The 144,179-nt window shown below is 43.1% G+C and overlaps 3 protein-coding genes across 4 annotated transcripts in view; 1 reads left to right on the top strand and 2 right to left on the bottom strand.

Annotated features, from left to right (window-relative positions):
* LOC311225992 (dynein axonemal heavy chain 7-like) overlaps positions 1-4,372 on the bottom strand; it is a gene marked incomplete at both ends in the record, with an annotated part of 810,419 nt that extends 806,047 nt beyond the window's left edge. Inside the window, 1 exon segment of the mRNA XM_084311374.1 lies at positions 4,354-4,372. Coding sequence (XP_084167500.1) covers positions 4,354-4,372 — 19 coding nt within the window.
* Positions 4,373-22,589: 18,217 nt separating this feature from the next.
* On the top strand, positions 22,590-25,991 carry LOC311225667 (Na(+)/H(+) exchange regulatory cofactor NHE-RF3-like). Of its 2 annotated transcripts, XM_084311058.1 has the most exons (4): positions 22,590-22,692; positions 23,433-23,806; positions 24,000-24,218; positions 25,810-25,991. In XM_084311058.1, the coding sequence occupies exons 2-4, from the start codon at positions 23,720-23,722 to the stop codon at positions 25,846-25,848; spliced, it is 345 nt and encodes a 114-aa protein (XP_084167184.1). In that variant the 5' UTR covers positions 22,590-22,692; positions 23,433-23,719; the 3' UTR covers positions 25,849-25,991. The 2 variants fall into 2 exon arrangements, 1 of the variants encoding a protein (XP_084167184.1); XR_014619525.1 differs by lacking the exon at positions 22,590-22,692 and having other exon boundaries at positions 23,444-23,778.
* Positions 25,992-46,959: 20,968 nt separating this feature from the next.
* esyt3 (extended synaptotagmin-like protein 3) lies at positions 46,960-143,350 on the bottom strand. The gene is given in 24 exon segments (XM_084310012.1): positions 46,960-48,514; positions 49,364-49,413; positions 51,708-51,813; positions 52,437-52,568; positions 54,066-54,164; positions 55,690-56,033; positions 74,589-74,738; positions 85,913-85,999; positions 87,402-87,473; positions 94,319-94,375; positions 94,477-94,539; positions 95,919-96,008; positions 97,933-97,981; positions 132,760-132,842; positions 133,831-134,007; positions 135,524-135,644; positions 135,756-135,811; positions 135,932-136,021; positions 136,299-136,368; positions 138,020-138,096; positions 138,659-138,793; positions 138,952-138,993; positions 142,826-142,932; positions 142,935-143,350. Coding segments are annotated over 24 exon segments (2,583 nt in total). The 5' UTR covers positions 143,206-143,350; the 3' UTR covers positions 46,960-48,459.
* Positions 143,351-144,179: the final 829 nt, after the last annotated feature.

Here is a 144,179-nt window from a genome sequence, read left to right as displayed (position 1 = left end):
GGGACTAAACCTTTTTGGACCCCAGGAAGATTAGTCTCACTTTGGTGTAGACTAATGGGGATCCACAATAAAACAATAAAAAACAATAAACATGTTTCGCAATTATGCCACATCAATGTGGAACGCCCTACCCAAAGCTGTAAAGGAATGTGAATCACTACCCACTTTCAAAAACACTCAAAGAACACCTACGGGAGACTGCAATTTGAAACTGGCCCCTACAAATGTCCTAAACCAGTTGTACAGTAAATGACCAAGTATGGCTTTGTCAGTATTCCAATGTACAGTGTGCCCCCCCCCCCCACCTCCAATGTACAGTCCCGTCGTCCCCCCCCCCCACCTACCCAACCTCCTCCAATGTACAGTTTCTACGTCAAATACACTCTTTTCTGGACACTTTTTGTATCACAAACAGTACTGTATTTGCAAATCTGGTATGTCATAAATGTATAGATGTAGCAGTACTGACTATCTGTATGTCGTGTGTGTCATATTATGTTATGATGAATTGAAAATTGGGGACCCTGATGTAAACAAGACGAAAGTCTTTCTCTGGTCTGCATCCCCTTAACAATTGTATGTATTGAGCTGTACTGTACTGTACCCATTCTGCAATCTGTTAATACACTTTTCAATCAATCAATCAGCAAACTGCAGAAATGGGGTCACAAAACCAAAAAAATGTGTTCACAACATGCAGGCAAAGAGTTAATTAACCACCTCCAAAACAAACCCACGGTCCTCCAGCATTTTGAAACAGTTGATAGGCAGCGTTACAAGTAAAACAGCTCCAGCTAGCGCACAGTAATACACCGAATTTTTCCAAGAAACAAAATAGTGCCAAGTGATTGCAGAATCCAGGGTGCTGGAGATTAGAACAATGATTTTGTGTTAGAAATAGCTAACCCTTTTGACAGCATGTTGTGGTGTGGATTCAAACGTTTTGGTTTTCAAGGCCCTGCATGCTTTTGGTTTGCTCTAGTCTGAACTCGACCAGAACGCCCAACCATGTGACTGTAAGTAAGCTAATAGCTTTGCATTCACTACACTACTGGCAAGTATTTCATACGAAAGGGGTTGTCCAGTGAGACTGTGAATGACAAGTGCTGAGCGTCCGGTGTCAATCATGTTGTGTGCCAAGGACAAGTATATTATTAAATATATATTATTTGTCAAATCCACATATACACAGGGCTGCATGAAAAATTAAACCCACTAGGTGTCCTCACTGCTGCTCCAAATCCATGTTGGTCCACTTTGGCTGCTGGGGAAGGCAGGGTAAATGACGGTGCTGCAGTGACCTGCCACTGGAGTTTGATATGGAAAAAAATTTGACCATTAGTTATGGAAAACTGACTTTGCGTAAGCCTCCCTTTGTACAAGGACAAATGATGTGCTGGCATAAGAAGAAAAAACATAAAGAGCTATAACTTAGATAACATGAAATCACTAGCACTAATAGAGCAACAGCATGTCATTGTCCAATCAAGTGCATTCCACATGGGGAAATGGGAAGTAGGGAGGGGATACTGTACACGCAACATGTAAACAACAACATTAATTTCGGACATGGGGGGGAGCATTGGAGCAATGCTTTTATTGCACACCTTTCTGAAAACTCTGTGGATGTTTTTTTTTAATGATTACTCTACATAATATAATATGACATACGATCGTTCTAGCTAACGTTACCTGTGGAGGTTGTGGTCGTAGGGCTGACCTGTCAGGGATCTGTATCAAGATGAAGTCGTGGTAATAGTATTGTGTCATAGATGGGCATGTGAATTTGAATATCATTGTTTTGTAGGCCTAACTGAAATCAACTACAACTATACGTTATGACTGATTGAGTAACAGTAGCACTGTAAAAACTTACCTTTTTTTCCATATTTAATGTATGTAACCGTTAGTTAGCCTGCTAAAGCCACCGCTACAGTAACATAATAACGCTATGAAACATGCCGAAGTTGAAGCGAAAACTTGCGGTTTGTAAAACGCTGGCTGTTACTGCTCCGTACTTATTGTCGACATAAGTGTTGCGTTAGCCGCTGTGTCAGCTTTATAAAAGTATAATATTAGTTCGTTAATGCAGTATCAATAACAGGAAGGCACTTATCTCCGTAGGGTGCAAAGTTATTTTGGTTCGTTGATAAGCGTACCGTTGCTAGTGTGGTTGCTAGGGAAGCAGCAGCCTGCCTCCCTCACGCCCACCACGTCTATACAAATAGTAGCTCTAGTTCTGCAGACCCCTCACGCATTGGTTGAGCTCCATTTCTGCAGCCCCCTCTCTGATTGGTTGAGCTCCATTTCTGCAGCCCCCTCGAAGCCGCGCGCGCGTAAGGTTATCAAGGTCCTTTGAGGTGCTTATCGCGGGTGCTCTCGCCAAGAAAAGATAAACAGTTAATGCCTAACTAGACAGTTACAATATAACATTTAGATTAACACACAATATAACATTTAGATTAATTAACCCAGGCTGGTGGTCAAGTCAAGTCAAGAGTTTTATTAATATGGCAGCTAATCTCATAAGACGCGTCAGCAATGATGAGCGTTTTACCTGTACTCCGCCATGTGAATCTAATGTGGATGCGTACCCTGAACTTGTGGTAGGCCTCGACTTTCGTCTTGTTTACATCAGGGTCCCCCATTTTCAATTCATGATGAATGAATGAATGAATGACATAACATATATGACATACAGGTAGACAGATGTCAGCAATGATGAGCGTTTTACCTGTACTCCGCCATGTGAATCTAATGTGGATGCGTACCCTGAATGAATGAATGAATGAAAACTTTATTTAACAGATTGCAGAATGGGTACAATACAGTACGGCTCAATACATACAATTGTTAAGGGGATGCAGACCTGAGAAAGACGTTTGTCTTGTTTCCATCAGGGTCCCCCATTTTCAATTCATATAGACATTTATGACATACATAACATACATGACATTTATGGCATAGGGACATACAGGTATTTAGTACTGATACATTTGTGACATAGGCGGTATTCAAATATACAGTACTGTTACCCCTAGATCCTGACAGAGTATATACATATGATGGGGAGGGGACTGTACATTAGGAGGGGGTGGGTGGGTGGGAGGGGAATATACATACGGCGGGGAGGGAATATATACATGCGGTGGGGAGGAGACTGTCTATTAGGAGGTGGTGGGGGTTTTGGGCATTTACGGTGGCCAGTTTCGAATTGCAGCCTCCCGTAGGTGCTCTTTAAGGGCGGTTTTGAATGTGGGCAGGGATTCACATTCCTTTACAGCTTTGGGTAGGGCGTTCCACATTGTTGTGGCATAATTGCGAAACGTGTTTAGTCCCTTGTTTGAGCCGAATCTGGGTTTAACATGATTTGTTGAGCTTCCTCTGGTGTAGTGGTTGTGGTATTCACTGACCTTTGGGAAGTATTTTGACATGTACATGGGCACCCCGGTCGTATAGTGTATCTTGTAGACCAGGCCCATTGCAAGTTGCTGTACTCTGTCGTCTACTCTAAGCCATCCTAGGTTGGCAAAGTGGGCAGGGGTGAGGTGGGTTCTGGGGTTCAGGTCAAGTAGTAGTCTGACCAGTTTGTTTTGTGATGTTTGTAATTTTGTTTTAAGCGCCTTTGAGGTGCTTTGGTACCATGAGGTGCACGCATAGTCATAGTACCCTTGAATGAGTGCTCCTGCCAGAGTCCTCAGGGTATTCTTGTTTACCAGAGAGGAGATCCGGTACAAGAATCTAGTTCGTTGGTTGACTTTTTTTATTACATTGGATGCCATTTTGTCACAGGAAAGATTTGCCTCTGAACTTGTGGTAGGCCTCGACTTTCGTCTTGTTTACATCAGGGTCCCCCATTTTCAATTCATGATAACATTACATATATGACATAACATATATGACATACAGGTAGACAGATAGACAGTACTGCTACATCTAGACATTTATGACATACCAGATTTACAATTACAGTACTGTTTGTGATACAAAAAGAGTCCAGAAAAGAGAGGCTATACATTTGACGTAGAAAGGGTCCCCCATTTTCAATTCATGATAACATATATGACATACAGGTAGACAGATAGACAGTACTGCTACATCTAGACATTTATGACATACCAGATTTACAAATACAGTACTGTTTGTGATACAAAAAGAGTCCAGAAAAGAGAGGCTATACATTTGACATAGAAACTGGAGGAGGTTGGGTGGGTGGGGGGGACTGTAGATTGCTTCTTAGTGTCTATGCTTTTTTTTGTCAGTATTTACTGGCTTTCAAAAAAATAACATCTTGTTGCTTGTGTGTTGAAGGACTTTTTACCGAAGGGTTACACATATCATGTCTGCACGTACAGACGTGCAGTGAACCCATCCTGCGTTGACCATACCTCTTTTGAGGCCACTGTGCGAATGACTCACCAGTCTGAGGAGGAGATCCTGGTGTGGGCAAGGTCGATGCAGGTCACCTGGAGAGTGGCCCATACAAGACCCAAGAAGATCATCTTCAGAGTATGTTGTTATTTTATGCTGTCATTTATGGCTGATACTATAATATTTGTCTCCAAATATATGATGGCTCTGGATCATTTGACTCTTATTTACCATTTCAACCACATTTGCATAACTACAGTGGATGTCATTACTTGGGTTCATGGGTTCATGACAAAGCAACATCTTGGGAGGATCTTTCTGGTAAAATAAATATCTTATAATTTTTATACAGAGAGACTACAGGTGCCAGCACAACACCAGGTGCACACCAACCACACCAACACCTGGCAAGGTGTCTAAAAACACAGGTTGCCCGGCTGGAATGAAGATCACCCTTGTGCGCACTGTGGACTCCAGTGGACGACCGAGCACGTATGTGTAACACACAAACCCATTTACATTCCAAATGGAATTCAAATTTTATATTTTTGTTTTTTATTTCTCTGTTTAACAATATGTTTTACCACACCAGGAGCACTGATCCCCACATTCCCGCCTATCCCATGAGCGTGTATATCAGCAATATCCACAATCACAACATCCATGTGGCTGATGCTGTCCGTCACAAGGATGTGGGCGGCGAAGCCGTAGAGAAGCTCACCAAGCTGTTCGAGTCTGGACACTCGGCGTCCTCTGCACTGGACGTGTTCAAGTATGATCTGCAGGTCGAACATGGGGATGAGTACATCTACGCCTCAGCAGACCGCTCCATCTGTCCTGACCTGCGGTTCTGCTATGCGTATGTATGATGACTGGATAGTACTGACATTACAAAGTCAGCCCATATATTGTTTGTGGTGATGTATACACTTTCACATGAGACAACATCCTGTACCTGTTTTACCGTGATATGTGTTGTATGTTTCATGCTTTGTATTTTTGACATGGCACATTACAAATTGCTCAAATTGGCACAAATCAACATGAACTGATGTCATATTGTTAGATTTTCATTGTGTGTCATGTTCTATTTTAACAGACTGTACCACCAGACATTCATGGCAGAGTATGGAAGCTCAGAGGGGAAGGGGATGCGAGAGGCTCTGGAGAGGCATGTTGAAATGTACAATGCTCAGTGTGGGAGTGACTGCCAAAGTGAGCCAGACAGGGGATGGTAGGCAGTTCCTTGCCGTGATCTGCTCTCCTCTGATGAAGAGGGTTCATGCTGGCCTTAAGCAGAGTGGAGAGATGGCCTTTATGGATGCATCCGGCAACATGGACAGACAACACTGCCGTGTCTTCCTGATCCTGACGCACAGCTGTGCAGGCGGTCTACCCCTGGGGATCCTCATCACCCAGTCAGAAGCGAGTGAGGTCATCTACCAGGTAGCCCCCCATTACAATAGCATAATACTATACTATACTATTACTTAGCTGACGGTTATCCTGATATTGAAAAGGTACAGTAAGTGATAATACTAGTTAACCAAGGTAATCACAGTAACCGGTTATTGCTACATCCCTACTTCCAGGGACTGGAGATGCTGAAGTCCATCCTCTCTGAGAATGCCTTCTCAGGCAGAGGAATGGCAGGTCCACAGGTATTCCTGACAGACGACAGCACAGCAGAGAGAGCAGCCATCCACAGGGCCTTCCCGGAAGCCACGCTACTCCTGTGTAGTTTCCATGTGCTGCAGGCTGTGTGGAGATGGCTGCTGAACAAAGACCACAACATCCACATGGCTGACAGGCAGGCTCTGTTCACAGTCGTGAAGAACATCATGTATGCCAGGGAGGAGAGTGAGGCAGATGGCTTCTTCCAACAAGCCTTGCAGATTTATCTTGTGAACAGGTACATATCCCAGACAAATGGGAGACTCGGTACACTCGGAGATCACAAGTACATTTCCCTTTATAAACAAGCATTCAAGTGCATAAATCAATGCTTAAGCATCAATGCAGCGTAAAGCAATACAAATGCACTATATTAGCTCAAGGGGAAGGATCTGAGATGTGTAGGTTTACATGACTGTCGTCTGTTGTCCTCCTTGTCCTGTACATTTTGTTTTTTTGTAAAATGCCAGGTACCCCAACTTCAGGGCATACCTGGAGACATTGTATGGCCGGAAGGAGTCTTGGGCCCTGTGCTTCAGAGCAGCGTTGCCGGTCCGTGGAAACAACACAAACAACTACGCAGAAGCCGCAAATAGGATCGTGAAGGATAAGATCCTGCGCCGGACAAAGGCTTACAACGCGCCACAACTATTTGATTTTCTCACCACTCGCCTCAATGGGTATTACGAGGCACGCATCACAGATGCAGCTCTCGGCCAGTGGGACAGGTTCCATAAGTCAAGGTCCCTGGTAAAGACCAGTGACGTCAAGCCAGAGAACATTTCTCAGGTAAATAATAATCAAACTGGCACAAAAAGGCACACACACCTAATTTATACAGCATGCAATGACTGAGTCTGTTGTGTTTTTGACCTATGTTGATTTGACATTTCTTGCAACAAAATAAGTAAAAAGTAATTGTCTAATACGATAGTAGCACAATAGAACACCTAAAATTCAAGGTTTGCTCAGATTAGAAAATAGGAAATAAATTTATAAAAAAAACGTTCCTTATGACTTACCTTGTGGCGTATCTCTTATGACTTCACTTTTATATCTGTCATTATGTGTAGATTGATGGGTCAACGTTCGCGGTGGAGAGTGCCTCCACACCTGGGGTGGTCTACCTGGTCGACACAAACCTTGAGACGTGCTCATGTCCTGTGGGCAGCTCAGGGGCACCTTGTAAACATCAAGCTGGTGTTATGAAGGTGTTCCCTGGGAACAGCTGCACTTTTCTGCCAGTTACCCCCAGCATGAAGGCAAAACTGTTGTATATTGCCACAGGAAGTAAGTAAGAGAAGGAATACAATTACTCTAGTCTGTAGAGTGTACCGGTATACTGTGTATGTACGTATACGGATATTAACACATGGGCCGGTTACAGACATGGTCTAAGACATGACAGTACTATCTAGAGTTGGTCCATTCAATTAACTATCTGATCCCGGACTTGGTCTAATCCATGGCTACGAAACAAACTCTAAATATTATCAATGAATTATTACTGTACATGCTGACTTTAGCTGGATATTCTATCCTAGATGACTACATCCATGACAGTTTCCTGGAGCCTCTGAACCCTCATGTGATGGGTGTATCCAGTGGGTCACAGGTCCTGGAGCCTCTGAACCCTCATGTGACGGGTGTATCCAGTGGGTCACAGGTCCTGGAGCCTCTGAACCCTCATGTGACGGGTGTATCCGGTGGCCGTGGGTCACAGGTCACTCCAGAGCTGAGCGACCAGACCACATTTATGGGAGCTGACGGCATTGAAGGTGGAGACTTGTTTTTTCAAAATTGTGTTCATTGTCATGGCCAATAGTCGATGTATTTATACATGCATTTATAAATACAACAATTAGGTTGCTCAACACCTGGGATGTCCATTGGCAAGGCGTACCTCTAGGTGCTGACACCTCAAAGGCTCGATCTCCTCTGCTGACCATTTTTGAATTTATATAAATGTTTACACTACAGTTCAAATACAATATCATCTATTGCTCCATCTTTTTTCAGCTGTTTTAGCCAGAGAGAGGTATCTGTCCCAATTGGAGGAGTTCAAAGAGGAGTTCCACGAAATGCTGCTGACCAATGAGGAACTTCAAGGGGGAGCGTCAGCCATGATAAAGACCTTCAATCAGCTGAAGGGGAATCCCTCCAAGCTGCTGTCAGCGCTACACACCTTCGGCCGCTCTGGTATCAGCCATGCATCAAAACGTGCACACGCACTCAGGCGAGTCGCTAACCGTGCTGGGCCAAGTATAGCGGCTCAACCCACCTCTGTTGCCCGTCGTAAAATGAAGCTCGGGGGTCGTCGACGGCTCGCTGCGGGGAGGCCGAAGAAAAGTGTGGTGAGCACAGACCATCGCTATAGTTTCCCAACAGGAGTAAAGTCTGGAACGCACCACAGCCTGTCACAAGCAGTAGAGATGTGTCGTAGCAATCCGAAGTGACATTGACCACCAATATAGCATGTACATAAAGACCCAGTGCCTCATCCGTAGCTAATATTGCACTACCACAGGACCTAGCATGTCCTACCATGCTCTGTAAATAACTTATGTACATATACCGATATGCCCTACTCTGTTTACTTGTTTTATTGCACAATGTCGTTCTATTGGATTCTATTATATGTTATTACTATTGTATTATGCACATCTTTGCGGGCACGACCACCCGCATTTCATTTTCTTTTTTTTTTTTATATTTTTTGCACAAATCTCTCCAATATTCAAAACATCTCTTTTCACATCACCATATGCAACTTCCAAGATTTGCCTTTTTCTTTTTTGTAAGAACATACAAAACATGTAAAGGACTCATACAAATACATTAACAACTGACATGGAAAATAAAAAAGACTTACGAAAAAAAGAAAAATACTATACTATACATTGTGCGTATACATCCCTGATATATATACTTTGCATGTAGACCGATCTACCTGCGAGCAGGTATGTGCTGCATCCTCTATCGGGATGCCACCCTTCTCCATATTGCATGTGAGAGAAAGCGTCCCAGACACATGTAGGTGTGCATGATAGCATGCATGCATGTGTGTCTCCAACATATGTATGTGGGTACGTGTATCACGTAAGCATGTGTACATGCCTCACATGTGTGTGTGTGTGCATCTTCCAGGTATGCGACTGTACTCCTATCTCTTGTGTGTGTCTCGTATCCATGTGTGCCTCCGCCCCCTATGTGAGTGTATATCTCAGGTGTGCATATATATGTGCGTCTCAGCTACGTATGTGTGTGTCTCCTATGTACATGTATATCCCCCATATGTGTCAGTGAGAGCCTATACCTCAACTATGTGTATATGTAGGTGTGTGTATGCCTATTTCCTATAAGTGAGTATGTGCATGTATGTGTGCCCCTGACATGTATAACTTAGCCTTGTGCATATGAGTGTGTGTAAACCTATTATGTACACATACGAATATGTGTATCCTAGATACTTGTATGCGGCTAAACATGCGCATATGAGAGTGTGATAGAGACAGTGACCATTCCATAGATATACCATCCGGACATAAAATCCATGTACATACATATATAACACATTATAAAGTACAAGTACCACCATATATGTTGCACCTCATGGTACCAAAGCACCTCAAAGGCGCTAAAAACAAAATTACAAACATCTCAAAACAAACTGGTCAGACTACTGCTTGACCTTACTCCTAGAACCCACCTCACCCCTGCCCACTTCGACAACCTAGGATGGCTTAGAGTAGACGACAGAGTACAACAACTTGCAATGGGCCTGGTCTACAAGATACACTACACGACCAAGGTACCCATGTACATGTCAAAATACTTCCCAAAGGTCAGTGAATACCACGATCACAACACCAGAGGGAGCTCCACAAATCATGTCAAACCCAGATTCGGCTCAAATAAGGGACTAAACACGTTTCGCAATTATGCCACATCAATGTGGAACGCCCTACCCAAAGCTGTAAAGGAATGTGGATCACTACCCACTTTCAAAACCTCTCTCAAGGGACACCTACGGGAGACTGCAATTCAACACTGGCCCCTGTAAATATCCTAACCCAATCATTCCAACCCCCTCCAATGTACAGTCATTTACCTAGTATGGTTTTGTCAATAGTTCAATGTACAATTGTGTTTGTTTGTACAGTGTCTCCTCCCCCCCCCCCTCAATGTACAGTGTTACTTGTTTATACAGTATGCCCCCCGCCCCCCCCCCCCCCCCCCAACCACCTCCAATGTAAATTACCCAGTATGGTTGTCAATATCCCAATGTACCCAACCCCCCCCACCCAACCTCCAATGTACAGTTTCTACGTCAAATGTATATACTCCCTTTTCTTGACTCCTTCTGTATCACAAACAGTACTGTATTTGCAAATCTGGTATGTCATAAATGTATAGATGTAGCAGTACTGACTATCTGTATGTCATGTATGTCATATATGTCTATATGAATTGAAAATGGGGGACCCTGATGGAAACAAGACAAACGTCTTTCTCAGGTCTGCATCCCCTTAACAATTGTATGTATTGAGCCGTACTGTATTGTACCCATTCTGCAATCTGTTAAATAAAGTTTTCATTCATTCATTCATTCATCAGATCCCCTTTTTCATATTCATCCTTGATATCATTGTAACCCCACCTTAATCATTTGTCCCCAGACCGTTCAGTCAGGTGTAGAAAACTGTCCCATAAACGTGTATGCAAATAAACAACTTGTGACAAATAAAACTCTTGACTTGACCACCAGCCTCTCTATCTAAATGTTATATTGTTAACTGTCTAGTTAGGCATTAACTGTGTTAATCTAAATGTTATATTGTTAACTGTCTAGTTAAGGCATTAACTGGGTTAATTAATCTAAATGTTATATTGTTAACTGTCTAGTTAAGGCATTAACTGGGTTAAGTGGGGAGTGCGTCATGGTACAGTTTCAGTAAGTGGGGAGTGTAAACAAGTTGAACGCGTCACGTGAAATAACGTTACGTGAATAAACATATAACGTTACAATGTACAGTTTCTGACAGCTGGCTGTGTTGTGAAATGTGCATAACGTTATGATTAAACCGCGAAGTCACGCGAAATAACGTTATAAACGCGAATCTGGTAGTATATTTATTTGTATCTTCTTGAGATGATAACATTACATCCGCATTTTACCGCATGCCGAGCTAAACCAATCAGAGAGGGGCTTCGCTCAACCAATCAAAGAGGGGGCTGCAGAAATGGAGCCCAACCAATGCGAGAGGCGTCTGCAGAACTAGAGCTACTATTTGTATAGACGCGCCCCTTCCTCCCCTTCTCGTAGGGGGTATCTGCAGAGCCGCAGAGCCAGGCTGGACGGGTTGGAGGCGGTCTGGACAAGTATAAGTGGTCTGGACAAGTAGTTGCGGATGGGGGGGGGGGGGGGGGGGGGCGGGAGGGCGGAGTTCGTCTAGTTTACATAGGTACATTATACATAGACAGTAATGTTACATCTAGACATGTAATAATAGAGTAAACTTGTACCCATACAGTGTTACATCTAGACATACCAGATCTAGTAATAATAGAGTAAACTTAACTTACGTCTCAGTAACAATGTTCATAAAGTGTTGAGTGCTACAGTGTAGGTTAGTTTATTAGGACAAGTGCATGACAGTAAGGTTAGTTAGGGTTAGATTTTTTTTATTTAGATAATGGTTGAAGTAGTAATAATAGAGTAAACTTAACTTTCGTCTCAGTAACAATGTTCATAAAGTGTACATCTAGACATGTGTACATAGACAGTAATGTTACATCTAGACATACCAGATCTAGTAATAATAGAGTAAACTTAACTTTAGTCTCAGTAACAATGTTCATAAAGTGTACATCTAGACATTTATGACATACCAGATCTAGTAATAATAGAGTAAAGTGTTGAGTGCTACAGTGTAGGTTAGTTTATTAGGACAAGTGCATGACAGTAAGGTTAGTTAGGGTTAGATTTTTTTTATTTAGATAAATGGTTGAAGTAGTGAGTCTTTAGTCGACGGCGAAAGATTAGACGGAATTCGGCTGTCCTAACTGGGGTGGGTAGTTCATTCCACCATTCCAAGTTAAGTTTACTCTATCAAGTAAAGACACTGTACAAACAAACAAAATTGTACATTGGACTATTGACAAAACCATACTAGGTAAATGACTGTACATTGGAGGGGGTTGGGTTAGGATATTTACAGGGGCCAGTGTTGAATTGCAGTCTCCCGTAGGTGTCCCTTGAGAGAGGTTTTGAAAGTGGGTAGTGATCCACATTCCTTTACAGCTTTGGGTAGGGCGTTCCACATTGATGTGGCATAATTGCGAAACGTGTTTAGTCCCTTATTTGAGCCGAATCTGGGTTTAACATGATTGTTAAGGGGATGCAGACCAGAGAAAGACTTTCGTCTTGTTTACATCAGGGTCCCCCATTTTCAATTCATCAGGACATATATAGTCAGTACTGCTACATCTATACATTTATGACATACCAGATTTGCAAATACAGTACTGTTTGTGATACAGAAGGAGTCAGGAAAAGGGAGTATTGTAGTGACTGTACATAATTCACAAGGAACTCGTTGGGAATGGTAGTTCCCCCCGGACGATTTATAGGGTGACACTTCCTGCCACCGGCATTCTTATTTACTGTCGACACGACTACGTCGATTTGTTGTTACGCTGATGAATAAAGGAATTAGGTTTAACTTCGAGACACCGCCTCCGACTCCTTCTTCTCAGCGCTACACTGGTGACCCCGACATTAGTCTCGAAGAAGTTTCCGAGACGGAGAATACGACGAACATGGCAAACAACGCTGGTTTTCTCAGACTGCCTGAGTTTTGGGAGCAGTCGGCGGCCGCGTGGTTCGCCCAGGCGGAGGCGCAATTCGCCCTACGGGGAATCGTGGATGACGCCGCTCGATACTTCCACGTCGTCTCGAGTCTGAACAACACTACGGCGGCGAGAACGGTAGGCTTCATTACCGCTCCGCCGGCCCGGGATAGATATGAGGCGTTTAAGACGCACCTACTCAGGATTTTTGAGTTGTCGCCGTCTGAGCGGGCCCGACGCTTGTTGGATATACGTGGCTTGGGAGACAGCAAGCCGTCGGCGCATATGGAGATGATGCTGAATCTACTGGGCGCCGAGCAGCCGAACTTTTTATTTAAAGAGCTGTTCCTCAGACACATGCCGCCACGGGTACAGACGGCGCTGGCCAATACAAACATTGTGGATCCCCGTGCTCTGGCAGAGGAGGCAGATCGGTTCTACCTGGCCACGCAGCACTTAGCCCCAGAGGTGCTGGCCCCGACACGGGCGCACATGCCCAGAGGGGGAGGGGCGAAGATGGAGAGGGGCGCCGCGGCCGACGGCAATAATGACACAGGCCTGTGTTATTTCCATGCACGCTTCGGCGCGAAAGCAACAAAGTGCCGCCCGCCTTGTACTTTTGTCAGGGCGGGAAACGCCAACACCTGCGCCCAGTAGCGGCCGTGAGCGCAGGTACGTCGAACAGGCTACTCTTCATTAAGGACACACTCTCTGGTCGAGAATTCCTCTGCGACACCGGAGCACAGAGGAGCGTCCTACCGGCGACGGTGGAGGACACCGCCGGCGGGGGGGGGGGTCCGCGACTGACGACCGCCAACGGTAACCCGATCCGCACCTACGGCACGAGGACCGTGGAGTTGTGTTTCGGGGGACAGCGGTTCACGTGGGAGTTTGTCACGGCCGACGTCTCGTTCCCACTACTCGGGGCGGATTTCCTCTGCGCACATGGGCTCCTCGTGGACGTGAGGCACGGCCGCCTGGTAGACGCCCAGACGTACGCTTCCTTGACTTGTGTGCGCAATGAAGTGGTATACAGCGGGCTGGCCAGCTCGCTCGCAGAAGGTGACGTGTACCAACGCCTACTGCGGGAGTTTCCCGGCTTGACACAGCCTACGTTCTCGGCCGCGACCACCAAACACGGGGTCGAGCATCACATAGAGACTCAAGGAGCTCCCGTGTACGCTAGGGCCCGCCGGCTCAACTCTGACAGACTAGCAGTCGCTAGGTCAGAGTTCGCCAACATGGAGAAGTTGGGGATTGTCCGACGCTCGGACAGCCCCTGGGCCTCGCCGCTGCACATCGTGCCCAAACCGGACGGGGGATGGAGACCGTGCGGGGACTACAGACGCCTCAACGATGCTACCACGCCAGACCGCTACCCGGTCCCCCACATCCAGGACTTCTCAGGGCACCTGGCGGGTAAGCTGTTCTTTTCGAAAGTAGACCTGGTACGCGGTTACCACCAAGTGCCGGTACACCCCTTGGACGTCCCGAAGACGGCGGTGGTAACACCCTTCGGTCTATTTGAGTTCCTACGGATGCCGTTCGGACTGAAGAACGCGGCACAGTCTTTCCAGAGGCTAATGGACTCGACGCTCAGAGACATGCCGTTTATTTTTGTCTACCTGGACGACATCCTCGTCGCCAGCTCCTCGCCCGAAGAGCACCTGGAGCACCTACGATGCCTCTTTACGAGGCTGGGCCAAAATGGCCTAATCATCAACCCGGCTAAGTGTCAGTTCGGGTTGACCACCATACGGTTCCTCGGACACCTCATCGACAGGAGGGGGGCCGCCCCCCTCCCGTCGAAAGTGGAGGCCGTTTCCGCTTTCCCACGACCCCCGACGGCCCGGGCGCTCAGGGAATTTCTCGGGATGGTGACGTTTTATCACCGGTTCATCCCCCGGGCGGCCCACACCATGCGGCCGCTTTACGAGGCGCTGAAGGACAAGTCCCCCAACCAGCCGGTCGGCTGGACGGCCGAGAGGACGACAGCCTTCGCGGCCACCAAGGCGGCCCTGGCGGGTGCGGCCATGTTGGCTCACCCGTCACCGGGGGCCCCGGTCGCCATTACCACCGACGCGTCAGACTACGCGGTGGGCGCAGTGCATGAACTTCCAAGATTTGCCTTTTTCTTTTTTGTAAGAACATACAAAACATGTAAAGGACTCATACAAATACATTAACAACTGACATGGAAAATAAAAAAGACTTACGAAAAAAAGAAAAATACTATACTATACATTGTGCGTATACATCCCTGATATATATACTTTGCATGTAGACCGATCTACCTGCGAGCAGGTATGTGCTGCATCCTCTATCGGGATGCCACCCTTCTCCATATTGCATGTGAGAGAAAGCGTCCCAGACACATGTAGGTGTGCATGATAGCATGCATGCATGCATGTGTGTCTCCAACTTGAGAGAGGTTTTGAAAGTGGGTAGTGATCCACATTCCTTTACAGCTTTGGGTAGGGCGTTCCACATTGATGTGGCATAATTGCGAAACGTGTTTAGTCCCTTATTTGAGCCGAATCTGGGTTTAACATGATTGTTAAGGGGATGCAGACCAGAGAAAGACTTTCGTCTTGTTTACATCAGGGTCCCCCATTTTCAATTCATCAGGACATATATAGTCAGTACTGCTACATCTATACATTTATGACATACCAGATTTGCAAATACAGTACTGTTTGTGATACAGAAGGAGTCAGGAAAAGGGAGTATTGTAGTGACTGTACATAATTCACAAGGAACTCGTTGGGAATGGTAGTTCCCCCCGGACGATTTATAGGGTGACACTTCCTGCCACCGGCATTCTTATTTACTGTCGACACGACTACGTCGATTTGTTGTTACGCTGATGAATAAAGGAATTAGGTTTAACTTCGAGACACCGCCTCCGACTCCTTCTTCTCAGCGCTACACTGGTGACCCCGACATTAGTCTCGAAGAAGTTTCCGAGACGGAGAATACGACGAACATGGCAAACAACGCTGGTTTTCTCAGACTGCCTGAGTTTTGGGAGCAGTCGGCGGCCGCGTGGTTCGCCCAGGCGGAGGCGCAATTCGCCCTACGGGGAATCGTGGATGACGCCGCTCGATACTTCCACGTCGTCTCGAGTCTGAACAACACTACGGCGGCGAGAACGGTAGGCTTCATTACCGCTCCGCCGGCCCGGGATAGATATGAGGCGTTTAAGACGCACCTACTCAGGATTTTTGAGTTGTCGCCGTCTGAGCGGGCCCGACGCTTGTTGGATATACGTGGCTTGGGAGACAGCAAGCCGTCGGCGCATATGGAGATGATGCTGAATCTACTGGGCGCCGAGCAGCCGAACTTTTTATTTAAAGAGCTGTTCCTCAGACACATGCCGCCACGGGTACAGACGGCGCTGGCCAATACAAACATTGTGGATCCCCGTGCTCTGGCAGAGGAGGCAGATCGGTTCTACCTGGCCACGCAGCACTTAGCCCCAGAGGTGCTGGCCCCGACACGGGCGCACATGCCCAGAGGGGGAGGGGCGAAGATGGAGAGGGGTGCCGCGGCCGACGGCAATAATGACACAGGCCTGTGTTATTTCCATGCACGCTTCGGCGCGAAAGCAACAAAGTGCCGCCCGCCTTGTACTTTTGTCAGGGCGGGAAACGCCAACACCTGCGCCCAGTAGCGGCCGTGAGCGCAGGTACGTCGAACAGGCTACTCTTCATTAAGAACACACTCTCTGGTCGAGAATTCCTCTGCGACACCGGAGCACAGAGGAGCGTCCTACCGGCGACGGTGGAGGACACCGCCGGCGGGGGGGGGGGGTCCGCGACTGACGACCGCCAACGGTAACCCGATCCGCACCTACGGCACGAGGACCGTGGAGTTGTGTTTCGGGGGACAGCGGTTCACGTGGGAGTTTGTCACGGCCGACGTCTCGTTCCCACTACTCGGGGCGGATTTCCTCTGCGCACATGGGCTCCTCGTGGACGTGAGGCACGGCCGCCTGGTAGACGCCCAGACGTACGCTTCCTTGACTTGTGTGCGCAATGAAGTGGTATACAGCGGGCTGGCCAGCTCGCTCGCAGAAGGTGACGTGTACCAACGCCTACTGCGGGAGTTTCCCGGCTTGACACAGCCTACGTTCTCGGCCGCGACCACCAAACACGGGGTCGAGCATCACATAGAGACTCAAGGAGCTCCCGTGTACGCTAGGGCCCGCCGGCTCAACTCTGACAGACTAGCAGTCGCTAGGTCAGAGTTCGCCAACATGGAGAAGTTGGGGATTGTCCGACGCTCGGACAGCCCCTGGGCCTCGCCGCTGCACATCGTGCCCAAACCGGACGGGGGATGGAGACCGTGCGGGGACTACAGATGCCTCAACGATGCTACCACGCCAGACCGCTACCCGGTCCCCCACATCCAGGACTTCTCAGGGCACCTGGCGGGTAAGCTGTTCTTTTCGAAAGTAGACCTGGTACGCGGTTACCACCAAGTGCCGGTACACCCCTTGGACGTCCCGAAGACGGCGGTGGTAACACCCTTCGGTCTATTTGAGTTCCTACGGATGCCGTTCGGACTGAAGAACGCGGCACAGTCTTTCCAGAGGCTAATGGACTCGACGCTCAGAGACATGCCGTTTATTTTTGTCTACCTGGACGACATCCTCGTCACCAGCTCCTCGCCCGAAGAGCACCTGGAGCACCTACGATGCCTCTTTACGAGGCTGGGCCAAAATGGCCTAATCATCAACCCGGCTAAGTGTCAGTTCGGGTTGACCTCCATACGGTTCCTCGGACACCTCATCGACAGGAGGGGGGCCGCCCCCCTCCCGTCGAAAGTGGAGGCCGTTTCCGCTTTCCCACGACCCCCGACGGCCCGGGCGCTCAGGGAATTTCTCGGGATGGTGACGTTTTATCACCGGTTCATCCCCCGGGCGGCCCACACCATGCGGCCGCTTTACGAGGCGCTGAAGGACAAGTCCCCCAACCAGCCGGTCGGCTGGACGGCCGAGAGGACGACAGCCTTCGCGGCCACCAAGGCGGCCCTGGCGGGTGCGGCCATGTTGGCTCACCCGTCACCGGGGGCCCCGGTCGCCATTACCACCGACGCGTCAGACTACGCGGTGGGCGCAGTGCATGAACAATACGTTGACGGCGCCTGGCAACCGCTGGCGTTTTTCAGCCGTCAACTGACCCCCAGGGAGCGCAAGTACAGCGCATTTGACAGAGAGCTCCTAGGTCTCTGGTTGGCGGTGCGCCATTTTCGTTTCATGCTGGAGGGCCGGGAGTTTACGGCCTTCGTCGACCACAAACCACTCACGTTCTCCATGTCCAAGGTGGCTGAACCGTGGTCCGCGCGACAACAGCGCCAACTCTCGTACATTTCCGAGTACACGACAGACATACGGCATATCGCCGGGAAAGCCAACGTGGTCGCAGACTGCCTATCCAGGGTCGTCATCGGAGCTGTGCAACTGGGCCTCGACTACGTCGCCATGGGCTCGGAACAGGCCTCCGACCACGACATCCAGGCCCTCAGGACAGCGGATACCAGTCTGCGCCTCAGAGACGTCGCGATTGGCGGCTCGGGCGCGTCCCTGCTCTGTGACCTCTCCACCGGGCAACCCCGGCCGCTGGTCCCTATAGGCTGGCGCAGGCGGGCTTTCGAGGCTGTGCACGACCTGTCTCACCCCGGTAGGAAGCCTTCGAGCAGGTTGGTGTCACAGAAGTTTGTGTGGCGAGGGCTCAAGAAAGACGTGATGGCCTGGGTCGACGCGTGTGTGTCCTGCCAACGGGCTAAAGTGCACCGACATACCAAGGCCCCGCTTGTGACATTCGTGGTTCCCGAGAGGAGATTCGACCACGTCAATGTTGACCTCGTGGGCCCGCTTCCTTCCTCTCACGGGTTTACCTACCTGTTCACTATGGTGGACAGGACCACCCGATGGCCGGAAGCCGTTCCCCTCGCCTCGACGTCTTCTTCCGACGTGGCCCGCGCCTTTATCAGCACGTGGATCGCACGTTTCGGGACCCCGTCTGACCTCTCCTCCGACCGGGGCTCGCAGTTCACCTCAGAGCTCTGGAACGCGGTCGCCAGCGGCCTGGGGGTTAAGCTGCACCGTACAACCGCGTACCACCCGCAGGCCAACGGGCTATGCGAACGCTTCCACCGGTCCATGAAGGCGGCGCTGCGCGCAGGCCTGACGGACGGCAACTGGGTGGATAAGCTGCCGTCGGTCATGCTCGGACTTAGGAGCGCCCCCAAGGAAGACCTGCAGGCCTCGTCCGCGGAACTGTTATACGGCCAGACATTGCGCGTCCCGGGGGATTTCATTCCGGACGCGACAACCCCTTGGTCCGCGGCCGGCCAGCGTTCCACCCTGCGAGAAGCGGCTCAGACCTTCGCCCCGATTCCCACGTCGCAGCATGGTACCCCCGTTTCCCGGGTGCCGCGCAGCCTGCACACGGCGGAGTATGTTTTTGTTCGCCACGATGCGCACCGTGGGCCCCTACGCCCCCCTTACGATGGCCCGTTTAGGGTCCTGCGACACGGTAACAAGGACCTCATGGTCGACATGGGCGGTAGGACGGAGACCGTGTCAATAGACAGGATCAAGCCCGCTCACGTAGACGTTTCACAGCCTTTGGAGTTGGCCCTTCCCCCCCGCAGGGGTCGTCCGCCGTTGCCCCGGGTGCCACCGCCCACAGAGCCACCGGCGGCCTCACCGATGCCAGCGCCCCCGGGTGTCGGTGAGGGTACGGGCGCTTGCGACGCTTTCCCCTCTCCGCCCCCGGTTTTCCGCGCTCGCCGAGGCCGTTTCGTGCCCCCGGGTGTCGTGGACGGCGCGGGCGCTTATGCCACTCCGCCCTCCCCGCCCCCGGCTTTCCGCACACGCAGAGGCCGGGCAATTGTTCCCCCACGCCGGGGGGATTTTGACTATGGGTGAATTCTGGGGGGGCTTGTGTAGTGACTGTACATAATTCACAAGGAACTCGTTGGGAATGGTAGTTCCCCCCGGACGATTTATAGGGTGACACTTCCTGCCACCGGCATTCTTATTTACTGTCGACACGACTACGTCGATTTGTTGTTACGCTGATGAATAAAGGAATTAGGTTTAACTTCGAGACACCGCCTCCGACTCCTTCTTCTCAGCGCTACAGTATATACATTTGACGTAGAAACTGTACATTGGAGGAGGTTGGGTGGGGGGGGTTGGGTACACTGGGATATTGACAACCATACTGGGTAATCTACATCGGAGACGGTTTCTGTGTATTGTCGCAGTGAAAGGGTTAACCGTTTTGTAGTACGGCAGTGAAATGGTTAAATCACATTTCCATTGTCTCTGTGATGTTTTGATCAGAACGTTTCAGACACTGATAGCAGTAGGCCTAAAAAAGGTTTATTTTATTTTAATTAGTTTAAAAAATGTTTTTATATGAAATGGAATGCATTGTAGTTTTTAGCTGTTTTTTTAAGGTTTAGAGAACAAGACAACCCACGTGACAACTTGTTTTATTAATGAAAATGTAATCGTAACTGGCATGTATCAAAATATAATTTTTTATATTGGTCAGAGCTTTCACAAAATAGCTTGCCACTTAAGTTTTTCCCCAAAAATTACTTACATCAAAATGGTAAACAGTAATATCAAACAGTCTTGCAATATTTTCCAGAAAGTACAAATTTGCCTCCGATATGAAAAGCACCGGTGTCCATTCTATGACTTAAGTCCAACCAAAGACACAACTCAAAGTTGTACAGATTCAAAGTGACACCCAAAAAAATTACTTAATATGGAATGTTTTATGGTATGAATCGCTGTCCAATTGACCAAATCATTCTTAAAGATCACACAGAGGGCAAACAGTTGGACAATTAAATGAGAAGACAATTCACCAAATAAAAAGACTGGTTTGGTCACTTACATTTTGTGCATAGCTGTAAGGCAACAATTGCCATCTTTAACCTTTTTTTTAATGTTTATTCTTGAACAATACTGTGGCCTTCTTAATGGGAATCTGCACCACTGTAAAAATATATATCTTGGGTCCTAGTTAATTTCACAGATGTGGATGTTCCATGAGGGACATTTAGTCAAACGCATGCGCAGATCATGTAGAACGTAGGCTTGCTTACCCGGTATGTATGTCATGTATGTCATATGTCCTGATGAATTGAAAATGGGGGACCCTGATGTAAACAAGACGAAAGTCTTTCTCTGGTCTGCATCCCCTTAACAATCATGTTAAACCCAGATTTGGCTCAAATAAGGGACTAAACACGTTTCGCAATTATGCCACATCAATGTGGAACGCCCTACCCAAATCTGTAAAGGAATGTGGATCACTACCCACTTTCAAAACCTCTCTCAAGGGACACCTACGGGAGACTGCAATTCAACACTGGCCCCTGTAAATATCCTAACCCAACCCCCTCCAATGTACAGTCATTTACCTAGTATGGTTTTGTCAATAGTCCAATGTACAATTTTGTTTGTTTGTACAGTGTCTTTACTTGATAGAGTAAACTTAACTTGGAATGGTGGAATGAACTACCCACCCCAGTTAGGACAGCCGAATTCCGTCTAATCTTTCGCCGTCGACTAAAGACTCACTACTTCAACCATTTATCTAAATAAAAAAAATCTAACCCTAACTAACCTTACTGTCATGCACTTGTCCTAATAAACTAACCTACACTGTAGCACTCAACACTTTACTCTATTATTACTAGATCTGGTATGTCATAAATGTCTAGATGTACACTTTATGAACATTGTTACTGAGACTAAAGTTAAGTTTACTCTATTATTACTAGATCTGGTATGTCTAGATGTAACATTACTGTCTATGTACACATGTCTAGATGTACACTTTATGAACATTGTTACTGAGACGAAAGTTAAGTTCACTCTATTATTACTACTTCAACCATTATCTAAATAAAAAAAATCTAACCCTAACTAACCTTACTGTCATGCACTTGTCCTAATAAACTAACCTACACTGTAGCACTCAACACTTTATGAACATTGTTACTGAGACGAAAGTTAAGTTTACTCTATTATTACTAGATCTGGTATGTCTAGATGTAACACTGTATGGGTACAAGTTTACTCTATTATTACATGTCTAGATGTAACATTACTGTCTATGTATAATGGGGGATATGTAAAATATGTATGTAAATATGTAAAATGGGGGACCCTTTTTTTTGGAAACAAGACAAACGTCTTTCTCAGGTCTGCATCCCCTTAACAATTGTATGTATTGAGCCGTACTGTATTGTACCCATTCTGCAATCTGTTAAATAAAGTTTTCATTCATTCACCTATGTAAACGAGACGAACCCCGCCCTCCCGCCCCCCCCCCCCCCCATCCGCAACTACTCACGCAGACCGCCTGTACGTTAATGCCAAGCAAGCATAAAGCTACACGCGTCCAGACCACTTATACTTGGAATGAGATGCTTCCACCTGCAGAACCACGTCTCCAGCAGGCTGAGGACAGCCGCAGGCTGAGGATACCGCAGGCTGAGGACGCTCGCTTCCATTGGCTGATTTGGGTCACGTGACCGTCCCACCCAATGGCTGAATTGGAGTGTTGCACTGCGGGCATTGGCTGATTTGGGTCACGTGATTTGGAGCGGCGGAAAGGAACCAAAAAATAATAATAATAAACACTGAACAGACGTAGACAAAATGGGGGCTTGTCCTTTGTGTAGTTATGCATATCGGGACCCGATCACGTTGAAGTGCAAGCATCGTTTCTGCAAGTTTCTGGAGTGACTTCGCGACCGGTCCGTTTTATTGTCCCGAGTGGCGGTGCAACACCTCGTACAAGATTGATTGATTGATTGATTGATTGATTGATTGATTGATTGATTGATTGATTGATTGATTGAAAAGTTTATTAACAGATTGCAGAATGGGTACAGTACAGTACAGCTCAATACATACAATTGTTAAGAGGATGCAGACCTGAGAAAGACTGATTAATGAATTGAAAATGGGGGAGCCTGTAAACAAGACGAAAGTATTTCTCTGGGCTGCATCCCCTTAACAATTGTGTATTGAGCTGTACTGTACTGTACCCATTGATTGATTGATTGAAAAGTTTATTAACAGATTGCAGAATGGGTACAGTACAGTACAGCTCAACAATACACAGACCAGAGAAAGACTTTCGTCTTGTTTACATCAGGGTCCCCCATTTTCAATTCATCATAACATATATGACATACACGACATACAGATAGACAGTACTGCTACATCTATACATTTATGACATACCAGATTTGCAAATACAGTACTGTTTGTGCTACAAAAAGTGTCCAGAAAAAGAGTGTATATACATACATACTTCCTTAACTGTCTCAGGTGGTAGAGGCGCTGCTTCACCTTCTTTACGACTGAGTCTAATAATAATAATAATAATTTAGGACCTGCTCAGAGGTCATCAATCGGCACACATGCGATGCATGCATGCAATTCGTATCTGCGATTAACCCATCCCATCGTCCTTCCCCCCCAAGGGCAGACGGGCGTCAACGTGAGCCGCGCCAGGGGACCAATCCAAGTGCTCCTGTCCGTCTTCGTCAAGGACGCCACAGCGTTAGCGATCTGTTGTTGTGCATGTTTTTCCATTGGGTTTATCTTATCGGGGGGGAAACCCTTGCGAGCACATGCAAACATGCAAACTCCACACCGAAAGGCCCGGGAGATACCCCACCTGGGTAACTGGCATCATGGAAACCTGGTCCCCAAGCGGGAATCGAACCCTGGACCTTCTTGCTGTGAGGCGACAGTGTTAACCACTACACCACCATGCCGCTATCGTCTATGTGTGTTGTCCATGTCAGGTCCTCTGAGATGTGGACCCCCAGGTACTTGAAGCTGCTCACCCTGTCCACGGTAGCCCCGTTTATAACATTACATCTCTAATATATTGTATAACATTACATCTCTAACATACTGTAGTATTATAACATTACATGTCTAATATATTACTGTATACTGTATAACATTACATCTCTACCTACTGTAGTAGTTTAAGTAACAGGACATGTCTAACTCATCTCTGATCGCCTGTCTTCCTCTTGTATAGCTGGGCATATCTCCACTGTTGTTCCATGAGGTCTACCTGCCAAAGAAGGACGACGGGGTAAAGACCGTGTCCCGCCGCCTGGACGACCAGAACGGACACGGAGGCAGAGAGGACGTCTCCCTCCCCTGTCCCCGACTCTGTGTCCTGGACCGAGAGGAGACCGGGTTCGGGTTCCACCTGGGCTGTGTTCAGGATGAGCCCGGGACATTCATTAGCCAGGTACTCCATACTATAGGGATGCACCGATCCGACTCTTTCAGTCCCGATACTGATACCGATATACCTGGGCTTTGGGTATCGGCCGATACCGAGTACCGATCCGATACCCATTGTTCAATTAATAAACTGTATGCCTCACTGTGTGGAAGAGACTGGGATCATTCTTTTGTGCAAGGCAACATCAGGCTTGACATAGATATAAATGTACTGAATTGTTATTTATTATTAAATTAAATATAAACATATAAAAAACAATAAAAATATATATATTTAAAGTGTCTCCGATACCCGATCTAGCTATTTTCGGGGCCGATATCCGATATCAATATCGGATCGGTGCATCCCTACTCCATACTGTTATACTGGATCTATAATGGATGCCTTTTATATAGTGATGCACCGATGTGAAAATTGTGGCTGATACCGATAACCGATATTAATATTGCTGTTCTGGCCGATACCGATATTTACCGATGTCGATATCTCTGTATAGAAAACACTTTTTTATGATAATCAAATAAAGAGCTATTTTCCAAAACGCATAATTTTTTTACTTTTGTAACTTATTTTCAGAAATGACTGATATTTTGAAACTATTTAAGGCCAAAACATGTAAGAAGTGTGTCGACGATATATCGGCCGATATATCGTGCATCACTACTTTTATACCAAGAATGATCTAACGTCATAATGAATATATACATTAAATCGTAAATGGTGCATTTATATAGCAGCTTTTATCCAAAGCGCTTTACAATTTGTGTTCCTCCACATTCACACACCGACGGCAGAGGCGACCACGCAAGGTGCCAACCTGCTCATCGGGAGCAGTTAGGGGTTAAGCGTCTTGCTCTTGTTTTTTTATTTTAAACAATATTTGTATTGGGTTTTACAGTACACAAGTCAGGTTTTCATTGCCATCAATTATTTGACTTGACAAAGGCCACAGGCCGAAACGTTGTGTTATAGTATATTAAACTTGGGAACACGGCAGACGGTGTGCTGACTTTTTTTCCCACAACTTTACATATCTATTTGAGTCGAGCACCCGTGACTATACTTGGGATGTGTGTGAGTCTTTTCTACTACGTTTACTACTATGCACTCAACACTGCAGCACCCAAGTTTCAGCACTGTTTGATGAACATTGTTACTCAGCTGTAAGAGTTGTACCCTTCCTTCCTGCTGACTTGGATAAAAACATTCAGCTAAATGACTAAATGTCAATGAGCGGTGTATATATTTTCTGTTAGGATCTCTGTTTAAAGTACTGTATATTTGCATATCTTGTGTGTCAAATGTAACAGTACTATATACCTGTATGTCATGTATGTCATGATATATATCTCCTGTATATCTGTATGTCGTGTATGTCATAAATGTCACTATGAATTGAAAATGGGGGACCCTGATGTAAACAAGGCGAAAGTCTTTCTCTGGTCTGCATCCCCTTAACAATTGTGTGTATTGAGCCGTACTGTATTGTACCCATTCTGCAACCTGTTAATAACATTTTCAATCAATCAATCAATCAATCAATCAATCAATCAATCAATCAGCTCTGAGTGCAGCTCTGTGTTCCGTCCACCAGGTGGTGCCAGCGGGCTCGGGCCAGACGTGGTGGAGGTGAACGGACGCAACGTGGAGAGGGAGTTCTTCGAGGAGGTGGTGGCGATCATAGATATCTATAGAACATCTATGGTGGCGATGATGAAGAGGAGCGTGTCGCCCCTCAGACTCCTGGTGGTGGAGGGGGGCGGCTACGACGCGCTGACGAAGAGCGGGCTTCCGGTCACCGCACGTCTCGTCCTCTACAGGGGGGGAGGGGGGTGGATACTGGGGGGGAGGGGGGTGTACGCATTAAACCCATGTCGATTCGCCATATGATTGGTTTATTAAACTGTTCTTAGGCTTTTATGTAGCCTATTAGTAAGATTAAGAATACATCATGTGTTGTGTTTATTTTGACCTTTCCGTTTATAAAATAAAAGTTTTGCCATACGCCCCGTTTTTGTATTCATCAATGTATGTATCAATATCTGGAATTACTCCTATTTCCTATTAGTTGGCTATTTATATATTATATGGTTATTGTAAGGAAGTTATTGTATCTTATTTCTCAGGCTACACACATTGATATGAGCTATAACCAAACCTTTATGCAAGCCTAGCTTAATACAGGAAGTATCAGTAGGCCTACCGACCATAAAGCAATAGTCTCAATGGGTTTCAGAATAACCAGGGAGTGATACTGGAGTCCCTAAACAGTTGGTTGTTGATATAATAGTCTATCCACCGACACGTTTGTTTAGGCTTCGATGTTCTTTCATGATAGGATATAATAGCTTACGTCTTCCATTGATCTCGGGAGGAAATTGGTCGTTCATGCCAAAGGTGGTGTTCTTTAACTCCCTGCCCCTACCCTTGACAAGCTCCTTCTGCTGGTGATGCTCAAAACGAGCCACTATTGCCCGTGGTCTGTCCCCTGAGGGTTTTCCCATTCTGTGTACTCTAGAGAATGTGATGTTCTGAACAGTGTCCCTAGGCAGTCTTAGCTGGTCTGACATAAACTCCCTTATGACTGTTTCACAGTCTTTGCTCTCCTTCTCTGCTATCCCTGTAAAAACCAGATTGTCTTGCATAGACCTACACTGTACATCCAGAAGAGATTCCTTCAACTTCCTGTTGTCTATCTCAATTATGTCTACTTTGTTTCCCATGTATTCCACCTTTCCTTTCAGCTCAGCATTATCCTTGACCAGCTCATCAATTTGTCTGAGTGAACTCCAAGCTTTCTTTGAGGCTCTTAATTTCCTGCATCATCAAGTCCAACATATCCAGTTTATCAAGTCTCTTATTGATGGCCTGTAATGTTAGATTCATGTCAACCTCTCTTATTGTCAGCGCTTCCTCCAATGAAGCTTCCTCTGCATCTTCAATGTCAGAACGTGATCTTTTACTCAGTTTGGGCTTAATACAGTCTGTAATATTCTGTGACTTTATATATAATACAATATATACATACATGAACAACACATTTAACACTGTACATAACAGAATATTTTAAATAAAGTGCATGATGAGTGGTAACAGTGATTATCAAGTCCAGGTAAGTGCATGGTGCACGTGAGGGGACAGTCAATGAGCGTTTAACAGACTGCTTGGGGGAAAAAGCTGTTCTTAAATCTTGAACTCTTGGCATGTATGGACCGGTATCTCCTCCCTGGGGGAAGGAGCTGAAAGAGGTGATGTGCTGGGTGAGACTGGTCCTTGATTTCAAGTCAAGTCAAGAGTTTTAATTGTCACGGCATACATGTATACAATGAAATGCGGGGTGATGATACACTTGGAGCGGTGGAGGCAGCAGGAGGTGAAGACGGAGGTGATGTTTGGTAGAGGAGTATAATACTGCTGTATGCCTATAATACTTATGTAAATAAGTAAGGCAATTGAAATATATCTGCAGTACAGCTCAATACACACAATTGTTAAGGGGATGCAGACCAGAGAAAGACTTCCATTTTCAATTCATCATAAATGTACAGTTCCCTCCCCCTTGTATATATTTACTGTATGTCACAAATGTAACAGTACTGCATGGTCTGCATCCCCTTAACAATAGTGTGTATTGAGCTGTACTGCATTCTGCAATCTGTTAATAAAGTTTTCAATCAATCATTCCGGGCCTGTGACGTCACTGTACCCATTCTGCAATCTGTTAATAAAGTTTTCAATCAATCAATTAATCAATCAATCAATCAATCCGGGCCTGTGACGTCACTGTACCCATTCTGCAATCTGTTAATAAAGTTTTCAATCAATCAATCAATCAATCAAACAATCAATCAATCGGTCACTGTACCCATTCTACAATCTGTTAATAAAGTTTTCAATCAATCAATCAGGGCCTGTGGCGGTCACATGTACCCATTCTGCAATCTGTTAATAAAGTTTTCAATCAATCAATCAATCAATCCCGCAGTGCAACGTGACCCAAATCAGCCAATGCCCGCAGTGCAACACTCCAATTCAGCCATTGGGTGGGACGGTCACGTGACCCAAATCAGCCAATGGAAGCGAGCGTCCTCAGCCTGCGGTATCCTCAGCCTGCGGCTGTCCTCAGCCTGCTGGAGACGTGGTTCTGCAGGTGGATAGTATTGCTTGGAATTCCTATGGACAGACAACTACACATGTAGTAGTATCATGTATATGGCTTTTGGTCAGGTGCATATGAATATATATATACACATCCTCAAAAGACGCATAGACCCAGCACTTAGAAGTGGATTCACCTCTTGGTATAGCGGTCTGTGTTGCTGCCTGCGGTGTGGGAGACCGGGGTTCGACTCCCACTCGGGGCATCGAAGTTTGAGGTGACGTTGTCACAACCGTTACTGTAACTGAGGGGTACAATTCCCTGACTGTATTGTTAAGTATGGTATTAAACCACTACCTCTTGTACTTTAACTTCTGGCCATCCAGTACATGATATAAATATAAAACACTTTCCCACCTGATGAAACGAAGTCCACACAAATGTACAAATCGAATATTTAATATAGCAAAAGGTATATACAACGTTCACTTGTTTACACTTATGATTTGAAATGCACTTGTATGGCAAATGAGTATTCGTAGGTAAATCAACATTGAATGTCCAATCTCTGGTTACGCAGGGAGTAAGTATACAACCCGGTTCTTTAGGAAACTATAGCGATGGTACTTAAATGATTATAGCTGGATACACTAAGGGGGGGGGGGGGTCCCGCTGGTTGTAAGACAGTAGGAGGGGGGGGTTAGAGAAGCCGCTGGCGGTATCCCATCTGGCCGACGATTTCTTGGGAGAATTCAAAGTCTTGAACACGGTGCCCACAGAACCTCGGTCCGCAGATGAATACAGCTGGACCCTCTGGTGGACGGTAGCTGCCGGTCCACAACGGAGAGACGTGAGGCGACCTCACTGGTGTAGAGCACCGTCTCACCTGGAGTCCTCTCCGGGGGGTAGTTCCAACACTCCGCAGTGTTGGCCGTTATCCATGGAATAATCAAAGCACCCAAAGCATAATCCAAGCCGTGGAAGGCTCGCCGTCGTCCGGGTAGAGTAATCCAATATACAGGTCCAGTCGCCCTGGCCCGGAGCTCCTCGGATGCAAGCACCACTAGTGGTCTGCCCAGCCTGGTTAAGACTCCAGATAACGTCAGGAACGATGGGGGTACTGATAACTTTATAACTCTAACCGAACGATGCACCATACATAAATAGACTATTATTAGCTTAATAGAATACGTCCAACTCGGCGGTATAGTGCCAAACTATGACTATTCAACTATTAATCCACACGATATCTCAATGCCTATTCTGAGGCCAAGTAGGCCTTACTGCACCACACGTGCGTCGTGGGTGAGGCTTCGCGTCTGTTACTCGGTTGGAGGGTAAAGAACTGATGGACTAAAAGAAAGTTCTACTTTACTTGCGCCATATATATATGCGCTGTGAACAAATAGTACCATTCGTATTTCGCCAGACGTATTCCTACGCGGAACCGGGCTTGCCACGACATGTTGGGCGGCACGATTGAACTTGAACCTAGGGGGTATGGCTGCTGGCGCCAGGTTCTCGTCCATTGGTAGAATGAAACTATTATGGGCTGTTTAGTAGACTAAAGGGATATTCAGTGCATATTGTACAAGGAATATACAGGGGATATCAAACGATATACAAATACTATTAAAATATATATATATAAATAAATATATATATTCGGTTTAATCTGATCCTTCACAACAGCCGCGCCCTAATTAGTCCCACCTAATTAGCTAAGCAGAGACAGATTAACCGCACTGTCTACCACTCAAGGTCCGCTGTAAGGGTCAGTCAACTCACAAAGTCATGGGGTCATGGTCATCATCGATAGTGTCTGGGAGTCGGGGCAGTTCTATTAGCCTCGCCACGGGTCGTGTGTAAGTGCGCCCTTGGACGAGTACTTCAACTGCTCGGACCTTGCCATCGGCACCGGTGATCACTTTGCTTACGCGGCCAGCCGGCCACATAGCTCTGGGTAGTGACTGGTCGATAATCATGACGACTGTTCCTTCTGTCAAATTGTCTCTCTCTTTTTCCCACTTCTGGCGGGTCTGTAGAGACGGTAGGTAGTGGAGTAGGAAGCTGCTCCAAAACTTGTCAGCTAGTACTTGACTGTACCTCCACATTCTTCGGCCGTTCGCTTCTTCAGGCCTGTACATTGTCTGGGGTAGCGCGGGGTCCAGCCGCCCCATTAAGAGTGTGTTGGGGGTGACTGGGTCGACATCTGCTACATCACTGGAGACGTAACCGAGGGGTTTTGAGTTCAATACTCCCTCGATCTCCGTGAGGACTGTCATTAGGACTTCCTCCACCACAGTCTGGGCCCCAAGCACGGCGTACAGGGCTGTCTTTATAGAACGTACTTCTCGTTCCCAGGTTCCACCGAAGTGGGGTGCGTTCGGGGGATTAAACTGGAAGTCAATCTGGGATGGAGCGAGGTGGGTCTTAAGTTCTGGGCCCATAGCTTGGAAGCTCTCTCTCAGCTCTCTTTCTCCGCCTTTGAAGTTTGTCCCGTGATCAGACAACAATGTAGACGGTTTTCCTTTCCGTGATGTGAATCTTCGGAAGGCCATAAGGAATGAGTCTGTGCTCATGGTCGGAAGGAGCTCGATATGTATCGCTCTGGTGGTCATGCATTTGAATACAATACCCCACCGCTTCTCGGTTCCTCTTCCTCTCTTTATATACAACGGGCCAAAGCAGTCCATGCCTGTGGAGTGGAATGGCTTGTCGCCGAGTCGGAGGCGACAGGGGGGTAAGTCAGCCATCCGTGGTATGCTGGGCTGCGCGCGCCACTTACGGCAGTCTAGACAGGTTCGCTGGAAGCGCCGCACTGCTTCTCTCCCTTGCAGTATCCAATAACGACGTCTGATCTCCGCGAAGACTCTCTCTGCTCCTGCGTGGTGTACATCCTCGTCGTATTTCTTTATGATCAGCTCTGTGACCTTGTGTCGGCTGTTCAAGACTATCGGGTACTTAATGTCATCCGGTAGATCGGGGGCTCTCCGCAGGCGACCACCCACTCTGATGAGATTATGGGCGTCACTCTCGGGTGCCAGGTGGAGCAGTCTGCTGTCTGATGGGACGGGCTTTCCTCCCTGTAGACAGTCTAGCTCATCGGGGAACGAGTCTCTCTGGGCTCGTTGTAGTAGAAGAAGTTCTGCTTCTTCGTAGTCAGCTGCTGACATGTCAGTGGTGGACTGAATCTCTGGGTGGTGCCACAGGAATGTCCTCTGCTGCGCACTCTCTAGGGTAATGCAGTCATCTATGTTGGGGTCTGTGGAGGCGACTGTGCTCAGTCCACAGAACATAGGTTTCTTGTTCTCAGCCTCCTCGTTACTTGCTTCCCGTGGGGTGGGCGTAGGCCACTCTGCCTCCGGGAGCTTGAGGAATTCTGGTCCGTCACTGTAGATGTTGCGACGGGTGAGGTCATCCAGAGACATTCCCCGGGTGATGACGTCAGCTGGGTTGTGTTTGGTGTCCACATACCGCCAGCTCGCTGCTTCTGTTAGCTCTTGAATCTCGGTGACTCTGACTCCCACGAAGACTTTGTATCTGCATGAATCAGACTTGATCCATGTAAGTACTGTCGTGGAATCTGACCACAAGATTGTTCTGTGCACCGGAATGGTGAGTTCACGTTGGATTAACGTGGCTAGATGCGCTCCTGCTAGGGCTGCGCAGAGCTCTAGACGTGGGATAGATTGTTGCTTACGTGGGGCTATTCTTGAGCGGGCCAGGATGAAAGCAGTGTGTATCTTTCCTCCCTTCTCTTGGGCACGCAAGTAGGCCACCGATCCATAGGCTACTTCGGAGGCGTCGCTGAAGACGTGTAGATCAATCTTGCATGTCTCTGGCCTCACTGTGGATGGGAAGTAGCTGCGGCGTATATTGACGCCTGGGAGTGAGCGGAGTTCCGTCTCCCACTCTCTCCATGTTGAGGCAAGGTGTGCGGGTATTGGGTCGTCCCAGCCCTGGTCCTTGTCCCATAGTGCTCGTACAATCATCTTTGCCCTGGTGGTGTAAGGTAGAATACATCCCAACGGGTCATATTGTCTGGCGAGTGTTCTGTACACACTCCGTCTGGTGGTCGGTGTAGCCGTCGACCTTCCCTGCTCTGGAGCCAAGGGTTTGTGTCTATAGTGGAGCGAGTCTGTTTTGAAGCGCCAGACTAGTCCTAGTGTCATTTCTTGGGCTTCTCCTGGGATGGTCGCCATCCAGGTCTCGCTGCTGGCAGCCTTGTCCGCGGGGGAGAGGCTGCGCAATACGTGCGGGTCACTGCTGGCCCACTGCCTGAGATCAAAGCCGCCTTTGATCAGGGAGGCGCGTAGCTTGATTAGGAGAGCCTCGGCTTCTTGTTGAGTCGAAACGCTTTGTAAACAGTTGTCCACGTAGAAACTGTTCTTCACACTGTGTCGGACCTCCTCATCCGCTGTTGGGTCCTCTGCGACCTCTGGGTTGAGGTTGCGCAATACAATGTCAATTTTCTTCTCGACATGCTGCAGGAGTGTGGTGTCTTCTTCTGTCGTTCTGGAGTGGAGGCAGCTAGTGGCTGCTGTTCGGTTGAGAGATTTAGCGAGGGGGCCTTGTAGGGTCCACCCTAGGCGGGTCTCGACTGCTGCAGGACAGCCTCGGGGTCCTGTATGGACCCGGTCAATCGGGACTATGAGTTCTGCATGGTCGGAGCCTATCAGCAGGGTCGGGGTAGCGCCGTCTATGAGCGGGATAGGTAGTTGTCGCAGGTGCACATATTTATCCATCAATTTGGCGATAGGGTAGGTGTACTGCGATAGTCCTATTTCTTGGCTGGTGAAAGCATTTGTAATCTTATACCGTCGCTCTGGCTGCCCGTTTGCTGCGATAGTGAAGGAGACATTCTCGCCCTTTATCGTCTTTAAATCTCTTCTTATTGTCCGAATCGTCATTTCGTTCTTGCTCCCCCGCAGTCCCAGCTGGGCCGCAGCGGACGCGAGCAGAAGGGTCTTCTCTGACCCGTCATCAAGGACGGCGTAAGTGTCCATGACTTTATCTTGGTAGCTCAATGTCACACAGACTACCTTTAAGAGCACTTGGGCGCCGCTGCTGCTGGCGGGGTCAATGTACATGACACTTGCCTTGGTGCCGCTCGATGGTGCAGGTGGAGGCCGTCTTCTGTTACTGTCGTGTAGTATATCTAGATGGGCTCCGTCGCACCGACTGCACCTTTTCTTTAGGCGGCATTCGGCTGCCATGTGTGGTCGCGCACATCGGTAACAGCGCCTGTTGGACTTTATCCATTGACTCACTTCTTCTGCATTCATCTTTGTGAATAGGTCACATTGTGACAGCCAGTGTTCTTTCTCACAGTAGGGACACACTATCTTCCACTTCTCTTTTCTCGAGGGGGTACTGTGGCTCTTACTGCTCGGTACTGACTCTGATTGGTGCATGACAGTCACCGATCTTCTTCCATCATTTATTCTCCTGGGTCCCTCTCTGGAGCTTGGCGTGCTCCGCCCGAACGTATCCAGTCGTAAGCTGCTGACTTCTCTCGCCAGGAAGTCGGCTAGATCAAGGAGAGATGGTTCGGGGCCGTTGGGATCCCGGTAGTCTCTCTGCCGCCTAAAACGCTCTTGTCTTGCGGGTGGCAGCTTCTCCAAAATCCTCTCGACGTTAGAGTTGGCGTATAGCTCATGCATGCCCTTTTCCCGTTGCGCTCCCAGCATCCCTACCAGGGACTGCACTTTGATTGACAGGTCGTCTAATGAGCGATTGTCTGTTGCTGGGGGTAGGCGATCAATATGCCTTATCTCTTGGATTACGTAATCCCATATACGTCCATATCTCTGGTCCAGCGCTGCCAGGGCCGCTGTGTATGGGGTCGTAGAGGTAGCATAGGCTAGCGCTATATTGTGCGCTCGCGGTACTTTCAGGTGCTTCAGTAATATTGCATACTTGTGGCGTTCATCAGCGACATCCACCATCATTGTCTCTAAGCACATCCGGAGCTCCGTGTACTGTGCTCGACTCTCATAGGCGAAGTCTGGAAATGACGGCGTGGCAATGTATGACGCCGTGGATGGCTGATACATCGGCGAGCGTTGGGGGAGAGACCTCCTAGGCGAGTCCCCGCTTGCGCCTCGCTGTGGGCTGGTACTGACAGGGTACCATGGCCCGCTGGTCCAGGTGCTATTCCTCGGGGCTGGTCGTGCGTCGTGCTCACCCGTGAATAGAGTCGGGGGTCTGTAGCGCAGCGCCGCGGGGGTATAGCCTGGGCTGTACTGGACCTCCTGGTCCGGTGGAGTACTGTGCTGTCGTCGGGCTTGGTTCTCCTCCTCTCCCTCTTCTTCCTCTATCAGATCTTCCAGATCCTGTAATCGTTTATTTAGCTTCTCCGCAGTGTATGCCGCTCCTTCCTTGTAGCTGGGTCTCGCTTGGACCGGTCTGGGAAGGGGGTCTGCGGGGGGTATAGGCTCGGTCTGTTGGTCAAGTTCAGGGTCGCTTGCTCGGTTAGGAGACGCTGCTCTTGACTGTTGTCTCGACGAGTTCCTTGAACCCCTGGCGGAGGGAGAGGGTGTTGCCTTGCGGATCAGCTGCTCCATTAGCTGCGCTTGTAGCTTGTCGCGCTCGGCTTGTAGTCTGTCGCGCTCGGCTTCGCGCTGGATGAGAGCGAGTTCGCGCTCTGCGTCTCTTTGGGCACCGGCAGCGGCACGCTGGGTGTCTGCTCGGTCTCTTGCCATATTCTCTTCCGTCTGAAGGCGTCTCATCTCCAGGCGTATGCGCTCTTCTTCGCTCCGTTGTTGCGCTTGGAGTTGTTCGCGCTCGCTAAGCGTCTGTGCTTGGAGACGATCGCGTTCAGTAGAGGCTGTCAGGCTGACGAGGAACGCCTGTTGTAGCATCCTCTCCGCTTCGCTGGGAGAAGGCGGTTGTGGAGGTGAGCCGCTCCTGGGTGAGCCGCTCCTGGTTGTACTCGTTGGGGAGTCCTGGAGCTCTATTTCCTCGGCGCTCTCCTCCTCTTCTTCCGTGCAGAGTTCTCTCTCTGTAGGGTTGTCTTCCTCCCGGGGCTGGTCGGGGACTACTTCTTCGGTAGTGGCGGGGGGGTAAAGGCATGTCAGCTCCCTCCTGCTCCCCACCGTGAGCTTGGTCAGTTACATTAGAACCTACTAGGGCCTCTGTGGTCGGGGAAACCTGGTCGTTAAGGTCAGACATAATTTTACTTTCTACTTTTACCGCGTTTACCGTTTGTCGAAGGCTAGGTAGTTGACTGACAGTGTAATCCTCTAAGTACTGAGGTGGCTGTCGTCTGCGCCGCGGGGCGTTCTAGGTTAGGAGGACCGTTTCGTGGAGTGTTCATCATAGGCCATTTTGATATTAATAACACTATATTAATATTACACTAGTTACCATCCGGCTCGAAGGACCAATTGTAACTGAGGGGTACAATTCCCTGACTGTATTGTTAAGTATGGTATTAAACCACTACCTCTTGTACTTTAACTTCTGGCCATCCAGTACATGATATAAATATGATGAACACTTTCCCACCTGATGAAACGAAGTCCACACAAATGTACAAATCGAATATTTAATATAGCAAAAGGTATATACAACGTTCACTTGTTTACACTTATGATTTGAAATGCACTTGTATGGCAAATGAGTATTCGTAGGTAAATCAACATTGAATGTCCAATCTCTGGTTACGCAGGGAGTAAGTATACAACCCGGTTCTTTAGGAAACTATAGCGATGGTACTTAAATGATTATAGCTGGATACACTAAGGGGGGGGGGGGGGGGTCCCGCTGGTTGTAAGACAGTAGGAGGGGGGGGTTAGAGAAGCCGCTGGCGGTATCCCATCTGGCCGACGATTTCTTGGGAGAATTCAAAGTCTTGAACACGGTGCCCACAGAACCTCGGTCCGCAGATGAATACAGCTGGACCCTCTGGTGGACGGTAGCTGCCGGTCCACAACGGAGAGACGTGAGGCGACCTCACTGGTGTAGAGCGCCGTCTCACCTGGAGTCCTCTCCGGGGGGTAGTTCCAACACTCCGCAGTGTTGGCCGTTATCCATGGAATAATCAAAGCACCCAAAGCATAATCCAAGCCGTGGAAGGCTCGCCGTCGTCCGGGTAGAGTAATCCAATATACAGGTCCAGTCGCCCTGGCCCGGAGCTCCTCGGATGCAAGCACCACTAGTGGTCTGCCCAGCCTGGTTAAGACTCCAGATAACGTCAGGAACGATGGGGGTACTGATAACTTTATAACTCTAACCGAACGATGCACCATACATAAATAGACTATTATTAGCTTAATAGAATACGTCCAACTCGACGGTATAGTGCCAAACTATGACTATTCAACTATTAATCCACACGATATCTCAATGCCTATTCTGAGGCCAAGTAGGCCTTACTGCACCACACGTGCGTCGTGGGTGAGGCTTCGCGTCTGTTACTCGGTTGGAGGGTAAAGAACTGATGGACTAAAGAAAGTTCTACTTTACTTGCGCCATATATATATGCGCTGTGAACAAATAGTACCATTCGTATTTCGCCAGACGTATTCCTACGCGGAACCGGGCTTGCCACGACATGTTGGGCGGCACGATTGAACTTGAACCTAGGGGGTATGGCTGCTGGCGCCAGGTTCTCGTCCAATGGTAGAATGAAACTATTATGGGCTGTTTAGTAGACTAAAGGGATATTCAGTGCATATTGTACAAGGAATATACAGGGGATATCAAACGATATACAAATACTATTAAAATATATATATATAAATAAATATATATATTCGGTTTAATCTGATCCTTCACAACAGTTACAATGGTGCCGTGACCCGGATGCCTTGGGTGGAGTGGAGTGAGTTTGAGAGGGTGAGTGTAACGGATGGTATCGTGAAGCGCAGTCAAGAAGGGCTGGGGTGAGTAGCGGTGCTATGGGTTAAACTCACTCTCACATCCTCAAAAGACGCATAGACCCAGTACTTAGAAGTGGATTCACCTCTTGGTATAGCGGTCTGTGTTGCTGCCTGTGGTGTGGGAGACCGGGGTTCGACTCCCACTCGGGGCATCGAAGTTTGAGGTGACGTTGTCACAACCGTTATATATATATATATAGCACAAAAAAAAGCATATAAAATCGTACAGCATATCAATCCTAACAATAAGACAATAAGGCGATTCAAAAGTAAGGATGGAAAATCTATTAAAAAACACACAACTTTATTGGACAATGGTTGGAGATCAAGGTTTTAAACTACAACAGAGAGAAGAATCTCTCTGAAGAACCAATCAGTTGGAGTTAATTCCATGAGCTAGGGGTATCATACTGTAGCAATGCAGCAGATGCTATGGAAACTCGAGGGACCAGCCAGTCACTATGGGTTCCATAGGTTCCAATGCCATTCCAATAATGACGGATATCGTCACTTTCTGATTGTAATACCACTCAGTGGCGTCGTTTCAGTAAAAGGCAAGGTATGGCGAGAAGGGAGGGGGGGGAGGCGGTGGTTTTTGGTCAAATCAGTTGTGCAATAGTCACTTTTGGTGAGTTGTTTCTATACAATTCAGTTATATGACATGTAGGTATGACACAGGACTACACAAGCACTTTTAGTATAGAAATGTGTCAACAGACTAAAGCAGGGAACCACAATATTTTGCATACGAATTATGCAGAATGTAATATCATAACTATCTATTACTTTTCTTGCAATTGAGCCAATTTTCCTTAGGTACGGTTTTGAGGTGTGTGTTCAACAGAATGTAGTATCAAAAACACATTCACAAAAAGTATGGGTTACTGAATGCTGAACTGCACTGTTATAATCACTAAGCCATTGTAAGACCTTACCTGTGTCCCTGTATCACATGTCTCTACTGCCCTTTGATAAAAAAACGTCCCTATGTCCATTTTCCTTTTTTTGGGCATATTTCAGTTAGTCACAGTAAAAGTCACCTAGTAAAAGTGAGATAATTGACTATCAAAACATGCTAGGGCTGTACCGAATAGTTCGAAGCTTCGTTCATAATGTTGACATTCGAATTCTAAATCAACATAAAAAATTGTCAGATAAAAATGTCCTTCAGTCTATGTGGAGCTACTATATTTTCTTCTAAATTTATCCAGGATACTAATGCTTGGGGATCAAACCATGTTGTCAATGGTCTTAAAGTGTACGCCTTAAAATAGTGGAAAAAATCTGGAAATGCCATACCACCATCTGATTTGTTTCTCTGTGCGGTGGATCTTTTTATACGTGGTGGTTTGTTATTCCAAATAAATTTGTATGTGGAGGAGTGTAATTTTTTCCAGTAACCCTCTGGGGGGGGGGGGGGGGGGGGGGGGGGGGGGTAACGGTTAGCATTGAGCTGAAGAAGTTGATTCTAGGTAGTACGTCCATCTTAACTATTGTTCTGTATCGTAGTGGCTCTCGCTCGGCGTCACTCATGCACTGTCCTCGCACGTGCATGCGCACTGAATAAAAGACCACAATGTACCTTTATATCCCAATATTTGTCTGACCACACCCCTATCAGCTTACCCATATAAGCAGGGGTGGGGCCACCCACTCGCCTCCTTCTTCGCTTCACCACAAGGAAGTGCCTCGGTAGATCCCCACTTGACGTGATGTGATGTTGTTGTTAGGAGAAAGTTGGAAAACAAGAGATACGTTGACATCTCTTTATTTTCTCTCTCACTATTTGAGAAAATACGGCGATATTGTCTTCATCACTGGAGTGTCTGGAAGATGGTGATCATTCTAAAAACCTCCACCGGTTTTCGTATTGGGAGTTCACGCCGCTACATGCCTCCCAACTGCAGTCCTCCTTGCTGCGGCTAGTTGGGGTAAAACCCTCCAGCGACACAGCTGGACTGTAGGATGCGCCGCTGTTGTGAGGAGCGGTGGGTTCCAGGTTTGGTGAGTAATGTTTGCTTGCGAGCTCCACTTGTCTGTTAGTGCTATGGGGGCTAGCTGACAATGTTTACGAAAACCGGCCCCAGATTAGGGTCCTTTGTTCAGCCTTTAGGCGTCGGCGGAGGACCTTGGTTTGAAGCCCATTATAGCAACTAGTGGGCCACGGCCAGTAGAACTGGTGATCCCAGGATCTCTGGACGCGTGGGTACTTCTCTGTCACCGTATAGGCCCCGTCTTTCATATGCAAATGAGAGTTTACCCTAAACGAGGAAATGTGGGCATGGATGTTCGTTATCGGAAAATCCATGTTCAAGTCGGCTACAGCCCAGATGGGACTTGTGCTGGCTCCGCCGGATGTTGGTAAAATCACCGTTGTAAAACTGTGTTAACATCTCGTTTCTCTTCTCTCTTAAAAGGTGAGGAGGGTTTCAGAACGGCGGCCTGTCTGAGTGTGATGTCTTGTTATATCGTTGTGTACGAGTTTAGGTGATAGCTGCTTAGCTTGCGTGCTAGTTGTGGCCTACTGTGTTAGCCAGTCAGCTGTTAGCTGCGGCGCTAGCTCGCTGTGTTTACCAGGAGCCTGTTGTGTCACTAGGCTAGGTAACGTTAGCTTGCTGCTATCGGCCGAGTGCGGCCGTTAGCTTAATGCTACACTGTTGAATGTTCTGAGACTATAACATGCTTAAACACTCTGACTAGGACGTCATCTTTGACAGAGGATGTTAGTCGAACCTACCCTGGGGCCAGCCGGCGAGGACTGCGTCAACAAGGGGGACCGTAGCGGCGGGATGGAGCGGGGACGCTGCCCATGTCGACAACACAGGACGGCTGTGTTTACTACGGTGCCTTGTTAGAGACTGCAGTTTCGCTTGATCTGCGCTCACGGTAGGAAGGGTCCTGACCAGACCTTGAACACTTCTTCTTGCTTTCCCTTCTAAATGTTTTGTAAATAACGATGTTTTCCAAAACGAGTGTTGCTGCACTACATTTAGGATACGACGCGAGTTATGTGTGAATTGTCTTGTCACTGGTCTCCATGTGTGAATTGTCTTGTCACTGGTCTCCATGCAAATCGGGTTATTTGTTACAGATGTGAAAATGATCTGGTTTGTTGTGTTGAGACACATTGTGTGTTCATGTACCGTGTACTCACAACTAAGGGGGTTAAACTAACCTATAAAGCTATGCTTAGTGACATACGAGTAAAGAATGATTATTTTCTCAGCCTGTAATGACAATGAACAGTGTGTTCACATATTAACAGGTTTACCTGTTTAACTGGCCGTATTAAGGGTAAAGTAGGAGGGGTGTTTTTTCCCCCCGGTTCCCTGGGGACTTCTTCACCCTCCTCTCAGACGTGTTGTTACAATATATTGTACACTGTGTGGTAGGGATACAATGTAACCCTTAGCTTGATTGCTGGGGTTGTGCTAGAACAGCTTGAGAAACTATATTTTCCTAAAAGAAAAGATTGTTTGGTCACTTTTTCGTGTGTGCTTAGCAAGGCCTGTGGCCGATACTAATCGAGAATTATGTATTCTCTCATTATGAAAAACGGCGTTCCTCTGTAGAGTATTTTTGCCATTTTTTGTAGGTGATAAAGGGTTGTGTGTGTCGTGCGACCTACAACTGGGTTGGGTTGGCCACAGAAGCACATGTGTAAGTCTGGTACCGGGGCTCTTGAGAGGGCCCTCTCTATTCTGTGTTTTTTCCTTAGTAAAAATCAGATGGCAGGTTAGCACATGCGCTGTGTGAAGCTGTTAGACGCTTCATGGAGCTGACTATGACTGCGTCATACTCTTGTTTGTCATTACATCGTATCATGGGTGTGGGGTCGTAAAGGGGTGAACTGGTCATCCTTTTCTCCCCTTCTTTGATGGGCAGGGGTTAAAACCTCCTGTCCTTCAAGGTTCCTGTCATGTTGCTGTTCGGCACGTTACAGGGTAGGATGGGGGGGGGGGGTTTCCTGGTCCCACGCCCTGGAATATTGGGCGTGTGCACCGCAGAAATTCCCCCACCATAGAGTACATCACTGTGCGCGTCTCTGTTGGTAGGACTTCCGTGTGCTGTTCGGGTCCATATGATGGATCTGTTTCGGGGGGTGGTCAGGGCTCCTCCTCACGAAGCTCCTATTCGGGCCTTCTGTGAGTTAGGACTCTCCTTCCATGTGAGGGAGCCTCCTCGGAGTACAGAGCCTCCTCCTCAGATTGTCAAGGTGAGTGGAACCTCAAGAAGGAGTCCTACTCTATTGTGTGTGTATTCGATTCAATTCGATTATTGAGTGTGTATGGGTTCAGTGCCTCCTCCCCGGAGAGCCCTAAAACCAAACTTTTACATGGCTCAAGGTGCAATATATTCTTTTCAATCTGTACAGCTCGCGTGGGAAGTCTCTCTGGGGATTTCCGTCTCCTCCCTATGGGAGGGTGGTGGGATGTAAAAATGTAAACAATTTTTACCCCCGGCTGTGTAGACTGGGATACATGCTGTTGGTGCTTCCTTCTTTTCTATTAAAAAGGGTTGGAGTTAGGAAGCATCACACCCCTCTTGTCGTTCCCCTGGGCGCCTTGGGGATTCAAAGACAGGTCTAAATAGCCTGTTCATTGATGTGGTTGTGTCCCGACGCACGCATAGTGCTAGCTCGGGGTGTTCTGTTGAAGATCAGGCGAATGACTGGCACGCCTTGGTTGCTTGAGGTTAAAACAGCGTTTTTATAAAGCAACTGGGATGGAGGTTTTTCCTCTTCCGACGACCTGTTTTGGTTGTCGACGGATTCTCGTTCATATCTGGGGGATGATGACGGAATGGATCTGAACATATGTAGAGGGGTCTCACGCCCTGGGGGTGGGCCACCGGGCGCGGTTCGCACCGAACGTCTGGGTGGATCAACACGCATATCTGCCCCTTCTCCTGGAGTAGGCATGTCGGTGTGGTTAGGGCACGGGACTGGTTCTGGTCATGCTGGTCCGGATCAGTTAAACCCGTTGTCCGCCGGGGATGCAGATCTGCTGTTCTGGTACCCTGAGGGACTTGGGCTTTTTTCAGGGGGAAAAATGCCAGGTCGGTCCGGGTGTCACAGGGTTAAGCGCTATGGAGACCCTGGTTGGGTACATTTTGTACTCTGCACTGTCGTAATGGCTTACGGCCATGCCAACCTGTACACGCTCGATCTCGTCAGATCTCGGCCGCTACGCAGGTTGGTCCTGGTTAGTACTTGGTTGGGAGACCGCCTGGGAATACCAAGTACGGTGTGCTTGGGGCTGGTTCTCCATTCTTTTCGCTCCTCTCTCACGCATGGCGAAGAGGGGCCTGTTGGGGTGGTCTTTGACCTCCTCTGGTGACCCTGTGCTTCCCGTATCGCCGGGCCCGGTCCGAAGTAATGTTTCGTCGACCCGTAGGCCTGGGAATAACCCTTTTTTGAAAACTGAAACACTTGTACTGCGGTATAGCCAGTGTATACCCGCAGGTGTGTTTTGGAGTTTTTTCTTGAGGGGTTATAGGAACAACCACCGCATTGGGTAACGACAAGGTGGTTGATTCCCTGGTGTGTTGGAGCAGTGTCAACTCCCGGGTTACCCGGTTGAGGGTGCCCTTGCACGTTCATGACGTCTGCCAATCATGTCAGCCTTCTCTGCCTCAACCCCTCTGGGTGGGTTTTTTTTAAATGGAGGCTTGGTCATGCAACAACGCCAGCATACGCCCCTTCCGCCGGGGGGCTGTTCTCAGCTGACTCCTTTGGCGCCTGTCTCGTCCGCAGTGCTCCAGGCTCAGGTTACAGCCTGTTGCCTGGTTTTCCCCGGTGCGCTGCCTGCTTCCGTTGGTTAACCTTTTTTGTGTGCTTACGGCCATGCTGACTGCCTGTTCTGCAGGGTCAGTGTGCCAGGCGGTGTGCTATTGGGGGGAAAGGGCCCACTCTTGGAGGGGCCTTATCCGAATACGCTGGTGATGTGGGGGGCGGTGTCACTAAGTGACCGCCTGGTGGGGTCTTGATGCCTGGCGTCATTGACCTCTCCGGGCCCCCGTTTTCCAGGGGATCCAGTCCCTTCAGTGGGTCTGGGTCTTCCTTCGCGCTCCGCTGCTACGGCCTTGCCACGGGGTTGGGTTTGCCCTTGACCCCGTGATTCTGGGGGCAGTAACGAGGTTGTTCCCTCCGTTCGTTCCCGGGTGGCATGCGGGTTGTGCGTGTGTGTAGTCGTGGGGTCAGGCCACGGTCTGCTCAACCTGTGCGTTGAGTTGCTTGAGTGCCTCTTCGCACGGTCGGGTCCGTCGCCCTCCCGGGAACCTCCAATAGGGGGGGTGCCCTCCATTAGGGGGGGTCGGGGGGGCTCGGTCCTCCCTGATCTGATGGTTGTGGGGGGCCTTCAGCGGGGTGTATTTGTCGGCCGATGGCTCTCGCTCGGCCTCCCTTGTGCATGAGTGACGCCGAGCGAGAGCCACTACGATACAGAACGTTAGGTTATGACTATAACCAAGTTCTGTTAGTAGTGGCCGCTGCAGCCCTTGATCTCGCCTTGTGGTGAAAGCTTGGGAAGGAGGCGAGTGGGTGGCCCCACCCCTGCTTATATGGGTAAGCTGATAGGGGTGTGGTCAGACAAATATTGGGATATAAAGGTACATTGTGGTCTTTTATTCAGTGCGCGTGCACGTGTGAGGACAGTGCATGAGTGACGCCGAGCGTCACCACTACTAACAGAACTTGGTTATAGTCATAACCTAACGATATCCGTGCCTGTACTGAGTTTTTAAGTTTTGACCACCTGTCAAGGTCGTCTTTGAGTTTGTTTTGGATTTTTATGTAATTGTGCTTCACCGTTTGTCTTATGGTGGGGAATATTTCCACTCCCAAACATCTAAAGTGTTTTACCATCGGTATCTCTTCTGGGAAGGACATAGCATACACTAAATTATCAATTAAGCAATGCGAACAGAAATTTGGCCCCATAATTACTCATGCGATCCGGATATGGCGTGAAACACAAAAAGAATATTCGAACCCACATAAATGGCATAATCATACTCCCTTATTCAATAACAATGCACTCTTGATTGGAAAACGACCTATAAGATTCCCTATATGGGAAAAGCAAGGCATACACTCATTAGGTGATGTTTTCAACAAACAGGGTTTTTGTAGTTATGAAGAAATACGCAAAAAATGTAATCTCACCGAGTCCACATATTATTTTTACGCACAGTTATTGTTATGTTTGAAGGCTCACGGTGTTCCATTAAAGATACCAATTGAACACCACAGATACCACAAATTCTTCTATGAAAGAGAGACATCGAGAGGTTTTGTTTCAGATTTGTATCATCAATTACTAACGTCCTCGTATGAAACCCTCCACCTAGACTCAGTCTGGAGGAGGGATATACCAGACCTGGAAAAAGATTTTGATTGGCAAGAAGCCTGGGCAAATGTTCGATTTACATCAAGGAACCCGGACCATCAACAAATCAATCTTAACTATATTCACAGGACATACTTGACTCCTATAAGACTGAACAGAATGGGTCTTAAACAAGACTCCAAATGCTCCTTATGCACAAATGGGGACGAGGGAACATTTATGCACATGTACTGGGACTGCCCACCAGTTAAGATATTCTGGAAAGAGGTGACCCAGCAATTATCAAATCTCTTAACTCTGAATATACCTGTACACCCTCTGTATTACTGCTGAATGATGTTTTTGAGTGTGCAGTACATCCACAGCTAAAGAGATTGGTTTTATCGGGTATCACAGTGGCTAAAAAGCTGATAGCATCACGATGGTCCCAACCGGAAAAAATGTGCCGAAAGGTCTGGATTATTACATATCTCGATGTGATTTATCAAGAAATATCTACAGCAAGAATTTTGGGTCTCAATGAATCCAAAATGACAATGTGGTTAGAAGTGGTGGAGAGAATAAAAGCTAGCATATAATGGTAGTGTCTGGTTAGGAGCGAGGGATAATGGATGGATTATCCAATGGGGGGTCCGAGCTAGAGCATATGTGTGTAGGGTATTAGATAGCAGGTATTAGGGGTATATCCTGTATAATACATTTAACTATATGGTGATTTCATTGGATGTGCACTGTTAATAATGCTTGTATATCTTATCGTGTGTTGTCATGTTTGTTTATATGTTTGTTTAAAAAATTATAAAAAAATAAAATACAAAAAAAAAATATTGTAAAAAAGAAAAGAAAACACTTGGTCGTTTGTCTGTAAATGTCTTATCTGTTGTCATATTTATAATTGTGTGTTTGACCCCAGGAAGAGTAGCTGGGTTTATAGATTAATACCTTGGTTCACACCTGAATTATCTGGAGAGGGATAGAGCCTGGTCACTTGCCAGGCGCTCTGGTGATCAGTCATACAAATAAATGTACAGCATTTGTGAGAACGGCTAAAGTTGAGTATTTCGGAGCAATAACACATATTTAATCTTTCACTACTAACAGGTGTGGTTCCTGTTGCCTGGAAAGCAGCCCATGTGACCTTGCATAAAGGGGGGGGGGGGGGGGTAAAAGTGACCTAAATAATTATAGACAAATCTCCAAGCTATATTTAAGTTTATTTATTTAGCCCAATACATAGACAAAACACAAACAGACAGAGCTGTGACAGATTTGAGTTCCTGTCTGATCATTACCCTGTTCCTGTCAATTATTGCAACAGGAAATAAAGGTGGGTCCTTTTAGAATGATAGTGTCACTTTGAAACAGTCTACTCTATACAGATTATTATTTGTGCAGAACTCACCACAGCACCTTTTTTACATTATCCCCTGGAGAGGGAGAGCTTGCATGTTTGATGTCACTAATAGGTTGAACCTCTCATGGTACAATATGTGGTAACTTGACATCTTTAGCTTCAGCATGCACAGAAAGCATGAGTAGGTATTGACATGTCTAGAAAGAATACAAGCTGCCAACTTGGAATTCCTGGTAAATATCAATGTGCTTGTTGCAAATTTACATATTCATATATATGTAAAAGGTGTAGAGATGCTGCTAAGCCATTGTCTGTAGTCTATTGAACAATTTGGTGGGGGGAAAACATATATACAAATTGTTATTCAAAATAGAACGAATGTTAAGGGTTAAATACATCTGGAGAGGATCTTTAAGGTTAGGAACTCTGGAATGTCCCCACAATGCATGACAACATGGCTGTGTGTGTGTGTGTGTGTGTGTGTGTGTGCATGCTTGTGTGCATTCATGTGTGTGTGCAAAGATAAGAAGCTACAGTACCAAGACATTTAAAGCTTTCAGTGATTCAATTTGAGCTTGATTTAATGTGTTTTTTTGCATGGGCTTTCAGTCATACAAAAAAGTACAATCTGCACAAGGGGAAATTGCTTTCATATGGGTGTGCACCCACCCAATAAATAAATAGATATCTACGTTTTTATTGAAGAAGAGAAATTCTTTCAATCCGGATTTAAATTATTCTATGAAAGCTATCTTTTCAAATAAGAATGATTGAATCTCCACCGTGCTGCAAGTCTATGAGAGTTGCATACAGTAATAGTACCGTACATTATAATCAGACAAACTACTACACAGTTCTATAGGCCACATTATCCACTTTATAAATTGAATGCACAATGGGACGAAATTAGCGAATACATAATGACACAGACTATCAGACAGAATGTTAAATTGGTGGTACTTATATTTACCACTACCACTGTAAAATCTGACATTGTGCAGATACACATACACACACTAAAGTGAATTTGAACAAAGACAAGCTTACCCAGGTCTATCTGACATCAAAATGTTTATTAGGAACAATTATTTAGCATGTTCATATTTGTTAAGAACAAATCACAATTTAAAAGATAATTGAACTGGAAACTATTTCACTCATCTTTAATCAGTCAATAACACTCAGGGGAGTGAGTTATCAGTCAAATCCCTTCTTTGCCAAACAGCAGTGAACAAAGAAAATAATAAATGGATGCAATAAGATATCCAGAAAACATGTGGATGCCTTATAAGAATGACCATCTGTACTATCTGCTGAGTTCCAACATGAATCAAGCATAGGAAATGGTCGAGGCCCATGGTTTTCTGTTGGAAATGGGTAACCCTTTTACCTGCACGGTGTACTGTGGATTAAACAATTTTGTCTCGTGCCCCCATGTTGCCCGTCTGATTTTTCCCAGTTCGCTCGGAACTGGCCGCAGGCCAGAACTCCGACCATGGGACTAAGTGAGTAAGCTAATGGCATTGTATCAACTACACTATTGGCAAGTATTCCATACCACTTAATGTCCAAAAATCCAAATGATCCCTTTAAATGAGAAGAGAAGAAGACTGTGCGGGAGCTTATAGTTTCTTAATTGACAGGATAAAGTACATTTTTGCAGACTAAGTCATTTTCACATGTTGGCCTAGTAAACAACATACCTATACATCCATAGCCACTGCTATTTATATACAAATAAAAAATAAAGCTTCAGTTAAAAAATATAAGTAACATGTATCTCCTTGCAAAACCCAAACCCATCTTAAAAAAAAGAATAAATAACTTCCCAAATCAAGTGGGGACCTGTATATTACTATAGTAGAAAAACATACAGTATAATGAAAAATAAAGTGTTTTAGGTTATTGGAAATCTCCCTCTGACTGTATTCAAACTAGGTTAGCAAGCAGGATTATGTGTCTTTAACTGCATACAAATATCTCATTATTATTATTATTGATGTTTGCTTAAAGGTGGGGTAGTCGAATCCTTTTGAATTTTTTTGGTAATAATTGGTGAAATTGTCTTTACATCCGGACAGCTACCAATAAGCCAAATGCTCTATAAAAAATAAAAAATAAACGGTCTCTATGTCTATCTATCAGCCACTCTAAAATCTCAGGGTAGCCTGAATCTTAACAAATAAGCTATTATCTTAGCTATGAGCAATTTAAAATTACCTTAGTTATGCCATAGTTTGTGTTTGATTGTTGTGTGGTCTATGAAAGTTTCCAAATTCAGAAAATTCTGTTTAATTGTTTATACATGGATGTTTGTGAGATATAAAATATGTATCTCAACAGCTTATGCTGAATAAGACATTAACCAGAAAATAAACTATTATTCAGAATACTTTTGTATTTGAATAAGGTTTTCAAAAACGGTTAAGTTGTACTGTAAGTCAAGTGGATAAAGTTGATCTTGCCGCTCACTACTTTTGGGAAATTTGGCCATTTCTCTTGTGGTAAGAAGAAATATGTAGCTTTATGATTCTTAGATTCTAAGAACAGAGTGTTACAGCTCCGGTGTCTCGTTGGTTTCCGTCAGCCCAGGAAGGGTGAGCTCATACCTGCAGAGAGATAATAATCATTAAAAAAAAATTAAAACATTGAATCAGCCTTAACCAAAATAAGCAGAGTTCCAATTAAATTCCTTACTGTGCAGATCTCCTTTTTTGTTTATTTTAGGTCCTGTTCCCTCAGAGTGCAGATAAAGCAGTGATTCCCTTGTGCATTGAACTCACCAGCTTTATTGCTCATAAAAGGTTTCCACGTCATAAACCACAACAAATGCCTTTGGGGAAAGAGCTTCAAAGCAGGCCCAAAATAATTAAAAGATATACGAGTAAGAAACTCCTTGAACGCAAATAAATATTTATCAGTTGTGCATAAAAGTTCAACAGGCACCAAGACCTGATTGTCACCTGATTGGTGTCAGGTGTGCAGTGCCTTTAAATAGGCTTGGTTTCCTGTGTTCAGATGTGAGTGTCTCAAGTACAGTTTCTAGGGTTTTCGCTTTCGTAGTGCTTTTGGTTTCCTGGTTATTTTCAACTGCTAGGCAGTGGCGGTTTCCCCCATTGCATTACCCTGGTGTTTTGTGTTCTCTATAGCTTTTATTTATTTATTTATTTCAGTGTTCTTGTGTTTTCCCCAACCCTATCTCATCGCTCTGAAATACCAGTGGTTACCCACTTTAAGATTCCCCCCTTTTGTGTGTGTCTGCGTGTGTGTCCTACACCCCCCCCCCCCCCCCCCCCCCCCCCGCCCCCACATCCTGACACATGCATGTAGCAATAGTATAGTCTTAATCCACCCCATCCCTCATCCCCAGGTAAACCCCACTGGCATCTTAACCACACAAGCCTCTTCAAATGCCAGGGAAAACACTTGTAACAAATGTAATTAATAGGACTCCGTACCATTCTGTGAAGCCTTTAGCCAGGTCCAACTGTGAAAGATCTATCAGGACCTATGGATAGAAGTACGGATATACAGATGGAGGACATTAAAAGTACAGTAGATGAATGCCACCAAGTATGATAATGCACTATACTATATATAGCAATATAAAATATAGCCTAGTGTAGTATATAGTATATTACAAATACCTCGGAGTTCACATCGACAACAAACTGAACGGGTCAAAACACGCAGAGGCACTCTACAAGAAGGGCCAGAGCCGACTCTACTTCCTCAGAAGGCTGAGATCCTTCAACGTCTGTACAAGGATGTTGAGGATGTTCTACAAGTCGGTGGTGGCGGACGCCTTCTTGTACGCTGTGACCTGCTGGGGCAGCGGACTGAGAGCGGGGGATGCAAACAGGCTGGATATGCTGGTCAGGAAGGCCAGTAACGTGGTAGGGGTGGAGCTGGACTCTCTAGCAGTGGTGGCGGAGAGGAGGAGCCTTGCTAAGCTCCATGCCATCAGGGACAACCCTTCCCACCCACTATAAACAGACTTGGCTGACAGGAGGAGCATGTTCAGTGCTAGACTAACACTCCCAAAATGTAGCACTGAATGGCACAGGAAGTTTACTGCCAGGCGGAGCTATTGCATCTCATTGAAAATGGGCTGGTGTTTTAGGAGCCGATCTGAGCCGGGCAGGCGGGGTTTAAATACTCAGGCGAGCCAGTTCTATACAACGATGGCATCGAACTAAGACGGGGAGGATGTGACCCTCTTTGCGCCGCCCCTGTGCCTCAAATAGATCCGCTATCAGCTCTATCTTTAATCTTTCAAAATGTTCAGTTGCTATCGCTATAGCTCTATCTTTAATCTTTCAAAATGTTCAGTTGCTATTGCATGCACTCATCTGTGTTTCACTACACACATGAGTGCATGCTTACCAACTGTCCGTCTGCAACACTACTATCACCAACATCTAAGAAGGGAGATCCCCCCTTGAATGGCCCTTCTAAGGTTTCTCTCCTCCACACTGCCTGTGGAGCTTTTTTCCCTATTGTTAGGTTTTAGTGAGTTTTTCCTTACCTTCGCGTGGGGTATGTCTGGGAGTGCTTGCATTCTTTCATTTATTTGCATTCATCTAAAAATGTTTGGACCTTATGGTGTTCTTGTTCTGTTCTTGACTTATTGTTATGTTTTCTTCTTGACTTGTTTAAAGAAGACCTGTACGGCCCATAGGGACATTAACGTGTGTTGTCGGGCCCTATAAATAAATTTGATTTGATTTGATTTGATAACCCCGCCCGCCCGTCATTGTGAAACGGTCGGTAGTGTGGTACGGACCTCCACGAGCAGTATTTGGAATTGTGATCAGATATTTGGATTATTTCTTTTGCATTACATCAGAGACAAGGTAAGAACACTATATATAAATTTGATTGTTGATCCGATATGTATTTCTACCGCGATCACAGCTATCTGTGTGTAAGTGTATATGCTTATTACCGTTGACTGCGGTGGGGGGGGGGGGGGGCGAGCGCCCCGCTACGACGGTCATTTCATGTATGCACGACGAGATATAATAATGATAATCTAGCATTGATTTCAGGATGATTAGATAATCAGCCGAAAAATTACAACGTGATGACTGGATTATGCCTTTTTCTCATCTTTTTCCTGGAATTACTGAAAAGCACCCAAACCATACTAGATTCAAAACGGTATAAAATGGAAATGTACGGATGAAAAAACAATCAGTCTCGGGCATGTTGACTGGAAGCAACTCACTGAGACTCGACGGCGTTATTAGACCCATAGATATAATATAAGATATATTTTAAGCACTCGCAAATGTTGCAGTCTAAAACTATATCCATTGAATAAAGACCTGGCGATGAAGGGGGATCAGCGCCCCCTGCTGCTGGCGGTCAATGTGTTAATGTAGATCTCTGTATTTTTGACTGTATATTTATATTTTATGTTATTATTGTTATTTGTAGGCAATTTTTTGTTATTCTTATTCGTGATTTGTCTACCTAAATGTTTACTGTGAGTGATTTGTAGTGCCAAATTTCCCTCGGGATGATTAAAGTATTTCTATTCTATTCTATTCTATTCTACACTATACTGCAATATAAAGTATAGCATATATAGGCCAACATATACCGTTTATAAATAACTATGCTATAACCATCACTTGACAATAGCCAATAAGTCAGGTTCAGGGGCTTTGGAAAGTTATCTTGCCAAGATAGACTACATTTATATAACAGCATTCAACATTTTAGTTGGCAATAGGCTTCAAGATCTTCTATCAAGTGTCAATAAAGATGGCCTCTATCACAAGCAGTGGTACATACCATGCCAATCTCCTTCCTCTCCCGCGTGTGGAACATCCTGTTATTCTTCACTGCCACATCAACCTTCCTCGTTCCTGCTTCCTCAAGTGACACATTGAACTCAAACCTGAGGGACAGAGTAGACACAGAGTGATAGGAATATAATAGATTTACCTTGGGCAAGGGCAATGGCATGAGTGTACGTAGTTAGCATGTATTTTTGTGTGGGAGGAGTTCATTACCATCAGGCTCTAGCTCTCAATGTTTATGCTAGAGCGATAGTTATGTATCCAAAGTTCACAGATATTATATATATATATATATATATATATATATATATACAGAAGGGGGGAAAATACTGCAATGTTTTATATCCAATTAAATTCCTAGTAGAAACCTAGCTGTCATCAACCAGCTATAAACTAGCTAGCTGATATACAGCTAGTGAACTTAAATTCAGTAAATTTGTGTCTCATTTGTTATTATTAAATTGTTGTATTTTTATCAGATGCCATTTTTATTTGTAAATATTTTTATTTGCCATTATATCGGCATCGGCCATTGAAAAACCCATATCGGGCGACCACTACTGTGAACATAGAGCTTGTGAGTTGAATAATCACTTCAAAAAGGTGTTTTCACATAGATGTCACTCTTTGATCACTGGATTATTTCCTTAGTGGGCTTCCAAACATGAATAACAATATTATTGTCCGAGACCAGATGTTGAAAACATTCACTGGGGCTTACTTCTCATTGAAGACAGGGTTGACCGTCCTCCTCTTCACCTGGGTCCTCATGCGGTGTCTCCAGGACTGATCAGGCAGCAGGTAGAGACGGACATAGGCGTCGGTGCCGCTGTCACTACAGCGAAACAAGGCCCTGTGGAAACCCATTGAAACATGGCATGTTCAATACACTGGAGCCATTTACTGCGGTCGTTATGTGTGTATTTCTTCCTGAGTGACTCTTCATTTTCATGAATTTTTAATATACACGTAATCATTAATATTATACTATGGATGTTAGTGTAAGCACATAATATAACGTCTATATCTGTGTTAAGATCTCTTTTGCCCTACAAGTAGAAGCAGCTGTACGATGTGTGAAACGGTGAAAATGACTTCAAAGTATCCCCTGCCCTGTCCCACTAAAGGTGTTGTTGACCAACATAAGTAGATAGAGAATATACCATTTTGTAATCATTGATATCTTTGTTGGGACAGGAGATAGATTTCTGTTTCACTAATAACACAGTTACTGCCGTTTGCCTCTGTAGGTGTCATGTCCCAGCCTCCTTGAGTTATTAACTTGGGTCATTATTGGACAGACCTAACCTCATAGAAGCTCATCCACCTGCTTGAAGCAGTGCAGTGTGAGTGACTGCAAAATCAAGATGGCAGCATGCCGGTAAGCCTTTCATTTAGTGTCCATATCGGTTTAGCGATTCGTTGCCAGTATAATTATATATCGTAGTGTCAAGGGGACTCTAGAATGACAAAAGGAGGTAAAGTTACACTCAACCCATACTGTAGTACAAATATGAATTTGGACTACAGTATGCTGGTTCTGTAGTTATCCCTGGAACTAACCCTACTTGCCTAAATGCACATGTTTGTAAATCTGGCCAGTGCTAAGTCTGTGACATAAGGCAGCGTTAAGTAAATGAGACATTTCCAGAACAGTACATATAAGTATGCCATTGTAAAACACTATATAGGTGGAGTGAGGTTGTATTTTAGTGCTACACCTGCAGGAATGAGGTTGTATTTTAGTGCTACACCTGCAGGAGTGAGGTTGTATTTTAGTGCTACACCTGCAGGAGTGAGGTTGTATTTGAGTGGTATACCGGCAGGAATGAGGTTGTATTTTAGTGGTACACCGGCAGGAATGAGGTTGTATTTTAGTGGTACACCGGCAGGAATGAGGTTGTATTTTAGTGATACACCTGCAGGAGTGAGGTTGTATTTTAGTGGTATACATGCAGGAATGAGGTTGTATTTTAGTGGTATACCTGCAGGAATGAGGTTGTATTTTAGTGGTATACATGCAGGAATGAGGTTGTATTTTAGTGGTACACCAGCAGGAATGAGGTTGTATTTTAGTGGTACACCGGCAGGAATGAGGTTGTATTTTAGTGATACACCTGCAGGAGTGAGGTTGTATTTTAGTGATACACCTGCAGGACTCGGGAGTGAGGTTGTATTTTAGTGATACACCTGCAGGAGTGAGGTTGTATTTTAGTGGTACACCTGCAGGAGTGAGGTTGTATTTTAGTGGTACACCTGCAGGAGTGAGGTTGTAGGAATGAGGTTGTACTTTAGTGGTACACCTGCAGAAGTGAGGTTGTAGGAATGAGGTTGTATTTTAGTGGTATACCTGCAGGAGTTGACAATGATGATGAGCTTGTTCCTCAGAGTGGCATAGCGTACAGTCAGCTGGATCTGTCCAAACGAGCCGTGGTGGCTCATGATGGCCCTTAAAAGACAAAAAGCTGATGTTCAAAACACTTTTGTTTGTCTAAGCACTTGACTGTACAAAATCACCTGTCACATCACTGCCTATATTGGTGACTGTAGAAAGGATAGAACTCAGTGAACAATTGACCTATGTCAAGCCCTACCCCCTCAGAGGAAAGCAACAGCTGTGATTAGAGGATAAAGAAAAGAGGGTGGGGCTTGAGATTGGTCAATTGATGTTTGATATATGAAGTCTTAACAACCTCTTAACATGCAACGACCCACATGTGGGCCCTTTTTAGGACGAAAAAACGACCCTCTGGCACTTTGGCGACCCCTAGTGGCTCGGGTGTGCATATTCTGTAATACAATATATATATCGAATTGAAGGCTTATTTGTTGCCTGTCGATAGCGACAAAATCCGACAAAATCCGTTCAGCGGTTCTCGAGTTACATGCCAGTATTTGAGGCTTGTACAAAGTACACGGTATTGCGCAAAATACCACTCCCGACTCTTGGGGCTCTAGTTCCGTCAATCTAGATCCGATCTCGAAAGTGATTGTGGAGGGTTGTAGCCAATGAGTGTGGCTTTCCAATGATACCCCACCTGGGGATGTATGAATCAGGGATGTGGTGAAAAACTAACGAGCGAAAACAGGAAGAGAAAAACAGCCGAATGAATTGAAGTCTATGAGAAAACTCAGTTTTTCTTTTGTACACAGTTTACCAAAATCACTCCTAATCACTAATTTCTGAATGGATCTTTATGAAATTTGGACATGTAGTACATAAGGCTTCAGGCTATGGGTCTGTATGGATTTGTAAGCCATACCACCTTCTGGGGAAATACTACCTCTGGACTACTAACTACTACAGAAAAACTTGAGTAACATGTTTTTCTACAACTCAAGTTCAGACCTATGTTACTCTATTATGTTAGCACTAAAGTTTTATCTTCTTTCTGGAATCAGAAACTTCAGAATGTCATCTTTCAAAAGAGACCAGGCTCATGCATGTGCTATAAGTATAAAGTATGTTGTTTTGGTTTGCAAAAAAAGTATGCAGTCCTCAAAAACTAAAACTAAAATGGCCAGGGAGACTCATTGCAGGTTAAGCGGTTGTATATGGTTCTTCATTGGATGGCTTCATATGCAGTGAACGACCAAGTAAGATCTTTTTTCATTGACCATGGTTTTAAAAACGATCAAACCAGTTCAGCAGCCCTGGTCCACACAAGAACATTTGAAAAATCAATGATCAAACCAATTCAGCACCATGGTCCACACAAGAACATTATCATTCCTAGCGATACACTCTTCCTCATTTCCCTTCACTTTGTTATTTAATAAAGAAAATGTTAAAGGCGGACGATTGGGCACAGCTGGCACATCAGGGACTGCTCCAGTTAAGGTAATTCTTACATCCTAACCATAAACAACCCAACAAAGCACTGATTTTAAAGGGTAAAAACATGTGTCACATCCTCTCAGATCTCAGAAAGCAGAACAAAGGGCCTGGTATAGAACAAGGCCAGTAGACTCACTCTGGATAGTGCGCTCCCTCTGACAGGTCGAAGCGGGATGAGGCGATGGAGTTCTCTGACAGCAGGCTGCGGGAGTCATAGCGACGCATGCGGGGGGTGGAAGGAGCCGTCCCCTGTCCATCGGTCCCCAGTGAGGGGTGGTGGCCTTCTCTGTCAAAGCCGTTGGTGTCGCCGGCCGCTGGGGCCTGGGACGAGGCTTGGGGAGTGGTGTCATACAAGGAGGGAGAATGAGAGAAAGATGGAGAAAGGGAGGGACCAGTGGAGGAGGTGTTGGTCTGCAGGGTTTGTGGTGTCAGTTGCAGGGGAGGACTGAGGAGGTCCTCTGGCTTCTCTAAGGACAGGATCTGGATGGGAGAGAAGAAAGCAGATCTGACCCCTCTGTGGTTTACACATAATCTTCTGTGTGTACCGATATATATATTAGAACTCTTCTGTGTGTACCGATATATATATTAGAACTCTTCTGTGTGTACCGATATATGAACTCTTCCTTTTTTTTTTTTATATATATATATATTTTTATTTCATTTTTTGGAAGAAAAGGCACAGGTACAGGCATACAATGCACATAAAACATACATTTAAATTATTTGCCAATTACACGCATTGGCTTGCCCTCTTGCCTCATTTAAACTAAAAACTCCTACCCCCTAACCCCTGCACCAACCACCGTTGACAAAAAAATAAATAATAATAATACTAATAATAATAATAATACTAATAATAGTAACCCCCCCCCCAACCCACCCCGTCATAGGCCTGAGAAGAAAAATAATTGAACAAAGATTTCAACAAAGACCAAGAAAATAAAAAAATTAAAGGAATTATACAGATAATAATTAGTTATGTCCTGCTAGCTATATAGTAAAGTTTCTAACTTGATAGAGAATATGGTTCCAGCTATCTATTGTTTGATAGCTTGCACCATTTAATCTAGCTGTAGAAAGCTCCATTGTTACAACATCAGCTAATAACTTTTCCAGTGATTAAAGGGCAGAGAGTGTGGAGCTTGCCATCGCAGCGCCAACATTTTTTTTGCAGCAGTACTTCCTGCCAGCCAAAATCGTCTCTGAACAATACTTAAAGCTAAAGAATCATTAAGGAGAAGTAATTTGGGACAACAGGGAATATGTTTTTGTAATACTTTAGATAGATAATTAGTTATCTGTTCCCAGAAACGTTTGACTGTGGGGCATTCCCACATCATATGTGTAAAAGTACCAGTAGTATTTAGAGAACAAAGTGTACAGTTTGGTGAAATAGCACGTCTCATTCTATAAGCTTTCCGGGGGGTTAAATATGTTTTATGGACAAAATTGAAATGAATCTGCTGATGATTTGGGTTTCGTGATGCCATAGTAATATTTCCCCAAACTCTGGTCCAATTGATAGAGTGATGGTGTTCTAATCCCAATTCTGTGCTCCACGATTGGATAACAGGTATTAACGAAGTACATCTTTGTGATAGATCTTTATAAATTATAGAGACTTGTCCTTTGGAGAGACCTGCAGTTTTTTTCGAGAAAGTAATTAACGGGTGAGTAGTTGGTTTGGTCCATGGAACTCCATAGGCTCGCATAGCCGAACGGAGCTGTAAATATAACAAAAGGAGGTGCCAGGTAAGTTATATGACTCTTTCAGATCTGAGAATGTTAGACCATTGTCCTCCATAACATCGCCAAGTACATGAATGCCACAATTGGACCATGATTGAGCTACAAAACTGCGGCCTACGCTAAGCAAAAAAGGGTTATGAAATAAGGGAGTCTGTTCATGCCACTTAGTATCCCATTTAAGTAACTTTTCATATTTGCGCCATAAAGATATGGCATGCGCTATTATCGGACCATAACATAATCTACATTGCTTTAGTGAAATATCTGTGAAGACAATGTCTTGTAAACGAATCGGCGCCACAATATGTTTTTCAATATTAAGCCAGGGGGCCTCAGAATTTAAATTAAACCAACTCAACAGAGGACGAAATGATAACGCTTGAAAATATAACTTAAAATTTGGCACAGTTAAACCACCAGATTGCCGCTCATTTTGTAAGGTAGTAAGTTTAACCCGAGCTCGCTTGCCTCGCCATATAAATTTTGAGACTGCTCTATGTAAATTTTCCCAATGAGCAACAGTTGGGGCAATGGGAATCATGGAACTACAGAAGTTTACTTGAGGTAATATGTTCATTTTGATAATAGAGACTCTTCCGGAAAGGGAGACAGGTATATTACACCATCGATTAAGATAGTCTATGATTGACCTAATGGTTCTATTGTAGTTTACAGACACAATTTTTTCAATTGAAGGAAATATATCAATACCAAGATATTTAAATTGGGTTACAACCGGGATCTCATGGTCAAGCACAGAGTTAGGAGTGGTTCTTAGGTACATTAGTGCTGATTTGGTCCAGTTTATTTTATAACTTGAAATTGAACTGAATTTTTCAAAAATGTTCAGGAGGCTTGAGAGAGACTGAGATACATTCTCCATATATGACAAGATGTCATCCGCATAGAGCGAAATATGATGATCAGTAGAATTTACAGAGATTGGCTTAATGTTTTCTGATTGCCGTATAGCTTGGGCTAAATGGATAAAATAAACAAGCTTGCAGAGATCGGATCCCCTTGCCTACTTCCACGAGTGATTTTGAAAGGAGGAGAACTAATATTTCCGGTTATGACACTGGCTGATGGATTAGAAAATATTATTTTTACCATATTTATAAAATTTTGACCTAGTCCCATATGTTTCAGTACAGCCCAAAGATAGGTCCACTCCAGACGGTCAAAGGCCTTCTCTGCGTCAACAGAGAGAACAGCTGACGACACTTTAGCATGAGAGGCGGAGTTGACAATGTGAAGGAGACGTCGCAAATTATCAGACGAAAGCCTTTTTTTAACAAAACCACTTTGATCTGGGTGAATCAGTTTAGGTAAAAACTTTTCAAGACGGCAAGATAATACTTTAGAAAATAGTTTGGCATCTGTATTAATTAAAGAAATAGGGCGCCAATTAGAACACTGGTTTGGATCTTTACCTTTTTTTAATAAAAGAGATTAGGGACATATTCACGTCTCTCCCTAAGGAGCCTTTAGATATGGATATATTAATCATTTCAAGTAGTAGTGGGCCTAAGACGTCCCAGAACCGCAAATAAAATTCAGGGGGAATGCCATCCCACCCTGGAGACTTGCCTTTATTCATAGTTTCCAGAGATGTTTTGAGTTCTTGTAATGATATAGGAGCACCCATTAAACTTGATTCAACTGGTGACAAAACAGAGAGGTTAAGGCCACTTAAAAAAGATTCAATCTCTTCAGAGGAACGCTCGCCTTCTGTAGTATATAAATAATTATAAAATTTAGCAAATCTTGTATTGATTAATTTTGGATCTGTAAGCAGCTCACCATTTTCTGATGTAACAGTAGTAATATTTCCTACAAGATCACTATTGCGTAGTTTGTTGGCCAGTATTTGACTCGGTCGACTACCATGAAAGTATTGATTTACTCTACCTTTATGGATGGAGGATTCGGCTCTTTTCCTGATAAGATCGTTTAGTTCACTCTTAACATTGGCTAGTGTAGCGGCAGTCTGCTGAGAGTAATGCCTCTGTTGAGATAGGTCCAAGGTAGACAGCATGGTTTCTAATTCCGATATTCGTTTTAGCTGAGATTTATTAAGACTTGAAGAGAAAGTAATAGCATTATTTCTGACAAAGCCTTTAGTAGCGTCCCAAAGTATCCTGAAATTATCCACAGAGTTATTATTAATCATAAAAAATTGGGCTAGCTCAGATTGAAATTGCTCACAGAATGCTGGATTATCCAATAAAGAGCAGTTAAAGTGCCATCTTGTGGCCTTTTTCTTAGCCTGGCTGAATTGAAATTGACAGAAATAGGCATGGTGATCTGATAAACTCATAGGTCGGATTTCAATTTTTTTACGTCTGAAAATAAGGATGCTAATATTAAAACTAAATCAATACGGGAAAATGATAGATGTCTATTAGAGAAAAAAGTATACTCCCCGTTGCCTGGTGTGGTGGAATTCTCGGCTCAAACTTGTTATAAAATAAGGGTGGGAAAATATGATTGAAGTCTGCATTTTCCCAAGACAGGTCAACAAGCCATTGGGAGATTGAAATGGGTATGATCGGCACATCACACTGGATTTAGTCACAACATTCAAATACTAAAGTGAGGCCCTGGGAGCATTCCCTGTTTTAGATAAGCCTCTGTTCCCCCTGGGGGAAGCAGGTGCAAACAATAGGTTGGGAGTGCCAACTTACCAGTTCAAAGGCCGGTGTTATTTACACAGCCGATGGAGGCACAATCAAATAGTGTAACAGTTGAAGACAGTTGGTTCCACCAAGAGTCCATAGATAACATCTCCCTGAACGAATTTACATAAAAGTGTCACAAAGCAGATGGAACAAAGCCTTAGGCTGCAGACATCCTGTGGGCACTGTGGAGAGACCAAATGTTTCAGGAGACACTAAGTTCACTACTCCAGTAATTAAAGTACTTTTATATTGTTAAAGAAGCTCCAAATTAAACTGCAAATATTACAGTTATGTTGTGCTAATGATGTTGGACGTAATGATATGAAACATGCGTTGTTTATACCCAAAGTAAGCACCAAAGTTGCCATAAAACGCTTTCTGAACCAATTTGGAAAATACCCATAATACTGAAAACTAGCTGCATATAAGGGATAATGATTCAAATGCAATAGGAGTGTCTTAAAACCAAAGAGAAGATCTTATACTCAAATAATAGGTTAACATAGGTATTAAAATACGGCAAAAGAACTACACTATTTAAGTAATTAAAGTTAAGAGTAATCCTTAGATTTTAGTCAGTAAAATGAAATATTGTATACTTTAAAACACGATAAAACAGAACAGTACGTTTGTGCTTAAAATAGATCGGTCTACCTCTAGTTTCAAATGAAAACTCCTTATTCGGTGCTGTATGACCACTCAAAACGGCCGCTATGCGCCTTAGCGAATCAGAATGAAGAGGTATTCCCCTCTGACGTAGGGCTGGGCGATAAAACGATAACGATAACTATCGCGATAAATTATTTCCTCGAAATAAACATGAAACGTGGTCGCAAAGTTTCGATATATCGATTTTCCAAGCTTGGATATGAGCACGCACTAACGACCAATCAGTGAAGGAGATGGCCGAGAGCGAAGGAGACCCAGAGGTAGGACTCACTCAACAACAAGGCTTGCTAGGCTAATTAGCTTGCACGGCGATGTTTTATATATTTACGTGCAGAGTATGTGTGTGGCGTGAATTCTGAGGCCACGTTTATAGTAGTGTGGGGTATACAGTGGACGTCGTTTCAATATATTGTGGCGGAAGAGAGTATTTTAGTGTCATATTTAGCACATTGTCATGGAATACACCGCTTAGAAGCAACAGGCTGGCTAGGATAACTAGCTTGCACGGCGATGTTTTATATATTTACGTGGCGAGTATGTGTGTGGCGTGAATTCTGAGGCCACGTTTATAGTAGTGTGGGGTATACAGTGGACGTCGTTTCAATATATTGTGGCGGAAGAGAGTATTTTAGTGTCATATTTATTACATTGTCATGAGATATTCCGCTTGTCGGCTAACTGCTAACGTGCGCGGACTGATGACGACATCAACTCGACTCGAGACATTCGCAGCAGCATAAGAAGTTAATTAAACTTGACAGACATTATATCGACGATAATTATCTATATCGAATTATATGAAAATAATTGTATAATTTTATCGCGATAACGTTTTTGGTCATATCGCCCAGCCCTACTCTGACGTAAGACTTTAGCTCATCCCAAAGGGGAGGAGTAAAGGCTTTAAAACTAGCATGTTAGGTAGAGCGAAGAACACACACACGCTTTTTGAACTCACCACCGGAAGCAGACAGCGAAGCGGCTTGACCGAGAACCAGAGGAGGCCATTGGAAGCAGAGAACGAGAACAAAGGAAACAACTCATCATCAAACCAGAAGACCATTCTTTAATCTACTTTTTGATTAGTCTGATATAAGTGATCGGTGGCATAGTACCTTGAGTACACTTATATCATTGCGCAATCCATTTTTTTAATTGAACCAGATCATCTTTGTTCACTGTTGGAATTGAAATAAAGAACAGATCTGAATAGTACTAGAACCTTCTCTGCCTCCTCATTGATGCTTCCTCCTCCGGGCCGTTCTACAAGACCGTGGTGGTCTTTATCAGTAATAGGGTTTTAACAACGGACAACACACAACGCAGAGTAGCTAGGCTATCTGGTTTTAATAGGTAAAACCACTGAACCCTTTTACGATACTGGATTATGAACCCGCCAAATATCAATAAGATTAAAGTCAGATAGCAAGTGCTTTAAAGCGTTTGTCGAGCGAGCATTATGATTAACTGCTTTTGATTTATCCCAGGTATGATCCAAAACAGAATTCATATCTGACCCAATAATCAACTGGAAATCAGCTAGTTCCATTAGGATTTTATTCAATGATTGAAAAAAGTCTGGTTCATAACAGTTGGGTGCATAGACATTAATAAACGCAATTCTTTTACCATTATGAATACATTTTAGAAAAGCTATTCTTCCTTCTTGATCACTGCCTTTGCCTATGATGGTAATTTTGCATTTTTTATCAATGATTATAGCAACTCCTTTGGTTTTATTCAAAGCTGAAGCAGAAGAAGCCACTTTATAACGCTGATTTTCTAATTTGTGCATATCTCTTTCAAGCAAGTGCGTTTCTTGAAACATGCATATTTCAACTCGATTTCTTGATATAGTATCAAGACAGCTAGCCCTTTTAATGGAATTGTTAAGACCTTTAACGTTCCATGAAAAAATAGCTAAAGACATTTATAATATGAAATAAAATAATTCAAAAGTATATGAATCTGTACTAATAGATAACCCAAATTTGGTCTTTGTTGACGAGATGCCCAAAGTATGCACATAAGGGGAAAAAAAGGCCCATATAACCCACCCCATATAAAAAAAAAAAAGTCTAAGAATAAAAAAAAAAAAAAGCTCATCTCCTCATGTCCCAGTGGGTGGCTGTGTGCTGGTCGGTTCTCTGTGCAATTGGAGTAAACAGTATTGATTAACAGGTGTCTGAGCAACTATTCAGTTGGAACATATCTTTATGACATTTGTCAAATTGATAAAAATATTAAAAAAAAACGTGTTTATCCAATTAATAAGTAGACTTAGATAGCTTAACTATGTCCCTCTGCACAGAGAGGCCCCGCAGAACTACACCACCCAGATGAATCCTATGATGGACTATGCAGATGGATAGGTTAAGATAAAATTTAAAAAAGAAAAGATTAACTGAAGAAAAAAAGAAAAAAACTATGAAGAGCAGCAGGTAAAAATAAAAGGAGTATTGGCCAAAAGTATGAAAATTACTTTTACATTGTTGGTATCACCATTAAATAATTGGTGTTCTTGAGTGAAAGTAAAAACAAATAAGAAACAGTAATAATAAATAGTACCGATAATATCGCCTATAGTAGCATTTTATTTAACCATCAAAATATGGTGACTATGAATGTGTGATATTGTCTATATCATCTGTTAAGTATTATGTTAATGCAAGTCGTTATATACTAAACTATAGTAAATTTAGTTTGAGGAGAATTTTAGTAATGGAAAAACAAATAATGAAACGAAAAAAAAACAAGAAGAAAACAAGTAATTAATAATAATAATAATAATAATAATAATAATAATAATAATAATAATAATAATAATAATAATAATAATAATAATAATAATAATAATAATAATAATAATAATAATAATAATAACAAAGAAGGTAGTAATATACACGCTAGAATCACTTTTTTTTGCTGGAAAACTCAAATGACAAAATGACAAAACAAAAATATATATATACACATATATATACATATATATATATGCCCATGCAAAGGAAGTAAACAAAAGAAAGGGGGAGAAAGTAGAACATAAATATTATTAAGTAACCATATGCAAGTGTGCTACCAACCTAATTATTATAAAAAACATTGAAAAAAAAGCCTATTGTTGAAATAATGAGAATTTCAGATACAAAATTATAAATAGTAAATATACCAAAACCCTCCCCAAAACACCAAAACAAAAGAAATATTAATGACCTATAGTTATAGTACTAACGCAATTTTGTAGGCCTAATAGTAATCTGTAAAAAAGAAAAGAAAAAAGCTGAATAGCTAATAATAATAATTATGAAGGAAATTAAAACCAAAGATGTAGGCTATAAACTGTAGATGCCTAGAAAAGAGAGGGGATTTGCAATAAGGCCTATTAATAGTGGACCATAAAGCACCAATAAGCTAATTACTATACTGTAGGCCCTTTTTCTTCTTCTTTTTTTTAACACAACAAAAAAAATTGACAAAAAGCCTGTTTATATGGATATATATAAAAAGGAGAACTTAATAGCAAGTGGGGGAAAAAAGAGAAAGAGAAATAAGGAACCCCACCTCATATAAGCAACAGAGAGGCTAATGGACAACATTTGAGAAAAATAAATTAAATAAAGAGTCCATTAGACCAGGGGTTCTCAACCTTTCTGCTGCCAAGGCACCCCTGTGTCCAATAAAATATTCCAGGGCACCCCTATATACGATAAAGACTTTTCCGGTCCTGTCTTTTTTGCTACAATGATGACAAAAGTGCTTGCTTTCAAAATAAGGTCTAAATGGCGTTTCAGGTCTAAATGGCTTAGTACTGTTGACATTACACTGCTTTTAGTAGTAAATCAAATAGCATATAATATATTTATTTTAAAATAAAATTACAGAAAATTATCACTAGTGCCACTGCTATCTGTTGCAGCTGCACTGTTTTCCATTAAAATTGCATATTTGGATAAGTGTGACCATTTCTCAAAAACAGAAAATCATGTATTTCTTTTAAATACAGAAAAAGGATCACCAAGTTACCATTTCTCAAAAAATATAAATAAATACAGAAGACTAGACAATTCCGCACGGGGAAATTGTGAAAGTGTGGGTGATGCCTGTGCACCGCCGGCCAACGGGAGAGGGTCTGTATTCCTCCGGAGGACAGCTAGCTAGCCGTTGTGGACACTCACCTTTCCACAGCAAAACAGTCGGCAAAGCATCTTGTATGAGAAATGCAGGTTTTCCATATTTCCTGTTTAAAGTCGATTTGTAGCCAGACGGTCCTGTTCCAAGATGCTACTAATGAGAAAGATCTGTTAAAGATCTGAGTGAATTGTTGAATACACAAATGTTCTAGAATGGTCTATTATGACATCATATTGTGACATCACAAATGTTCTAGAATGGTCTATTATGACATCATACTGTGACATCACAAATGTTCTAGAATTGTCTATTATGACATCATACTGTGACATCACAAATGTTCTAGAATGTTCTGCCATTAATTCCTTATGGACCAAAATGTCCCGCTTAAAGTCGATTTGTAGCCAAACGGTGCAGTGAAACTTTCCAAAAAGTAATAGCAACTCAAGTTGGACCAAGCCGGTCGTTTTTATACCTTAATTACACGTGTATGTGGTGCGAAAGCTCTGGGAGGAGTTAGCGGACAAAAGTCGGCGGAATAAATAATAAATAAATAGTATACGGTAGATTACAATAATGTGGTTCACCCACACTAATAAGCACTCGTTCACTCAGTGGACATTTTATTAGCTGCTGCTGGCTAATAATACTGTCAATATGTGGGGAGATCTTTGACAAGGCAACACGCATGTCATCCTCAAGGCTCAACTTGGCCCTATATTTTGTTTTCAGAGCTGTCATGGATGAAAAGCCAGCTTCACACAGATATGTGGTGCTGAATGGTATCATGAGATACTTGGTACTCAGCTCTACACTCAGACCAACATGTTTCCAGGGGCACTTCACTGAAACCAGCTCTCCAGGTGGTATCAGATGAGATTTCAATGAGTTCTTCCAAGAGTTTGGATGGAGATGTGTCAGGAAGCTTTGTCTCAATGTTGTCTGTAAAGGGGTTCTTTATCCAGAGTAACTTGGTGATCCTTTTCTGTGTTTTATTAAATAATGATTTTCAGGGTGGTGCACGGCCGTCCCGGGTTCGACTCCCGGACCCGGCGACCTTTGCCGAATGTCTTCCCCCATATCTCTCTCCCATCCTTCCTCTCTGCCGGACTTGTCCAATAAACAAATGAAAAAGCTTTTTGAGAAATCTCAAGGCACCCCTGGCAGCTCTCTGAGGCACCCTAGTGTGCCTAGGCACCCCTGTTGAGAACCGCTGCCCTAGTGTGCCTAGGCACCCCTGTTGAGAACCGCTGCATTAGACCATGTCGGGTTTTCATATTACTTAATAGCCAATATCAGCGTGAGGTTACTCAGCAGGTTATAATAGACAATAGATCATTTTGATACCCGCTTTCATGTAATGTCCTTGCGCTGATTAATAGATAATTCACCATTTGCTGCTCTAGACGTCTCCCTCCTGAGACGTCCCCTCTTCTCTCTCCTTGCTCTGAGAAGCATTATCCTCGTTGTCCTCCGCTTCAACATCCGTGGGCTTTATGTGGTTGTCAAAAAAGCCCTGAGCAAGCTCCGCCGTAGGAAACTTGTGTGTCACATCTTGGTAAGTTAGGATGAGTGTTGACGACGATGGGTTGATAAATCCACATCTGATATCAAGCCTTCGCAGCTCAGATCTCACCTCTTTAAATTCAGATCTTTGCTTTAGGATTTCGGGATTAACATCTTCTGTGTACCGATTAACTCTTCTGTGTACCGATATATATATTAGAACTCTTCTGTGTGTACCGATCAGGGTTCGAAATTAACGTGGGCTTGGGGCAAAATGCCCTCGAAAATCAGTTAAGGGGGGCAAGAAAAGCCCCAGACAGTTGACTAATTATATATATAATTATATGCTCTACAGTGAGAGCATTTCACTCGTATTTGCCCCTAATAATATGTGTGTGCGTACCGGAAAAATCATTTACTCGCAGTGTGCGAGTGAAGATTACAAACAGCTCCGCTGTTAATAGTTCAGAAACTACAAGTCCCACATTCCACAAGGCGCATAAACGTCCAATCACAGTAGAGTTTTATTTTATTTTATTTGAAATCTTTATTTCGAACATGCAATGAATACAAACAAACAATAACAAAAGCAAAACACAACTCAATCTACATGTTCGAAAAGGAGTAGGAAGAAGTATACACTTATTTAATCCTACCCCTTTTCCACTACTCAAATGAGTGTACTATTTTAAAACATAAAAAAGAAAAAGAATATATATATATATATGCTAAACAAAAAAACAAAAACTATATATGTAAAACATGAAATAAATAAAATAAAATGTAAACACCCGTGAATATCAAGTCCCTTCCTCATCCCTGTACCGTGTGAACATCATTTACCTATACATCAGTTTGAATGGTCTCATGTTTGGACATTGCTTTAGCACCACATTTAGACTGTTCCACAGTTTCACTCCACATATCGAGATGCAGTGTCTTCTCATGTAGGCCGTGAGCCAGGGCCCCAAATTTGGGCCACGGCTACCATCTTGGGGGACTAACTTTCATAGTGATTTTTGGGAAGGTATACACCCCTGCTGCTAGAAAATATGTGATAGCAATGCAGCAGTTGCCTCCAAATGTGTGCTATCATATCTTTTATAACACTACCAAGCATATTTTTCAGGCCTCCTGTCTGAAATTACATGCCCCAAATGAATCATGATAGCTCCTGAACCATAAGGCCTATATGCATGTGTCTGGTCTCCTTTGATAGGTAACAAGCTAGGACATATGAATCCAGTGTAAGTAAACCCACATATATTACCATTCCAGAGTAAATGGAGATACAATGAAGGAAAACATCATATTTATATCCTCACCTGGTACATAATCTTAATTTAAAAGGCAATATGACCATTATTACCAATATCACATGGATAATAATGCAACTGAATGTGTCCTCCTACTCCTAGACTACAAATGTAACTCTGGATCTGATGAAAATACACAAAAAATACAACATTTATGATACAATGTATAAAGATATCCCATTTGATCCATTACTTTTAAAGGCTGTCTAGATCTATAATTATTATTATTATTATTATTATTATTATTATTATTATTATTATTATTATTATTATTATTATTATTATTATTATTATTATTATTATTATTATTATTTGACTCCACCCACCCATATGAACAAACATTTTATTGGATGTCTATAAGCCAACCACTGTTCCACATCATCTAAAGTGGACTGCATTAGAGCCACACCCCTCTTTCAGCAAGCATGGCCGATCGTGATGCTAGGAGAAAGCGTAAGGAACATTTTAATCAAGTAATCACGTTTACATTGTTTACACAAACCACCTTCTACTTCCTTATGCAGTAAAAACATTGACGGGTAATACTGAGCTCATCCAAACACTGAACAAGCTTGGGCATGGGGTCCATTACTCCCAACTTGAAGAGAATGACACTGCTCTGTGTCTCCAAAAGCTAGCAACAGCCTCAACTCAAAGAGTTGTACTTCCAGCATCAATCTTGCATGGGACAATATTGATAGACTTGAGGAAACTCTCACTGGAAAGGGCACATCACATAGAGTCAATGGTATAGTTGTACAGGCCAATGTCTATGGACCACAACTACCAAGAGCTGAGCTTCCACACATTGAGAAACTGAAGCAGAGATCGGTCACCATTGAGGACCAATAACTGGGAGTATATGTAGCAGGTGCGTGTGTGGGCCCACAGCCTCTCCCAACCAGGGAACACTGTGTCCAGGAAACCAAGGAAGCTGCTCTTCTTGCCTGCAAGAAGAACCTGGTGTGGGCACTTGCAAGGCAAACAGATACAGAGAATCAGACAATCCCAAGCTGGACTGGTTTTAATATCAGCACCAGGGACCAAGAACCAATCTCACAAGATATAGTTGGGTATCTGCCAACCATCAATTCACCAGCCACACAGTTGACCAGTGTTTGAAATCCTGAATCAATCAGAGATAATCAGAAAGGAACTGCATCTAGAATCAATTGTGGTAGTCATGGATCAAGCACTATATGCAAAAGCCACTGAAATTGCCTGGAAGCACAAAGAGCGCTTCTCCAACATTATTCTCAGAATGGGGACATTCCATACCATATGTAATGCCTTAGCCATCCTAGGAAAGCGATTTCGGGATGCTGGTCTAAAGGACATATGCATAGAGGCTGGAATTGTCGCAGAGGGTTCTGTCAAGTGTCAATGGAGTCCTTGATGGTAAACACTATAACCGTGCTGTCAGGGTCCACAAGTACATCTATGAAGCACTGATGAGACTAGCATGGGCAGAGTTCAGAGTTCACACCATGGGTTGAGGACAGCATTCCAGAGAAGAGTGGGATGATCAAATCACTCTTGGACAATGTGAAAGACATGGCCAGTGACTTGAACCAACAGACGGCAAACAATCTGCTGCAAAGTCCTCTCTTAGCTGAGCTGATAACCCTGTGGACAGACTTTCTGGAACACCTCCGTCACAACAATTGAGGACCAAGAACTGGGAGTATATGTAGCAGGTGCGTGTGTGGGCCCACAGCCTCTCCCAACCAGGGAACACTGTGTCCAGGAAACCAAGGAAGCTGCTCTTCTTGCCTGCAAGAAGAACCTGGTGTGGGCACTTGCAAGGCAAACAGATACAGAGAATCAGACAATCCCAAGCTGGACTGAACCAATCTCACAAGATATAGTTGGGTATCTGCCAACCATCAATTCACCAGCCACACAGTTGACCAGTGTTTGAAATCCTGAATCAATCAGAGATAATCAGAAAGGAACTGCATCTAGAATCAATTGTGGTAGTCATGGATCAAGCACTATATGCAAAAGCCACTGAAATTGCCTGGAAGCACAAAGAGCGCTTCTCCAACATTCTTCTCAGAATGGGGACATTCCATACCATACGTAATGCCTTAGCCATCCTAGGAAAGCGATTTCGGGATGCTGGTCTAAAGGACATATGCATAGAGGCTGGAATTGTCGCAGAGGGTTCTGTCAAGTGTCAATGGAGTCCTTGATGGTAAACACTATAACCGTGCTGTCAGGGTCCACAAGTACATCTATGAAGCACTGATGAGACTAGCATGGGCAGAGTTCAGAGTTCACACCATGGGTTGAGAACAGCATTCCAGAGAAGAGTGGGATGATCAAATCACTCTTGGACAATGTGAAAGACATGGCCAGTGACTTGAACCAACAGACGGCGAACAATCTGCTGCAAAGTCCTCTCTTAGCTGAGCTGATAACCCTGTGGACAGACTTTCTGGAACACCTCCGTCACAACAATGGAGAGCTTTCTGCATTCTGGATGTCATACATTGACATGGTAGAGGACGTAATACTTGGCCTTCTGCGTGCCTCTCTGGAGGGGGACCGGGAGTTGCACCTCCATGCTATAAGAAGCATGATCCCATGTTGCTTTGCCTATGATAAGATAAATTATGCCAGGTACCTGTCCCCTTACTTTGCTCAGATGACAAACCTCAATGGTAGTGCGTACATTTAGCACTTTTAAATTGAGTTCTCCCCTCAGATTATAACCCCCCTCCCTATCAAAGAACAGTTCTTGAATGTTTCTTGGTAGTGCATGACCTTTTGCTTTATACATTAATTGTGCCGTTTTAAATTCCACAAGATCATTTAACTTTAATGTTTTTGACTTTAAAAATAATATGTTTGTGTGACCACGATAACCTGCAATGTGAACTATCCTTATGGCCCTTTTTGGAGTATAAAAAGTGGTTGTAGTGTAGACTTATAATTGTTTCCCCAGACTTCAGCACAGTAATTTAAATATGGTAAAACTAGTGAACAGTAGAGAATGTAGAGTGATTTTCTTGAAATGCTTCGTGACAGTTTAGATTAGACATGTTTTATGTGAGATTTTATGGTCTATTATTACACCTAGGAATTTATTTTCATAAACTCTTTCAATAATCACATCATTTATTTTAACTTGTACTTGAGTATTTAATCTACAGTTTCCAAATAACATGATTTTAGTTTTGCTCAAGTTCAATGATAATTTGTTTCTATCATTTTTTTTTTTTTATTTCTTCATTTCAGATGTGATGACCTCTAAAAGCTGCTGGATATTCTCACCAGAAAAAAAAAAGATTAGTGTCATCCGCAAATAAAATACATTTAAATATATTGGATACTTTACATATCTCGTTAATGTACAAGATTAACAGTTTTGGACCCAACACTGACCCCTGGGGGACACCACAAGCAATGTCCAAACATTCAGATTTATAATCTCTCATTGTCACAAATTGTTGTCTTTTATTTAGATAGCTTCTCACCCAGTCCAATACTACCCCCCTGATTCCATATCTTTCCAATTTCCTGATTTATATATCATGATTAATAGTATCAAATGTTTTTTTTTTAGATAAATGAATACTCCAGCTAAATGTTCTATGGAATTTGTGATTTTTTCAATGAGTTCTATTAATGCTAGTGATGTTGACCGGTGTGTTCTGAATCCATACTGGCTATCGGTGAGTACATTATGTTTATCAATGAATTTATCTAATCTGTTGTTGAAGAGTTTTTCTAATATTTTTGAAAACTGAGGAAATAGAGAAACAGGCCTATAATTTGTGAAGTGGTGTTTATCTCCAAACGCATTTCCTTTGATTTAATTATACATCAAATGATTTATCAAGTTAACTTTTCACCTGGATAATGTCAACATTCAGGGTGAATGTAATGTGAGAAATTGGGATAAAAAGAAAAAAAGAAATTATTTGGGTCTGCCGTTCTGCAGCTGGATACTATTGGTTTGTTTTGGCAAAACTCTTCTGCTCTGTGACAATAAATAAATGAATGATGATATGCAATTTAAAACCAAAACGAATGCCTCAGTATGAGTTTAAGACGTGAACATGGTCATGTTTGCTGAATAAAAAAAAAAAAAAAAAAAAAAAAACGGATAAAAATTGCCGATCCCGATCTTCGGAAAATCACGTGATCGGCCCCGATCCCGATCACGTGATCGGATCGGGACATCCCTAATTAGAACTCTTCTGTGTGTACCGATATATATATTAGAACTCTTCTGTGTGTACCGATATATGAACTCTTCTGTGTACCGATATATATATTAGAACTCTTCTGTGTGTACCGATATATATATATATTATAACTCTTCTGTGTGTACCGATATATATATATTATAACTCTTTTGTGTGTACCGATATATATATTAGAACTCTTGTCAGGGTTCTTACACCTTTTCCAAAGCAAAATTCAAGCACTTTTCAAGCTTTTCTATCATCTTACACAGCTGTGGTAAATTAAATATTTACACAAATGATCATTTCACTTCTTCCATCACATTAAATCAGATGTGATTGTGCTATAAACAACCAAAATGATTTAGACATGACATCCTACAGTATATAACCTGGCTGAGCCAATATGAAATAATCACCAGATAAAACTTAAATTTCCATCAAATATTTACTGAATGTGCAAAATAATTGAACAGTCTTTGAGGTAGGCAGTCAATCAATCAAATGTATACAAAATCAAATCAACCTAGAATTTGTATATAACCCCCCCCCACAGTGGTGTGTTCAGTTGGTACGTCCCAGCAGGGACCAGGATGTAAGCTATATGATGCCCATGTTATTGGTTGCAATACAGACGCACAGTTGACGCACTCTCTAGTCTCCTCTATTATTATTTCACACAAACAGCTACCCCTAGTAGCTGGCTTCTTATGTTGCCGACATATCCTACAGAACATTCCTTAAAATAGAAAGAATTGATTTGCTTGTTAGTCATGTTGATCACAGCGAAACCACAGCTCCGATGCATAATGGCGTTAGCTAAACAAAACTTGTTTGAAGGTAACTTGGCTTTGTGTGTCCGAGCGATCGCACTCAAGTTGTGCAGACTGGACGCTCTGACCGAAGAGTCAGTTTATCAGAGAGGAGCAGATTTTCAGAGTTAATTTATTAACTCACCTTACGGTGTCGCTTGTCGTTGTCAACATGAACAATAAACATAGCCGTCTGTGGCAACGCTAGCTCACTAGCTTGTTAACGTTTAAAAAAAAAAAAAGCTTGCCAACGTTAGCTCACCAACGTTACTGGGATTAAAGCAAGCTTTCAGGAGGGGCGGGGGGTGCCGTTGGCGGGGTGGGCACGCAAGTGGCGAGGCTCGAGAGGACTCCTCTTCATTTTGCGTGAAAGGCGAAAGCAATTAGGCGCTCTCCGAATTTAATTTGTTTATCTAAAAACATAACTATTAAGTCAGATAGCGATTTATTATGAAAGTATACAGTGCAATTACAATTTCAATAACTTTCCAGCACTTTATATAATTCAAGCACATTTCAAACCTTTAAAACACCACATTGAAATACAAGCATTTTCAAGGATTTCCAGCACCCATACGAACCCTGTCTTGTGTACTGATATATATATATATTATACCTCTTGTGTGTACTGATATATATTAAAACTCTTCTGTGTGTATCGATATATATATATTAGAACTCTTTTGTGTGTACCGATATATATATATTAGAACTCTTCTGTGTGTACTGATATATATACACTTCTGTGTGTACATATATATTAGAACTATTCTGTGTGTACATATATATTAGAACTCTTCTTTGTGTATACCGATATATATATATTAGAACTATATATATACCGGTATACAGCAGCGTTTCCGTTAGCCGGTAATTACCGGTATTTGACCGGCAAAATCTGTTGAAGTCCGACATATTTAATCTCTCCGGTCATAATGTCCGGTGAAAATAATTCCCTCTAAGCACAATTTGATTATTTGAATTGTATTAAAATAGGCTAAAATTAAATAGCCTATGCGATGAACGAAACAATCATTACATTTGTTTCATCGTTGCTTCACCAAGCAGCCGGTCTAATAATGACAACGCTGTGTCAGCGCGAGCTTGCTGCTAGATTTGCGAAAAGCATGGAGCTGCAGACCCACAGAACCCACCAACTTTGTCGGCACAGTGCAGTACTCCAATTCAGCCATTGGCAATTCAGCTGTTGGGTGGGGGGCGCTGCTGAGCGGTCCCCAGACCGGACCTAAAAACACCGCTGCTCTGTGGGTCTGCAGCTCCATGCTTCACGTAAATCTAGCAGCAGGCTCACGCTGACACACCGTTGTCATTATTAGACCGGCTGCTTGGTGAAGCAACGATGAAACAAATGTAATGATTGTTTCGTTCATCGCATAGGCTATTTAATTTTAGCCTATTTTAATACAATTCAAATAATCAAATTGTGCTTAGAGGGAATTATTTTCACCGGACATTATGACCAGCACCAAGTCGTTGGGAGGTGGAGATATACATCACGCAAACCCACGATAATGTTGCCGTCTCTCTCTGCCAAATTTCTCAGTTATTCGCTTGATATAATTAATACAAATGTCCAATATAACGGAATTCGTTAGCTCATAAAAATGTGATTATAACAGACTGCTGTTTATTAATGTCGGGCAGACTGCCCACCGACAACTCAAGTCGGCAGCAGCACGAAGTCTCACGAGGGACTTATTTTATTTGGAATATATTAATGACTGTATATACGCAAAAGTAGCCTAGTTTTAAGTTAAAATATTATAAATGCCTTGAGAATGTCATTCTTTATATAGGCCTATCAATTGTTTTTTAGCTCAATAAACTCTGACCGGAATGTATCCCATTTGTCCGGTAGATTGAAATCTACCGGACACTCAGACCTGCAAAAAAGAATTCTAACGGAAACCCTGATATACAGTATATAATTATATATTATGAGTGTACCCACCCTAAAAACGGCCTTCATCTTGATAGTGCTGTTGGCTCCAGAGAGCTCCAGCGGGAATTGCTCGTTCAGAGTCATGTCGCTGGCTCTGAGCAGTCGGCTGAGGGGTAAGGTGAAAGTTCCCAGGAGAGTCTTCTTCTCATGCTCCAAGACCTGGGCACAGGGAACCATAAATTATTATTAAAATATGTGGAATTTCGTCAGCATAACATAACTCCTCACTCAACTCGGGGGTGGTCCCCACCTCCCTAAAACAAGCCAGAGTCACGCCGCTCATAAAAAAAAGAAACCTGAACCCCACCATCATAGGCAACTATCGTCCTGTCTCTCTTCTCTCCTTCCTTTCTAAAACACTTGAACGTGCTGTATCCAACCAACTTACTGCTTATCTCTTACAGAATGACCTCCTAGACCCTAATCAGTCTGGCTTCCGGACTGGCCACTCCACAGAAACGGCCCTCATTGCGGTCACAGAGGCACTTCACTTAGCAAAACGAAATGCCTCTCCTCTGTCCTGATTCTCCTAGATCTATCTGCAGCCTTCGACACAGTCAACCATCAGATCCTCCTCGCGGCCCTCGCAGGAATGGGAGTGGCTGGCTCTGCGCTGACATGGCTGACATCATACCTCAATGGGGGCTTTCTCACTCATCATTCGGGGTCGAATCAGAGCCCGATCGCACCCAAAAAGGGTGTATCCGTCCTACTGAGAACGCTCCCCCCCGTCCCCGGGGACGCTGATTCGCTCCAAACCTGGACCGCTGAAATAGGTGGTTCCGGGTGCGCGCCAGTGGGAGCGGGGGGCGTGGTGTACAAGCTTGTACCAAAACACGGGAGAGGCTTCTGTATCAACTTGCTGACACACACAACGTCGTTACTGTAATGCTTTCATGCTTGCTTGAATTTTGGGCAGATAAAATACAGCAACAACTGGACAATACCCACAAAAACGATATTTATGGGCAATTTGCGAGTTCAGACCTCAACCAAACAAGCATGTGGAGCCTCACAGCTCAGTGGATGAAAACATGTTACAAAGCACAAGACTTTCCTGGCTCACATTAGGCCTGGCAATTTTTTTGCCATTGCTATGTCTACTATACATTGGTTTCCTGTTCTAATGCACTTATTTCTATTAGACCAGTGGTGCCCAACCAGTCGGCCGTGATCGACCGGTAGATCAATGACATATAATTGCCGCGAGCAATGGGCTAATGTTAGCTGTAATAAAAAGGCTAAGCTAACTAGCGTTGGCTTAGCGTTAACCCTGGAAAACGCTCAAAGCGGACTCCACGACACCAGTTCCATTCGTGAGAAAAGGGGGGTGGGTTATATTGACAAGGCTTGACAACAGAGGTTCAAATATAACTTCATATTTATTGGTTATTCGTTTCTTTATATCAGCATCCAGTTTCCACCGCCGGTCCGCTGTGTTAAAACTCTTCCTGTGTTGACGTTAGAGCGTGACATCATCGCTACGGCAAGCTTACACGCTCAAAACGCAAACCATAAACAAAAACCCAGAGCGCACCAAGACTGCAGTGTGTACACAAACCAGAGGGGGGAGAGGGAGGGGGGAAGTTCGCACCCAAGGACGGAACGAGGACGGAGCAGAGCTGATTCGACCCCGAATGGCACTGAGAAAGCCCCCAATGACCGCTCCTACCAAGTGTCATGGAGAGGGACCCTGTCGGCCACCCGCCCCCTGCGGACGGGTGTCCCCCAGGGCTCGGTCCTAGGACCCCTTCTCTTCTCCCTCTACACTAAATCACTAGGCCGATGATACTCAACTCTTCCTCTCCTTTCCTCCCTCAGATATCCACGTCTCTGAGCGGATCTCGGCCTGTCTGTCCGACATCTCCGCCTGGATGACGACCAACCACCTCAAACTGAACCTGAGCAAAACAGAATTGCTCCACCTGCCGGCCAAATCCTCCCCCGACCGACCTTTCCATCACAGTCGAGAATGCAGCTGTGACCGCGTCCCCGACCGCCAATAACCTTGGTGTTGTCCTCGACGACCAGTTGAACTTCTCTGCTCACATCGCAGCGACAACCAGAACCTGCAGATTCCTCCTGAGCAACGTCAGAAGGATCCGCCCCTTTCTGACAAAAGAAGCCACCCAACTCCTCGTCCAATCAACAGTCATCTCCCGCCTCGACTACTGCAACGCACTGCTTGCTGGCCTCCCGGCCACTGCCACCAAGCCTCTTCAACTCATTCAGAACGCAGCGGCCCGCCTGATCTCAAACCTACCGAAGTCGGCCCATGTCACCCCACTTCTTAGGGACCTGCACTGCCTCCCCATTGCTGCACGAATCCGCTTCAAGGCCCTCGACCTAGCATACCGTGCGGTAAAGGGAACCGCTCCCACCTACCTCCGGTCAATGGTCTCTAACTACACACCCTCAAGACCCCTACACTCTGCATCTTCTGGCCGCCTCAGACCTACTCCTATCCAAGCTCCGGGAGGGTCATCAAAGAGAAGTCGCCTATTCTCAGTCATTGCCCCACAATGGTGGAATGAACTACCCACCCCAGTTAGGATAGCCGAAACCCGTCCAATCTTTCGCCGTTAACTAAAGACGCACTTCTTCAACCATTATCTGGAAAAAATAAATAAAAATCGAACCCTAACTAACCTTACTGTCATGCACTTGTCCTAATAAACGAACCTACGCTGTAACACGCAACACTTTGATGAACATTGTTACTCAGCTGATAGAGTTGTACCCTCCGTGATGACTTGTCATACAGAACTTGTAAGTCGCTTTGGATAAAAGCGTCAGCTAAATGACTAAAAAAAATTTAAGTCAATGGAGATTGATAGCATAGCAAAGATGTTGGGAGTATGCTGATCACATGAAAGAGCCCAAACAAAGTGTGTATGCGTAGAAGGTTGAGGTCTTGCCATAAAACTGACCGCTCCTAAACTACAGCATGATACTTGTTTAAACCATCACATGTTGTGAAGAAGAAATGTGTTATTTAGGAACAAGAGGAAAAACTCCATCCCGACTCACATCCCAATTTGTAGCGCAATCATCTTGACAATGAATGTGATTTTTCTTCAATGCATTCCAACAGCTAACGCAAAAATTCTGATCTGTTTCCTTGTGGGCTCTTTGCAGAGAACAGTGGAAGGCAAACATCACCCCTTGCACCAATGCTACGTTTTCAGTGTAAATTATAGGGGTATAACTTGTAATCAATTGAAAACCAAGTAGTTTGTTGATTCTAAGTGGTTGATTAAGATTCAAAGGGAGGATTGTGAGATCCGGCTGGTTTTTCAATGTGTACATAATGTAAATATCTGTAGATGACAGCATCTACTCTTAGATCTCAAATGAGGAGGACAGTATCATTTGTGTGTGTTTTCAAGTTAGAGAGCAGATAAGGATTTGGGCTGTGCGCCAAGGTCAGTCACGGAGGACAGAGAGGGAGGCAGGGATTTGGGTCGTAGGTGACAGGAGATGTAGATGCATTGCGCGGTTGCTATGGGCCGTCAGCCATTGCTAAGGACTATAGTTTATAGCTGGGAGTTCTTCCGGTTTGACTCAGACTAAGAAACGAAGCGTAGACACGTAGACAGAGAGACCTCAGGGGCTAGAGGGTGGGGGAAGGGAAGCCGATGCGTAGCCCCCACCCTCCGGTTGCCACAAGCTAGCTTCGGCTAACAGGGAAGGCTTTTGGATAACACTAGGCCGCGACAACCACCGGGCTGATGGAGAGAGAGAGATCATTAGAATAATGAATTCAATAGCAGTCAAAGACTTTTCAGAACGGTTTCCATCTTGTACAGCAGGGCTATTCAACTGGCGGCCCGCGGGCCAGATCCGGCCCGCGGGATGATTCTGACCGGCCGCCAAAGATTACATGATAATAAAAAAAAAAAAAAAAAAATTAATTTTTTCTTTTCATGTCAACGTTAACACGCACAATTGAGCCAAAAGTCACTCAATTAATGACAGATTTCATTGATAAATTAAGGGAAAACTTTGCAAGTCGATGATGAATTTGACATTGCTGCTTACAATACTTTGTTGGATATCTATCGGACACTTTACGATAGGCACTGCCCAATGGTTCAACATAAACAAAGAAGTAATGACAATAGAAAACCATGGATAACAAAGGGGTTAGAGAATGCATGTAAAAAGAAAAACAAACTGTATAGAGATTTTATCAAATGTAGAAAAAAGGCTGCTGAAACTAAATACAAAGTGTATAAGAATAAGTTAGTATTCATTATGAGAAGGGCCAAGAAAGATTATTACAATAGATTGTTAGGCGAAAATAAAAATAATATAAAGGGCACATGGGACATTCTAAATAAGGTAATGGGAAATAAATCAGCGTCCATAAAAATGCCTAGCCATTTCATTAGTAATAGTAAGACTATAAAAAACATGAATGAGGTGGTTAATGAATTCAACTCTTTTTTTGTGAATGTGGGGCCAAATTTGGCAGATGCCATTCAAAAACACGATGAACCATTACAGGAAGGATGGAGAGGAGATAGTAAAGTACTGCAGTCTATGTTTTTAGGAAATGTCAGTGAAGCAGAAATCATGTCCATTGTATTAAAGTCAAAGAATAAAACATCCATTGACAGTGATGGGATAGATATGATTATAGTGAAGAAGACAATTGATTGTATAATCAAACCTCTCTGTTATATTTGTAATCTTTCTTTTCAGGCAGGTATTTTTCCAGACAGGATGAAGGTAGCAAAAGTGATCCCACTTTACAAAGTAGGAGATAAGCACAGCTTCACTAACTATAGACCAGTGTCATTGCTCTCACAGTTCTCGAAAGTGCTTGAAAAACTGTTTTCGCATAAGTTAGATGGTTTTGTGGAAAATAACTGTATGGCTTTAGGCAAAACAGATCAACAGCGACTGCCTTAATGAATATTATTGAAGAAATAACAACAGCAACAGATAAAAGGAAATTAACAATAGGGGTGTTTATTGATTTAAAAAAGGCATTTGATACCTTAGATCATAATATTCTAATTTCTAAATTACGTTCATATGGTGTGAGGAATGGTTCTTGAATGGTTGAGTAGTTATCTCCACAATAGGCAACAATATGTGCAGTTGGCAGATGTCAAATCTGAGCTCATGAAGATTGAATGTGGGGTACCGCAAGGTTCGGTTTTGGGGCCCAAACTCTTTCTTTTATATATTAATGATATTTGTGATGTTTCAAAACTATTACAGTTTGTCTTGTTTGCTGATGATAAAAAAAAAATTTGTTCTGGAAATAATTTAAATGAACTAGCTGAATATATTGTGTATGAAATGACAAAGCTAAAGAAATGGTTTGATGTAAATAAGCTATCACTGAATCTGAAAAAAACTAAATTTATGATTTTTGGCAATCGAAAACTAGATGAAAATATAGTACTGACCATAGATGGAGCTGATATAGAGAGAGTTAATGAATTTCGTTTTCTTGGTGTGATTATGGATGATAAATTAACATGGAAATCGCACATAGCACACGTTAAAAAAAAGATGTCCAAGAGTATTTTTGTTATGAATAAAGTAAAGGATGTGTTAGAGCAGACCTGGGCATTGTACGGCCCGCGGGCCGCATCCGGCCCGCGGGATGATTCTGACCGGCCCGCGAAAGATTACATGATAATAAAAAAAAATAAAAAAAAAAATAATTTTTTTTTTTTTTAATTTTTTCTTTTCTTTTTTTTTACTTTTTTCTTTTCATGTCAACGTTCACACGCACAATATACGCTTAGGAGACATGCTCAGAAGATGTTGGTTCTCTTTGGATCCACCTACATATGTGAACAGACATTCTCAGTCATGACATTTACCAAGTCCAGGTACAGATCCTCTCTCACTGATGAACATCTGGCAGCTGTGCTTCGCATCTCCACCTCAGACATGCAACCTGACTTTGATGGACTTGTTAAAGCTCAACAGAGACTGGATTTCTCACACTGAATGAAACAAAAAAGAACTGAAGAACACTAAAATGTGGAAATATAACAAGTGAAATGGGACACTTGATATATTTTTTTCTTAAATGTTTAATATAGGCATGTAAAGTAAAAAAGGCTACAAAACGGGGACACTTTTCTTTACACAGTTCAGTGACATGTCTTGTTTATTTTTGCTATAAGATGATGTGATGTCTTTAGAAAGCTAAGAAAATCCTTGTTTCAATAGAAACAATAGAAACTCATTATTAATGTTTCACATTTAGTTTATCATTTTGGAAATAAATTCTATTTGAATAAATGATATTTTTGAAAGCTAACCTCACCTTTTAATTGCCAAATAATAACATACACTCTTACCAGGGGTCAAAACAATGCCATTTACTGCTTTTTATATAGAAATAAAATGTATATTATGCATAATTGAGTTTGGAATTTTGGCCCGGCCCCCCAACATATTTTCAGTTGCTCATTCGGCCCCCCGGGAAAAATAATTGCCCACCCCTGTGTTAGAGTATGAGGCAATGAGAACACTCTACTGCTCACTCATCTCACCTTATATCAGTTATTGTGTTGAAGTATGGGGGAATACTTATGGGACAAATATAAAACCATTATATATACTACAGAAGAGGGCTGTACGAATCACACATAAAGTGAGTTATCGAGAACACACAAATATATTATTTATTAAATCTAGAATAATTAAACTTGAAGACATGGTTAAGTTTCAAACAATGTTAATTATGTTTAGGGCAAGAAATAATACACTGCCAGAAAAACTACAAAATCTTTTTCATTTAGAAAGTGAGTTTAGTAGGAGAAAATACAATTTTAAACATCAGTTTGCACGTACCACACTTAAACAGATGTGTCCTTCAGTTATTGGTGTAAAGTTATGGAATTCTCTCCATAGCGAGCTTAAGGGATGTAACAGTGTTTATCAATTCAAAAAAATGTATAAAAAAAAAATATTTAGTCAGTATGAAAATCAAAATGTGATCTGAATAGTGAGATTTTTTTTTTTTTTTTTTTCTCTTTCTTTTCTTCTTTATTCTTTATCATTATTATTATTATTATTTAAATGTTTCTTGTTTAACTATGGATTGTGTTTCTTTTATAATGGTATAAATGATTATTTGTGTAAATAAGGTTATACGCCGACCATTAAGAAAATACATGTTAGTTTAGGAATAAGGGGCAGGTAACTATAAGATTTATTCTTCATCCTGCTCCTTTTGTCCATGGAATGGCTATTTATGATTTTTTTTTAATGAAGAAACTATGATTGTATTATTCCATGTGGCAAATAAAAACTCTGAACTGAACTGAACTGAACATGTCCAGAGAATTGATGCATTTTGTGAGCAACCCATTTGCCAATGTAGCTGCTATTTCCACAAAAGGACAAGAGTTCCTTGCATCACTTCACATTGATGAAGGTCTCCTGCAACTTGAAATAATTGACATGCAAGCATCATCTGCTCTGAAGCAGGCACTTGAGAATGAATCCACCACAACATTTTGGATAAAGTGTATTCATGTCAAGACATTCCCCAAAATAAAAACGCTGGCAATATCTGTGCTAACAATGTTTGGCTCAACATACACCTGTGAATCCAGTTTCTCTCACATGAATGCCATTAAAACAAGCAACCATGCCTCCTTGACAAATGAGCATTTGTATCACTGTTTGCGGGTAGCCCTCACTTCCTATGAACCCTCTTTCTCTGCCATTGCCCAGTCAAAGAAGTGCAATCGCTCTCATTAGATGTGTGTATGTAGGCTAGGCCTGTCTGCCCCCCACCCCCCTGATGTTTGAGAGTTAAGAGTGGACAATAAGTGCTAATAAGATGCTGTGATTTGCTGTTGTTGCACAGACATGAAGCACTTTTTCATAAGCTCAGCTGCACTATAAATGTGTTTTTTTGTTCAAGTGTTGATGTTAGAATGTTCAGATGCACATCATGCACTTGTTTGTTTTTTATTTTATTTTTATATTGAAATGTTGAAGAGGAGATGTTGCAGTTGTTGCACAGTCATAAATGAAGCACTTTTTGCAGGAGATGTTGCAGATGTGGCACATAAATAAAGCACTTTTTTTGAAAAGTATACTACTTTTGCAATGTAGTTAAAGGGGAACTATCTTATAAATGGCCTTTTTCAGTGTGTAGCATTGTTTCCTAGCTATGTGGACTTATATTAATATGATCTATGTCTCTAATTCTCATATTGGCGCATTCTTCCAATTCTCCTTTCACAATATTCACCCTCACTGAACTGAGTCATCTGAAAATGTGCTGATTTGTGATGTCAGAGAGAGCTGAGTTTCCACACAGTTCTCACTGTGGTTGGAGCCCAGGCTCAAAACGGCTTAAGATCTTGAGGTAGAAAAATGCTGTTTTTGAGTACTTGATTAGAAATACAAAACAATGAATTAAAAAAAGAAATTACAGAGGTGTTCCATAAACCCACAGGAATTGTGTAAAAGTGCCCAAATAGTGAAAGAAATAGTAAAATAGTTCCCCTTTAAATAAAAGTTGTGAAAATGTGGTTGCGTGTTGTGTCAAGTGTACATATATTCATAGCACGGGGAGGCGCCGTGGCAGTCCGGCCCCTGGCCCCTTGGGTTTCTGACAATGTGGCCCCCTGAACAATTTAGTTGAATAGCCCTGTTGTACAGAGTATGTTTATGGAAATAAACGTCAACATCCAAGTCAAGTCAAGTCAAGAGTTTTAATTGTCACGGCATACAGGTATACAATGAAATGCGGGTGGTCTTGCCCGCAACGATGTGCAATACAGTGGTACATATAATAGAATCAAAAGAAGGAAACAACATTGTGCAGTAACAGGTAGCAGGTAACATGGAGTGACATCTCCAGGAGAGGTATCCTGTTTCCAGTGTGTCGTTAATTCTTTTGAGATGAATGCATCAACGGGGAAGATATCGTGTATCAGCTAGAGAATGAGTAAGAGATAAACACAACGCAGAAACTTCACGGAGCCACAGGTGACGAGGTGATTACTGGCTGAGGACCCGAAATCCAACAGGTATAACAACTCTCCAGATCCACAGCTATATTTTACTTTCTATTCCTAAGTCATTTGTGGCTTGTGTTATACTTCAGTCTTGATTCTGTGCGTCTCCATTGCTGAACAGTATAGACATAGGTCATTCAGGTCATTGGACAAAATGGATTGGGTGCAATCCATTTCTGACATGCTTCTGTTTGCCAATCTAATCTAAAAAAAAAAGATATATATATATATATATAATATATATATACATACACTGTATATATACACACACACACGAGGATAGTGAAAATGAGTGACAGGTTGAATTAAGTTGTGGCCTAGTTTGGCTTGTAAGCAGCAGGGCGATGTCATTGAGACTGAAGTTGTAAATGAGTTGAGTTGAGTGGTGGCGACGAGACAAACCGGTGATACCTGGAAGTAGGGCTGGGCGATATAACGATAATGATAAATATCGCGATATATTTTAATAATCGATATCGAATATCGAAATAATTTTTTTATATATATATATATATATATATATATATATATATATATTTTTTTTTTGTGACCTGCAACAGGGCAGTTTTAAAACCAGAGACAGTGGACAGACTTGTCTTTCTTGCCTGCAACTTAAAGTAATGGCTTTGCTTGTCCAAATGACAATACTGACCAAATTGAGATTTATTTTTCTCTTGTCCATTTATTTTGTTTGCTTTCTAATTTAAAATACAGTTTGAAACCGTCTGTACACAGTAGGCTATGTGTGCTAGCAGAGCTAGACTCCAGTCACGAGTCACGGTGCACATGTGCGGTGGTTTGTCCACCAAAAAAGCACCAAAAGATCGAAAATAAACTAGCAGAGCCAGAACTGTTCAACTCCCCTGGAGCCACAGCCAGCGGAGAAGCCGGTTTACTTTAGCTTTTAAACCAGCTGCAGCCTGAGAACTGGAGTGTGAGGGGATGTAACACTAAAGATGGCGGCAACGACAAAGAATTGCTGCAAAATAAACATACATATGTTGTTAAAAAAAATTAAAAATTAAAAGAAATTTTTTTTTTTTTTTTACTTATAACAATTTCGATAATTATCGATATCGAGAAATATGATAACATTATCATATCGTTATCGTGATATGATTTTTTTCCATATCGCCCAGCCCTACCTGGAAGCAGGTCTGACACTTTATATGCCGCAGGAGAATCTATTGTGATTGGAGGATGAGAGAACGGTGGAGGGAGTGATTGGTTCAAGGCTGAGAGTACACATAGCCCAATGGGAGGCCTGTGCTACAGAGTGTGTGGCTCTGAGGAAAACCATTTGACTACTCAAGTTGTCATCATGAAACTATATAAACTATAGTAAAACAGAGGAGGGGAAACAGTCCTGGTGGGAGTGGCTCCTAAGCACTGAAAGACACTGACAGTTTTAGGTCCATATTGTCCCATCAATTACCTGCACAGTCTTCTGAAATTGATTAATCTAGAAAAAACTAAACGGGGTCAAATAAAAATATATTGAAAACAAAGAAGCCCAGCTCCATCGACACAAACAAACACACTTAAAGGTCCCATGCATTATAAATGGCCTTTTCCAGTGTTTAGCATTGTTTCCTAGCAATGGGGGATTATATCAATGTGGTCTGTGTCGTTAATTATCATATTGACTCAGTCTAGTCTCGAGTTCACAAGATCTTCCCTCACTCAACTAAGCCGTTCTGATTTGACTGTTTTGCTGACGTGAATATGGCACTGATTGAGCTGGTTGTGATCTGATTGGCTCTGTGGTTGTAGTCACCGCCCACAATTCGCTCAACAGAGCGAGTGGATTACTTCCTCAAACAGAGTGCAGAGTCCGACAGACAGCAGAGAACGAGCGAGCGAGAGAGGGAAGTTATTTCTCTTTGGTTTCAAATGAATATCTCTAATGGGTCACTTCACTTTGGACCGCTACAATGTGGCATGGTTATCGGTGCCATTGACGTTAAATATGGCTTGAAATATGGATAGTTGCCATGGTAACACACTGCTGCCACCATTGTAAATGATAGGAAATCAAAAAAATTATATTACTGTTCAATGTGGTTAACTAACTTTCAGTTTTAGCCATGCCATAGAAGAAATATTGTTTACAAGCTTTAACATTACAGCCTACCCCATCTGTATTTTAGAGTATTCGTCTCCGTTCGAGGGGCTTAACTATCAAGATCAACCGCATGTTTTAATTAAGTTTTAGGTCATTTCTCCATATTCTGGTGGTTTACATGGGTGAAATAACGCTTTATAGATCCGGAAGCAATCCATGTTTCACGTTGATCCATATTTAATACGACCCCATACCTGAACGTGAAGCTGTTCGTCCTTGACACTGTGGACGAAGAAGGTGAAGCCCACCTCCCATGCCGGGTCCTTTGATGCAAACACAACCTGTGAGTGAGTGAGTGTGAGAGTGAGAGAGAATGGGGAAAGTGTACAACTTTAAAATGGGTAAAGGGACACCAATGTCATTGGAGTACGTCATTTATATACACCTGAAACCTTTTCAGCAGAGTTGGGGTCGTGTTACAAAAGGTCATGTATTACACGTTACTTCTCTTAAAAGTACTTTACAAGTTACTCCCTGGGGAAAGTAATTTATTACCCTACTCATTACATTACTTTTGCGTTACGCCTAAAACCGTGCACTACTCAGGATGAAAATAAACAGGAATCTAGGGGAATGTTTAGTTTAGCTATTTGCTAAGTATGCCAATAAAGAGGGAATAACCCTCTTCACCTCTCTCTGTGTGCAGTTCAAACTTCAAGAGTGTTATGACAGCCAACGCAAGTCAGACAAGCAGTAAGCTAGGGACAATTTCCTTTAGGTTTATGAGGTTATGCCAATAAAAAGGGAATAATTGCAGTATATTTGAATCAATCATAATCACAGTAAGATATTTCTTTCCCTCTCTCTAATGTATCCTCTCTCAGCCAGTGTGTGCCCTTGAGCAAGCGGTAAGCTTGTTCCAAAGGCTCATAAGAATATTTATCTGAATTCACAACTAAAGATGGGGTAGTGATGTTTGTAATGCAAGGAACAATCTAGTTGTTAGATCGGTAACTGTAATGTGCTTACCCCAGAGTTAATGTTTACATTACTTCGTTACAGCAGAAAGTAATGTCATGTGTACTTTGTAATGTGTTTGCTTTTGAGTTCCAAAAAAAGTAGATACTGTACTAAATATAAAAAACGAATTTGAACTTAAAAACTATATATATTTTACTTACGTTATCCCTCCATAATTGTTTACTTGTGCTATATGTTTCCTCTACATGATTTAATTGAGTTGCAATTAACACAACAAAGATTGAGCATCCTCGGACGCATTATTAAATAAGCACCGTTGTTGATTTTGTGAAGTGCCCCTTTAACGTACAGAGTAACTGCCTTATGACAGAGAGGACACTGTAAAAACTTGTTTTAACAAATACAGACAACTGCTAGGAGATTGTTTTGATCCATTTCAAGGTAACTTTAAAAGGGTCATCTGGGACATTGAATCCTTGTGTTAATTACAGCTCAATAAAATGATAAGGTAGCAATCCCTATAAGACAAGGTATTGCAATTTTTTCATCTACATCATTTCATTGAGCTGTAATTAACACAAGGATTCAATGCCCCCGATGACATCACTGGTGGCCATATTCAAACAAATTGACTCTCAATAACTGTCAAACTAAACATGCAACACTGTTGAGTTTTAGATGTGTGCGAGATGATCAGCATTGATTTTTGGTGAAGTGTCCCTTTAACTTCAATCAGTGTACTTATGCTTCTGCAGCCTCTACCTGGCTCTTCTGAACTTGTTTGTTGACGGTGAGTTTCACATAGGAGCTAGGATTGGCAGCCCTCTTTGTAAACTGAAAAAAAAGAAGGAAAATCAATTAGGTTGTAAAATAAGATTAGAGAGATTTTTTTTGGGTGGATGGAGGTGGGAGGGCGTGGAGAGAGGTAAATAAGACCATGAGGAAATATAAGATGGATAAAATAAAATAATAATAACGAGATAAGAACGATAAACACAGGGTTAAGCAGGATTCCCATTTACATAGAGACATCTACAGGAGACAATAACAATCTATGCATATTAACGATCAAGAGTGAATGACATTTTAATAAAAAAAACAGCACTGGTGTATCAATGGTTATAGACGTGCACACGTTTGTCTTTCTGTCTGTATTTGACTCAGTGTGTGTAAGTAAGGAGTGTGTCGATAACAGTGTAAGAGCTTTCTGTCTGTATTTGACTCAGTGTGTGTAAGTAAGGAGTGTGTCGATAACAGTGTAAGAGCTTTCTGTCTGTATTTGACTCAGTGTGTGTAAGTAAGGAGTGTGTCGATAACAGTGTAAGAGCTTTCTGTCTGTATTTGACTCAGTGTGTGTAAGTAAGGAGTGTGTCGATAACAGTGTAAGAGCTTTCTGTCTGTATTTGACTCAGTGTGTGTAAGTAAGGAGTGTGTCGATAACAGTGTAAGAGCTTTCTGTCTGTATTTGACTCAGTGTGTGTAAGTAAGGAGTGTGTCGATAACAGTGTAAGAGCTTTCTGTCTGTATTTGACTCAGTGTGTGTAAGTAAGGAGTGTGTCGATAACAGTGTAAGAGCTTTCTGTCTGTATTTGACTCAGTGTGTGTAAGTAAGGAGTGTGTCGATAACAGTGTAAGAGTGGTGACAAAGGCAGGGTTCAGACAGTACACATTTTCCCCCATATGATATGAACACACACACATCACTCACTTTTAAACAAACACTCACTTTAACACTACATTATATTTATCTATTATTAAAGAGATTTGCACTACATTCATACCTCATTTGCACCTTACCTCAAAGTTTTGTACTTTTGTACATTTTCTGCATTGTACCTCACTGTATATATGTATATTCCTCTGTACTTAATTTTTACTTACTTTCTTACCTTTTTTTTTACTGTATGAAGCACACTCTCAGGGGCTCATACAGAACCAAGCATTTCACCGTTAATATGTGTATTTTATTTTAAACTTGAAATTTTAACTTGAATGAATCAATAGAACAATATAAAATAATCAAAGAATAACAATGAAAAGATACAAAAATATAATTAGCTGTAAAAGAAAATAATAAGTATCTAGTCTAAAAGGAAATGGGAATAAGCTGCTAGATGCTTATCAGATTCTATCCCTGATTACAATAAACCCATAACAAAAAGACATTTCAATATTTAATCTTTCAATTTATCAACCACTTCATCATTGGTCCTGGTACATAACCAAGTACACCTTCAAAAACTCCATATATATATATTCCAACAAGATCATCTACAAACACAATCAATCAATAATTTAAGTTAAATCATTACAGTACAGTTAATGAATAATAAGTTATTGTACAATCAATAGGCTACTTTCCATCCAGTATATTTAGAAAGCAAAAGGTACTGTATATGCTGACTAGATCAGAACAAAAACCTAAACAAACTAAAACAAGTCATTGATTTTAATATCTCCAACCTCCCTCCTCTCAAATCAACCAAGTCTATGAATTTCAAAACATATGACTTTAGAAACAAGAACATCATTGTTTTAAAATCAATCAAGTCAATGAATTTCAGAACACATGACACATTATTAATAATAATAAAAAATAAATCCAAGACTATTCCAGAACTATTCCAGGTGTGTCCCTTGCAGAGGGGCTCAGCTGCGTCTGCCATAGCAGGCATAGTTGACATGACAGGTGTATTAAGCCACAGAATGAGCCCAGACAAGGAGCCACCAGCTCTCTGGAATGCTAGGGTTTGGTTACAGGCAGACGGTTCCCTTTTCTAGGTCGGAGAGAGAGAGTCTGCATTCCACTCTTAATATGAACACTAGAACCACGTGAGAAGGGAAAACAGAAGAGAGGGATTCCTTTCTTATCATGTCAGCTTGGGGGTTCCATCAGATTCTCACCCCATAGAAAAAACGAATATTAAATATATATATTTTTTATAAACATGTTGAAAAGTCTAACTTTTCAACATCTGAATGATTGATACTTGGGATTTATATTGGGGAGGAATTCTAACCTCCATTTCCCAGATTAGCCCTTGTGTTTTCTTCCACACTTGACATTCTGACTGACTGCAGTTTCACACAGTGGCCAGCAGAGGGAGTTGGGAAGGACATGTGTACACGTGCAGGGGGTTGTGTACACGGGCAGGGTTCAAGTCAGGACATGTCGTTTTCCGAAAATCTTGCGTTACCTATAGACATTTTCCTAACAGAGTTTGAGTATACAAAGCAGACTATTTCACACAATTAAACAGTCTTAAATTGCTCTTATGTCATGCTCAGGTTGGGTTCCTTTCCAAGATTCAAGAGTTTTATTCATCACCAGTGGTGCAGTGGCAAATTGACAGTAGGTCAAACGCTCCACGCGTGTGCGCGCGTGCGCATGCAGTTTTTTTTGGCTGCTCTCGTCCTGCAGCTGGATACTATTGCCTCACAGCGCGGCCGTCAGCGCGCGGCCCAGAGAGCGCCACTGGCTCTGCGGCTCTGCAGCTGCATGCTTCTCCGGGAGTCCGGTTGGATAATGCCATGTAAAAAGCGATTGCGCATACTTCAGCCTCAGTGACCGAGGTATAACGCCGTTATACCGAGTTATACCAGCACTGCACCACTGTTCATCACATCCATACCAGGGCATACAGTGAAATGCGGTTGGCCATGCCCGCTTCGATTGTGCAATAAAACAATAGTAATAATAATAAAAAGATAACTAGAATAGACATGGTAAATAGACATGTTAATAAATCGCTTAAAGGCACTGGATCCTATGTACATTCCTATAGTTCAAGTTTCTTTAATAGTTGTCATACAGAAGTACAGAATACTTTTATACAAAATGCTTCTTACTGTTACGCTCCAGAGACTGTGCTAGACAAGATAAGTATGAAATAAAATAGTATAGCATGTAAAATAGAAGTAAAAATAGAGGTCACAGTGTTTAGTATAGACATATGTACAATGTTCGATGCAGACTAGAAGTAACCGAGTTACCATACAATATACAATATACTATGCAATGTACTAATATACAATACTATATAGTGCAAAGCAGAAATGGGATGAGGTACAATTTAGGTACAATTTACAGTAAGGTGTACGAGTTGTAGTGCAAATCCTTTACCAATAGATATAAAGTGTGTTTAGGTGATCTAAAGTGTGGAGAGTGGGTGCTGCAGTGTGTTGTTTGTTTAAAGTGAGTGTGTGCGTGTGGGTGTGTGTGCATTTGATGGTGTTGCATAGTGTTTATTGTTCATTGAGCAGCCTGATGGCCTGGGGATAGAAGCTTCTTCTGAGTCTTTCTGTGCTCGCCTTAAGACTCCGGTATCGCTTGCCTGACCGCAGCAGTTCAAAGAGGCAGTTGTTCGGGTGGCTGGAGTCCTTGATGATTCTCTTAGCCTTACCCCTGCACCGCTTGTTGTAAATGTTCTGGAGGGTGGGAAGCCCCCCTCCAATTGTGCGTTCGGCTGAACGTGTCACTCTTTGTAGTCTGCTACGGTCTTGTGCAGTGCTATTCCCAAACCAGGAGGTGATGTTGCCAGTCAGGATGCTCTCTATTGTACATGAGTAGAAGTTCTTAAGGATCTTCTGACTGACTTGGAACTTCCTTAGGCGCCTGAGGAAGTAGAGGCGTTGTCGTGCCTTCTTCACAACACTGTCAATGTGTGTGGTCCATGTCAAGTCCTCGGATATGTGGGCTCCGAGTCCGAGGTACTTGAAACTGTTCACTCTCTCAACCGGTGCCCCGTCGATGCTGAGGGGGCTGTAGTCCTTGACCCCCGACCTCCTGAAATCCACAATCATCTCTTTTGTTTTGCTGACGTTCAGGGAGAGGCAGTTCTCCTGACACCACTGTGACAGATTCTCTACCTCTTCCAGGTAGGCCCTCTCGTCGTTGGCAGAGATCAGGCCCACCACTACTGTGTCATCAGCAAATTTGATGATTGTGTTGTTGTTCCGCTGTGCCACGCAGTCATGTGTGTACAGGGAGTAGAGGAGGGGGCTCAGAACACAGCCCTGGGGGGCCCCTATGTTGAGCGTGATGGATGAGGAGGTGCAGTTGCCTGCTCTTACCACCTGGGGTCTGCCCGTCAGGAAGTCCAAGACCCCCATACAATGTGCAGTTTTTCCTCTATGTCCCTATGCTATACTTGCTGTTACTAACTATACTATACAACAATCACAACAAGTTATTTTCTTAAAGTGTCCTTTTCCTTCCTTTAAATTGTCCTTTTCTTGTGTGTTTAAAGTGACCTGTGGTGCGTTTGTGTGTGTGCGAGTGCAGAATGTTGTGTGTGTATGCGTGTCTTCATGTGTGCTTGTGTTCATTGTTCTGATGGCCTGAGGGAAGAAGCTAAGCCTTACAGCGCAAACACACCAGTCGCGCACAAAGGCGGGCGGGCGACCAGGGCTTCACTTTCGCTCCCATGTTAACGGACGTAGCTGTGCCCAACGGCCGCAAGCGGGTGCGCGACTCGCAGGCTCGGAAGCGATCGTTTCCGCTTTGGTTGGATTCAGAGGCGTGCGCCACGCGCATTTTCACAGAAATACACTCAATATCTGCATTATTACCACACATATAGATGTTGTTCAACCAGCTAATGTGTCTATCTTTCCCAATACAAATAAACCATTACTATACTTTTTCAGGAGTACAGTCACACTGATCATCATTCTAAAATGAATTCTAACATTCTAATTAATTATATAATAACTGGTTATACATGCAAAATGGACAATAGAACACTGGAACTGTAAATCTTTTAAAAATCTTCAACAGGGACTGACTTCGCAATAGACTAGACATTTACAGCTGTTCCAATGTAAATGTGCCTTCCTCCATGCACTTTCGCCCGCTCTGAAGTCGGACTCGGTGTGCCCGGCCATGCGTGCTGTTCTCGCATGGAACCCGCGAGTGCCTGCATGCGCGACTGGTGTGTTTGTGCTGTTAGTCTCTCTGTTCTTGTTGCGTGTATACGGAGGCGCTTGCCTGACAGCAGCAGCTTGAACAGGCTGTTATTGGGGTGGTGAGGGTACTTCATTATTCTACAGGTTCTGGATTTGCACCTCCTATTGTATAAGTCCTGCAGGGGTGGTAGTGCAATAACCGTAGTCAATTCTGCTGAGCACACCACTCTCTGTAGGGCCTTCCTATCCTGAGCCGTGCTGTTTCCAAACCAGGCAGTGATGTTCCCAGTCAGAATGTTCTCTACACCCCCGGAATAGAAGGAGTGGAGTATCTTCCCTGATACTCTGAACTTCCTTAATTGTCTCAGGTGGTAGAAGCTGTTTAGCTGAGTTAGTGAGTTAGTGAGTTGACCATGTCAGGTCCTCTGTGATGTGGACTCCCAGGTACTTAAAACTGCTCACCCAGTCTACGATAGCCCCATTTATCCACAGTGGCTTATGTGTCCCCTGCTGTATTCTCCTAAAATCCACGATCAGCTCCTTGGTTTTACCAATGTTCAGGAGTAGGCTGTTATACTGGCACTAACGTGCCAGTACATCAACCTCCTCCCGGTAGGCCTTCTCGTCATTGTTAGAGATCAGCCCCACCACCACTGTGTCGTCCACAAACTTCACTATGGAGTTGGAGCTGAACCTGGCCACAGTCATGTGTGTACAGTCAGTGAGTACAGCAGAGGACTGAGAACACAGCCCTGGGGGGACCCGATGCTCAGGGAGATTGAGTTGGAGGTGTGTCCACCCACCCTGACCGCCTGGGGCCTGTCAGAAAGTCCAGGATCCAGGCGCTCAGGGCAGTGTTCAGACCCAGATCAATCAGCTTGTCAACCAGTCTGGTGGGGACTATGGTGTTGAAAGCTGAACTATAGTCAATGAACAGTAATCTCACATATCCCCCCTTCTGACTGTCAAGGTGAGAAAGGGTGTTGTGCAGTACCTGGGAGACCGCGTCGTCAGTGGACCCGTTTGTCCACCCTGTTCCCGTGTGAATATGGTTAATTGGCACCACTCTGTCTTCCAAAAATATGTCTTGCTGGGTGGGGGTGGAAAGGCCTCTGACTTGGCATTTAAAAAAATAAAAACTATGCGTCACTAATACTCTGCCTTAAAAACCAATAGGCTACCAATGAAATCCTTTGAAACAGCAAAGACTGTGCAACGCAAAACACTCCATTTATGACATTACTAATGGAATAATTGTAGTTGTCGGTAACAGCTATATGCGCAGTGGTCCAACCCGTCTATTCACAGTATTCTTCGTGTGTTTTGCCATACAATACGCTGCAATGCCACAGCTCACAGGCCACAGTTGTCATTTAATGACATTGTTATTCACCAGACAAACAGGAAATACCAGCCACAACCCGGAGAGCACCAATAAGAGGCCGACCCAGGCCGACATTTTAGAAAAGGCCAAGGAGTAATGGATGCTTGTAATCCGATTACAAACTAATGGTAATCCATTGTAATTGTGAGATTATGGACGCAAATGTTTTACACCTTTAAAATGTGGTCAACAGTGGCTGTAGGTGTTCATAATATTATTCAAATTAGGTCTGTAAATTGGAATAAATTGTCAATTTAACGTAACTTTTTTGGAGGCAAAGTAAAGCATGTGATTAAAGCATGAGAGTAATCCAGTTACATTATTGAGTTTGAGTATTCTAGCAGGTTATGTTACCAGTTAGTTTTAGATTTAAAATACTAAACCTTACCCTTGACTGCTTCCCATGCTCAGGCTTATGATTGTGGGTAAAGTCGCTGCGGTCTTTCTAGTGACGAAAAGATAATAGAATCCAACAAATTAAAACAAATCGCTATACATCTGTTCCAACACTCAAAACAATGAGCCCTGGTAACAATAAGCACTCACTGGCAGGTTTGAGGCGTTGTCCAGATACAGTGACAGCATGGCACAAGCACAACTGTCTGTGGCCTGGAAGACAGAATAAGCAGGACACTAAGTATACCATAACAATTCAATCCATCAATAACTTGATTAGATACCAGTTCTTGAATCCTGAATGCCACCCAATTTAACCATTTCACTACCACACTACAGAAGGTTAACCTTTCACCACCACACTACAGACGGTTGGTAGTGAAAGGGTTAACCTTCTGTATTGTGGTAGTGAAAGGGTTAACCATTTGGTAGTGTGGCAGTGAAAGGGTTAAAGGAAAACTCCAACATTTTGGGAAATTAGCTTATTTGCCATCTACCCTGGAGTTAGACAAGAAGATGCATACCTTTTTTCTTCTCTGTGCATGCAGTAGGAGTAGGAAGACGTGCACCGTTAGCCTAGCTTAGCGTCAGTCACTGGAAGTAGGTTCCTCCATTAGCCTAGTTCCCAACGTCTTCCTACTCCTACTGCATGCACAGAGAAGAAAAAGGTATGTATCTTCTTGTCTAACTCCGGGGTAGATGGCAAATAAGCTAATTTCCCAAAATGTTGGCGTTTTCCTTTAAGAACTCACATTATGTCCTAGAAATCGGAGAGCCCCCTCTCAGAGTGATAGAACCCTCCAGAGCCCCCTCTCAGAGTGATAGAACCCTCCAGAGCCCCCTCTCAGAGTGATAGAACCCTCCAGAGCCCCCTCTCAGAGTGATAGAACCCTCCAGAGCCCCCTCTCAGAGTGATAGAACCCTCCAGAGCCCCCTCTCAGAGTGATAGAACCCTCCAGAGCCCCCTCTCAGAGTGATAGAACCCTCCAGATCCCCCTCTCAGAGTGAGAGAACCCTCCAGAGCCCCCTCTCAGAGTGAGAGATCAATCAATGATAGAGATCTATGGAGCAGCCTCAGATTTGATATCCCAGTTAATCAATCAATGATAGAGTAACTGGGATATCAAATCTGAGGCTGCTCCATAGACAATGAATGGGGCTCTGACTTTGTGAGGCCATAAAACTGTTGCTGTGAGCTCTTATATCCAAATTAGGTTTTAAGTCTGGTTCAGACAGACATTCTAGCCATGCTAAAATATAGCCCCCATGTGTGTGAGGGCTCACGCAAACATTGCCTGGCCCCACACAGTCAAGGTCATGGAGGAGATTTGACATTTTAGTGACATAATGGATTGGAGGGTTCTCTCTCATCTTTAACTTTAGGAGAGAGTGGTGCATCTTCGCAAATACTGACTGAACAATCCTGGGGGCACAGGAAGAACATGTCAATTCTCAAAATGGGTGACATTCCCATTTAAGCTAATATTAATTTAATATATCAAACAGGGTTACATTTTGACCACAATTCAACCCCTACTGTAGCATTGAATGTAATGGTTAGTGAAAGGCATTTAGGGGGCAGGAAAGCCTACCTCCTTCAGTAGGCTTTGATCTGTGTGCAGGGTTAGCCACTGGAGTTTGAGATGGACTTCTCCATGCTGTATGTCCTCCAGAGGAACCCACTGGAAAAGCACAAGAGGAACAGATGACTTGACAATATTTTTTTCTTTTTTAAGATACATTTTTTTGCATTTATTGCTTTTCATGGTCAGACATGACCGACAGAGGAGGAGAGGATGAACGGGAGAAGAAGCAGGGAAGACATGAGACAAATGTCACCGGGAGGCGAACCCAGGACGGCCGCGTAGGTGTGCGAGGCACTATGCGTGGGCGCCCTTGACCATTTCTTTTAATCCACATTGCCTTACATCGTGTTGTAGTAGTGTACGCTTAAATCTCACACCTACAGTAGGAGAATCATGTTACAGTCAATGGCAATACTGTAAGAGCAAAAATCACAAGTAGCACCTTCCAAACTATTTGTAAACCATGCAAACTGACCTCATTGACTATTGCTAACAAATGCCAACAATGTATTCTTCCAAGAACCAAAACACTAGTGCAAGTGCTTTTTGGGCAGATTGAAATTACGCCATTAATTTTCGGACAAATCAGATAAGCTTAATTTTTTTTTAAATAAAAATCCTTTAACCTCTTAAGCCCTAGCCACAAGGTCCATTTACATGTTCTTGGTATCTAGGGACATCTATGTGCTCAGGGAGTGTATTCCCAGTGTCAGAAATATTGTGTCTGTTACTATGCTTGAGTAAATTGTAATGAACCAAAGGAGAATATAAATTATTATTATTAGCAATTTGTTCCATCTTTGACGGTGAATAACACCATGCTAACATTGACCAAAAGTGAAAAATTAAGATACAGTACTGAATTTTGAAATATGAATATAAGGCCAATAAATGACCTTATTATGACCACGTAATACATCTATGGATCGGCCCAAATCTCCTCTTTCCAATGGCAGAGATAAATCTGGATTTAGTACCACGAGGCGCCCAGTACAGGGCAGCAAAGACTGTGAATGAAATCTACTGTAAGTACAGTTACTTTTGTATAATGTCCATAGCTCCGCCATTCTTTAAGGATTGGGACGCGTTTTTTCCTAGACATTCACAGAAAGGTAAAAAAAACAATATACATTGTATTTTATGGCAATACTGTTGAGGTTTGTTCGACCCGTGAGATATAAACAGTTTTCACGTCAATATTTGTTTTTCTATTATTAGTTTGTCTGCGGCTGGTGTGAGCTGGCTCAGCTGGGTAGTGTAGTTTTATGGAATTTAGATGTCCTTCGAAAGCCCTGGGTGTCCTCTTTCTTAGGACTACAACGATTTCATGACGGCTTCCTGTCCTCGCCTCTAAATTGTCCGTTTTCTGGTGCAATGCGCAGAGATTTTTATAAGCTCGCTAATAACACTTAAAATCATTGGTAAACAAACGTAGTGCTGAAAATATACACTTTGACTGCTGTTTTTATAGGGTTAGGGTTTACTCATGGCTACATTTGAAAAAGAAACACAACATCACTTAATAATACAGACTGTATTGATCTATTTGTGATGTGAAACCGGTACCAGGCCGATCGGGCTTAAGAGGTTAAAGGGGAAACTACTCGTGTAAGGAATTTGCATATATTAATTCCATGGCCTAAGAGAGATCCATCAATATTTGTGAACATAAGCTACTCTCTCTCCCAAAGCCAGAAACCAGAGAAGTAAGAATACAATTTTGTCATCAAGTATAAAGTCTGGAGTTGCTCCATTGACAATGAATGGGAGATTGACTTTGTGGACCCACAGAACATTTGTTTATTTCTTTATATCCAAATTAGCTTTATTATATAGTAGTGGTATCTGCTCTGACACAGAAGATGTACATATGACATCACTTACTAGTTTGAGTTTTAGCACTTTAGATTTTGGATTTGGGAGAGAGTTGCTCATTTTCACTAATATGTCTGTACCGTCAGAGGAATAAGATGTATGAATTGTGAAATTGGGTGTAGTTCCCCTTTAAAACACCCCTCACCCGATCTATCTCCTCCTCCCTCCTCACGTCCCCAAGGTCCAGCTTGTACCTATTGACACAGATGGTGGAACTCAATATTTTGACACAACATTTGAAATTAGAAATAATCTGTTAAATACTTGTATTTTAATCACAAATAATAATAATATACCTTAGATCACATAATACTAACAGCTGTGTTTTCTAATACAAACATTGACACAAAATATTTTCAGAAAACACATGCAACATAATGGGAATAGAATGGATTTATAGCATTTTTTACACCTCCAACATTGCACCAATATTGTAGGCCAAATCATTCATAATCCTAACAAGCTAAATTGGTAGCGATACGACAAGAAAACTAAAAAAAGGAATGAAAACATGTTTGGCACGGCTACATTGATCAGTCAGTGAACAGATAGAAATTTGACGGAAGGTATTACCATTTGTTTATTTTTAAATTAGAACCTAACATAATTGTGCATAATTGTGCCTAATGGGGACTATCAAATATATATTTGGGACAAACACAAATCCGCCGCGGGTACACAGTGGGGACGAAGAGGATGTCAGTGCGCATATCACCGTCACTGGCAAACAGTGCGCGTCTTCTGAGTGCTCGCTTTGTTGACAGTGCCACGAGAGCACTGCACAAGACCCACGAACATATAGAATGTTTAATAAAAGTTCCTGCGGTACTGGCCAACCCACGGACATATAGAATGTTTAATAAGAGTTCCTGCGGTACTGGCCAACCCACGAACATATAGAATGTTTAATAAAAGTTCCCGCGGTACTAGCCATCAGTCAAGGGAGCACTCGCAAACAGATAACGTTAAACACAGCAGAAGATGGAAAACAGACAGACCAACCAACGGGGAACTGCATCCAACCCTAGTACAACCCTTGAGTCTAAGGTAAGGACACATTTAAATCACAGAGGTGTATGTTAGTCTATTGGAACTGTATACAGTAGTTAGCGTTTTAGCTATATAGCTGCTTGCTAGCTAACGTTAGTCCCGTGTGTGTGTGTGTGACTGTGTGTGTGTGTGTGACTGTGTGTGTGTGTGTGCGCGTGCGTGCGTGCGTGCGTGCGTGCGTGCGTGCGTGCGTGCGTGTTCAAAGCAGCCCGCCCCATGTTAGCTAGGTGTATCGGTTATATTGAGGAGGCTTGACAACCGAGGTTCAAAGTTAACTTCACATTTATTGGCTGTTGGTTTACATGTCGCTACGAAAAGAAATCACGCAGCTCATATCTATGCTCTAGCTTACAACTGTGTGTCTTGACTTCCTGCCTGGTGTGACATCACACAAGTACGGAATCCACGAGGCTCAAATGTCTGTTGTAATGACTATGCTGCCACCGAAGATGTTCAGTTTGGAATAAATATGGCTGAATGAACACACTTGTATTCCTTACAGTATCCATGAAATTGGACACTTTGACTCCCTTAGATATGTCAGATGATTTATGTACTTTTCACTACATGTTTTATTACTTCTTAAACGATCCTATCAGTCCTTAAAATAATAGTTACAAATATCCATAATAATCTACAAGACATCATTAACACTAACAATATATATATACACAGTATATATTTTTTTTATCATAATGATTCTTGTGAAATAAGTTGCCTTTTGACTAAATACATTTATTTTCTCTTTCTCTACAGAAACAAAGACTGAGGCAACTGAGACTGAGATTTCATGCTTTCTCTCATTCATCACTCTCTCACACACACACTTACTGACAATAAAATAAGAAAGGTCTTTCAATATTGTTATTGCTTTGGTTGTTGTGTTGTTGTTACCTGTTGATATAATCTGCCTATTGTTCAAATAAATAATTATTTCAAATAAAAATTATTATTTATTTCCTAATCATTTGAATGGTGTCTTTATGGCAATAACAACTATAGACGGAAAAACCGACATTTAGATTTTTGGGACGTTTACATTCACTTTGGGACGGTAACAATTGTATTTCGGGACGGTTCCGGGACGGTGGTGAAAAAAGTTAGTCTGGAGCCCTGCAGCAGGGCATTTTAGCCTTTTTGACTTCCATGGGTTTAAGACATATATATAGTCTTATCAGCTACACACAAAGGACTATATCGGGCACTGCTGAAGGCGAAGATATTTATGAAAGGAGAGAATACTTCATAAAGACCCCGGCTGAAAGAAAACAAGACCCACCATCACCAGCTAAGTACCTAGCTTAGCTTCAGTTTAGCCTAACCTAAAAAGACAATTAATAAGGGAAGATGCCGGGACTCGGCTCTCCCACAGAATGTACTAGCTGCATGAGGATGAGTAAAAGGATTGTAGAGCTGGAGGCTTGAGTTACTATCCTGCACCAAATCCAACAGGATGAGCGACTATTTTTGAAGCTACTACAAATATAGCCAACGCTACCATGATTGAGACCTGGCCTAGGCTAGTTACAGAACAGCACCACCCAAAAGACGGTCCCTGGCACAAGCAAGGAGCTAGACCAAAGCAGTGGACCACCGTCAAGGATAAAAGGAGAAATAAACGAATCAGGAACACGACTATTACCTCGCCCCCAGTACCGCCAGGAAATAGTTTCAACCTACTCTCGGAAATACGCATATAAACACCAAAAGCAAAGAGACATAGAAGCGTGGCTAACGACGCTAGCGAAGCAAACAGCGAGCGGAACGGAGCTCACGCTAACGACGCTAATAGCAGGAATACCGGAGCTCACGCTAACACTAGCGAAGCAAACAGCTTGTATGCCGGAGCTCACGCTAATGCTAGCGAAGCTAACAGCCGGCACATCGGAGCACACGCTAACGACGAGACGACGAGGAAAACAGAAAACAGGAAAACAGAGCCACGAGCGACACGGCTATCAAACACGACCCAGACCGAGCTAACGGCTAACAGCGAAGAGACTACCATGCGCCGAGGAGAACGTCGCGGTAGCCAACGCCGAAGGTACGGGACCAGCGATAACATGCCGGCTATTGAGAAGGCTAGCGAGGCTTCACCAAGGCCACAGGACTGTGGTAAGAACCGGCAGGCTAGGCCTAGCCCAAAAACAAACGTCCCCAAAACTGTTGGAAAGATAAATGCTAACCTCACACAGAAAATAGACTGCATACTGATTGGAGATTCCACAACAAGGTATGTGGAGATGGCAAACACAGAAAATATCTGTCTAGATCAGGGGTCAGCAACCTTTTTGACATGGAGTGCCTGTTTGAAATATAGTTGTAACTAGTGTGCCTCAACAATATTCCATGCATCGTAAATTTGTTTTCTCATAATCAGGTATTTTTAATGATAATTTTTACATTATTACATCATTATTGTTATTATTAACAATATTATTATGATGGTTGTATCAACCCTAAATCTGAGTTGGGGGGTGGGGGGGGAATGCAATGCAGACAAACAGCTGCAGACAAACAGCTGCATACAGTGCGACCATTTCACTCACATTTGCCCATTCATTTTTGGACACATCACACACCATCGGTGTGTGTACTGTACGTGTGCTGTCATAGCTCCACCTACAGGCCTAATGGAGAACACCAGGATGTGAATGGAGGGTGAATGTGAGGTATATCGTGTAAATAAGTTTTGATTGATCGCAAGACTACACTGTAAAAACACTGTAAAAACTTAAAAATATTGAGTTCAGTTACTGTGCATTAAGGTTTTCAGTTTTCAATCCATAATAAGTTAACAGAAAAATAAGTACACAACCACATTATTTCAACCTAATAAAACTATGTTTATTGTCATTGTTTTAAGAACACAAGTTGACTTGGTAATACTCACATTTTGAGTAAAAAAAATGGCTTTTAACATGTGCAATGTTCAATGAAATAGAAAAATAAATAATAAAATGTGTTGATTAATCCCACTGGTCACAATGGTGACCGTAATAATGTTTTTGTTATAAGGCTCTGCAAATGTTACTGAATGATGTAGCAATGTATTTCCAGCTAAATTGAAATAATAAACAAATAAAGGGTCTCAATTAAATATGTGGTAGTAAAAAGAACCTGTGGGAGAATTTCAACAAGATAAATGCGACAACAGTGCAAAATATTTCACTATAATATTTCAGAGCAAAAAGAAAAAGAAAAAAAAATTATATATATATATATTTTTTTTTTAATTTTTACTGCTGCCCCCTGTGTCTATGCAAATGCCCCCGCGTGCCTATGCAGGCACGCGTGCCTAGGGTTGCCTACCCCTGGTCTAGATAATACATCTGTGAAAGAGCTGGCCGAAATACTGCCAACACTCATCAGACCGGGCATAACAAAAATTGTCATTCACTCTGGATCGTTTGACATCCTGCGAAAGAAGACTGGCACAGAGACTTTGAAAGACGATTTCACACGTTTAATGAACACACTAGACAAACATCAGTCTGTGTACATAGACACTGATGTGTCCATCAGTGGACCAATTGCATGCTTTCGCAGAGGACAAGAAGCCTTTAGTCGACTCCTAAATTTTTATTCATGGTTAGGGTCTGCATGTCTTATACACGGCCTGAAATTCATTGACAACTTCAATGTTTTCTGGAATAACCCAGAACGTTTTCAAAGAAATGGCTTCTTCCCAAATCGCTTAGGTTCGAGGCTTCTAGCAGCAAACATGCGTCATGCCTTAATGGCCTCCAAGAATATCAAACTCATACCAGCACGAGAGATAATCACGAAGGACACAATCTCGCCACGAGGTGCAGCAGCAGTACAAGGCGTCCCCCCCCCCCCCCATATCACACAAGGCCATCTCGTCTGATCAAATGTCCCCGAAAGCACGGTACAGTCAGTACGGTGCAGTATAGCACAATTGCCATGCCATCTCTCAAAACATACCGGTAATCATAACCAGCCAATGGCATGGTGAAAAATATACGCCATCAATGCGTTAATTAACCTCAGGGCCATCAAGGTCAAGCCAAAGCAGACCTCCTCTAAAGAAGTCCAACAAATAAAATTAGCCCTCCTAAATGTCAGATCACTGAATAATAAAACATTCTTAGTAAATGATCTGATTAAAGAAAATAACTTAGATTGCATCTGCCTAGTAGAGACATGGCTAAATAATGACACAGCTACATCAATAATGATAGAAGCTTGTCCACCAGACTATAACTTTTTTCAAATACCCAGAAAAAATAGAAGGGGCGGAGGAGTTGCAGCAATCTTCTCCTCAAAACTCTTGTTTAGAGTCACAGAACTAGGAGAGTTCATGTCGATGGAATATCTTGCCATTGAGCTCAAAACAGAATCAACTATTAGTCACAATATACCGCCCGCCTAGACACTCACCAATATTTATACAGGAGCTCTCTGAACTGATCTCACTATGTGTTACCGGTAGGGATGCACCGAAATTTCGGCTACCGAAAGTTTTCGGCCGAAAATGGCAAAAAATTTCCTTTCGGCCGAAAGAGTTTTTTCACCAAAAATATAATACCGAAACAGAAACAACCTGTAACCTAACGCGTGTTGTTGTGATGATGTCGCGCTGTCGGGAGTCGCGCTGTTTCTATGTAAAAAACTCTGCGCGCAACGCGTCCAATAAATGAGTCTTTAACATCCTTATATACTATATGCCCGTCGCGGTTAATCACTGAGTGATCTAATATGCATATTATTCAGAGCGAGAGGGGGGGGGGGATAGTGTTTCTCACATTGACACTGTCTGTCGTTGATAATAATCTCTCGAGCATACACGTCGCGCGTCTACTGTGCCGAGTCAAGAGAGCACATTCAACTGGGGACTAGAAAGGTGCGCTCAGTAGAGCACAGATGTCTGCCGCGGCAGCCAGAGAAAAGATGCAATTAATGTGCTGTATACTATGCATTCAGAAGTGCTGAATAAATGTTTTATGGACCCATAATAGTGATTATTTATTATTTAAGTTAAGTTTTGCCATAATCATATATTTTTCCATAATCATAATGTTCCACAACATTGGTAAAAAAATTGGTCTATTCTATGAATCATTTTCGGCCTTTCGGCATTCGGTTTTCGGCGAACTGTTTTCTATTTTCGGTATCGGTTTCGGCCAAGAATTTCCCATTCGGTGCATCCCTAGTTACCGGATATGATAAGGTGATCCTAAATGGAGACTTGAACATCCATTTTAATAAGAAAACAGACTCCAAAACTATAGAACAAAAAAATCGACTGGATAGCTTTGACCTAATACACTGGGAATACACTAGACTTAGTTATAACAACAACTGGGCTAAGCATAACAAATATCTCAATAACTGAATTACCCCTCTCCGACCATCACTGTATATTTTTTGATACTCAAATAACCCTTACTAAAACAAAAAATAAATCATAGTTCAAAAGAGACTCTTAAACGACAAGGCTGAATCAAAGTTCATTGATCTTATCAGACTACATGAACCACACAATCATGACAGCTCTCTAAATGAAATGGTAGAAAATCTCAATGATGCAATGTCATCTATATTAAATTCTGTCGCCCCATTACAAACGAAAAAGAAGAAAACTAGAGCCTCGCCCTGGTTGAACTATAATACGGTCAACAAAGAAAAAAGGAAATGTCGTGCAGCGGAGCGAAAATGGAGAAAAACAAAAACCACCATATGCTGTGATAAATACAAAGATGCTTTAACCGCTTATAATAAAACCATCCGCTTAGCAAGGAAAGATTACTTCTCTAAAATCATTACAGAAAATGCTGGAAACTCCAGAATCCTTTTTTCCACTATTAATGTACTACTCAACACTGCCCCTACACCTCCTCAGTCATCAACGGTTAAGTGTGAAGAACTTGCACTATTCTTTAACAACAAAATAACCTTGATCAGGGCCAGCATTACTCATGATGGAAATAAAGATGATTGCGGCAAACCGCGCAATGTAACCATGAGAAGTTTCACATACATCACATTAGATGTACTCTGCAAAACTGTCTCAGAATGTAACTCCTCCACCTCAGACATTGACCCTATACCTACAGCTTTCTTCAAACGGGTGTTTAATAGTGTTTCAAGCCCTGTGCTAGATATCATAAACACTTCCCTTAGGACTGGTATTTTCCCAGATGCCTTTAAAACAGCAGTTGTAAAGCCATTACTAAAAAAAACTAACTTGGATAGTAATGAAATGGCAAATTATCGTCCAATATCCAACCTACCATTCATTAGTAAAGTACTTGAAAAGATAGTTTCAGTTCAAATAAATTCCTTTCTTGAAGAAAACAACATCTTAGAAGAATTTCAGTCGGGATTCAGAAAATATCATAGCACTGAAACTGCCCTCACCAAAATAATCAGTGACCTCAGACTAAACTCTGACGAGAATAAGATCTCCATCCTTATCCTGCTAGATCTCAGTGCAGCATTTGATACAATCGATCACGATATTCTAATCAATCGTCTTGAAAACCATGTCGGTTTCTCAGAACATGTGCTAGGCTGGTTTAAAACATACATCAGAGGGAGGAAATTCTATGTTAAACTAGGAGATCACATGTCTGATATATACGACAACAACTATGGAGTAAGGGAGTTGCTTAGGTCCTTTACTCTTCTCCCTTTACATGTTACCGCTGGGTGATATCATCAGAGAACATAATGTAGATTTCCATAGCTATGCGGATGATACACAACTGTACATATCTGCTGAACCAAATGATACAGCGATTAGCTCCATTACAGACTGCTTACTGGCAATAAATAAATGGATGAGTAAGAACTTCCTGAAACTAAACGAGAACAAAACTGAAATTCGAATTATCGGCTCCAAAACTAAAAAAGAAACATTAATAAAGAACCTGGGGGGACTAACCCCTTGGATCAAATCTGAGGTCACTAGTCTCGGGGTTATCATAGATTCAGAACTGAACTTCAATTCTCATATTAGCAAAGTGACGAAAACATCGTTCTTCCATCTCAGAAATATAGCAAAAGTACGACCATTTATTAATCAGAACGATGCTGAGAAGCGAATTCATGCATTCATATCTAGCCGGTTAGACTACTGTAATGCACTTTTCACAGGTCTCCCTAAGAAAACCACAGAGGCTTCAGCTAATCCAAAACTCTGCAGCCCGACTGCTAACTAGAACCAAAAGGAGAGAGCACATTAGTCCAGTCTTAGCTGCTTTACACTGGCTTCCTGTAACATTTAGAATTGACTTTAAGGTCCTTCTCCTTACATACAAAGCTCTAAATGGACAGGGACCTAGTTACATAGCCAACACTCTAATAAATTACACACCAGCAAGAACACTGCGATCATCAGCTGCTGGACTACTAGAGGCTCCCAGAAGCAGTCAAAAGAGGATCGGTAATGCAGCCTTTATCAACTATGCCCCAAAACTATGGAACAAACTACCCCAAAACATGAGAGAAGCCAACTCCCTAGACATCTTTAAAAGACAGCTTAAAATCTCTTTGCTCAGGCATTTCACTGATAGATATCTGCTACCACCTAGTGGCAAGAGGAAACATCAGGGATATCCTGACCAGTGATGCCGGTAACGCGTTACTAAGTAACGCGTTATTGTAATCTGATTACTTTCCCCCGAAAATAGTAATCTAACGCGTTAATCTTTAAAAGCCAGTAATCTGATTGCAGTTACTTGTCCAAGTGGCTGTGCATTACTATTTCGTTACTATCTCATCATAAATTCATAATGCAGGCGGAATGCAGTATTTTATTTCGTTTTCGACAGTCAAAAATACATTTTGAGCTGTTTTTCTTTTGGGAGTGACGTAGTGTGGCAGTGAAAGGGTTACACAAGAATGTGTCCCGCGGGCCGCGGCGTGACTGGACACTCTGTCTGTGAGTGACTCTGCTTTGGTACAATCACATTCCCCATCCACAGTCTGCGAATCAGAGGCAGAGTAGGGCGGGTCTTCACAGCACGTCATGTGACATATGCGCCAATCGTGTGACAGCAGGGCTCCGTCGTCGGAGAATTCCACCCCAAAACGCTTGGCAAAATTAAAAGTGAGTTTCTGTTCAGACTTCCATCCCAAAACGCTCGTCAGTCACTACTTCACGTTCATATGCGGAGGAAACAAAATACTGTCTACCGCTAAAAACAGCACATCCAATTGCATTGAAAGCATCTGGAATCACAACACTAGCCGACGCTTCGACTAGTAGGTACAGGAGGACTCGGAGGCCAGCCAAACAGCAAAAGAGAGAGATTGTTTCTTTCCCTTTTGATTAATGTATATTTGATGGTGGCAGAGCAAAAGCTCTTATTTGCCAGATTTACAGTTAATTTACATGTTAAAGAGAGACTGATTGTATGTTTATAGAGAGACATTTATAAAAACAATTTAATAGTTACAGTTGATATAATTGAATAGTTCAGCCTGCATTTGTTAGATGTGAATAGATTGATTGATTGATTGATTGAAAAGTTTATTAACAGATTGCAGAATGGGTACAGTACAGTACAGCTCAATACATACAATTGTTAAGGGGATGCAGACCAGAGAAAGACTTTCGTCTTGTTTACATCAGGGTCCCCCATTTTCAATTCATCATAACATATATGACATACATGACATACAGATAGACAGTACTGCTACATCTATACATTTATGACATATCAGATTTGCAAATACAGTACTGTTTGTGATACAAAAGTGTCCAGAAAAGGAGTGTATATACATTTGGCGTAGAAACTGTACATTGGAGGAGGTTGGTTGGGTGGGGTGGGGTTGGGTGGGTTGGGTGAGGGCTGGTTTTGTAAAACCACTGGCTGGCTGCTCTAATGCTGTGAGCATCATAGACTGTTGCTTTACCATACTTGATGGTACAGAAGCTGAAGCACTAGTTTAACAATTTACGTTATGTGCAGAGAAACAAGTTAAAAACAATTTATGCACTTTCAATAAAGCGTTTAAAAAAACGGTTGGGGGAACGATGACGACTTCGTAACCTAGTTACTTTCAAAGTAACTAAGTTACTCTGATAATCAAGTAATCAGTAAAGTAACTTGGATTACTTTTTAAAGGAGTAATCAATAATCAGTAATCGGATTACTTTTACAAGTAATCTGTGGCATCACTGATCCTGACACAACTTGTACTTACCTGCACTATTCTTACCCTGCCTACTCTTATACACTGCCTATCAAATTCATGTGTCGGTTATCGCACTTTTTACTTCTTACTGATGACTATTTTTCCAAATGTGAAACACTGTGATTATTTGTATTACTGAATAGAGAGCCTAATAGGATGCTAGATCCTAATGTGAAACACTGATTTACCATACCTTGCTATGCTCGCTCATGCCTGTATTTTTTATGTCCGTTCTATTTTATAATTTTTTGACAATTTTTAAACTGAATCATTTTAAACTATTTTTATTATTTGTATTACTGAAAACTGTAAGCGGAGAGCCTATTGGGATGCTAGATCCTAATGTGAAACACTGATTTGCCATACCTTGCTACCTGTATCTTTTTTATGCCCGCTTATGCCTGTATTTTTTACTGTTGTGAAGCACTTTGAACTGCAACCTCTGTATGAAAAGTGCTATACAAATAAAGTTATTATTATTATTATTATTATTATTATTATTATTATTATTATTATTATTATTATTATTATTATTATTATTATTATTATAGTAACAGTAAAAGATGGGAGCCTAAAGACTGGTATGGTCCTACCAGTGGAGTCCAAGACATTTTGTCCTATAGGTTTGCCTGTTTTAATTGTGTAATAATGCATATAACCTCAACCCTGCAATGCAAATCTTTGCATCTTGGCAACCTGGCAATCAGAATATCTATGCTACAGTCACATATACTAAATATAAAAAGAAAACTATTTTTTAATATCACAGAACTTTGTTAAAACATTAAATATTTTTAAATCTCTTTGGTTTCAGAATCAGGGGGGAAAAGTAAGATTTTATCCGACACACATCAAAGACTATTTACACAAGTCATATGTAATATGTAAATCATGTTAGATTTATAAAGCTGCTCTTCCAAGCTGGATTACAGAGCTTCTGGAAAGGCTGAAAAGGATGCATGCAGCACCACAGAGATGTTGTAAAAAGAGTAATGAAGGAAATCAATGGTTATTTTTCATATAGCTTTGCGCTCTGCTCTATTGGAACTGTCCCTTTAATCAGGGGTGCAGTCGTAATATCAGAACTGCCTGTACGCGAAAAGTACCTAGCGGAAAAAAATCTAATCTACGAATTCCAATCTGGCTTCAGAACATCCCACTCCACTGACACATGCCTTCTCTATTTGAATGACCACATCAAACAAGAGGTGGATGCAGGCAAATACTGCGGCATGGTCATGCTGGACCTACAAAAGGCCTTTGACACGGTCAATCACTCCATTTTGATTGACAAGCTAAAAGCAATTGGTTTTGATAGTCTATCAGTGAGCTGGATGCAATCCTACCTTGAGGGGAGGGAACAGATGGTGGAGGTAAACGGTACCCTATCCCCCCCCTCACAGTGAGCTGTGGTGTTCCACAAGGAAGCATACTAGGACCGCTACTGTTCCTAATTTATGCAAATGACATGTCGTCAGCTTGTGACTGCAACTTGTTCCTGTTTGCGGACGACTCAGCCCTGCTGGTCTCTGACAAGAACAAGTTACAGGTGGAAAAAACCCTCAGCTCGGAACTAGGCAGAATCTGCATATGGCTCGCTGATAACAAACTATCATTACACATGGGCAAAACAGAGTCCATTCTCTTCGGTTCAAATAACAAACTCAGCAAGACCGACGGCTTCTCAGTTACAGTGGGTGACAATATTGTCACAAGGAAAGATGAAATTACCTACCTGGGTTCCATCCTAGAGGCTAATCTCTCCTGTGACAAAATGGCATCCAATGTAATAAAAAAAGTCAACCAACGAACTAGATTCTTGTACCGGATCTCCTCTCTGGTAAACAAGAATACCCTGAAGACTCTGGCAGGAGCACTCATTCAGGGGTACTACGACTATGCTTGCACCTCATGGTACCAAAGCACCTCAAAGGCGCTAAAAACAAAATTACAAACATCTCAAAACAAACTGGTCAGACTACTGCTTGACCTTACTCCTAGAACCCACCTCACCCCTGCCCACTTTGACAACTTAGGATGGCTTAGAGTAGACGACAGAGTACAGCAACTTGCAATGGGCCTGGTCTACAAGATACACTACACGACCAAGGTACCCATGTACATGTCAAAATACTTCCCAAAGGTCAGTGAATACCACGATCACAACACCAGAGGGAGCTCCACAAATCATGTTAAACCCAGATTCGGCTCAAATAAGGGACTAAACACGTTTCGCAATTATGCCACATCAATGTGGAACGCCCTACCCAAAGCTGTAAAGGAATGTGGATCACTACCCACTTTCAAAACCTCTCTCAAGGGACACCTACGGGAGACTGCAATTCAACACTGGCCCCTGTAAATATCCTAACCCAACCCCCTCCAATGTACAGTCATTTACCTAGTATGGTTTTGTCAATAGTCCAATGTACAATTTTGTTTGTTTGTACAGTGTCTCCCCCCCCCCCCCCCCCCCTCAATGTACAGTTTTGCTTGTTTATACAGTGTGCCCCCCCCCCCCCCAACCACCTCCAATGTAGATTACCCAGTATGGTTGTCAATATCCCAGTGTACCCAACCCCCCCCACCCAACCTCCTCCAATGTACAGTTTCTACGTCAAATGTATATACTCCCTTTTCCTGACTCCTTCTGTATCACAAACAGTACTGTATTTGCAAATCTGGTATGTCATAAATGTATAGATGTAGCAGTACTGACTATCTGTATGTCATGTATGTCATTGTCATATATGTCCTGATGAATTGAAAATGGGGGACCCTGATGTAAACAAGACGAAAGTCTTTCTCTGGTCTGCATCCCCTTAACAATTGTGTGTATTGAGCTGTACTGTATTGTACCCATTCTGCAATCTGTTAATAAAGTTTTCAATCAATCATACATGTTCCCCTGCGTGCGCACAGAACAGATGATTATTATGCATAAATAGTAGGAAACATGTTTGTATAGGAAATTACTAGTTTTAGTTTAGTTTTTGTAAATATTGCCTTGAAATAGAGAAGCTGAAAAAGGTAGCAGGATGTAGCCTTCAATTTATAAAGAAATTATATTGTCAATAGATATGGTTGAAAAACAAACTATGCTTTAAATGTAATTGTAGATACAATATTTTAGTTACAATTTCTTTAATTGAATTAACTTGAACTAGAAAAGTAAATACAAACTAAATTAACAATGTAACTTACAGTTTACAGTTTCCTTCTGAAGCACAACGAAATGTCTCATACTTCCAGTCGGGACCATTTGGTTCCACAGCTCGAGCAAACCCCCACCAATTGGTACAGGGCTTGTATTTTGGTTTTGCACTCCTCTTTCTTTGTTATGCTATTGGTATCCTATTATTATGCAAAGACTAGGTGATAGATAAGTGCCGGGTACTTTGCGCACGGCGCGACGAGTCGAGTGAAAGTTGTGAACGCATTTTTGTCTGCGCGCGCATGCACATCCGTGCGCGTACTTCTGCTCAGAAAACTGCTGGGTCGGCGTGGTACCGCGTGGGACCACCACTGCCTTTAATCATATGCTATCGTGAAAACGTTCAACCACATGCACGCTCCTCACCTGCCTGGCCACGCCCACATCCGCTCATACATAAGCGGGGCCATGGCCATACTACCAGTTGCGCTCCGGCTGTGCAGCTGGATACTATTGCCGCGAGAGGCAGTCGGCTGGCTGACGGTCTCTCTGGGCGGGTGCTGTCTGGCGACGCGGGCCTCAGATGTGTCAGTTGTGCGGGGTCGGCTGCACAGGCTTGCGGCCCCGCAGAACAGCCGGCTCCAAGCGAGGGTTCCTCCGTTGCCTCTCCATCGCGGGTGTATGGAGGGGACGAGGGGTTCTTGTTTGACGCCCCGCCTTTCAAGAAGAAAGTGGGCTGGCCTCCCGGCGCGAGTTTGCGTGTTTTTTTGCCCGAGCTCAAGGCGGCAGCAGCCCGCATAAAACGGGGCTTTGCTGCCGATGCCACTGTATCTCTGGTAACGCCGTCCTGTGAGGGAGGCGGGTGTTGTCTGCCCTTTTTTTCTTTGGGCCAAAAAAGAGGCAGTCGGCTGTCTGAAGTGATCAGGCCTGCATCGCTATTCCTCACATTACACAGCTTCAGTAGTAGCCGGTAGCTAACAGTGGGCCCGTGAGAGCTAGCCGTTAGCTTGCTGCTGCGTTGGCCGGTAGCTATCGCTGGGCCGGTAAGAGCTAGCTGTTAGCCGGTAGCTGGCCGTTGGTCGGAGCAGACGGTGGGCCTGTGAAGGCTAGCCGTTAGCTTGGTGCTAACCGTCAGCCTGGAGTTAGCCGTTAGCTTGTGCTAACCGTTGGCGTTAGCGGGCCCTGAATACTGATTCTGCGTCATCTCTGGCAGAAGATGTCGTCAGCCTGCACCATGGCCGGCCGCCGCCACTTCTGGCCCCACCAGCAAGAGGCCTCATCAACAAGGTGGACCAGCCATTGTTGCGGCCATTCATCCTGCGTCCGGGGGTCAGGTAGGACACCAGACGAGTTCTGGTACCCCGAAGGACCCTGAGCTTTCCGGGGGGGAAATGCCAGGGTGGGCCGGACGTCACAGGGATTGATGTCATGAATGTGTGTGTCATATAGGTGCCACTACGAGTTGCCCTTAACACTTTCAATGCCAACGATGATAACTCGTTTGTTCATGCCGACCGTTCATTGCCAACGACGAGAGATCGTTTTTTTTTATTAGCGATTTGAATTCATATTTCATCAATCTAGCCTCACGTTAGTGCTGCAAACTCTCTCTGAGCTCCATTGGGAAAATACCGCCCCCTATCATCTCTCCCTGTGGTACTGCACCCCTTTGGAATGGATTGAATGAAACATGAAAAAAAAAAAATCCTGCTTCCTCATTTTACTTCTCAGACAAGTCACCCAAGACGATCGGATTCATTGCCGAGCCCCAGAACAGCGTGGAATACATATTTCCAGTACCCAGCGTTGGATCAATAAACGCAATCGATATTTGGAATGACGATCAGGAAATGGAATAATGTTTTTGGAGAACATCTGATCTGAGGTAAGGAATCTATTTTACCAGTCTTAGGATAATCAGAGCTTTTTTCACAGAGATATCAACGTGTGCCCTGTGTGTGTGTGTGTGCGTGTGTGTGTGTGCTGATCAGGAAATGAGATAATAGATTTTTCAGCCCGCTTCTATAGCGTGCATAAGTACACAGACTATCAATAATTAGCGTTTATTTGAAAACGATTAATAAATAGGCCGAAAAATTACAGTTTTTTGTGTATACCAGAATATTCCAGTAAAGGGCGTTTATCACAGAATCTTTATATTTTCCTGAAACTTTCAAAAAACTAGCTGGTATAAATCGGAAATGAACCGATTAAAAAACAATGCATTTCGACAATGTTGACTGCAAACAAGTCATTGATAAGCGACGGCCAGATTACACACATAATTTAAGATGTAGTTTATGCGTTCACAAATATGAGAGCGCCATCATTGAAGTGGGTGGTGGCATGCAAGCACTAAATCATGCGCCCCCTGCTGGCATTGAAAGTGTTAACAGTGGTGTGCATTGGTCCATACTATGTCGTACCTTTTTTTTACAATGTTAGGTGGGTTGGTCCTTCTCCATTCGTTTTCACCCCTCCCTCCCTGCTAAACCGGGGATGGGAGGGGGCTGTCGGGGAGGCTGCTTCTGTCAACTCCTCTATGCATCACTGTGTAGGTCCCGGTCGCGTGTAGCCTTTTTACAACGCATCCGCGTTTCCGGCGGTCTGATTGGCCAGGTCATGTGACATGTGCGCCCAATAGCGTGTTTGCCCATTTACGCATCGAACAGCCTGCAAACTACCTGGCGTTCTATCGCCATGCTCTAAGACAAACTCTAACCTTAACCAACTTCGAAGAGTGCCTAAGCTTAACCAGTGTAGAAACTTGCCGTCCCACGATTGGCGCTCATGTCACATGACCTGGCCAATCAGAGCACAAAACGGGAACCCGGAAACGCAGATGCGTTGTAAAAAGGCTTCAAGCGTCCCGGTCCTCCAGGCCCAGGTCGGGCCTCCCCCTCATTGACCTGTTGGCCTGGGTTAACCCTTTTTAAACCTGAAACGCTTGAACTGCATTGTATAGCCTGTGTATACGCGCAGTTATGTTTCCGGGGTTTCTTAGTGGGTTAAGGGAGCAACCACTTTCTGTTAATAAACATAGGGGGGGGTGGTTGTCTCCCCGGTGTGTTGGTAGCAGAGTAGACTCTCTGGTTGAGCCCGGGTCTGACCCCGGCTGCCCGAGAGTATGCCCCCGCATCTTTCATGACGTCTGCCAATTGTGTCAAACTCTCTCTGAACCTCGACCCCGCGGGATTAATAAATTGGCTGGGTCAGGGTTCGTGGTGGAATCTGTTCGCTGGCGGAGTTGGCTAACTCCGACTCCGCGAGGTTCGTGGCCCCATGAGATTGTGACATGGTGCACGACATACCGAACACCCTTTCCGCCGGGATACTGTTCTTGCAGTAAGCCCCTTAGGCGCCTGTCTAGTCCGCAGTGCTCCGGGCGCAGGTCGATTTCTGCTCTTAAGACCTGTCGACCTGGATTGAGGGATCAATCTCCTTGGAGGGTTGTCTCCCCGGTGCGCCAGCTGGCCCCACGACATTGTGGGGGGGAAGCCTCCTTGAGAGCGCTTCGGAGCGGCGTGCCAGGGGGAGAAGGGCCTTCACCTATTTTAGGCCCTGTCCGATACGCTGGCGATGTGGGGGGTGGTGTCACCAGTGACCGTCTGGTGGGGTCTCGATGCCGCGGCCTCGTTGACCTCACCAGGCCCCTTTTTTCAGAGGGTCCTACCCCCCGGGATGTGGCCTGGGGCTGGGACCTCCTCCGTGCCCCGCTGCTACGGCCTTGCCACAGGGTTGGGTTTTTTTGACCCCGACCCCGCGATGTTGGGGTCTGCGAATTTTTTTTTGCTTCACGTCCGTTCCCTGGTGGCGTGCGGGATGCGTGTCCGAGTAGTTGCGGGCCCAGCTATATGAAGGCAAGTCCCACGGTCTGCTCACCCTGTGCGTTTGAGGTGCTAAACCCTCTTCGCACAGTCGGGTCCGATCTCCCTCCCGTCCCTCACTAGGGGGGGCGGGGGGGCCCGGATCCTCCCCGGTATTCTGACGGTTGTAGGGCAGGGGTTCTCAACCTTTCTGCTGCCAAGGCACCCCTGTGTTCAATAAAAGATTCCAGGGCACCCCTACATACGATAAAGACTTTTTCGGTCCTGTCTTTTTTGCTACAATGATGATACAATGATTCTTTATTTGCCGTGCTGTCGTTGAGATGTTTTGTTGTTTGTTTGTCTTTGTTGCTTGTTGGTGAATCTGCAAATATGAATTGCCCCACGCGGGATCAATAAAGTTGTCTGAATCTGATGACAAAAGTGCTTGCTTTCAAAATAATGTTTATTTAAGAAAAAACTGAAAATCATGTATTTTTTTTTTTATACAGAAAAGGATCACTAAAGTGCTATCTGTTGCAGCTGCACTGTTCTCCATAAAAATAGCATATTTGGATAAGTTTGACAATTTCTCAAAAACAGAAAATCATGTATTTTTTTTAAATACAGAAAAGGATCACCAAGTTACCATTTCTCAAAAAATATAAATAAATACAGAAAATAAGCACTCGTTCACTCAGTGGACATTTCTAGCTCAATGCGAGGTCCGCTGCTGCTGGCTAATAATACGGTCAATACGTGGGGAGATCTTTGACAAGGCAACACGCATGTCATCATCAAGGCTCAACTTGGCCCTATATTTTGTTTTCAGAGCTGTCATGGATGAAAAGCCAGCTTCACACAGATATGTGGGGCTGAATGGTATCAACACCTTAACTGCAGCATCATGAGATACTTGGTACTCAGCACCACACTCTGAAACTAGCTCTCCAGGTGGTATCAGATGAGATTTCAATGAGTTCTTCCAAGAGTTTGGATGGAGATGTGTCAGGAAGCTTTGTCTCAATGTTGTCTGTAAAGTCTTTTTTTATCCAGAGTGACTTAATGATTTTCAGATTTTTAGAAATGGTCAAACTTATCCAAATATGGTATTTTCATGGAAAACAGTGCAGCTGCATCAGATAGCACTTTAGGGATAATTTTCTGTAATCCAAAAAATTATTTGGATTCACTATAAAGTGCCTGTTCACTATAAAGTGCCACGTTTTGATATATTGAGCTTTAAACTTTAAGTACATTTTTTGGAACACGCAACCTAAAACACCTTCCTCTCCCAAACCGTTCCTGCAATTGTTTTATGTTGCATGATGATCATGGATACATTTATTATGTATTGTATTTTTTATGTTTAAATATCAACATAATCTGTCTGTCCACCCTCAGTACATTTACTATCAATATAATATAGTAGTCTGACTTCATCATATATTTTCAAACGCACACACGTAGAGGGAGAATGCCCCCCCCCCCCCCCTCCTTCCCAGTCCTCCTTCCAAGTCCCCACCCTGCTGTTCTCTGTCGCTCTGAACAGGGCTTGTTGTTAGCTTATGCTAAAGGGACATTAATTCCGGTCTTAAACACAACGTGGCCACAAAGGAATGGCAAGGATTGCAAAGCATGTTATATGCATTTGACCCGTTGCGGAATAAAACAGCAGGGATTTGTTTTGGGTCGCAAAAACACTATCCTTGCTGTGTTTCAATGTCCGCGTTCCAGATCCAGAGTACGCTACTACTGCTGAGCTGAGAGACGCTAAGCTCACTGCTCAGCCTGCTGTGTTGAGATGCATCCTTATTGGCTGTGTGCTGTAGAGCGGATATGAGTCACGACACCACGGAGTTTCAAAATAAGAGTATCATAATGACCTAAATGTTGCTAGCTTTCGGAGCCTAGTTATTTAGCTGGAGCTGCGCGTGGGCAGAAATGAGACCCGCTATAGGATTTTCAAAATAAGACTCGTCATTCTATATTTTTAAAGAACATTGCCAGGCATCTCGCGGAACCCCTGGCAGCTCTCTGCGGAACCCCTGTGTGCCGGGGAACCCCTGTTGAGAACCGCTGTTGTAGGGGACCTCAGCGGGTACATCTGTCGGGCTTTCCGCTCTGCTCCACTCTTGTGTTCCAATAGAGCAGAGCGCAAAGCTATATGAAAAATAACTAAGGTTATCCTATAACCCTAGTTATTTGAGTATAGCGAGCGCTCTGCTCTGACTCACTGAGGACCCCACGGTCTTCCGTTTCGGCGGTGAAAGACTGGGGAAGGAGCTGGTAGTATGGCTGTAACTGAGGGGTACAATTCCCTGACTGTATTAATCAAGTATGGTATCATTAAACCACTACCGTCTTATGTACATTACTGGCCATACCGTACACAAGTATATCAGATGAGAACTCCTCCACAATGAAACGGTTTCCACACAAATACTCGTTTAGAATATTTATTACATCAAAGGTATTACAGAATATACTTTACTAGATGCGCTTATAAGGCAAAGGAATTATATCTATGGTAAATCAACAATGAATATTAGGAATTATATCTCTGGTACTCTGGGGAGATAGCTGGAGATACTGGAAGGGGGGTACTACCGGTTGTAAGCCAGCAGGGGGAGGCAATGCTCTATGCAAAGTCAATGGGTCCACGGGGACTTCAACAAGCCCTGCTCGGGGGGCGATCTTACTCCCTGGAGCAGCGGATGAAAACGGCAGCTGTAATCCCAGGGTGCGCGCCGCACAGGTGAAGCCGTGGAGTCTCTCCTTGAGACGGGCTCGAATGATGTCCTCACGGTAGATCCCACACAGCAGCGGGGTAGACGGTTCTCTGCTCCAGCAGCTTGGTCAAAGCAATGAAGAATAATAATCCTGCCGGAAAGTGGCTCTGCAATCACCGGTGTAAATCCTCCGTGGTCGCGGTGGTTCATAGTTGAACTTGACGTTAATACTATCCTATTTGCACGCGGCTATAAGTGCTCTATGTAGACACACAATTACTCACTTCACGTGGTCTTTGACTCGTAATGAAGGCTTACTAGTAAGGAGCGAACGATACGTTGAACAAACGTATTAGGATAACACGACTCTATTTTGGGGCAATACGAGCCCTACTGCACCGCACGTTGCGTAGTGGGTGAGACGTCACTTGGGTAACTGAACAAGACTGAACTCCAACTGAAAAGCGAACTAACTCAGTATTCACCTACGCCATATTTATATGTACGGGGAATAAACGAGTGCCAGCCTGCTCACTGTCTCGTAGCCCTGGGCAGAAGCGGGCATGTTGAGACAAGTCATGTCTGTAGCTTTCAAGTCGGCTCTAGGGGTAGGGCTGGGCGATATGACGATATTATATAAATATCGGGTACAGTTCATTAACGATACACTTTTTCAACGTATCGTGGATATCGTGATGTTTTGCCCAAGAGGATTGTGTCGCGTCAATCTGTCCACACGTTACTCGTTCATATCTCAGCCCGTGCTGAGATATGCCCATTCCGCGGTCTGTTAATAAAGTTTTCAATCAGACAGATGTATGGAAAGGCTTTTATTATAACATTCGTTGTAGTAAAATCATTATGCCTCATTTAGTCATCCTGTTGAGCACTGGTCTCCTACTCGACGGCCGCGGGGAGCTAACGTTAGTAGCTTTGTTGACGTTGTTCAGCCACAGGACATTCAGGAAGTAAAAAAACTAGGAGCTTGCCGATTGGTGCTAAGAACAGCAGGGCGGGTGCAAGCGCTGTGACGTAATTGGCAGACTCGACTGTCAATCAAAATTATATGTTTCCGTCAGAATGAATGAGTGAAGACTTTGTTAAAGGGTTGCAGAATGGGTACAATACAGTACAGGAGGATGAAGACCAGAAAAAGACTTTCGACTTTTTTACATAAGGGTCCTCCATTTTCAATTCATCAAAACATTTAGAGACATACATATATACAGTAGTTTCATTAAAATGCTATTGATTGATTGATTGATTGATTGATTTAAAACTTTATTAACATATTGCAGAATGGGTACAGTACAGCTCAATACATACAATTGTTAAGGGGATGCAGACCAGAGAAAGACTTTAGTCTTGTTTACATCAGGGTCCCCCATTTTCAATTCATCATATTTCATATCTAAATCATATAATATCTCATTGCTAAATATATGCAATATATAATCTAATAATCTAAATCTAATATATAATATAAAAATGCTAAATGCATGGGTATTTTATTTTGTCTTTAATGTTAGCTTGCAAAATCAAATACTGTCTTGGTAAGCCTCATAATGAATTGTTTGGGGTAAAAAAGAAAAACATTGTGATGTGTATCGTGTATCGCCGAAAGGTCAGAAAATATCGTGATATCATATTTAGGCCATATCGCCCAGCCCTATCTAGGGGTAAGTCACTGGCGCTGGTGGCACGCCATCCAATAGGAGAATGAAATATTATGGGCTATAGTAGGCTAAAGGGATATTCCGTGTATATGTACAAGGAATATACAAGGGATATCAAACGATATACAAATATTATGCAATATATATCAATCAATAAATACATATATTCGGTTTAATCTGACCCTTTGTAACAATGGCCATGGCCCCGCTTATGTATGAGCGGATGTGGGCGTGGCCAGGCAGGTGAGGAGCGTGCATGTGGTTAAAAGTTTTCATGACAGCATATGATTAAAGGGACAGAGCGCTCGCTATACTCAAATAACTAGGGTTATAGGATAACCTTCGTTTTCAGTATGGTTATAACAACATATAGATATTAGTTTAACAGGCCCTGGGTGTGGGTGTGTTAAAACATAAGGTACGTAGGTAAAAACATTTTAATTAAGGTAAAGTGGAGTTTAGCCTCTCTCCTACATCAGTATTAGACTGAGGGACGGGTACCTTTCACATTTGAACCGATAAAGGTACCTGTGAATCGATACCGGTACCCAACGGTACCTTTTTTCTGTACTTTAGTCTCTAAAATGTAATCTACCTACCTCAGTTGTAAAAAGAAAAAATCAAAACTTAATATTTAATAAATAAATAATGTATTATTTATTATTACTTCATTATTATTTACATATTACTGATGTAAAGCACTTTGAACTGCAATCCCCTGTATGAAAGGTGCTATACAAATAAAGTTATTATTATTATTATTTATTTAGAACATATATATATACACAGTCACACACATATCTTTAAATAAATGTTATGTTTATTTAAAAATATATGTTTTACAAATTAACTAAAAAGGTACACCTTTTTTTTTATCCACTTTTTCTCCTCCATTTTTAAATTCTTTCTCCCATCCCAATTTAGCCGTGCCAATTCTCCCCTCCCCTGTCTTGATCGTTGCTCGCATGTGCCCCCCACTGGCTGGTCGTAGGGAGGATAGAAGCCCATCACATGTCCCCTCCGATACATGTGGAGGCACCCAGTCACTTCTTTTCACCTGCCAGCACGGACTCTCATCGGCGAGGAGTAAAATATATATATATATATATATATATATATATATATATATATTATTATTATTATTTTTTTTTTTTTTTTTTTATGCAGTCAGGCCACTGAACTTAGAAGCAGGCCAGGCCAGTGTTTCTAGTTGCAGCAGCGCAATAGTTAGATAACCTAGGTGGGTAACAACCAGGAGATCACTGCAACTCACACAAGTTGGAGAACTATCTCTCTCTTGCTCTCACACACACACAAAGGGAGCCCCATGTGATTGGTGGAGGCGGGACCCTTACAAAAAACAAAAGATCCATCAAAATCAGTGTTGTTGCTAATCATTGACACATGCTAGCCTGTAATAACCCCCGCCAGAAAAATCTACTTTGCATTTGATATATTGCAAATATATGCCATCACACACACTGGCATTTAAAGGGTTAGAATTATAAAATGAATATGTGGTGTTATGATCAGGGCTGAAGTTGAATAAAAGATTGTATTTTTTTCAATCTGACATTACAAAAAAACAGAAAATCCATCAAAATAAGTGTTGTTGCTAATCATACAGCTAGCCTGTTTTTTAACAATAATTTGTGATGCCATCACAAACACTGGCATTTAAAGGGTACAAATAAAAAAAAAAATCTGCACCAGAATGCAGGAAATTAAGTCTTTGTAACAACCCCTGGTTAACTCATTCAGTGCCAACCACGAGATTAGTCGGGTTAACTCGCCATGCGTTGCGTGCCAAGACCAGAGAAAACTCTGGTTTTAATCGTCATTTCTTTTATTAGCGATATATTTTACATTTTCATCCATCCAACCTGATGTTATCATTGGGAATGGGTCTGAGCTCGCAAAAGGGCAAATACCGCCGCCTATCGTCTCCCGGATGGTATTGCACATCATTGGATTGGATTGACTGGGAATGTGCATCTCAGGCATGCAGTATTGTGTTACCAGATTGACTGAGGACCCTCAGAGCAGCGTCGATTATGTGTTTCGGACTATAACGTTGGATCAATAAACGTGATCGATATTTGGAATGGCGAACAGGAATTGGATTAATCTTTTTGCAGAACATCTGATGTGAGGTAAGGAATTTATGTTACAAGTCTTGGGGTAATCAGATGTTATCACCGCCATCGCAGCGTGTGTGTGTGTCACGTTAGTGCTGACCAGGTCATGGATAATCGATTTTTCAGCCCGCTTCTCTAGCGTGCATAAGGACACAAATACTATCGATAATCTAGCGTTTATTTGAAAACGATTCATAAATCAGCCGAAAAATTACGTGTTTTGTGTATTCCACTAAAGAGCTATTATCGCGGATTTCTCTGGAATTACTAGAACTCTCCAAAACTATACTCGTATTCAAAACGGTATAAAACGGAAATGTACTGATGAAAAAACAATCAGTTTCGTACATGTTGACTGCAAGCCAGTCATTGATAAGCGACGGGTGTATTCGACCCAAAGCGCTGGCACGGAACGGCCTATTTGGGCATAGGGGCGTGGCTCTGAATGTGTTAAAAAGTGGCCTGACTGGGGCTATATTTTGCACTATATTTCCTGGCCTGAATGATTTCCCCAGTCCGGCCCTGGTTAAAAGCCTTTGAACGTTTGCATGTTTCAACCATACATTTCCATTCATACATATTTTTTTTTTTTTATTTTTTTTTATATTTTATATATATATATATTTTTTTATACCTCCTATAATAGTGGGCGTCGCGGCTCTCTGACACCGTTATTTCGGGGGTCGCGGCCTGAAGACTTTGGGAACCCCTGGCCTAGGGAGCTAACGTTATGTCCGACGATTAGCTAACGTTAGCTTAATAACGTTACATGGGTTACAAATATGTGGAACTATGGAAGGAGCAAGCCGACCGCTAAAAATAAAACCCAACGCGGCAGCGAGAGCACATAACAAGGAGTTTCGAGAGGAGTGGAAGTTTGGCGCAAGTATGTCAAAAAGAAACAACACGTTTGTCATCTGTAGTAAATAAATGAAGCTGGAATCCATTCGTGACCATGAACAGAGCCAGTGTCCCATTGGCTGCATGTCTGTGTCCCGAATTCAATCGGAGCCTCTCCTCTAAAGACGCTCTGTGGCTAGGCTAACAGCCATGTCAGAGCAGAGGTGGAAACTGAGCTACACTTTCTAACAACCTGCCCACTGTACCAAGATATCAGAGACATATACTCCATGAATTGCAAACACCCAAAGAGAGTTTGAAAACATGTATTGTGCACGCGTCGTTGACGTTAACGTGCAGTTTCGTTTTGCGGTAAACAAAACATGACGTCATCGGACTTCTTTTTTATAATTTTTTTTTGCATTACCGAAAATTGGCACCGTTGGATCTCACGTGAATCGATACACGGTAGTACCGACGTGTTTCGCTCGGTACCCTTAAAAGTACAGAATTCGGTACCCATCCCTATGAGGGACACACTGCGTCTGTGTAGAAGCAAGTATTTGAGATAAGAAGCTAGAAAGAGAGGCAAGGTCATTCATGGCTAGGAGATAGGGCATTGCTATGGCTAACAGCCATTGCTAGGGAAACAGACTTTATAGCTGTGAGGTTGCTATTAGTGACACAAAGATGGTGGTCGCCATGACAATGCAAGGAGCGGCTAGGGGTAAAGCCGTTGCTATAGTAACGAGATAGCCACACAACGAAGAGAGTTAGACATCATGAGAGATAGAGAGACTTTAAGACATTAAGCTGTGAGTTCTTCCGGTTTTGAGTCAGAAGGGTGGTGGATAGCAGCGAGACCTCCGGGCCTGGAGGGCGGGGGAGGGGAAGCAGCCATGAGGAGAGCTAGCTTTGGCTAATACAAGTTACAAGAGTTTTATTTGTCACGGCATACAATGAAATGCATAAACGATGTGCATAATTACAATAGTAATATATAATAAGAATCCAATAAAACAACATTGTATAAACCAAGTAAACAAAGTAGGGCATAGCGGTATATGTACATGAGTTATTTACAGAGCATGGTAGGACATGCTAGGTCCTGTGGTAGTGCAATACACTGTTAGCTACAGATGAGGCACTGGGTCTTTATGTACACTGCTATACAATGCTATATTTTTACGGATGCCCTGATCACGTTTTTTGCCACCGATACCGATCACCGATAGTCTATGAGCCATATCGGCCGATACCAATATCGATAGTTTTTTTTTATATAAAATATATATATTATATAATCATACTTGTAGTTGTATTATCTGCGAGACATCGCCACCACGCAACAAATCAAAATGCTCGCTATCTGCAAACAGCTCCACTGTCTGCGCTGCAGCTGGACCTTGGTCAAATCACATTCAGCATGCCCTCATGCGATGGAAGCCAGGGACTCGAATACGCATCGAATCAATGTTATAAGACATTGATATCAGGAGCTATCTGTAGCTACTGCTAGCCGGCTAGATAACGTTAAGACAACGCCTCAGTGAACTATTTAGTTCACTGGGACATTTCGTAGTGAGCTAACGTGAGCTAACGTGAGCTAACGGAGGTATCATGCACTACTAGACTATTGCTGGAGCATTTGTTGATATCAGGAGCTATCAGTAGCTAGCCGGCTAGATACCGTTAGACAATGCCGCATGTATTAAACTAAAAGTGAATAGTTGACTGGGTAATTTTGTAACGGTAGCCAACGTTAGCTCACGGAGGTCCCACTAGACTAGACTAGACCCGTGTTTACACAGGTGCGGGAGGGGCAGGAGGAGCAGGAGGAGGAGCAGTACGCTGCAGCTCTGTGTGCTTGAGACAGAAGTCAGCAAGTGAGATCTCCGCTAAGAATTGGATCATGTTTTTCGATCGGTTTTCACGATCTGTGAAAATAAAGCATTATCGGAATTCACCGATCTCATATTTATACTGAATATCGGCCGATACCGATCGCTGACCGATCGATCGGGGCATCCCTATATATTTTACAATCTCAAGCTATACTATACTTCCTTCTGTAAAGTGACCATAAGTGTGTGTGTGTGCTCATGTTAAAGTGGCTGCTAGTGTGTGAGCGTGCACAGTGTGTGTGTTGTGTGTGTGCTCATGTGTGCTTGTGCATGGAGTGTTCAGTGTTCAAGGCTCTGATGGCCTGGGGGAAGAAGCTGAGCCGAAGTCTCTCTGTCCTAGTTACTGGTGTTCGCAGGTGTTTGCCTGACCGCAGCAGCATGAACAGGCTGTTGTTGGGGTGGTGAGGGTCTTTCATTATCCTGCAGGCTCTGGATTTGCACCTCTTGTTGTATAGGACCTGCAGGGTTGGTAGTGCAATACCCGTGGTACGCTCGGCTGAGCGCACCACTCTCTGTAGGGCCTTCTTGTCCTGTGCCGTGCTGTTTCCATACCAGGCAGTGATGTTTCCAGTCAAGATGCTCTCTACAGCTCCGGAGTAGAAGGACTGGAGTATCTTCCCAGATACTCTGAACTTCCTTAACTGTCTCAGGTGGTAGAGGCGCTGCTTCGCCTTTTTTACGACTGAGTCTATGCGTGTTGTCCATGTCAGGTCCTCTGAGATGTGGACCCCCAGGTACTTAAAGCAGCTCACCCTGTCCACGGTAGCCCTGTTTATCCTCAGTGGTGTGTGTGGGTCTCCTGCGGTCTCCTCCTAAAATCCACGATCAGCTCTTTGGTTTTACCAATGTTCAGGAGCAGGCTGTTGTCCTGGCACCAGCGTTCCAGTACCTCAACCTCCTCCCGGTAGGCCTTCTCGTCGTTGTCCGAGATCAGTCCCACCACCACTGTGTCGTCCGCAAACTTCACTATGGAGTTGGAGCTGAACTTGGCCACACAGTCATGTGTGTATAGTGAGTACAGCAGGGGGCTCAGAACACAGCCCTGGGGGGACCCGATGCTCAGGGTGATGGTGTTGGAGGTCTGGCCCCCCACCCTGACCGCCTGGGGCCTTTCGCTCAGAAAGTCCAGTATCCAGGCGCTCAGAGCGGAGCTCAGATCCAGCTCGATCAGCTTGTCCACCAGTCTGGTGGGGACTATGGTGTTGAACGCTGAGCTGTAGTCAATGACCAACAGTCTCACATAGCCCCCCTTCTGGTGGTCTAGGTGAGAGAGGGTGTTGTGCAGTACTTGGGAGACCGCATCATCAGTGGACCTGTTTGGCCTGTATGCAAATTGCATAGGGTCCATATCATTGGGGAGCAGATCTTTTTAGCCTTAATCTGACTCCGCTTCTCCTACCTCTATGCTTTCTCTTTGTCCTGCCGCCGCCTTTGTCCCACTTGATCTCCGATGGCCAATCTTGGCATAAAGTGTCTCTAAACTCCTCTTTAAGTCTGGAGTTTAGGTCAATAAGTGACTGGCGGTCGTATGACGTCCCCGCCAGTGTGGTTTCCATAAAACAAGTAGTAAAAATAAACATAATGACTAAAAATAAGCACAATCGTTGCGGAGCTGACCCATCGGCGACTAACCTGGGTCGCGCCATTCTACATAAGCATTGTTCATACACAAGCATTCATACACAAGCTATCTGTTCTAGCTAACAAGACAAGCTTCGGCTAGTGAGCTAAGCTGGACTCTTTTTGTATCACAAACAGTACTGTATTTGCAAATCTGGTATGTCATAAATGTATAGATGTAGCAGTACTGTCTATCTGTATGTCATGTACAGTATGTCATATATGTCCTGATAAATTGAAAATGGGGGACCCCGATGTAAACAAGACGAAAGTCTTTCTCTGGTCTGCATCCCCTTAACAATTGTGTGTATTGAGCTGTACTGTATTGTACCCATTCTGCAATCCGTTAAAGTTTTCCGATGTTCCGATACCATTTTTTCCTTTCCGATCCGATTCAGATACCAGTGCATACATTACAAAAAAATTATATATATATATATATATTATATATATATATATTTTTTTTACAGATACTGTTTTATATATACTGTTTTTAGTAATAACTAGAAAGTAATGGTATTTATTCAACAGGTGATTGTATAGATTTGTATTAGTATCATTAATCAATGAGTATGGGGCTGCAGCACTGCAGATATACCCTACTCCAATGATCCACTTGCTTTGCACTCGCTACCCAGTGGCTCTGCAGATATACCCTACTCAGTCTACAAGGCTCCGTTGAAGTAGCAGAGGAACTGTTGTGATTTTTGCACAATAAATATTCAACATTCTCTTTTGAGACTCCGCCTCAGACTCTTATCATTTGGCACTAAAAGCTAAACATTGCCGCCGATATGGCTGTCCGCAACATGTCATTAATTGTGTACGCGACGTGCAATTGTGCAATGACGACCGTGGCGGACTGGGACACAAATTCAGCCCGGGACATTCAGACGCACCAGCCCACGCACCGGCCCCGAAACCGGCCCACACAACGGCCGTTATGAAACACTTGTCCAGTATTAAACAACCCAAGGCTGTGGCTAAGGAGTCAACATCAGGGAGACCAAATCTACACACCGCCCCTAGATGTGCACTCATGCACAGTGCACACACATACCGTTACTTCCTGTCATTGGCATAAGGTTTTTTCTTTACTAACATCTTAGTGCCTCATTAGCCTAGGGATTAAGGATACATGAAGTATTAACTACACCATAATAATATTGAGGTTTTGATCCATAGAAAAGGTCTGTGCTACACAATTTCAGTTAGATTGGATTTATTGTCCTTTAATTTGGCACTCATGACATTAGTTGCTTGCCGTTTAATCAACATCGAAAGATCTCTCTCTCTCTCTCTCTCTCTCTCTCTCTCTCTCTCTCTCTCTCTCTCTCTCTCTCTCTCTCTCTCTCTCTCTCTCTCTCTCTCTCTCTCTCTCTCTCTCTCTCTCTCTCTCTCTCTCTCTCTCTCTCTCTCTCTCTCCTCTCTCTCTCTCTCTCTCTCTCTCTCTCTCTCTCTCTCTCTCTCTCTCTCTCTCTCTCTCTCTCTCTCTCTCTCTCTCTCTCTCTCTCTCTCTCTCTCTCTCTCTCTCTCTCCTCTCTCTCTCTCTCTCTCTCTCTCTCTCTCTCTCTCTCTCTCTCGACTGGGCTCTCTCTCTCTCTCCCCTCAGGGTCAGCTGTGTGTAGATGAGACTAATCGAGAACATGGGTAACTGTTGGGAATTCTAAGGTACATCTTATTTAAGCATGTAAAATGGCAACTAATCAATTCAATCAATTAGATTACCAATATTATATCAACATGAAAATTTGAAAGGGAACATAATAGTATTTTATTTGAGTATTTACTATTAAAATATTAGTAGCCAATTAATTTGCAGCCCGTCCTAGGTTCTGATTGGCTCTCTAGGTTAGCACTTTAGCTTCTGATGCTGTGGTGGGCACTAGTCCTAACATTGCTAACTAAACTTTTAGTCCGAGAAAAAACGTCACGAGTCACGACTATTTACGTCCACGTGCTGTAAGGAATCAGGAATACGGAAACCACATTGTCTTGTAATAGAATGACTGAAATCACTGCAAGAACTAGTATAGGCTAGCTAGCCCTCATGAACCGGCACACACCAACAGTAGAATATGCACTAGGCTACTGCACGCACCTGTCATGTTACTGTTGGTTCCTTCCACTTGAACTTCGTCATCATTAGCAGCAGCAGCTACTCTAACGCCAGCCCTTCCTCTACTAAACATGTCTGTAATTTTAGAACATTGTTCTGCGTCTTTTACTAGCAATTCTAGCTTTTTCAGCTCCACCCTTTCTTTTTTTGCATTCTCCATTTCTGCGCTTCTAGGCCTACTCGCGGTTGGGAGGAAACGTGAATCTCATTCACTGATGTCTCATGTCTCATTCAAGACTGGCTAACAAAAGCATGTCTTTCACTTAACACCAAGAAAACAGTGTGTATGATGTTCACAAAGTCACCAGTAGAGGTCACTCACTCTAATGTGTTTCTGGGAGAGGCGGAGCTGGACATTGTACATTAATTCAAGTATCTTGGGGTCACATTGGACTCTACATTGACCTTCAAAAAGTAATGTGAAGAAAGTGACAAACAGTCAAGTTTAACATCGAAAACTTCAGGCAGATCAGGCCCTGCCTGCCAGTTAATGCTGCAAGGATGTTTCTGCATTCAATGATTTTATCACACATCGAGTACTGTTTTATCAACTGGTCTCTTTCATATGTCACTACTCTTACACCAATAGAATTACTCTACAAAAAAGCCATAAAAGTATTTGATAGGAAACCAATTTCATTTCATCACTGTAATGTTTTAGAAAAACATAACATGCTATGTTTCGAGAATTTCCAAGTTTTCAAATATACTTGCTTCATGTACAAGGTTCTGCATGGACTTGCCCCTCCCCCATTGAATGAGTTCATCCAACAGAAAGCAGACACTGGCATTACCACCAGGGCCATCAGTAGAGGGGACTGTAAGGTGCCTTTTCGGTATACTACCATTGCAAAAACTGTGTTCTCTGTTAAAAGTGGTAACTACTGGAATAGCCTACCAGTTGTGATTAGAGAGTGCCCTACATACTCCATGTTCAGAACCCATCTTAAACTGCATCTTAAGGCAAACCAAAACTGTGATCATTTTTAATCTGATTTAGTTTATGCAACTTGTTTATTGTTTTATTGCCGGCCCACACACTGGCCCACACACCGGCCCACATAATGGCCCACACACCGGCCCACACACCGGCCCACACACTACACCGGCCCACACACTGGCCCACACACCGGCCCACACACTGGCCCACACACCGGCCCACACACCGGCCCACACACTGGCCCACACACTGGCCCACACACTGGCCCACACACTGGCCCACACACCGGCCCACACACTGGCCCACACACTACACCGGCCCACACACTACACCGGCCCACACACTACACCGGCCCACACACCGACTCACACACCGGCCCACACACTGGCCCACACACTGGCCCACACACTGGCCCACACACCGGCCCACAGCTAGCTTTCGGTTAGCTGTTCAATGCTAATAACACCAGCCACCAAGCGAACTCATCAGAGCTCCCTGTCAACAGCGCTCTGTCGGGACGATGGCATTTTAAGAAAATCTGCTCTGCTGTTAAAATGACAAATGGCAATTGACACTTTAATTCACGGTCGATTAAGCACACGTTTGTTTTATAATGCTCACTCAGCGAGTAGGGTATATCTACAGAGCCCAACGTCCGCAGTGTTGTTGATAAATTACGTCATATGGTATCGGAGCGCAACATTAGAGGGTACTCGCCGATACCGATACCAGCATTTTAGGCAGTATCGGCGGCATTTCCGATACTGGTATCGGTATCGGAACAACTCTAGTTTTCAATCAATCAATCAAACAACCAAGGAGGGATAGAATTTATTAATCTAGTTTCTTAACCTTTTAAAGACTTTCAATTGGTTTCATTCTGTACAAGACCTTTTGTTTATGAAAATAAGCATCCCACTGTAGTGCCGGAGGAAAGAGGAATGAACGGAGGTAACGTAATGCTTGTTTATTATACAAAGCCACGTCAGTAAACAAGAACACAAGAGCACATGAATCAATTAATGAATAACAGCGAGTGCAACCGCAATAGATGTCCCCTCTGGCTGCGGCGCCAGATCATTCGTTCCCTCCCACTACACAACACATTCAGAGGAGAACACGTTAACCAATAATGTAGTCACTACACCACCAAGTAAAGAGATCAGGTTTTCGAGTAGATTATTTTGCCCGGATGCATCAAACGGGGTGATACAGGGTGTGACAGCCAGTAGGATTGCCATCAACCAATAAATAACAAACACAACGCAGACATCACGGAATGGCAGATGACGGGTTGATAAGGCTGAAAACACGATAATCCTTCAGTAACATGATAGGGTTGCCATGTAGTCATGGAATTTCCCATGATTAATAAACTCAAGGTATTACCGGTGAGGTGACACCAGAAATTATACAAAATGACGCTTACTTTGATCTTTAACGTTATGCATTGATCCACTGTGTCTGTCCGTCTACATCCGTTTCTAATTCATTTTACAAGTAAATAAACAAGGATTAGTATCAATTTGTTGAACTGACAGAGTTGATGTTAGTTTCTAATAAAATAAAATAACAGACAGTAATACCTTTCGTCACTTTTCTGCTCATTGACGGATGGACCAAGCCACTCTGTCACAGTATTTTACAAATTTGCATTTTTTTTTTTTTTTGCACGGATATGCAAACATGAAGTAAATGGGTTTTACTTCTAAAAAAACGGTGGGCAAGTACCTGGTGGATGTCTGAACAATGAGTAACACCAGTATCACAGACTACCACGGCAAGCCTATAACATGAATGCAGCTGGACCTGCCGGCATTAGTACACACAGCCATAAAATGTGCCTGTGCAGTTTTTCCTGATAGTCTTGATGGCTTTTGGTGCTTGGCTGTTTGAACCAGGTACTAAAACGGAGGGTAGCAAACTCTTGACTGCAAGGGATAGTCAGAGTCCCAGAGGAGCACACCCAGTGACCCAGAGCAGTCTCATTTGAATGGGATCTTTTTTTTTTAAGTGTAAGCTTAAACCATTTGAATCACAAGGTGGTTGTACTCATCTGTTAAAAATGACTAGCGTTGTATTTATTGTTACAACTACAATCAAATTAACTATATCTTAACATTTGGAATCACAGCACAGAATACAACATGTACAGGATGAGTACAACCACCTTGGGATCCAATTCTAAAATATGTTTTTTCATCAAGAGAACCACCTACCACCAGGTCTGTCCCACAATGGTCTGATGACGTCAAGGAGTTAAGGGAGGCGTTAATAAACTGGGAGATGTTCGAGAGGGTCCATGGAGCAAACATTGATGGACTATCCCACTGCATTACAGATTACATTAGATTCTGCGAGGAGAGCATTGTACCAACCAAAAAGGTACACTGCTTTCCCAACAATAAACCCTAATAAGGACATTACACACCTGCTAAACAGGAAAAAGAGGGCCTTCGTGGCAGGGGACATGGGGCAGGCTGTCCAAAAGGAGCTAAAAAAGGACAGCTACAGAGACAGGCTGGAAGGTAGATTACAGGCCAATAACACCAGAGAGATGTGGAGGTGTCAGGAGGATCACAGAGTTCAAACAGCTAGGCACAGCTGTGGAGGGGCCCCCGGAGCGTGGCACATGAGTTGAACACGTTTTTCAACAGATTTGACCAGATTACAAAATATAACATATATCATGCCAGTTAGGGTACCTTAATAATAATAATAATAATGACTTGGATTTATATAGCGCTCTTCACTGACCCAGAGCGCTTCACAGAGTCCATTATTCATTCATACACAGTCATACTGGTGGTGGTAAGCTACAATTGCAGCCAGAGCTGCCCTGAGGCAGACTCACGGAAGCATGGCGAATAATCAACGCCTACGGCCCCTCCGACCACCACCAACATTCATTCATATGCATACACATTCATACGAGGCAAGTAGGTTAAGTGTCTTGCCCAAGGACACAACGGCAGTGGGATGGACATGGGACCTTATGTATACTGCACCTGCACAAATACTTTTTTTTTTATCATTCTTTCCAAAAGAAAAGAGGCCTAGAAGCGTGGCTAACGCTAATGGCACGCATGCTAGAGGCCAACTGCCTACGAAAACAGGCACAGAGGCACTGAAAGAGGATTTCACCCATCTAATGAACACACTAGACTAGACAAGATGTATCCATCAGTGGACCAATTGGATGCTTTTGCAGAGGACAAGAAGCCTTCAGTCGACTCCTTCAGACATTAAGCACCCCCCACAGCCCAAATGGAATGATACATTTTTTTATTTTTTTTATTAAGAAAATATATACTTTTTTTTATTTTTTGACCAAAAACGGCAAATTTTGGCCAATCATAGTCGACCATCCAAATCCTTAGTCGGGGACAGCCCTAGTATACTGTATACTTTACTTACTCATAGTATATATTCAGATTCTAAGTGTTATTGACCATATTTATTGTAACATATAATATAACTGATAGGGCATACAGACCCTCATATGCACCTTTGATTACTTGCTCATATGCTTATATTCAGAGTTAATTATATTGTTTACACTGCTTATTTTTACTATAATTGTATTGCCTATATTTATGTCTTCTACCATTAACATGCCCATACCTGTACCACCCCCCCCCCCCCCCCCTCCCTGCTATGATGCCCACATTTCCACTAGGTGATCAATAAAGGAATTATCTTGTCTTATCTTTTTATAAATATGTCTATGGCAAGATCCCATTCAACAGAGACCGCACTGGGTCCACTATCTGATATTCATTAAGGGGCTCCATCAAACAGCTAATACAGAAATGGTTTCCTTACCTTCCCAGGAAGTCATCTTTGTCCCTGTCCTCATCATATAGCTCCACCTCCAGCTCCTGTCCCGGCGCCTCATGGACTACAAACTGCAGACAGACGAAGCAAGATTTTTTTATCAAGTGTCTTTATGATGTAATTGTCTCTGTAAAGGTAGCCTAACTTTTTTTAAAGCAGTGAACACCTCGACTTTTATTCAGAGTTTATCTTGTTCTGTACCTTCTATCTGATGTTTCTAACCTCCCCTCCCCCGTGCTGCTATGGCACATGCATTTCCCCAAGGGGATTAATAAAGGATTTGCACTACAACTCGTACACCTACTGTGAATTGTACCTAAACTGCACCTCGTCCATTTATGCCTTGCACTATATAGTATTGTATATTAGTACACTGCACAGTATTGTATATTGTATGGTAACTACGTCTACGAACATTGTACATATGTCTAAACTGAACACTGTGACCTCTTTTTTTTCTTCTAATTTTTACTATGTTTTTATTTCATACTTATCTTGTCATGCACAGTCTCTGGAGCGCAACAGTAAGAAGCATTTTGTACAAAAGTATTCTGTACTTCTGTATGACAACTATTAAAGAAACTTGAAACTTGAACTAAAGGAACATTTTATCTTATCTTAGTGGTCAGAGGAGAAGTCACTCTGGGGGGCTTAAAAGTAGGAGGCGGGGCAAATATAGGCCAATGAAATATGATCTGCCCCGAGTCCAACAGCACCATCTGCGAGTCTCCATGACAAACAGTTTGCGAGATATGAAAGGGGGCAGCACAGACATAGACCAATGTAAGTGGATGTCCCCTCTGAGTGCAATGGCACCACCGACAAGTCTCTACGACAAACAGTTCACAACATATGAAAGGGGAGGGGATTATGTGTAGTTGTACGTGTTATTTTTAATTAAATAGGTCATAAAATGTAATACGTGTCAGTGAGCACATTATCATTATAAACATTATAATTGTGATATAGTTTGTATAGTTTCATATTTTGAATAACTGAAAATAAACTGACCCCAGGCTTGGTTTGTAAAGATTGCGTATTTCAACTCTCATTCCTTACCTCATAAACTTCATCCCAACGTGGGTTCAGGTTCTCTTTGACGGTCTGGGATTTGAACTCGTTGTTGCCAACTCTAAGTACTACGTAGGGGTCAGACTTGCCCTTCACCATACCCAGCATATAAGTATCTTTGGCCACCAGGTCCTTGGCCTCCAGCACGTGGACCCTCACCACACCCTGAGGAGAGAAGTCAGTACCTCAAACCAAGAACCAGAGAACTCTGCTTCAACTTTAAATTCATTATCCAAGGTTGGTAAGTTCAGAATGCTGCGTTTGTGATTCGTAGTTAAAGACAGTAGAGGTTGAGTACTTTCTTGTGATATACGACACATTCATACTCCCAAGTGATTTTAATTGAATGTACAAATACAAATACATGGGCTGACCAAAACATTTAAAAAAAAAGGGGGCAGTAGGGTTAAATTAAGACCAAACACACTAGAAACCATAACACCTAAAACATACCCCATGACATAACCCCAAGTATGACTTGAAAGAGCATGACACAATCCCATATAAATAAACAACCAAATCTGAAGTTTTTCTCATGATATGAACAGTTTCATTCCAAAGTGAGATATCCCCATCTGACCAAATCACCATCCCCCAAAAATGTAAAAAGGTACATTTTGGGCTCCGATGAGCCTACTAAACACAAATTGTGAAGTAAGACAAACCAGTCAGCCATTCAGCTTTGCCTCTCCCTCCTACGTGAAGTGGGGGCTCGTAGACAATGGGCAGTTGTTGTCTTATGAGTCTGTGTGAAAAATGTGCATGTACAAAATTGCGACTTGCTCGTAAACACTCGTTTTCCACCTAAATGGTTCACTAAAATGTTTCGGACAACATTTTTGTCAAGAAATAGGATATGCAATTGCTGGATCTTAACCCTCTAAAGCCTACATAGACAAAGGTTCGCCTGGACATAGTGTTGTATTTTTGCCAATTCTGAGCTTATTCTTTGAGTCAGTATCAAGTGTTGATCAACCTATTATGATTCAGGGGAACCTACACTTTATTTCTGGTGCGGTGTAAAGTCACCACCATACATTACCTTTGTGTGAGCATAAAATATTTGATATTATAAAAAAATTTAAATATATACAACAAAATATTTAAAAAATTAAAACACCCAGTGAAAATACCTTGCGTTTTGTTGAATAACTGCATAGTTTACCAGGGAATTCGTTTTTTTTTCAACATGAAAAGTTCTATTTTGGTGTTTTGAACCTCCATGTGCCATTTCAAATTTCCTCTCCGTTTGTTCAGAAGAAAGCTATCTAGATAGCACAAATTAATGGAAGAGGATACGGATCAGATAGCTTAGCTTAAAACTCCGGGAGAGGCGTTTTTGACCAACAGCTAGGCTAGCTGATCCGTATCCGCTTCCATTCATGTGTACTAAGCTGAGCCAGATAGCTTTCTACTGAACGCACAGAGAAAATAGGTATCTTACTGAATCTTCTTGTCTGACTCTGGAGAAGACGGTAAGCACATTACCATAATGTTGGCGTGTCCCTTTAAGACCTTTGCTTACGACACTGTGACTATTTTTAGAATGCTGTTTTTAAAGTATTGCTCAATGAATATGAGGGATGGACCCCCTTTACCCCTTTTCCCTCCTGACGGGAGGTGTTATCATCACTTGTATTATGGACTAAGTAACATATCAGATTTAGAGTGGGTTACATACACGAGGTAGAGGGAACCTCAACTGGTCCACTTTGACCTGGTCCATGAGAGGGATACACAGGCGGTTGGGAAGCACCATGAGAGCGGCAATGATGTCCAAGATGGCCCCTTCAGACAGATGACTGACAGGAGATAGAAGCGGTCAAACATCATTGGGAGACTGGGCACTATGAGGTTAAAGTTATCATCATAGCTGTTGGCTAATGGTCTCTGGGTTTTCCATGGAGACAAACCTGCAGCTTGGAGTGTCCAGGAGGTTGGTCATGCCTGTCCAATTGATTTGCAGGGTCTGAAAAATTATTTATTATATAATCATTCATTTATACCTTTAGCTGGTGAGGCGGCTTGATTAAAAACAGTAATGAAATGATTGTTATTCTTTTTTTTTTTTAAATCCATGAGCACTCACAGGACGGCGAATGAAAAAAAGGGTGACTCCGCCCACGATCGGAGCTTGACCACACAGAGGCTCCAGAATTACCCTTAGCCTGCCTTCAAACTGAAAAGGAACCAGGGCAATTTGACATGAATCACTGGAGCTCACGAGACATGAAAGATACCTTGTTCAAATTATGCAAATAGAAAACTGTTTAAATATTAACACTTTTTTAGTTCTACACAATCATATCATATCTGCCTATCTCCTGTGCAACAGATAAGAAAGAGTGTAATGATTCTAGTGAAGCAACTTGCTAAATATGTACCTAAAACTACTTAGTACAAGAGTTGTGGATAGGCATGGTGCCAGGTGCAATACAGAAAAATGACATGCCCACCTGAAGTCCTTTGACACCGACTGTGATGGGTGGTTTCACTGTTGCGTCAATGTCCACATCACCTTCATAACTGCAAAGTAAATGGTTATTGTAAAAACGGTAAAAATCAACGTCCACATCCCCTTCATAACTGCAAAGTAAATGGTTATTGTAAAAACATGTCATTGGCAGGGTAGGAAACTGATACCAGCCACAAGCTAATTAACCAAAGAAATAAATTTCAAATTAGGCTGTCGTTGGAGGGTTTGTCTACTCTACTGTACTCCCGACAGCTACTTTGGCCGATTAAATAGTTTCTTCTATTGTATAGACGGTTTCAAAGTGACAACAATAACATTCTAAAAGGACCCAAGTCCTTAGGGAGGTGTAGTGGTTATGTCATTGCTGTTTCCCGCGCGGTCCACTCCTCTAGAAATCGCAATGTATTTCCAATGGACACATTTCTAAATTGTCTGGTTTAAAACAAATAAAGCATGAACATTGGCATGGTGTACCTTTCTGTGTGTATTCATCCACAATCTATAGCTCAACATGAAAAAATTCGCAATTAATCGTAAAGGTAGCAAAATAACATTTATGTTTTCGTTCACTGAGGAACTACACAATGGCCGTGACGTGTATTAGGCGACAGCACTGAACGACAGGCGTTCTACTGGTAAGTGTAGTTCTTTTTTAACAACAAATTAAACAACCTTATAACTAACTTTATTTCAACCACAAATGCTTAAACAATAATGTTAGTGATAGAAGGGAACTCATTTTGTGAAAAAATGGAAAGCTTGCCAATGTTCATGAGGCAGAATTATTACAATAGCCGATAATACATTTTCCCAATGATGAATCCCTATACGGGTGGACCGTGTGGGAAACTAAACTGACGTCAGACTACACCTCCCTATTTTCTGTTGCTATTGCAATAGTTGATAGGAAATACATGTAGGTCCAAACTGTTACCTAGCAACAGAATTCCAATTTTCAAGTAACAGACCATTTTCTTGTTAGTTGCATGTTACATTCTTCTACCCAATTCAGATGCAAGTCAGTTGCAACTTGAAAGTGCCCAAGTTGCCCATACAAGTTGCTTGTGTAATGCTGGCCTAAAATCTGTTTGGCTGGTAGAATATTGAAAATATGGGAAGGAGGATATTCAGAAGCAAATAAAAACCTAAAAAAACAACAACACAGTAGTACACAGTAACACTAAGGTCACTTTCACACCTATATATATTGCGAGATTGTTGCATTTTTCCTTTGGTTCGGTTAGCTTTCACACTGCACGTTGTCAAGTGTACCAAACATTGTAAACAAATGTCATGTAGCCAAAATGGTTGCTCGTCTATTGGACAGAATATCCGAGTGAAGAGACAATTCCCGACACTGACAAACAAACCAAGCTTTCTAAACAAAGCCATGTGATAATGCATTTGGAAATATATACGAGAAATGTCAACAAAAACTGCTCAATCAGCTTCATTAAATGTGCTATTTCTCAGGTATTTTCCTCTCTTTGGTCCGGTTTGCATTCACACCTCAAACAAACTGCACCAGGGTTCACTTGGAAGCAAACAGCAACACTTTTTCAGGTGGACCAGTGTTCGTAGTTTGGTCCGCGACTGAGTTTGAATGAGCTTTCACACCAAAATGGACCAAAGAGCTCAGGTGTGAAAGTGACCTTCATTTGGAAGTGATTGAAGTCAGAGTACAGTCTTGTAAAACCTTACAGTATATTCATGTCCAGGATCACCTCCCTCTTGTCCACTTCATCCGTCCACACTTTCATTCCAGTGATCTTGAGAGGCTGGAATCAAAAGGGACATCATCATGACAAATACCACAAAATGTAGACATATATATCGCCATTGCTGTATAGAAAGACTTCGGAACCTCGGTTTTGGTGGTGTTTCGTGTTTTTACTTTAATGTAAAGTCCATGTGGTCCCAAGTACGCTGAAAAAGTTGCAGGATGCTGAGACTCATTCAAGGTCAGTTAGAGTATTTCAAACATGCTGTTTATTTGCTGAAAGGTTTGATTGTTAGATAAGAGGTCCTCATTTGATGGCAGTGTTGTATGTATGTTGATGTTGTATGCATGTTGGGGATATATTGTGGCGCATTAGTATGAATGTGGATGAATCTGCGGTGGGTTTGTAAAACTCATGGTCAAAATGAAGGTGATTTATTTATTTAATTAGTCAGTTGATAAGCCTAATATTGTGATTTGATGTAAGGTTTTAATTGCATTGTGCATTACTAAATTGATGATGTAATCAGTCCTGTCACATTCATATATAGCAGTGAAATGCGGGTGGTCATGCCCGCTTCGATTGTGCAAAGATGATTAACTCATGATGACTAACTCACCGTGTGTCCAAAGTGAATCTTGGTAAACTTAAATGTATTGAGGGCGGGGTTGGATTTCCTGACAATCGGCTCGATCTGCTCCTTCAGGAGTTTGTCCATAAAAATGCCAAAGAAAGGCCAAGCCTTCTCCAACACCTGATCACATACAACAAACAAACAAACAAACAACAAACAAACAAACAAACAGGAGACCTGTAAGTGTGCCACACAATTCCAACACGCAATCCCAATGACGAAAGGAGTATATGTTGACACTGTGCATTGAAGGAGGTAGGTTAGCTGCATCGTATTACCTTGTTAAGCCATTCAACTTTCTCAACCTCAGGGAAGTGGACCTTTGGAAAACAACAAATTATTCAGTTATTTTATTTTGGTCCAAGTGACAAGAGAATTTGCAGTAACATGCACATTGCACAACAACAACAATGATAATAATTATTATTCTTCAATAGTCTATTATGATGATTATTAGCTATTATGAATGATCATGATGTGACGTGATGATTGATTGATTGATTGATTGATTGAAAACTTTATTAACAGATTGCAGAATGGGTACAGTACAGTACAGCTCAATACATACAATTGTTAAGGGGATGCAGACCAGAGAAAGACTTTCGTCTTGTTTACATCAGGGTCCCCCATTTTCAATTCATCGTAACATATGTGACATACATGACATACCGATAGACAGTACTGCTACATCTATACATTTATGACATACCAGATTTGCAATTACAGTACTGTTTGTGATACAAAAAGAGTCCAGAAAGAAAAGAGTATATACATTAGACGTAGAAACTGTACATTGGATTGGGTAGGTGGGGGTGGGGGGGGACTGTACATTGGAGGTGGATGGGTGGGGGGGGGGGGGGGGGGGTTGGGTAGGAGGGGTGGGTGGGTGGGGGACACTGTACACCTGTACAAACAAACACTGTACATTGGATTATTGACAAGACCATACTTGGTAATTTACTGTACATTGGAGGGGGTTGTGTTCGGACATTTACAGGGGCCAGTTTCGAGTTGCAGTCTCCCTTAGGTGTTTTTTGAGAGTGTTTTTGAAAGTGGGTAGTGATTCACATTCCTTTACAGCTTTGGGTAGGGCGTTCCACATTGATGTGGCATAATTGCGAAACGTGTTTAGTCCCTTGTTTGAGAACATGATTTGTGGAGCTCCCTCTGGTGTTGTGATCGTGGTATTCACTGACCTTTGGGAAGTATTTTGTCATGTACATGGGTACCTTGGTCGTGTAGTGTATCTTGTAGACCAGGCCCATTGCAAGTTGCTGTACTCTGTCGTCTACTCTAAGCCATCCTAGGTTGTCAAAGTGGGCAGGGGTGAGGTGGGTTCTAGGAGTAAGGTCAAGCAGTAGTCTGACCAGTTTGTTTTGAGATGTTTGTAATTTTGTTTTTAGCGCCTTTGAGGTGCTTTGGTACCATGAGGTGCAAGCATAGTCGTAGTACCCTTGAATGAGTGCTCCTGCTAGAGTCTTCAGGGTATTCTTGTTTACCAGTGAGGAGATCTGGTACAAGAATCGAGTTTGTTGGTTGACTTTTTTTATTACATTGGATGCCATTTTGTCACAGGAAAGATTTGCCTCTAGGATGGAACCCAGGTAGGTGATGAATACACATTAAAGAAAACATACTGAATAACAGTAAGCCATGATAAAAAAAAATCACGCCTAAATGGTTTCCTTGATAGAGCCAGATAAACTAGATTAAAACACACAAAATTGCAACACAGCGAAATAAAATAAGATGGCAGTGAACGATTTTGTGTTTGCCATGAAAGTGTAGCCACTTCAGAAATATGCAGTCCTTGGGTGTGTGAATCTTGAAACCAAATGAAAGTGGCATGATTGTCATGGTTTTTAATGGAGCTTTAAACTGGATTTGAACTGTTTTGATATTGGCCTAGTAAAAACGTTTGAGTAATGACCCTATTCATGAAATGATCCGAGCCTTAATCCAAATGTAAATTTAAAAAAATATATATATAATAATAATTAGCATCCTCACCACAGAAAGCGCAAAACATGTGTTTGGGTGCATCATCTCACAATAAAATTAATGGTCTGAGCAGGTATCTGGCATGAGGAGGACTAATTGCAACTAGAGTTTCTGATAAGTTTGGAATTTGTGAAAGGTTTAAAGTTTGTGATGTTCCGTTTGTAAATGCCACTGTAACGGGGAGCTGTATTTTGACTTGTGATGGAATACAAAAGATGTGAAGAGCTCACTTTCCACCTGTAACGTCTACAGGTAACGACAATCTGTGTGCAGGTACCCACATGGAATAGAGGTCAATACGCTTTATTCATAGATATTGTAATTATATATATAATAGATATATACTCTAATATTATGATTGCATATAGTTGGATTATGACAGCCAATTGTATGTTAAATGTATGGTAATCAAGGGGGCTAAGTAACAGACATTTGCATCTGATCATTTGTATAACATTCTCCCCCACTCACAATACAGCAAGATGGCACAAGAGGGGGAGGGACGAAGAAGAGTGAGCCCATGTTTCCCTCTGACAACTGGCATCAGATCAGCCCACTGTATTTTCTCCATTGTTGTTGCCCCTCATAGTCATAACTTATATGAGTGTGGTTTAGATGTGTGTGAAAGCCACACAGACTGATCGCAGCAGCATCAACAAACTATCATTACACATGGGCAAAACAGAGTCCATTCTCTTCGGTTCAAATAACAAACTCAGCAAGACCGACGGCTTCTCGGTTACAGACAGTGGGTGCCAATATTATCACAAGGAAAGATGAAATTACCTACCTGGGTTCCATCCTAGAGGCTAATCTTTCCTGTGACAAAATGGCATCCAATGTAATAAAAAAAGTCAACCAACGAACGCGATTCTTGTACCGGATCTCCTCTCTGGTAAACAAGAATACCCTGAAGACTCTAGCAGGAGCACTCATTCAAGGGTACTACGACTATGCTTGCACCTCATGGTACCAAAGCACCTCAAAGGCACTAAAAAACAAATTACAAACATCTCAAAACAAGCTAGTCAGACTACTACTTGACCTGACTCCTAGAACCCACCTCACCCCTGCCCACTTTGACAACCTAGGATGGCTTAGAGTAGACGACAGAGTACAGCAACTTGCAATGGGCCTGGTCTACAAGATACACTACGCGACCAAGGTACCCATGTACATGTCAAAATACTTCCCAAAGGTCAGTGAATACCACGATCACAACACCAGAGGGAGCTCCACAAATCATGTAAAACCCAGATTCGGCTCAAACAAGGGACTAAACACGTTTCGCAATTATGCCACATCAATGTGGAACGCCCTGCCTAAAGCTGTAAAGGAATGTGAATCACTACCCACCTTCAAAAACACTCTCAAAAAACACCTACGTGAGACTGCAATTCGAAACTGGCCCCTACAAATGTCCTAACCTAGTTGTACAGTAAATGACCAAGTAAGGCTTTGTCAATATTCCAATGTACAGTGTAAAATGTGTGTGTGTCCCCTACCCACCCCCCTCCCCCCCCCCCCCCCCCCACCTCCAATGTACAGCCCTCACCCAACCCACCCAACCCCACCCCACCAACCTCCTCCAATGTACAGTTTCTATGCCAAATGTATATACACTCCTTTTCTGGACACTTTTGTATCACAAACAGTACTGTATTTGCAAATCTGATATGTCATAAATGTATAGATGTAGCAGTACTGTCTATCTGTATGTCATGTATGTCATATATGTTATGATGAATTGAAAATGGGGGACCCTGATGTAAACAAGACGAAAGTCTTTCTCTGGTCTGCATCCCCTTAACAATTGTATGTATTGAGATGTACTGTACTGTACCCATTCTGCAATCTGTTAATAAACTTTTCAATCAATCAATCAATCACCACCAGTCAAGTCAACAGTGGATGATAATGATATGGTATGGGGTATTATATATGGTTTGATTAATGAAAACTGTATTAACAGCAGAATTGCAGAATGGGTACAGTACAGCTCAATACACACAACTGCTAAGAGGATGAATGTATGAATAAATAATGAAGATATTGTAGATTCATACATGGTCCAATACTTTTTTTCTTGCATAAATCTGACGTTAGCTTTCAGTGCATAGCGCTGTGGTCAGTCATGGCCCAAATACATACCCAAGTTGCCATGTGCAATGTTTTTAACTCGTTGCAGATCACGTTTGCTTCGTTATCCACGAAGCTTATGGCACTTCCTATTCGGACATCTTTCCACTGGCGGTTTTCTTCCACCAAGTGATCATCATCAAGCACAACAGGACCCAGCTAACACTGAGCCCTAGGTATCCTGTCAGATACACGGGGTAAAAGACCAACGCCGCTTTACCAAAGTACATCATGAACTCCATCAGAATGTGGTTGACGGCACTCGGGCTCAACTCCTCCACGCTTCCCAGGATGGAGCCGCCGCCGCCATGGCCGCCCCCATCACCTGTGGATGAAAGCGGCTCTGAGTTTTGTTGAAGTCCACTGCGCTCCGCCATGTCGCGGCGTCGCATCCCAGCGCTGTTTCCTGGCACCGTTTCCAAGTATAATGACTGTATATGGTTTTATTTCGTTGGTGACATTAGATAAAAGCGCCTAGTTGCACTTGCTACATGTCGAGCTCGAATCGCAGCTATGAATTCCAGGGGACTTCCGTGTCTGACCCTCGCAGGTAGACACTCCCCAAAATCCTCACCTGCGCCCTACTGCATAACCTCGTTCCTAACTTTATCTCCTCCGTGAGATAGACTGGTAAAGCACTACGATCGAAAGTGTGAATTTCCGGTGTATGTACTTCCCCTGGAAGCTGCCAGTCCGAACGGACCAAACTTTTCCCGAATCCTGTCGGCAAACAAGCTAGAACGTCCCGGTCATGTAGTAAATTATTCAGGCAAAGCCGTTGCAGTGGCTTAAACGAGGAAATATTGTGCACTTCACACGTTTCTATAATTGTTTTGTCGAAACCGGAAAGCCTGTAGCCGGTACTTCCGTTTTCACACTTTAGGAGGCATAGTTTTACCAGCCTACCTACTGCATCAAATCCACCCAATAGTATCCATCTGCAGAACGTCAGCCCAGCACTCTCAGTCCCCATGCTGTCAGGCCCCTCAGGAATTTGGGTCACGAGACCGGCCCGCTCGCGTGTATCCTTTCCGCAACGGAATTCGGTTTCCGGGTTCCTCTGATTGGCCGCGACCCCCACGTGACCCGCCCCCCTATCCACCGCTCTGCCGCTGCCAGAGCTCGCTTCCTCATTGTTTACATCAGGGTCCCCCATTTTCAATTCATATAGAACGACTACGCCGTAACAAATCATTAAAAAAATATACCGTTAACTGGAATATGTTGTGCCTTTTCACATATGTTGGATTATGTAATTGGTTTGTCATGACAAACAAATAAAAAAATCGTGATTTACCCGCTGGCTACAACAACACTCAGTGACTGCATGTAGTCAGAGCCAGAGCTCAGCGATCACTGTGTGTTG

This window comes from Notolepis coatsorum (assembly GCF_963971535.1).
Source record: "Notolepis coatsorum genome assembly, chromosome: 3".
NCBI lineage: Eukaryota > Metazoa > Chordata > Actinopteri > Aulopiformes > Paralepididae > Notolepis > Notolepis coatsorum.
Note: the sequence above shows the minus strand (reverse complement) of the source record. Positions and strands in the feature narration are given on the sequence as shown.

What these genes read in the sequence shown, in the direction of transcription:
- LOC311225667 (XM_084311058.1), top strand. Translation starts at nt 23,720, where the DNA reads ATGCCGCTATCGTCTATGTGTGTTGTCCATGTCAGGTCCTCTGAGATG. An exon ending in AGCTGCTCACCCTGTCCACG is followed by an intron (nt 23,807 to 23,999) that starts GTAGCCCCGTTT and finishes CCTCTTGTATAG; the next exon opens with CTGGGCATATCTCCACTGTT. An exon ending in CCGGGACATTCATTAGCCAG is followed by an intron (nt 24,219 to 25,809) that starts GTACTCCATACT and finishes TCCGTCCACCAG; the next exon opens with GTGGTGCCAGCGGGCTCGGG.